The sequence below is a fragment of the Hirundo rustica genome, chromosome 1, assembly GCF_015227805.2.
Source record: "Hirundo rustica isolate bHirRus1 chromosome 1, bHirRus1.pri.v3, whole genome shotgun sequence".
Lineage (NCBI taxonomy): Eukaryota > Metazoa > Chordata > Aves > Passeriformes > Hirundinidae > Hirundo > Hirundo rustica.
In genome coordinates, this window is record NC_053450.1 from 64,780,756 (window position 1) to 64,924,934 (window position 144,179).

The following is a 144,179-nucleotide window of genomic DNA, read 5'->3' on the forward strand; positions in this document are numbered from 1 at the left end:
GAGAAGAAAATATGACGATGTGTTACCAGGTCAATGGTGGGAGGTAGACCAAAATAAAGTTTCATACCTTTAGGAAAAGAAGGAAAACAAAGTAAACAAGAAAAGCAAAAGAGAACAGAATATCTTACACAAACTTATATTTCTGAGTTATTAGGGAATTTCGGTACTAGGGAATGGAGTTTCGTCTTGCAGATTTCAGTTAACCAGAAAAACTAGACAGGGCTGGCTCCTTTTGTTTCTGAAGGTTACTCCAAAGAAAGCAGTGGGGCAAGTTTTTCATTAAAACCAACAAGCAAATAAAGGACAGACTAATGCAAATAATATAGTAAAGCATGCTTTTAAAGAATGGGTAGGGCTGGACATTTGTTGGAGGAGACAGAATAGCTATTACTAAAATAAATTTTCTCCCCAAGATTTTTTTTTAAATTTACTTCAATAAATGCATGTATATTTACAACCATGTTAAAAGTTTGTCACACTCTTCTTGTAAACTTCCTCTAGAAAGATAAGAAGCGCCTTATAACTGAACTCAGTAATTTCAAAGGCCCCAGACCTCTCAAGAGTCAAGAAAGTGGGACAGAAGTTGTGTCTTTCCTTTGTTTCTTCATCACTGTTTTTTTCCTATGCAGGTTTAAAAGTGTAGATGAAGAAACTTTCACTAGGATGAAAGTCAAACAGCAAGGAAATATTTTCCTTATAGGCAGATTTAGCTAACTATCTAGGGTATATAGTTAATGTTTGCTCTCGGTTCCTCAAAACGTGCCCCAGTTGTGACTCTGATTTTTACCTCACACCAGTCCATGGCTGTTTCTGTGAGAGTTTATTATGTACTCACTGAAGTCAATACAGGAAACTAATGCAAAACCCTAAATACTTCTATTGCCCTGAGGACATGAAGCTTCTGACATGTAAAGCAATCATTCTATCTATCAATTAATATTTTTCTTTGCATTCTTTTGAGCTACCTCCAACTCCTCATTCTATTTCTAATAACAAAGTGGTCAGAAAAGGATGTAACCTTACAGCTCAAGTCACCTAAAATGCACAGGCAACAAAGGCCTCTAAACATACATTTCAAAGCTGTGCTAAACCGTTTTTGCCTTCTTGGAGCATGTGTTTCAAGTTTCTTCTTTTTATTAGTTATATATTAATACACACATTGAATTACTTTTAATTAGATGAGTTACTTTACTTTTGCACTTCTGACATCATCATGAGTATATTGAAGTTGTAAAAGTTGTGTAAAATTATTTTACTTCATCTTCTCTCTGGTTTTACAGGTAATATCTGAGAGTTTTTTTCACTTTGCATTGCCTGTACCCTTAGTGTGCTTTTCAGTCCTTTTGCATAGACAATTCAAGAAAACATTAGATACAACTGAGCCTAACAGGGAATTACTGTTTGCAAAATTTGGAGAAATTTTGGCGAAAAAACTCTATGTGAATCATTATTATTTTCATACTTAAAAAAACTGTATGTCTTAGGCATTGTGAATTTACAGTTCTTGTCTATAAGCATAATGAATTTTAACTTACAGGGACTTATTTATGGCAGTACAAAGCACCGCTGTTTTGGGAAGATCTGACAGGTTTGTATTAGTTATTAAAGACAACAATGCCTGCAGTGTAGATAGAGCACTAAATGGCTCACTTTGTGATTCTGAGGAGCTCAGTTTGAGCTGTTAATTTCCAGCATTCTTCTAAGGATTCCTGGCCATGCTGTAAAATTGAAAATTCAAAATCTATGTTCCATGAATGAAAAATAAAAGGAAATAAAATAAATTTAATGCGTATTTTCTCCACCTTCAATGGGTTTTCACTTTTAATTTTCAATTTAGAGATTTTTTATTTTTTTCCCCAATATCTTCAGAACTTATTTATAATTTTAATTCAATTTCAAAAAGACAATTAACCTGTTTTGGTAATTAAATAGGAACTACCTTATTCCAAGTTGTCATGCATTTTAGCTTCTGTACAACATACCTCTATCTCTCAGCATTCAAAAATATTTTTCCGTTATGACCAAAAGGATTTACAGCAGTGATCAAAAATCATTTGATGAAAATTCTTTATATCTAAAAGTAAGATCTTATTGTTATCCTGCCTTCCTAGTTTACCACTACATATTCTAGTGATTCCTGGCTGATCAGACAATAAATTAATCGTTGATAACATCTTTGTTAAATGTTGCAGGAATTTATGGTTCAAGTTGCACAATTTGGGAAGACCTAATATTTTCCCCACATTTGAAAGCAAATACTTACCATTTTAAATGCAAATATGCATATGCACATATATATGCATAGTTTTATAAATTTTATATGCAAGAACAACTTTATTAGTACCAGACTGCATTTAAAAAGAATCTGTGTGATTCAGGAGAATTTTGATTAATTTTAGATGTTACATTCTTTTGCCCATTTTTTAAAAATTTTCCTAGGCTTTACTCAGGTTTGTAATTCTACCAAATACCATTGCAAGAAACAATGGTATGACAACTGTTAAACAACGGGTCCAAAAGAGGGAAACAATCGCTGGTGAAACAGTAAGATATTACTTACTGTTGGCTGACCTTTCCCTAATTGTATATACTTTACAAGTAAACCACAGGGACAAGGGAGGTAGGAAGGCCTCTCTTTTGCATCCTTACAAAATGAGTTTCTTTTTAAAGTGAAACAGCATTATTGATCAAAGCAAAGGGTAACACCATATGTAAAGAAGAAACAGCTGGCAGTCACCTTTCTGTCACTCACTTACACAGTTCCACACAGACCCACACTCATTAAAAACAGGTCGGATCGGATTCCAGGTTCACCCTGCAAAATTAATGACAACCTTGCAATAAAGTAACAGCATGAATTTGAGCCTTGTAATACAACGTGATTACTAGCGTTTTTATTAGCTGGGTTTGAGCAGCAGGCAAGGCCGGCTGGTATTTGACACACAAACAGGGATGTTACCAGGTGCGCGGCTCTAAAGTGTCACATCAAAGTCACAGCCCTGCTGGCTTGGTTTACACCTGAGCCAATTAGCCTGGGAGATCAGAAGAGGCTGAAAAAGAATACGTCTTCTTATTTTTGTGCTGGAGAGAATCACTTGATCCCAAGTAAGACGATACAAGGGGAACAATGGTAGATAAAGTGTGGCAAAGGAGGAAGCAGGCACGAGGCAGGGGAATCGGTCAGGGGCTGTGATAAGAGAACTATCATCAAATAAAAAGCAAAGTGGAAAGTAAAAGTGCCATATGCCTGTCCCTCTCTCAGTGTGTTTGTCAGTCTTTTGTTTGCAACAAAGGGGCTAATTGAAATGAAACAATCTCCAGCCTGTTTGCTGGCACATCAAATAAGCTGTAAGATCTGCTGGTTCTTGCTTTTCCTGAATTATTGAAGAAGTATGGCTTCTAGAGAAAAAAAAAAAAAAAAAAAAAAAAAAAAAGTGTGGAAGTACCCTCAAAATACACTGCTTTTTGAGAGGGGCGGGGGGGCAGGGGGGAGAAGGATTTTGCTTTTTTAAGTGATCTCTCCTGCTTTTCCCAGAGTTCATATAGAATGACATAATAAAAGGCCTGTACAAAAGATGGAAGAACTTCAAATGCAGTGCTTAACTGAGGTACTGCCATTCCAAGTTAAGTTTCTGAGCCTGAACCTTCAGATACTTTGAAATGACTTTAGCATGACAATCTCTATCCTCTGTTGCTTCCTGCAGGAAAGCAGATTGTCAGGTGTGAGTTTTGCCCTCTTTTAAATATGCAAACAACTTAAGAAAACAGAAATGAAAACAATTTCAAGGTTGCAAAAACCAAAAAGTATGGGGTTTTATAACCAGTTTATTTTGCAGTGACATTCTCATTATATAAACATGAAAAGCAAATGTTGCTGTATATTAAGGTAGACACAAAAAAATTACAGAATTTAAATTTAAACTAACCTGAGAAAAGCTGAAATGCTTGAAACGGGTGTTTGCAGATCCCGTGTTTTGGCATTCATTAAGTTTTTTGGGTTTTTTTCCCCAAATCACTCAGAAACAAGATGATAAAAAAGGGAGATATTCCCAGAACTATTTTACCTGAGAAGAATTGAGAAACTGTTAATTAAATTAAATTTGATCTCTGTAGAGTATGAATTGCAGGTGAATAACTTCACTTTCTCAAGAGATATCTACCAGAATAGATCATCACATTTATTCCCAAAATGTCTTCTTCCCAGCACAGTTTTTCAGAATTTAATTGTAGGTATTATTGAGACCAATTGAAGCAATCAGAATTCCAGATCGAGTGACTCTGCAAGGCAGGGCTGAGAAAGAAGTAAAGCAGCTTCTTCCTACCCCACAGTAAGAGGGACAGCTGAATGTCTTTCATGAAGGGGCAGATTTCTACTTGGATAGTCTCTTAATTGTGCAGTGGGAGAGGACTTCAAGGCGCTGAGGCCCAGAGCAGGCACGAGACAAGGGATGCACTAACTCCAGAGACTCACAGTGTTCTCAGTAGACACTCTCACTTTGCTCTCAGAAAGGATGGACCATTGTGCCAGTGTACATGGCACAGTGCACACTGTACAGGACAAAAAGGAGCAGCCTAGATACAGTTTAGGGACAGAAAAAAAGTGAGATCTGACCTTCCCTGTACTGTTTGTGGTTTCCAGACAAACCTTGCTAACCCTCTCTCCACTCCTCTTCGAGTAACCTGAAGAGCAGCAGCAGCTCCTCAGACTCCCTGAGAAGGGCACTGCCTACAGTCAATGCACGAGATTTGAGTTCTTAAGCTCTCTGACTGCTGGAAAGCTTTCTAAAAGATGGGTGGTTTTGCTATAGCCAGGACAGAGTGAATTACTGTGACTGTGATTATATCTCACAAATGCCTCATTTTGGGTCTCCTTCATTGCTTTGGCTGGGGGTATGTTTAATAGAAAACTACACAAAGTCAGCTTCAAGCTCCAGGAAAATTCTTGTTAGTGTGTCACGCCCCCCAGGTGACACAGGTAAGTCTTTCTCAGTCCTTGTGGGTGTGGGCTCCTCCACTACAGCCATACCTACAGGGAAGTTTAGATACCACACAGAGGTTTGGTGAGCCAACAGAACATATAAATGAGGGGGCTTAAAAATGTGTATAGGAGCACAATTGCTCCATTAACTTTAGTACAGACAACTGACCCTCATCTTAATAGACCAGGAGCCTTCCCTGGAAGAGTTCTAGTTCTTTCAGGATTATTTCCCTTCTTAAGGATTCCTCTCAAAAACCTTTAGGATTCTGTCTGAATATGTTCTCAATAAGTAATGGAAGGCTAAATCTAAGTCATTTTCTCTGGTGTCTCAAAGTGCTCCCTTACACAAACCACATTGTGTAGGAAATGTGAATCAATTCCTCCAGTATACAGAACTGATCCCATACACGTATGAAATCATCTTGCTTCTTTTTTCACTGCTTGAACTTTGTAAAGCACCTTATGCATTTGAAAATTCTTGATTAGAAGTCTTTGAAAAAAATTTTTTCTGATCTTGGCTCAAAAAAACTGAAAATACAATGAAAATTACAAGGATAATTTTTTTCTTCACAGATTTTTAAAGTATATATTTTTTTTTATTTATATTTTGGAAATATTTGGGTATTTCACTTCACTCCCAACAAAATATTACTAGCACATATGGATATGCACACTTATGTTCCCTCCAGCAAGTTTTCATTCATTGGCTGTAATTTTCCAAATATGACAAAGGAGTAGATTTGTTGGAGAGAATAACTCCTACAAGCCTTGTCAAAATAGACATTGTTAGACATTTATTATTGTCCCCACTGAAGAAAAGGCTCACGTGGAGAGAATCCACACAGAAGGGAATCCAGTAAAAACTCCCACTGTGGGAAATCTTCAATCACATTTTCAGTCAGAGACTGCACCTTCTTAAATGCCAACTTCATCAATCTCTGGTATGAATCCATAAAAAATGAGTCTCTGTTCTTTTTATGCACAGAGAACTAATTCAATATTTTTTTCCTCTCCAAGCTGTTACTAAATTTCCCTTTGTTCTTTCAGCTTTTTAGACTGCATATAGAAGAAAAAGGTGAGAGGAGATAGGAGTTATGGGGAAAAACAAATTATGAAACAAAAGATCATGTCCTCCAAACATGCTTTAGAATTGGAACTGCAAAACCTTCACCAGTAAATGCAGAAGTTTTCAACAGTTTGAAGTCTGTGATTATTTTAATCATTATCCAAAAGTATCCAGGCAACTCCAGAATATTTTTCTCACTTGTTTCAGTTGTAATGGTCACAGTACTTTTACATAGAAAGTAACTCTCCTTTTTTGCAAACAGACAGCTCCATTCTGCTGAAACAATTTAATTTCTTTGTGCTAAAGACTAGTTTTTCTAGAGTTATTACCATTATGCTAAAACTGAGTCTTTGCTGACTACTGAAACTTATGATGTTTTAAATTACTTCACTTTTTATGTATCAACATATGCTATAGAATATTTTTAAATTGAAGACAAAATATTACGTACTTTGTATGACTGCTGAAGTACTTTTTTTTCAGTATTATCCAAATGAAGAGAGAATGTAAACAGCAAGAACAGGTTGGCTGGAGTCAGAACCCTCCCAACAAATCAATTAATGCTCCTCTACTCCCCTTAATGCTTTTAAATTAGATTAACAGAATGCTGACCCTCCTTTAATAAAGCCTAGTTTCACCCTGTGGTGTGCATTTAGATACTAATATCAAAGAAACAAGTCTGACAAAGGGAGGATAAAACTTACCAGTAGGCCCTGGTTCCCTGCTATTAGGATAATTGCTCAGGCTGTAGAGTTGTTAAATTATGTTAAATGTGCAGACTTTTTTTTCTTTTACTGACTACACATAAGAAGAACTGCCAGAAACTTTTGTGTATTCTCTGACTGTTCCATTTTAAAGAACTTGAAGTTAGAAATAAACAACAAACAGTATTTTTAATATGAAGTAGTAGGAAAAAAACACTATATGCAGCCAGTTGTCTATAGTAACTATTTCTAAACTGCCATATTTCAAAGGACATCAAAAATCTCAGAAGCTGAAATAACATAAAGAAGATCCAGCAAACAGCTGAAAATAAGCATCTGCAACATATGTATGTGTGTGTGTATATATATATATGTAGGTATGTATTTATATTTGTGACGACACCATTCATAGTATGTACATCATCAAGCATAACAGATTAAATTTCTGAAAACAATGTGCTGAGGTTTGAAAAAAGAGAGTATAGAAGTAAAGTTCTAAATCCAGGAACTCGAGAACTGCATATTGCTAACACAATTTTATCATCTCTGCAACCATGTAAATAAAGTAGTAGTTTCTTTTCCTGCTTTGTCATTGCACATTCCAAAAGCTTTTCCCTCAAAACATTCTTCCAGCGCAAATTGGGACTTAGTTCACTGAACTGAACTTGTGCCCATGTCATACTGGAGGCTCTGTCACTATCTTTCTATGCAGTTTTTTTCCCTTGGTGTAAACCTTCTCTCTAGTGTTGACTTATTTATGATGATCAGGAGGTTTTGGTGGAAAATCCATCCTCTCCTCCACTCTTTGCAGAGGGAACTAGGGAGAAAGTAAAAATTCTAGCCACAAGCTTCTTCTCATGTTTTCAAAAATATGGTAAATGAGCTAAGTGATAGTTTTCATTTGTAACTTAGAGTGTAGGGTGATTATAAGATGTGCAGTCCAGACCTATATGCACAGAAAGATTTGCGGGTTTGCTTAATGTTTTTTTTTTTTTTTTTCTTGATTGGTGATCTAAATTTACATGGACAAATGAGCCTTTCACATGCAAAATCAAGAGAGAGAGAAAAAATATATTGGTGACAATGAAGCTCTGCATAATCAGCTTAAATTAGGTTGGTGTGTTTTTCACGTCAATGAAGGCAGTTCAAAATGGTGGCTTTAAACAGATGCTTCTATCCGCCTTTAAAAATAACAGACTGGTAGGCAGCCTCAAGCTATTTGTCATACTAAAGAGGCTGATGAAAGGGACCACAAAGCAGTGGAGCTCCCCCAAATTCCTCTAATGGCTCTCCGAGAGTTCCCTGCTATTAACACTAGTTCTGGCTGCCTGCTGAGATAACAACATAGGACCATTAACCCCAAATACTCCCAGCCTCCATTCCTCTCACCCAACTTTGAATGTTTAATGACTGGATCTCAGTTAGGAATCTCATCAACCACGCTTCCCCTGCAGTCAATAGATAGACATGCTTACCTTTCTGAAAATTAATTACACCTTAAGTGGGCTCAAACACTGCTGGAAGACTGAGTCCAGTCTCTTCTCCCTGAGCCAGGGAAGCCAAGGAGCCTGGACTGTGTTCATTACTGTAGACAGGACTCTGCCTCATTCTGCCACCTCAGGAATGCACCACGCTGCAGCCTTTGGTGCCTTCTGCTGCTGTCTTATTCTTGGCTCTCTTCAACATGAGTTTTCCCTCTCTCTGAAGCTTCATACATCCTCCCTCACTGGAAGCTTCTGTCCATGACCAAAGTATCAACTGTTCTTCACAAAACTGTCCCTTATTGCTGTTTTAGTGCAACTTTATTTTCCCCTTTGGTAGCATTTTCAGCCACATGCAGATCCCTTCAGATCAGTATTGACTGTTCCCTTCTGGGTGCTGCTGTCAGCACCACAGTGGGCATCTTGCTCGAACCTTCTGCATTGAACTTTGGGGGTTTCAGGCAGTCTCTGCTGACTAGGTTTGAGGGCTTCCAGGAAAGTTTAACTGCTGAGAGTGACGTACTGGACTGTTCTATTAATTATTTGGCTCCTTCTTCTCTGTGCAGCATTTAGAGAAACATGCTGTCCATTTCTGAATTCATGACCATGTAATTTAAGACTGTTGTCTGATACTGCCTATGGCATATCTGTATCTGCACACCCTGACTATAAATCTATTAGATCCTTCCACTATTTGCTATAACCTGATAAATAACTTGATGATGATGGTCAATGTTGTTCTCAAAAAGAGTACAATGAGAGAATTATCCCAGTGGAATATGTCAGACAGCATCTCAATAAGCACCCTGAATTTCTTCCTTAAGCAATCTAAGAAAGATGCTAAAAAGATGAGCTGTTAATAGACTTTAAACAGTCATACATAAACTTATTGCCATTGTGCTCTGACACCAGCACTGGGAGGATTTGTTGTTCCTTACTCTGAGCTAAGAGTAAAGTAATCTTCATTTGTAAAATCGTATCACACTATATCAGTAATTATTTAGGATCTCTCAGAAGATAAATGGCATACATTCAGGTGTGCTGTGGGGAAAAAAAAAAAAAAAAAAAAAAGCCCTATTTTAAAAAGTTTTGGAAAACCAACCCTAAGCAAAAGATTTATCTAAGCCACTTCTTTATCTACAAAGAGTAAAAGTGAAGACAAATTTTAACATTCTCCTGATGTCCTTGAATCCTGGTCTTCCCTTTAAGGTTTTCTGTGTTACCGAGTGAAATGTGGTTAACACAGTCACTAATGCACTTGACTTCCTCATTCCCCTCTGGAACATATTTTACTTCAACAGATGTTTTCAAAATAATTAAATGGTGGTGAGCATGCATTATTGACAACGTCTGATGCCACACTAATGCACTCCACGTTTAAACATTTGTCACCAGCAGGGTTGTGTGTTCAGGAATGTTGTGTTCTTTATAAATAACTTCTGTAAAGTATCTGGATTGTAAATGGGAAAAAATAGGGAAATTCTGATATCTGCTAAATAAAGCATGAATGCAATTGCCATTCTGTAGCCATGGTAACTGAAGTTTGGCTCTTATCATCTGTATGTTGTTCCTTAAAGTAGAAGGCAAAGCACCTCAAAGATCTTGTCTTCAGCCATTACGAATGAAGGCATTTAGAGCCAGAATTGTGAAAGGAAAAGGATATTTTTGCAAAAAGTTATACAATCGTTACTAAAATTTTCTGGTGATGTGCTAAATATTGATGGAAAATGTATAGTTGATATTAATTAAATGGTATTAGATCTTGTCCACATACATTTACAATTAAAGGAATGATTTTTTTTTTTTTTTTTTGCGCTTTTTATTTACATATACAAGAAAGGGAAAAGAAAGAGAAGGAAAATTAAAACTATCCAGCCTTTGCCATTACATTATTAGTTTCTCTGAAAACTGAGGAAATATCATTACCATGTCGTAACAAAATTATGTTAGGTGTCCAAGCTAAAATAAAGTTAGACTTTTTCTCTTATTAGGATTTAATGATATTATTATAATTAAACTTCTCATTAATTTTTTCATGCTTTCTATTGAATTACTGTCCCCTGCAGATTTGGAATGAAATGATCATATAATTACAGCAGTCCATTTTTAAATGAGGATATTTGGAATGTAGGTTTGCACCTAGGGTTTTCTGAAATTATAAATCCTGAGTAGAATTACAAGAGTAATTCTCTTTTGTTGAACCTCATAATTAGAAAGAAGTGGAGAAAGAATGTTATACTTAGAATTCATGAGTAAAACTGTCTGATGCCCAAATAGAAGCACAATGAGAGTGAATATACGTTTGTAGATATGCACAGGAACATTAAGCACAACTAGTAATGATACTTGCTGCTTTTAATATTGTAAAAGCTAAACACACAAGATTATCAAATCTTCCCACCCCTATCATGTCCCTAAGTGAAACTCTGAAGCTACAGTATACTTGGGATTTTTAATTTTTTCTTGTGGTTCTTGCAGCTATGTTTCTTCTGCAGTTAATATGTGAGACGAGAACAATGTTTTAAAAGTAAGATCCTTAAGAAAGAAAGTAGGAGTGTTTGTCAATAATTATTATTTAAGGCTAATAGATAGCAAATAATGCATTTTTCTGTTAGGCATATATATTAAAATACTATTCCCCTCTAGATATGCATTATGAATCGCTCAGAGACAGAGGAAATTAAAAATTAAGCTCTTGGACAAAGTAAATGAACTCTATATTCTGTCTCAGATGACAGTAAGAAAAAAATCCAAATAAACCTTTTCCTGAAAAACTACAGAAAACAAAAGGAAAACATCAATTCTCTTGACTTAAAATAATGCCTTTTTATGACACTCCTGAAGAAAACAGTCAGTTTTGGAAGAATGTGTTCAAAGCATCGTCATACTAACAACTAATATCGTATACGAATGATTCTTAATTAAAAAGTAGTTATATTAAATTCACACAGGTCATAATAGACTTCAATCTGTACCTAGATCATTAAAAAAAAAAAAACCTATGGGAAAATAATAATTAAAATAAGCTGATACAGAAAAGCTCTTTGAAGTGACAGGAGTACAAGTCACCAGTTTCTTTTCCAATCACCTCTGAGAGTATCAACAGTGTCCATGTTGATTTCAGAAGAAAATTCAGAGAAGATTCTTTCCCTAAGAGACAGATTAAGTCAGCTCAGGTTCACTTCTAAAATAAAAAGTAGTGAAAACAATTAGGAAGCAGGGAATATGCAGGAACAGCTTAAAATGAAGGAATTAGGACAAAACACCACTGCAGTGTCTGAAAATAAATGAAAATAATATTATTAATCACTAGGTATCTGAAGAGGAACTGGAAGTAAAAATGCAACTTACAAACAACATAAAAATACTGAATGTGAAACAGTATCTGAGGAGGAGGAATGGCTGTGACAGAAGCATGCGCTGAATGATGACTGTGTCTCACATCTCAGTGGATGTGAGAGTTAAGAGTATTTGTGGGTACGTTTCCTCTCAATGAGTGGCAGGATTAGACAGTCATAGGTGTGTGATGTCACCTGTGTACAGCAAACTTAAATGCGTTTCAGGTTTAGAGTTTAGGAAACTTATCAATTGCATGCCAAAGCTCAAAATTCGTGAAAATTTCTATTCTCTGCATTTCAAAATTCATGCCAAAGTTTTGAAATGCAGAGAACAGAAAACACACACAGACATAAAATTTAATAATAGGCACAAAGTATTTTCTAACTTTCCCTTTTTCATCAAAAAGTCCTTTTTCCAGACAGGAGACTCGAGGTCAATTTTTTATGTCAAGTTATCCTTCTTAGTGGAAGGAAAAGGTTATTTCTGTCATTCAGTTCTAAATGTGACAAAATACACAAAGTCCCAAAAGAGAAAGAGGAACGTAGACATCAGGAATATGTGTTTTTATTGACATTCTCAGAATACAGGGAAGCTGAGCAGTGAGATGGACACCTTTCATGGAGCAGGTCAGCAATACACCTGATTTGCTGTGCCCTGGCTCACTTCACTGGGCTGGGTCAATGAGTATTCAGGTTCAGGAAGAACAGATTCAAGCAGCATCAGAGAGCTGCTGTCCTTTGACACAGCATGTCTCTAGATTGGGTGACGATAATCAGATGGAGAAGTCACCAAAACATTAAAAGGAAAGAAAAGGTGTGCAGAAAGGTCTTAGCAGTTTTTCAGGTTAGTTCAGTGATGGAGGAGATGCTTTAAACTGACAAAAACACTGAGCAATCATAAACAAAAAGGCAGGTGCCATAATAAAGCAGAAAACCATGGATTTCCACTCTTCTTTTGATTTTTACCTTTTTCTAAAGATTCTTGAACAGCAGTAAAAACCAAAAAAATCCAAACAGAAATAGATGACAAAATATTGAGAATTTGTCTTACCATAGCAAGTTATTTTTAGTTTATACTTTCTGATCCCACACTCCTGGTTTTATGAGAGAAAATCTCAATAAAGCAGCAAGGTTACACACATTATAGGCCTCCTTATATTATTTTTTTTTTCCATTTAGTATTCTAATCTTTTTCTTCTATCATGCCTTTTGTATGGTTTTACTTACAACTGAGGTAGGACTTCTAAGCATATATTAATAGAAGGAAGAATTTCAAATGCATGTTAGGTTCCCCACTCTTCAAGTACATAAATTAAGATGAATTGATAAATTGATACAAAAACATCAGTGCTGTAATTCCAGTTGTATGAGAGGTATGTAGAGACACAATGAGGTGGAGATGGTAAAGTGTCAAATCCTATACAACAGGTTATAACTCCTTCTGTCCCAGCAGAGTTATACAGGAATGGTTTCCAGGGAGAGTTATACTTCTTCCTGAAGCTATATACAGACTGTGATTTTATTTGCTTCTCTGTGTCAGTAGAGGATGTTTGTATTTGCATATTATAATGTACATTTTCTTCTCCATTTTTAATTTATTTTAGCTTTTCATTACAATGTTGATTTAAAATAGTCAAAAAATCATTTACGGATAAAGCTTACATCTTTATTCGAAAAAGAGCAGGAGGCCTTTTAATAAAGAAAAATGAATTTCACAAGGAAAAGGCTGAAAGATGGGTCAGTCAATAAAAATACTGTGTTTTCTCTTGAATTCTTTGCTCTTATATTTTAATCATATCCAGCATAGCACACAGTTTTTCTCCTACTGATTTGTAAAGCAGTCTTATAATTAATTTATAAGCACTTCTAATTAGTAGAGACAAGTAAGCATTGAAAACCCCACATGATGAGAAGGCTCCCCTTTAAAAACCTCCAAGTTCTCCAACATACTTCTCTAGCAAAAGCTAATTAAAATCACAGTCCACTTGAAAGTTGCAGATTAAAAAAAAAAAAAAAAAAAAAAAAAAAAAAAAAAAAAAAAAAAAAAAAAAGTGACAAATGCTAGAAACAAAATGTTAGATAATTAGATTGTGAATTTTGCCAGACCTCAGAGCATCAGAGATAATTCGGATGTATTGCAAAAGATCTGGCAGGTTGGTCTTAGCCCTGCTCCCGCTGACCTCGGTGGGGTGCCCCTCTGTTTTTGGCCGCAGCACGTGGCTGGGATGGACCTCCCAGGAGTCCTGGACTGGTTTCCCCAACCAAGGGGGCTGGAGGCTGGGAGCACATCCACCTTCTGAAAGCAGCAGGACTGTTGATGTGTTACAGACCTGCTGGGCAGACGTGCACTGTGTAAATCCTTCACCTCTGTCTGTGTGGGTGCCAGAACTGGCACACACCACCGATGCCAAATGCAGATGGCATTTGCTAGCGAGGGAAGCGCCGGGTGGGCGAGAAAGAACCGTCCATCTTCGGGTGCAGACATCCTGACATCGGTGCTGTCAGGATGGGTAAAATGCTAATCACCTGTCACACGGCTGAAGGAAAACTTTCAGAGCAACACTGGATAGTTAGAGTTGGTGGAAGAGGAGGTCAGGCTGGCGCTAAGCAGGCAGGATAAAATGAGTGCTCTAAGTGTGAACAAAGTGGAAAGGAAGCAAGGGGCAGCAATAACAAGGAGGGATACTGAGCTAACTGCCAGTGAACAATGTTGTGTCATTCCATTCAACTTACTAAGACTCAAGGCGTCCTAAATTCAGTGAGCTGCTAATATGAGGTGTGAATGTGAATACACAAAGAACACCATCCTTCAGTTTGCCTTTCTGCATTGGCTTTAAACTCTGTGATGCCTTCACGTGACATGCTCAGGTGTTGGAGGCTTTTTCCTCCATGACAAAAAAAGTCTTTTAATCTTTGCAGTTTTATGGATTGTATGCTTAGATTCTGACATTATCAAGAGGGTTTAAGAGATGGGGCTTTTAGCAAACACTTGTGAAAAATCTTACGAGAATTGACAACATTTGCACACAAAACTCCATTATAATTTTTATGTAATTTATTACTATTTCACATTTCACAGACATTTTTTAGCGGCTTCTAATGTTCTCAGTCTCAACAGTATAAAGGCAACAGCTGTGGTTTAGCTCCCTATAACTAATCCAGGAAAATACCAGTTTTAGGATGTTTATAACTCTGATTATTTTTTTCCCCCCCTTTTTTGCCTCCCTGCTTTTGTTTTAATTTAGTAGTACCATCAGATGATGTCTTTTTGAAGAAAGTTAAGGTGAGGCCCTGGCAAAAATTCTGAGAAACACTCTTCATGAAAAAAAAAAAAAAAAAAAATTGCAGGTTTGCTTGACCTTTTCCTGGGTCCTGGAGGAATAAAAGTACTAGTGATGGCATAGCACAAAAAGTTCAGACTTTTTTTTCAGAGCAGCATACTCTGTCTTTCAAGTAGCATAAGACTTCAATAAAGTCATTATACATGTGTGTGTGTGAATATATTAGATGTCAATTAATAGTTTTTACATTGATTCTAATAATAATATCAAAATCCTTTAGAAACATGCTCACAGTAAAAGAATGTGACCTCTGAAAAATGTTTTCTTTTTCTATGATATCTAGCAACTTTCACAACCTGACTATTAAGGTATTCATGTAAGGGTAAGAAGATGAGATTCCCTTTTCCTTCAAGTATTTCTGGTCAAGCCAGGTGGCTACATACACTGTGGAGCTACCACTTTCTCAAAGTAGTTTAAAATGTTTGACCCCTATATGGAGCACCATTATTACAAACCCAAATGCACACTGGTGTATTTCATCTGGATATTCATAGGATCAGAGAATGTTTTGGCTTGGAAGGGACCATAAAGATAATCTGGGTACAATCCCACTGCCATTGGCAGGGACATTTTCCACTACATTAGGTTGCACAACGTTCCATCCAGTATGGCCCTGAACATTTCCAGGGATGGGGCATCCACAGTTTGGTTGAGGTAGGAGTTTTGTTGATCTAAAAGAGAATTCAGCTAAACCAACTAAAGGATGGCCTGGATATTTTTACTCATTTTAAAACAGACTTGTATTTGTTTTCAAGTCACTTCTTGAACAATGAAATCAATACTGAAAAAAAAATGTCCCCACAAGTAATTTAAGCAGAAGTAAAACATTAATATTGTCTTTTTATTAGTCACATACCTGTATGTAAAATCACACTTTTAGATTAAGTCCTAGAGGCTCCTATTTATACAATTTTCACTAGTAAATAAAAATGCCAAAAGGACCTCTTCTCTAATAGAAAACTAGTTGACCTTTGTGGGAGATTCTTTATTCTGTTTTGGAAATTTAATCTCCTGAGATAGTCTTCTCAATACTCTTATCCTTTGATCATCATCTGCCCAAGCAGAAACCAGTGTAGCTGTACTGAAATAAATTTAAAGTTTAAATTTAAACTTAAATAAATTTAAAACTAAATATTTTGGTTCCTTGAGAACTGATAATTGTATTAGTACTTATGGTGGTTTACCATGTTTCCTGCAATGATCTTCTTGAGACTGAAATACATTCATGATCAATATAAAATTTTGAAAAACAGTAGTACAGATTTTTTTCATATTTTCCTAAAATATGGTCAGTAAAGCACTTATGAAAACCTCCAGTCTACACTTAACTAGCTTACAAAGCCAACCACGCTATTTTTAATCTGTGAAAATGTTTAAAACAAATTATTTTAAGCAGTCTATTAAAAAGAAAAAGCATCTCACTATTTCAGTTCTTAGCTTAAAAGGTTGTTCTCCCAGTATATGCACAAAGATTTTCTTACCATAATCACCACTACAGCCTCTATGATGTTAAAACCAAAACACAGAACTCAATTTCTAAAGCATTAAGCAATTAGAGAAAATATCTAGTTAATTCATACGATGTTGTCTATAGAAATAGAAAAGGTCTTCTCCATTAGCTTCAGAAGAAAGAAGACCACTACTGCACTGATAGGGCAAGTGATTTTTCATCATAGTTGAAACTACAAAACATGTTTCCTAATTCAGTGTGTTAGGTATGTCTTTTGTGCTGCTTTATGATATTGCACAGCGTTCCTGAAGCTGTCTAGTCATCATCTATAGGGAAGTCATAGGTGCAATAGAAAAATAAATACATTTCCTCTCCTTCCTTCTGTTCAGAGAAGAAGAAATGATGAGACAATGTGAGAAACATGAGAAGTAATGCATAATATGCCTCCTAAAGAACTTCAGCATAGAATCCCAAAAAGAACATCTTGGGATTTGCTCTCCTTGCTGTATTAGTATAGAGGCATTGATTGACAGAATTTTGCTGGCTGTCTCTACCATTTTAAAAGCAAAACTTCCTATAGTTCAGTTAATCTGCAATAGACTCCCATGATATCATTGAGAATTAGATTGCCATTGTTCCTGCCAAACAACAGCTTTTTCTGTGAGCTGGTGGGAAGGGTCTTTAATGAACATTTATGAGCCCATCCGCTGGAGCGATCCCTTTCCCTGGAGTGGCGAGGCTGCCAGGGAGGGCTCCCCGAGAGGCGTTCTACCTGAGTGCACTTTGCCAGATTGATGAGCCTCCTTCCGACAGCTGACTTTTTATGTAGAGAATTTGTTTGGCATGCGCAAGCTGCTTACATCAATATATTATTAAAAGGGGAGGAGGGAAGGGGCTGCGGACGCTAACTTGTAACCGTGCTGCAGCTTTTCTAGCTGGGTTTTTGTATAAATGTATACATCTTTAAATCTTGCATTTCTTCCTTGTTTTTTTCCCTCCAGAGAAGCCATTTAGCAGTGCAGTGGCATTTTTCCACTTCCCAAACACACATTTGTTCCTCCACAGCTGCCGCGCCCCTCTCATTCTAAGCAGCCCTTTTTTCCCCCTAAATTCTCAATGGTCCTTAGTACAAACATGAATAGAAAGGTTACTCAGCGGGTTTGCATAGTAAACACAAATGGATATTGTTCTTGACATCTTGTGAACTTGTCTCTCTCCCTTGTATCTTGAGAGAACATAGGACCTTCTGGGCCTGTACGAGCCTCGCTGCATTTTTAATGATAGTCCCTGAAATGCAGGGGAGAAAGATGTTGTCACCTCGGCATATTTTATCCCTGATCAAACATTAGTTGGCAGCTGTTCTAAACTTGTAACACTGTCTCATCTATGCCGGCTGCTGGTTTGGTGGCAAGAGCGCAGAATCTCAGCCAGCTTCCTTTTCACATCTCTCTCTCTAGCCTGCTTACCCACGCCTTGGAGCCCTGCTCTCCTGTCTAGCAACACAAAATCATGTCCAGCAAGTTCCAATGCACAGAGGCAAGAGTGAGCAAGGAGACTACTCATTTTATGTAGTAACACCTAACAAAATCAGGGTAATCGTGCAAAAATATTGAAACATTTATAAATACTGGATGTATTTTCATACGAGGAGATAACAGACATGAAGACAGGTTCAGTGTGTTACATATGGGCATTTGATTTTTTGTTGGTGGGTTTTTTTGTTTTTTTTTTCTTCCCTGACTGGTCCATTTGGCCTAAATATTGTTGTTTTAGCTCTCAGGGATCAGTGTTGTTTGTTTGTTTTCTTTCTTTCTTTTTTTAAAGAGCACAGTAACTGTTTCTGAGAGAGGAAACCGCTAAGGAACCACCAACATGAAGGATTCTGGCAGGTGTTTACAATCTTCTAATAAAAAATAATTGCTTAAGCCAACGCCATCACTACAGACTGACAAAATTATTTTGATGGTTTTGAAAAAGTGCAATTTCTGTTTTGCCAGTGATTTTTCTTGATCTGAAGGTCTTCATTATTAAGCTGGAGCCACATAATTTGAAAGTGTTGCTTGTTAATATTTGAGTGTCATTCACCAATTCTGCACTTGGAGGGAGAAGATTTTTTAAATGATATTTCTCAAGTCAGTGCAAGAAATAGGATTTATGGAAGCAATCTTTAATCCCCTCGTTACAATTCGAGATTAGAAAAGGGAATATAAAAACTCAGAAATTTCATTTAATGTATGTGATATTGACAAAAAATTGTATAACACAGCTTTTCCATTTGAAGCCCTTTTAGTACATAATCATGCAGTTTTTTTCCTTGATCCCAAACAAGTAGCACTTGTTCTGCTGTTAGAGACCTTGCTTCACTATCATCTTTGGAAATGCCCAAGTGGCTTTGGAGAATTACACCTACATCTTCTACAACATGTTACCAGTGAGCTCTGACTACAGTCAGTAAATGTCTGTTTTAACAAATTAAATGCAACTCTTTGTCTACGTGGCCAATGGACATAAGTCCATTTTTTATTTAAGAATATTCAATACAGATGAGATTGCTGAAGACACCTTAAAGGCCCTGATAGAATTGTAATCTTCTTTCTTAAAATATCAACATATTGTATAAAAATAATTTTCCTGCATAAACCAATGAAATTTTATGCATGTTTAGAAATCCAGGGAGTATACTCTGAGACTGTGAATTGCTTTGGTCAAAATTTAAATTATTTTGAGTATTATGCTCTTTTCTCCTTACTGCTTTGGGGGGGAGGTTGTTGGGTGGGGGAAAGACCTTGCAGTACTTGAAAAGGTAAAGAAGGGCAACAAGGCTAATCCAGGATTAAAGAAAATGAGCACTGAGGACAGTCAGAGATCTCTTTAAACCATATGGCCCAGAGGGAAGATATTTAAAGTGAGGATCTCTTGGAAGTGTGCACACTGCCAATACTCAGGTTATTTTTTTCTGGATTTGTACATAGGCAAGACATATATAAATGCAAATAGGGAAAAGGTAGTTAAGGGGATCACAAAAATATACTATGCCTGACTTCACAAATACTGCACTGAAAAATAAACTGAATAAACTGGTGCTCAAAAAAGGTGTTTGCTGAAGAAAGCCAGGCCAGAGCTACAAAAATTTGACAAACAACAAACACTCCCTCTGACTTTTTTCTCAAATACTGTGAAATCGTCTTGATTTTATTTACAAGATCATGGGAAAATCTTCTTATGAGACACTGTAGACAGAAATCTGATTTTCACTTTGAAAGGAAGGATGTTATAAATCAATTGCAAATAACATGTAATTTGACTTAATTAGCAAATGAATTATGAAAATATTTTTCCCCTACCGAAGTTTTGTTTTCTAACAAACAAGCGCTCACTGTTTTGTCCATACTCTGTCTAATCTCTGCTCTTTCACCAAAACAATGATGGCAGCCACAAGGAAACCTTGCATGAATGCTTTTTTTCCCAACCTTTCCAAGCAGATATTGCTGGAGAAATGTCAAGGAAAGTGTCATTTCTGAGTTTACAGCTGCAAAGGTCCTTTTCAGGGAAAGGGAATGAAAATCAGAGGAGTTTGTGGGCAGATCTCCTTTCACATACTGTATGATTACTTGCAGTGGAACAGCAAGAAGAGAAAAAAGAAGCCTTCTCTATACAGTGTCAGGGAATAAAAGGAATCCAAGATGAGCTAACAGACTATTTTGTCACAGAAATTCTGAATAAAGTGAAGTCATGTGAACTTGAACAGTTAACAGATGGATTAGAGACCCAATTATCTGTGGTACTGTATATGAACTCCAACAAAGCTGCTGTGAAGGAGGCAGACTGTCCCCTAGCAGATCTGCCTCGAGCCTGGCAAAATGGGTCACTGGTCTTTATTGGAGCCCTGGGACACAAACGGCACAGTACTTGTTGCTCCAGTGGAAATGCTGGTGATAATAAAATGAGCTTTTGAAAAGCTGTTCAAAAGACTCTGTTTCCCTTTGACTGACTGATCTCAGACTGAGTACAGCACAACCATTTCATAGAGAAGGTTTGAATTAGATGAGGTTACAAACCAATTCAGTAAGGTCTCATGCCTGCTCATCCATTTGACTCCTCAGAAGCCTGAGTGGCAGCCTGATGAAGGAACTGCAGGCTAAATTCCCAGGGTCTTCAGCTCCTACACAGTTTGGTAAGTGATTTCATGTCACGATATACTCAAAAATTTCCAGAACTACCAAGCAGATGGCTCTGGGACTATCAAAACTCTTCTTCTTCATCACTCCTACTTTTCCAAGCTGTGTAAAACACTCTGAAAATGAAATCTAGGTTTGGAAAGTTAGCTCTCCACATGAACAGTCATGAAAAACTACTCATTCATGAGAACCTGGTTTGTGTAAACCAGCCTACAAGAAATTTTAGGAAAAAGAAGAAAACAAACAAACATTTGTTTCAAAGCTACTGAAATGTTTTGTTTTAATATTTTGACATAAATAGGCAGAAGAGGGCAATTAATGAGCATCTGAATTTAAAAAATATTTGAAATTCAGATTGAAATAGGAATGTCGCTACTAAAATAAACCATAGACTTTTTGTTGTTGTTGTTGCAATTAAGTAACTCCATGCAAATTATCAGATATTTAGACTATTAATTTTTAAGTTTCGCATAGGCATAATACTGTACACATCCTCAACTGGCTAACATGCCATGAATGAACAAACCACACTCTCAGTGGGGTAGGCAGAGTGGCTGGACAGTTTTGCTGCGAGGCTTTGGTCACATTCACAGGACAGACACACTCAGGACTTTACTGCTATGTAACTGATGGCATGCCAGAGCAGGGGATGAGGTACAGCAACCTGAGAACTCCCTTCCTGGGTTGGGTCCTACCTGCCAACAAACACTACAGTCCTAAAAAATATACAGACCCTTTTTCTGACAAAGGGCAAGGGCATATTTCAGATTTTTTTGTTGCCTCTTTTGCAGGGAAATAAAAATAAAAATAAAATAAAATAAAATTTTGCAGGCCATAAAAATAAAAACAGGTATAGGTTTTTGTAAACACTGTGGGAGCAGTCATTCAATAATGAGAATTATCTCTCTATTTTTTTCATATCTTCAAATCAAAGTTGTCTGCTTTGCTGGAACCTGTGGATTCAGTATTGGGCAGCTCCATCAGATAACAACACCCTGCCATAAAAGCAGAGCAGACTAGAAACACCACTGCTTCTGGCTTCAAACCTGGTGAGTTTGAAGAGAATCAAGAGAAGCAGAATAAGTGGGGGGCTTGATTAGAAAGTCACACTGTAAATTTTACAGAGGAGTCCAGTCTCACTGATCACAGCAGGAAAATAAATTTGACATTCAGCATGTCTGAGAAAAGCTCTGCCCAGCCCTGACTCACCGCTGAAGAGACTGAAGAGGAGTCAGGGGACACTATCTCTTTATGACATGATGGCTGACTCTGATAATTTGATGGTTACTCCCAGGTCTAGGAATCATGGCAGCTGATCCAGATACATCATAAAATGTGCAATACATAACACAACAAATCAAGATAAAAGCTTTCTCTAGTGGACAAAATACTCAGGCTATCACTACACTGGTGTCAGGTTAAAGTGTGTGTCAAACATGAAACATTGTTCAATGTAGCACATCACAGCTGAGCAGAGGAAAATCTTTATCGTAGATTTCCTTTTCCTTCTTCCTCCTTTTCCTCCCTTTTTAAAGCTGGTACCATGATGCAAAATCTCAGGTAGTTTTTCCACACTGACCAGAAAACCCCTGCACATTCCAGACAACAAATCCAACAAGCCTTAATCAAATAAGTTGCTTGTACATGTTGGCTCTTGGTTGCAGGGGTTTTTTGATCAAGAAAACTTGAATTCTTTCCTCCATATTAATACATTTTAGACAGGTGGGCACCATGTCTGACCATGTCCTCCGCTTCTACCGCCAAGCCAAAAACTTTGGCAGTGACAGCTGTGGAAAGAAGAATGAAAACTGGCTCTTTTGCTACATGAGGTTTTAGTCATGACCCCCCAGTAAGCTTCTCCCTCAGCTTTGGTTAAAAGGCCTAAAGGATGGAATTTACTGTCATGTCCTGTAAACAGGCAGGTCCTTTCAGTATGATCAGTTTCCTCTGATCATACTAAAGTATTTACCTAACGCAGAATCTTGCCTAACTGAGGCCACAGGCTTCTTTAAGGTGGTCATCTGTCAGAACACAACTACCAGATCAGATAAACCAAAAAAATAAACCCCTTAAACCACTGTCAGCTGAAACTTTCATCTAGTTAGTAGTAGGCAAAGGCAGCAATCCTTCCTGCTCCTTATCAGGGCAGTGATTTTTATCCCTGATCAACCTCTGTCCTCGCAGCATCTTGCTCTATGATGCAGACTCACCAAATTCCTAAGACACCTAAATACAACAGTAGATACCAGTGAGTAGGATGCTTGTCCTGGTTCTGCTGAAGTTTTGTGCAGCTGGAATCACAGCATTTGCTGATGCTTCTGAGTGGGAGTTACTCTTCTCCCAGCTCAGCAGCTAGGAGAACCCACTTTGTTATGGAGTTCTCCCCACACATTTTACAGGAATGCAAGGAGTCCTGCCAGTAAAATGGGCACTGTTAGGCAGCACACAGAACACACCAGAGTCCACAGTGCTCCCACCTGCCTTGTTCATGCCCTACTCTGCACTTAAAATGGCCTCTGATAATGCAGTCCTTGTTAATTAGTGATACATCTTATCCTGTATTAACTTATATCAGCATTATGCATTTATAAAAAATGCAGGTGCACTTCCCTTTGGGTCTTCTAGAGGAATTTATTTTCAACTTTTCTATCGATTTATGGGATTAATTAAATTTAATGGGATTAATTTGCACCATCCATCACTCCTTTTATTTCATTGCGTGGGCGTTAATCTATAGGTACACATTGCAAAATAAGATAGAAAAAATAATTTAATGCAATCTTAGTTCAGAGTAGCTGATTTAACAAGTTATGCAGTGGGACTCATCATCATAGCAAGCAGGAGGAAGAATTTTCTGTCCTCTTACAATAGCCATAAGAATGCTAATTCCTATTCCTGCTTTCTCTCTCTCTCTCTCTTTTTTTTTTTTTTTTTTTTTTTTTTTTCCTTCTTCTTCTTCTTCTTCTTCTTTTTGGTAAGGATTGGGGAGGAAAGGATCTTATGCATAATTTAATTGCTTTGTCTTTCTCCCTCAGGTCAGTATATTATATTATATTGAAAAGTAATTATGCAGCGAAAGTAAAATGTCAAACTGCAGATGTCTGGTAACAAGTAGTACAGATGTGAACGATTCTATTATGTGCCATCTTGCAGACATCTTTATACCTTTCCTCTGAAGCTTCATCCTATGTGCTTATACGTTTGAGTATTTATGCACCCTGGATGAGGTTTGCTTTTTTTCCCCCCCTTTGCAGCATCTAGATCCCAAGCTGGGTTGCCTTGTTGGCAATGATTGATTACCCAATATCTAATTAAACCTGATCCAATCACTTATTATGCAGAGTGGAACAAACAAACTGAAGTCGACTGTCAGAGCTGTGATTGATGATACTGCCAATCCTGCTTTTGTTGCGTCTAATGTCCTGACGCTTGTTACAACCAGCCAAAGCTGCGCTGGACAAAGCGTTCTGTCACTCTTCACACAAATTCACTCCCCTCCCCCCCACATGTTTCTCTCTCTCTCTCTCTCTTTTTTTTTTTTTTTTAAGAAAAAATTATTGAGAACAGCAGAGGTTCTGTTTGGGTTAGTGTGTACAATGAGATCAAAGTCCCCTAGAGATCCAGAGTCCTTAAGTGGCAGGGAGTGGAAGAAAAAGAGTGTGTGCATGGGGGAGGTGGTGGCAGGAGGTGCACTTGGTATGGTAATGAACCTACCTTGGGGAGAGTGACAGATATGACATTAAAGCAAACCTAGCAGGGTAATAATTTCTTTTCTATTGTCTGCCAAGCAGGATTCTCTTCGCAGCTCTCATTTATAAATTTTTCAGTTTTAATGCTTTAATTATTTAAAATGCAAATAGGTTCCTGAAGAAAGAAGCAGAAAATACAAATTCCCTAAACAAATTCAACTTCTGAAGTTACATTCACACATTGAAAAACCTTTTTCTTGTGCCTTACGTTAGCTTAGGTTAGTTAGGTTTCACAGTGGTTTTTTTGGATTTTTTTTTAGCGAGTCAAAAATTAGTTAAACTTTTTGTAATTTTTTCATGTTCATATTTTTATTAGCTCAAGACTTTCCCCACCCTCCCCCCACCTTGGACAACAAATGAAATAAAAAATCAGATTCCCTTGAAAAGAACTAGTGAGAAAAATGCAAATAGTTTTATGATGCTACTTCCTGACATTATCTGTATTTCAAATGTTCAAGCTGTATTTAGCTATTAGGGAAATTGATTGTTTATATCCCTTCATATGTTGAAAATTTCTTTTTAGAGGGTCCCGCCTCATATAAATTGTTTACACTCAATATGGACAAGTCTTTGCATATGCACATGTGAATGATTCCCATGTGATAACTGGAAGAAATGGTAAGTGTATTTTTCAAAACCTTATGCAATTAATCATATGTTTGCAATTCCATCACCTATTTTTTAATCTAGCTACAAATCTAAGATTCCTGACTCCTACAGATCTTCAAACAGATGATGTTTTCTCTTGTTTTAGCTGATATAACAAAGCTAAAACAAGAGAAACAAAATTCAGTAAGATTTTGAAGTTTTTTAGTCTTAAGCTAGAATTTTATTGGAACAGTTATTCTTTCTGAATAAAAGGAATAACAATATACACTTTGAAACCCTCTTTTTTTTCTAGACAGGTATTAAAATTCTAAAGTTTATTTGTTTCTTCTCCCTGCCAGGTCAAACACAAGAGTTCTGCACATTTGGCCAAAAGCTGTGAAGGTTCCTAGGTCAACATATTTCCGTTCAATTCTTCTTCATGTCTAGAAAAAAACATGTAGATTATTTATGGGCATGTTTTAAATATTTCACTCCTCTGTCCTAGCTCTTAGATCTAAATGGTGCAGCACCTGGGCGGATGAAATAACCCCAGTACCACTAATGAAAACTCTTAAATCATACCAAAAAGATGTTTCTGTAATAAATTAAGAAAAAGTCAGGTTAGAGAAATAGTTCACAGATTGGTTCACAGCATGGATGAGGTGGAAAGAGACCTCTGGAAATCAGCTGATCCAACCTCCTTGCTCAAGCAGAGCCACATAAAATCAGTTTCCCAAGACAATGTTTAGATAGTTTTTCAGTATCCAAGGATGGAGACTTCACTGGGCAACCTGTGTTAATGCTTGGCCATCCTGACAGCAAAGACTTGTTTCCTTGCATTCACAAAGAGCCTGCTGTGTTTCAGTTTACACCCAACACCTCTTCTTCTGTCACTGGGCACCACTGGAAGGAGTCTCTCTCCATCCTCTTTGCACCCTCCCTTCAGATATTTATATACATTGCTGAGCCCTGAGCCTTCTCTTTCCGTGGATGAAGAGTCACAGCTCTCTCATATGACAGATGCTCCAGTCCCTTAATGATCTTAATGGCTTTTTGCAGAACTCTCTCCAGCATGTCCACATCTCTCTAGAATGGTGGAGCCCAGAACTGGGCACAGTGCTCCAGGCATGGCCTCTGAAAATGCTGAACAGAGGGGACGGTTGTTTTATCACAGGCATTAGATGATGGGCTATAATCATGCATCATGGGTACACAGTGCCAGCCAATTTAGCCCAAAATTTTTACCTTTTAGAGAAATATACTCACTGTATGGGCCTATATTTTTTTCAGAGGAATATCCGCTAAACCGTGTTAGCATTTAAACAAATTCATCTGGAAAGGATGTAATACACGCAAGCACTTGCAGGATTTTAAAGAGCAGTAAAATAGGCTTGAGGGTAGGATACAGCCATTCTTTACTCGCAAAGACAGTAATGGAGGTAAACGCTGGAAAATACCAATACAGAAAAAAAGTGTTTTGAAAGGTGCAGAGCTACAGAGAAAACAGTCATGTGAATGTCCGTACCAGAAGGTGCATGGAGCCCTTTATCTTGTGCTCACAGTCGTCACAGCAGTATCAGGGTGTCTGTCTTGATAGGAGTCTTCCTTCAAGGCTAACTACATTGCTGGATGAGTCACCTTGGCAGAAACAGCAAGAAAAACAAGCTTCTAGCATTCAGACTGAGTCTGCTGCAGAGCTAGAGCTAACTCAAACTTCAGCTTGATACCTAGCTTACCTAGCTCTAATTTTATGGCTCAACTCTAGCTAACCATCCCCTTCTGCAATAAACCAATAACATTATATTGGTTTCCATGGATGCTACAGAACTACAGCGAGGTAAATGGGAGAAGAATCATGCCTTAAATATTTTAATCATGCAGACATACATGGAGTTAAGAAGAAAAACTGGGGGGAAAAAAAATCAAAGAAACAAAATAGGTTTCTCATAGCATTAAAAATAAATGTTTTACACTAGGGCAATAGTAGGCTAACATTACCAAAGGAAGCTAAATTTAGCCTGAGAAAGGTTATCTTGGGCAAGCACTTATGGTGCATTTCTCTAAATTTTCACTTCAATTAATCTCTAGAAATTCAGTGTCTGATCCCAGTGACAGTAGCCTCTGGCTTCTTGAGAGCGACTGCCGAGGAAAAATTATCTGACACATATCAAACAAGCAAGAAATGACACTGGACAACATTAATCAAAACTTTCTCATTTCCTGAAGAATTAAGCATTAAATAATTAATTCCAGCACTACAGGCAGCTGTAAAAGAGGCCTCGTGCCTCCCCGCTGGTAAGAATTTGTCCTTGTCTAAAAGACTAGATTGATATATTTATTATTTATCAGATTAATCATGGCCAAGAACATTATAGATTGGCAGCCAAGCCCAGCCAGTTATATTGTAGTGGCCTGTTATTGGAGCTTGGAAAGAACCTGGTACATCAGCAACATTCAAAAGGGGAAGAAGTAGATGAGTTTTCCCCCAAGAATTATTTTAAAAAACCAAGCAAGCAAATAAAAAAAAAAAAAAAAAAAAAAAAAAACCCAACAGAAATGAAAAATACCCTTCAAATATTTGGGGTTTTTTGCTTGGCTGCTGAGATTTTTGGTTTTTTTAAAGGGAATTGGACGAAGAAGATGTCATTGATTCAGCAACTCAGTGGAGGCTGCTAGCTCCTGGGGTCATTTTTATTTCTGTTTGCTAAGGACTGAAGGAGGCCCTTAAGATGTGGGTCAGAATATCAACTATTCTATGTGAAGCCACAATCATTAGTCTTAAAACATAGTTTCAGTGACAGACAGATACAAATCAATTTAACCAGCACGAACAAGATAAAACACTTCCTACCCTTAATTTTCCTTCTGTTTATCCAAGTACTGTAGCTGTGAGACTGATTTATGGTTTAGGTTTTTCCTCATTTTTGCTAGCTGGCCATAGTACCAAGTAGCAGAGTAACTATAAAGTTACAGTCTAGGCAATCAGCATGGCAAGATTTTGTAGATTAATAGGTGTCAGACAAAATAAACGTCATATAATTTCATGTAATTTTACCATGCAGTCCTGCATGTTTGGTTCTTTTTTTCTCTTTTTCAATTTTCCCCCCTATTGCTTCCGTTCTGCAAATCACCGAAGTAATATCTTACATGGAATTTTTCATTTTGAATAGATTATTTCTCACTTCCTTTCATTAAGCCTGCACACACAGTCAAAGGAAAGCATAACTGTGGGAATCACAGTTTAGGGATTGTTCCAAATGCTAGCTTCTCCTCTACATCTTCTTTTCTTGTTTCTGTGGTGAAGGAAGGATGAGTGAAACTTCTCTTGCCCCACAAAAAGTTTACTGTCATCTGTGTCTCCCCAGTTTTCTCTTCTGTTATTACTTGTGTAGTATCTGGCAACAAAATAACCCATAGGGAAAACTGCTATGTACTTGATGAGTGAGAAATAATGAAATATTTCTTAAGGGTAATTTTGCTTCCACACAGACCAAGATTGCCCTGCTAGTCTATTAGACAGGAAATTTCAGGGTGGTCAGACACATTGAGCAATTTCTTTTTTTAAAAAAGAGATATATAAGAGAAAAGGGAGCAACAACAAAATACGGGCCTGAAGCAGCAGAAAGAAAAGTCAGCAGAAGCCATGCTTCTTTGACCTGAGATAAATAAAGAAATGTTTGATAAACTTTTCATTAAGATTAGAAGAGTATTGATACTATGTCACAGGTAGAACCCGCTCAGCACAAATAAAATTAAACTGTTCGTTCTTGGGTTAGACTATAAAGCCTCCAGCTTTTGTAGAAACCAACAAGGGATTCACAGAGTCTAGGGATCATGAAGCTAGAGGACTTCCAGTGATCCTGAGATCTGGAGGTCAAAAGTTTCCTGAGATGGAAGAATGAACCTTGAGTATAATTCCATTACTTGATTCCATATGACTAATGTTAGTATTGTCCAATGGCAATCAGCTTCACATTTAACTATGCATTTCAAAACAAATGCCTACTCTTTTCTTTTGAACAAGCTACTTTCAGAAGCCAATGAACATTTTCCTCCTCACCTGCTCCTTGTGGCTTTTGAGATTACCACCACTGAGAATACTGACACTCACAGGCTGTTGTCAACAGCATTTTCTTCACTTCTCATCATATTCTTGTAGTTTGGAGCACAATCAAGTCTGGTGTATCAAGCAGATACTTTATCTTTCTTAAGAATTCTATCTCTTATCTTAAATGTTCTATTTCAGTGTAGGGGAGAAAAAGATCTTTTCCTTATCAGATACCGGTGGAGAATACGTAGACAGATAAGAAAAGTAGAAGGTAAAAAAGTAAATGTTTGTTCATACAAATACTTTAATCTTTCCAAATCCTCTCAGAGGGCTAGATCATTAGTATCCCATAGTTAAGGGATACTTTATGGCCAACAAGGTGTTCTACTTATGATAAAGCAAGTCACAGCTTTTGTGCAGAAGAAAAAAGAAAATAAATTTGATTGAAGAGAAGGCTTAAAAAAGGCTCCATAGCATAAACACTTGAAAAATTAAATGTAAAAAACTCCATTAGAAATAAATTTTCTTGAAACAGTTTAGCAAGTGTTGCAGAGTCAATTGATATATTTTATTTTTTAAAACACAAAAAGAAGGTGAAAATTTACCTTGCCTTCTGCAACACAACTACTTCAAAGATAGTCTTGGACATCAACCTGAGGATGTGCTGAATACTTTAAAAATCAGATCATTTACTGTGACACTTTTTAAGGATACCCAAAAGCATGTGAGAAAATAATTAAACAAACCCCCAAAAACTCAGTCCTCATTTTCCACAGAGACAATATGTGTCTGATTAAATTAGCTTGGTAAGCTTCAACAAATATGTGTAATCCCCGATGACAGCACTGCGGACAGCATCCTCCTTAATGGGAGACAACAAGCTGCTCCTGAAGGAAAAAGAAGAAGCTGGTCCCTGGTGGTTACTAGCCCTCTGTTTACATCCTTCTTTTCCTCTTGATGCATAGGAGAAAACCCGCGGCTATTCCAGCCAGAAATGTGACAAAGCTCCAGCCTTTGGAGATTTGTGCACACTCCCCTGAGGCCCCTCTGCTGTGAGCTAACAAGCAGCTCTTCCAGCAGGTCACCTGGGAGTGATTATCACCCCTGACCACAACATCCCCCCTTCTGGTCTTAGCATTTTCAGTGGGTGCCTGAATCCTTTGGCCACCTCTGTTCTAAAAGACCCCATTCTTCCCAGGGCCTGCCTGAAGGGCTCAGGGCCAGCTCAGCCCCAGCGCAGCCACAGGCAGCTCCATGCCTGCTGATGATGGACAGATGTGTTGCAGCCAGCATTGCAGGCCAGGGTCAAACCAAACCTGCAAAAGCTTTTTTCCAATGCTCTGCCATCAATACCATGCAGTTGATTTTCCCTGTGTTCTATGCCACACCTGCGTACTGTGGAACCATGGCTGCAAAGAGTTGTTTTTTGTTTTTTTTTATCTGCAGGTAGAGCAACTCTTACACGGTTGCCCTTTGTTTTTGGTAGAAAAATATCCTCATGACTGAATATAACCAGTTATCCCCAAACCTGAAACCCTTGCACTTATACCACGTTATATAGTGAAATTCTGGCAGTTGCTGTGACATCTCTCCAATGAGGGATGCACCTTCTCTCTAAGTCTTTTTACCCTTCCTCCAAATATTTATGTTGTCTTCTCTGTACAGGATAATTAGACTCCCCGCTTCTACAAATGTAGATAGGCAACTTCAAACTTGAAATTAGGAAATTAATAAGGAAATAGATTCAATTCTGTCGAACTCAGCAGGCCAAAAATAGATATTTTCAATGTCTGCACAAAAGTAAATTATGTAATGTTTTTCAAAGGGAAAATTGATAGAACTCGAGTCATAAGCAAAACTACGGCTCAAAATGTCCACAGTGCAGTACAGAACACAATCTTGTATGGATGAGAAGCCATGGGGGTTTGGGTGGTTCTGCTGGTTGTGGTTTTATATTTTAACTGCAAAGGTTAAAATCAAAGTCTAGCAGGCCTTTTTTTTCTGGTGCAGCACCGAAATGAAGACATGTAGTCTTGCTCAGAAATCAAGGGGCTTTCATGCCTCCTAGGGAGCCTGAAGAATTATTTTTTAAGTTTATTTTAACTCTGGTTTTGTCATCCTAAGAACCCAGGGTCTAAACTAGTGTAATAATTTATGAAACAAAGTAAGCAATCTTTCACAAAGCCCACAGAAAAAAAGCTTATGGTTGTTTCTAACCAAAAGCATCACAAGTGTCACATCTGCAAATTAGGCTACTGCTCTCTATTATCAGGTTTATTATCTGACATCACATACTTGTCACAGCTCTCCTCAGAGAAAGAATATGTTGTAAAAGGTCAGCATTAATAACCCTGCTGTGGATCCATGAATTGTTCACAAACATCTTAAAATGTAAAGTGTGTGCTTTTATATAAAAGAAGAACTAGTGGAAATATTGAAACCAAGCATAATTCTGTGGTAATGTATATGTTCTTTTATGTACTCCTACTCATATTTTCATCATTAAAATGCACAATCAGCTTTTGAATATTGCATATTACTTCTCAGATAACACTTATTTTGCACAAAATTGACTGTTTCTCTGAGTATTGCCTAAGTATTTATAATTCCTTCTTAAAACATACTGTTATTTTACACTTTATTATAACAGAAATAATTAAGACCTTCTCATATTCAGTAATTAAATGTTAAAAGAAACAGAAGGTAAGCTGCTTCTTATTTTTCATAAGCTCTAGTTCAAGAAAAGCCTCTGGTTGGAATTCTGGGAAGTTTTTTGTAAAATAACGAGCTTTGAAACGAAATAAAACTTTTAATGCACATCTGCTAAAGAAGAAAGGAAAAAAACTTTAGGAAAATGATTGAAAATATTGATCCTATTCAGTTCAACACAGAACTGCATGGAAAAGCTGAGCATGGCTGAGCATTCAAATCTAAACCAACAACCTGGCCATGAAGGAGGGAGCCCAAACACCGGTAGTACCAAGCTTAGGACCAGCTGTTTCTCAGTCGGCTTTTGAGTTTGGGGTGAGCTCCATGGCATCAGAGCATCTGTCTGGGCCACAGGAAGCAGAAGCAGGTCTAGGGCCAACTAATACCCCTAGTGCTGTCAGAAAAGGGCAATCAGGACAGAGCACTTCAATCTTACACATTTTTATTCTCCAGTGGTGACTGTGATAAACATGTGAGAGATTCAGAGAACCAGATCCCAGTAAATCAGGTTAGGCTGAAAAAGAGCCACCAAACCTGTGGTCACATCTCACACAGATGGAAGAGAAGTTTAACCTTTTGAAGTGATATTGACTGCAATAGAAAGCAAAATCAGAAAGAGCAATGATACACTAACTGGATATTTATTTGCTGCTTACTACATGTTCCCTTCAGCAATTTTGAAAGGACATGGCTGTGTGGAATAGGGGAAAGCTGCCTATTTGCAGTATTCTGGGTGAGAGGAAACTTCTGAGAGTGTAGGTAAAGAATTTTAAAGACCATAAGAAGGACATAGAGAGAAAGAGAAAAAGCATCTGATACGCACCAAGACCTTAGAGGGAATGGAGGGATAGGGAAGAATTTTCATAAGGACTGCAGGAAACTGCACAGAACTGATTGTAAGGTGATACTCCACTGAAATGCTGACAGACCAAAGTAAGAAAAATATATTCCCTGGCAAGATATGGTAAGCAGAGGGAGATATTTGTTGTAAGTTGTTTGTAGTTTCTTACCTTTTTTTTGCCCATCCAATCTACATAGGATGTCATTAGTATCAAGTTTTCATTGCCCTACTTTGAATTCTGACAAAGCCTCGTTCTAGATCTTATAAATCATACTGCTTACTTTACTTTGTGCTGTGGCCAGATCTAAACAAACACCTGGTTTATATGAAAACCTGACATTAATGGTGATATCTGGGTGAAGGTGGAGTGGAGGCACTAAGTTATTCCATGTTACATCAGTGAAATCATTATTTGACAGCGATTAAAGCAGGAGTAAGAACAATGTTACGTATTGTTTTCACCGCTCTGTAACATTACCCCCAGTAAGGATTTGTAATTTTTTGTGATAGGGAATTGATGGAAAATATTAAAGTAAGTAAATTGAACCTCCATAATATCTTCCATAAAGCAGTGTAATGATTAATATGAGAGCTGGAACAAGTAGGATCAAATGTTTCCAAGACCAAATTGACTCATTGCCTCTCACACACTGGGTGACAGCTTTCACTACCCATGAGTTGACTGACACCTCAGACCACCACTCCATTGCTAGCTGTGACACAAAATGGGAGATGGATCTAAACTCAGAAGACACCACATAATATCACATAGCAGCTTCATCTCTGTAGGCAAGACAAGTTGGAGAATGTATAGTTTTCACTAGAGCTTAGAGACAAGATACAAAAATTAGATAAGAGATTAGATGCTTTTGATATCACTTCCCAGCCTTGGGAAGTGGGTGCTGAGGACTTGTCTCTGATGCTCAGCCTTAACTCAGGAGTATTAATGCTATGCTAACTTTACAACTGAAAATAATGTTATTTTGAAAACTCAGTGCTGCCCTGCTACAGCTGTATTAGATTCCACGAGTAAACTCAGCCAGTGACCTGCCTATCCACCACCAAGGTCCTATTCATCCCTAATTCAACTCTATCAATTTGAGAGAAAAATCTTCCTCATGTTGTCAAGCTTGACTTTTAGTGAAGACTTAATGCTCTCTTCACATCCAGCCTTCATGCACTTCTGCAGACCCCTGCGAGGAGATCCCATGCTGATCACAATGGAGAGCTCCAATCTTCCCCCTGCTCCCCCCACCCAGCCTCCAAAGCTTGAGCCCATCAGCAAAGAAAAACAGAACAAAATGATACCTCCAACGGAGAACATTTAGACCTGTTCCGGAAGAGTGAAACAGGTAAAATGAAGGTTTAAAAAAGCCTATGTGCTGTCTTTTGGAGAATTGGCTGGTCCCCACAGCCTGTTTGTTGGCTTCTTCAGCTACAATGGTCCCACACAGTCCCTAGAGAAGTCTCTTGATGTACGTCACCTCTGAGCCTTTGGACTGGGAGTTTAGTCTCCATTGCAGGCAGAACTTCTTTTCCTTTCAGAAGCCTCCCTTTTGGTGTTCTGTTGCAAACACCCTGTTTGGTCTCCGTGTCAAGACATGAGTACAGGATACATTTACTTCAGCAGCAAAGCCAAAATAGTTTTTTTCTCTCAAGAACTTTTTCCCACACACTGACCTTTCATCAGTGCCCAGATCACAGTTTTAGAGGCCACACTGTAAATCAGCTCTCTGAAATTATCTGAGCTACAAAATAATTTTTTGAGAGAGAGAAAGAGAGAGAGAGTGTGTGTGTGTGTGTGTGTGTGTGTGCTGATTTGTAAAACAACAACAAAAAAAGCCCGTGGAACAAAGCCACTATATACAGAATGGCCAGGGGGCAAGAGCCAAGGGGGTCCATCCTCTGAAGTTGTCATGCTGAGTAACAACACCAGGTATCCTGTGTTGCCTCCTGCTCACCTTGCCCCTATCTGCATTCCCAAAGTATCCCTGACAGAGCAGACTGTTTCATGTCACAAAAGATAAAGAAGTCCTTCCTCTTTCTGTGAGGGCTTTGGCAGAGTTGGAGCACACCAGCCAGGAGAGACAAGCAGACATCCTCCCTTCTGCCTCACCACATCACTTTGAAAGAACAAGTGCTTTTGAAACAACTGGAATCTCTGTTAAATTACAGAGTTTCCCCTCTGTCATAAATTCTGTAATGTAAATACATTCCAGAAGCAAGACTTACTTTCTAAAAACATGAGAAACACAAGACAAATATTTGTGCCTGCTGCACAAATAACATGGTACAATTTTAATGCTGAGAATGTAGCAGCATCTTTTAAAGTTGATATCTAGTACTGGCTGCTGAACAGTAATGAAATGAAAAGAATAGATCAATAAGGGGTTTTGTTGCCAAAGCCCAGATAGTATCTGTTTCCTAAAAACCAACAGAAACTGAAACTAGGTTAGACAATTATATTGGAGGTGGAAAGAACTTTTAAAGATGCTATTCCCTTATTTACATCCTATTGGCAGCTGCTACCATTTCTCATCCACTTGTCTAACTCACAGAGAAAGCTGTCACTTAAGTCTTTAATCCAAAGGAAAACCAGCAAGACTTAGCAAGATTTTGAGATTTTTAATCTTATGAGTCTTTAATATAATAATCATGTTGTTAATATAACCTGTGTTTCTGAGGTACTAACATAGAGATGGCAAGAAAATTTACTTCACTTTGGCCTTATTATTGTTATCCTTTCCCCTCTTTTCTCCCTCTGGTACTTGCCTTGAGCTTTCTAAGAACTTTCTATCTTGCACAAGACTTCCATGTTCTTCCATTTGCATGTGAAATATATGGTTGCCATTTTTTAAATCAAACTGAGTCTGGGGATTATCTTGACCTGAAACACCAATAGCAGCTCTCACAGTCACAGTCCATTGAACATTATTAATTTATGATCACATCTTGCTGTGCCTTAGCCACTTTCACTCTTTCTCTGAATTGACTTACCACAGCAAGACTGCCTGCTGCACAAAATACTACAAAGTAGAATAACATCCTGCTGAGACACTCAGTATGTCAGGTAATGGGAAAATATGCCACATCTGAAGGATGGCAAAGTTTTCTGCTTTCTGTTTAGACTCTTCTAGTTGTGCTTAGTAAAAGTCATGCAGGAGCACAGATAATTTAGTTTAGCATTTAGATGTTGAAACGTTATGATTTCTCTTTGAAATAATTTTTTCTTTATCATGCTCCAGCATAATCAGTCGTCTTCAAATGAAGAGGTACAAAACCAAAGAGTATTCAGAAGCCTACCTCTTCTGTTAAATGTATATGAGGAAGAAACACACATGCAGGCTCTTTCACCAGCTAAATCCATGATTTTCCAATACATTCAGAAGTGAAAGCCTACGCAGCCATATGATATTTTCAACATCGCTTTTCAGATTTTCAAACCTCTTAAATGAGAAGCAACATAAGGAAAGGGCTACTTGATCATTTGTTAAACAAATATCAAAGATATGCATACTAATGCCAGAAGGAGTGCTTTCGGGTGTTCTATTTACAGAATTGTAATTACATTTGCTGTTTGAATTGGCCCTCCAAAGAATTAAAAATAAGCAGCCATGGCTTTTTATTGCTATCCAGTGTTCCCTGGTGGCCTCTCTCTGAGTGTTCTGACTGGCAATTGTTCCAGGCTTACTTGTGCCAGTAATGCATTTGTTAATTAGGCTAAGAGTACTACAAAACCCACAACACAAGCCTCTTGTCAGCATATGCTGATCTAACCTCTTGAAAGGACAGTTATTTAAATAGATGCCTTTTGAGCTTTTGCTGGGGGATCTTTTTCAAACATGTAAATATTCCTCTAAATATTAGTTATGCTAGTTTGAATTTTTATGGGATCAAATATTTGTTTAATTCTTGTTTTCCATGTTCACTTTTCCATTTCAATGTGCTTTCCTCTCCTAATCTTCTACACATAAAATAAGAAAGTCTTGAAAACAAACTTTTTTGACATCAGTCTAAACATCTTTCTACACCTCTAGTTACATATAATATCACCTCTGCAAAGATTATGAGGAACATGGAGATTTTGCACTTTTCTGCAGCAGCGTTAATGACACATAAACAGCACCAAAGACATGCCAGAGAGCAAGAGGACAATCCACAGTGGAAGGGGACTTTCTAAAAAACCTGCACATCAAGCAGCTCTGATTCTATGCTCCAGCCATTCAGATGAAAAGAAAAGGGGTGAACTTAGTTAGGCTGCAACTTCATTGCTGGTTTGAGAATGATCTGGCAACAAATACTCACTGCAGTTCATCAGTCCTTTTTAATATTTTTCACCTGTCCAAAGGTTGCCACCAGCACTCTAATCTGCAAACCTGTTTTCACACCATTCTCCACAATTCTTTATATAGGAAATCTGTAAGTTATGGGGATATTGCTTGTCAAGATGAAAAAAAAAAAAAGAAATTCAGGTCAAGAGGAAAGCTGCAGAAACTTGGTGAAGCTAATCATTGAGAATAGAAACAAATATAATTTATATTTTAAAACAAAACACAATACATTAATACCTTTTATTTTCCTATTAGATGATAAAATACTTAATTTGTAGTCATTGGAAAAACAATTTTAACAGATTTTATTTTAGGTGATTTTTGCCTATATTCTATAAAGATTTCTTGAAATAAGTTATTGTTGTTGTTGTTGTTGTTATTATTATTATTCTATGCATAACAGGACTCAGCATTTAAAGAAACCCCTTTGCTTAGATATTTTCTATCTATCTCAGACAACAGTGCTTACTGCTACATGCAGAGTAAAAAGTTAGTCATCTCAATTCAGCATATAACAACATTGAAAAAAAAGTGGGTTGGACTTCCCAGCAAAAATAACATGATTCACTTGGAAGTCAAGCAACTGTATTTGGAAAGTTCTCTGCTTTGGTTATCTGTCCAAGCATGCACTCAGGGGTGGGCTAAAGCTTTATTTTTCTGTAGCTGCTTTCTTCTACATTGAAAATATTTGCTTTTTTCCCCGCTCTGGGAAAAAAAAAAAAAAAAAAAAAAAAAAAAAAAAAAAAAAAAAAAAAAAGGAGGAAAATGAAGAGAAAGGTGCTCTAAGTCTTCTTTTGGATAGATATATGGATGGATATATATATGTCCATATATGTACTTTTTCTTTTATGTACTGGCCTCAGTAGATGCATAACAGAAAATATATATTCAATAAAAAGTGTTCAATTTCTGAGAGTGGATATCAGAGCCATTCAATCTATTACATGCACAAGTCAATGCAAGCGGAATTTCTGAATGCAAATTTCCAAGATCCTACATTTTGTGTTAAAAATACAAAATTTTCAAAATGCTTACCTTGAAGGGAATAGAGAAAAACAATCCAGCTCTGTTCTGATAGGACACACTGTAGACACAAGTGCTTTCTGAGGCAAATTTAACTTTGTATCACACAGATCAGTACTTCAGACTAAAAAGTTTGTGGACGGTAGACTTGAATACATAAATTGCACTAAGACAAACAGTCCTGCAAAATCTAGTGGTAATCTCTAGAAGGGATTTAGGAAAACAAGGAAGACCTCTTTTGAAGACCATCTTCATAGCATCTCAGTACTGCTTATCTGGAATTATACAGAGCAGAATAAAATCCCTTGTGATATGTTGTCACCGTTATCATTCAGTATCCCATAAAAAGTTAACCTAGTTCAGGAGAGGACAGAGGAGAGTCTGCCTGCACTGCTGATGAAGACATGGGTCATTGCCTTTACAACCATGTCAACCAAGAAGGAGCAAGCCCTGGCACAGCCCAGCACTCCCTTCTCAGGGCTGTAACTGAGTTCATAGTTTACCTGGGATCACCAGGCTTAGTTTAAGTCAGCTCAAGCACTGTTGCACATCACAGCACTATAGCAACTGCGGTGCAGACACGCTAAAATACTCTGGGGATGAAGAAAACAATGGGCAGGAGACACATGAGCAGGCCTTGTAAGACCTGTCCTTTGATAAATTCACAAAATTACATAAATGAGCAGGGATTGAGATTCTGAACTACAATGAAGTTTAATACATTGAACATCAAAGTGTCAGCCAACTCATTTACTTGTGCTGTGAAACATGAAGAGAAGTACAGAAAATATTTGCCTTTGCAGAAAATATTTGATGAGCATTTCACTTGAGAAAGAAGTGTTATAAATGCCTACACAATGTACTTGCATGTGTAATTGCCTTTATGAGCAGCAGTGTGAAAGTATCACTAACTCTCCAAAGTCTTGGTTTTGACACTTGCTTAAGGCTGAATTTTAGTATGGACTGGGTTTCCAGACCTTGACTTTTTCCCCCTTTAGACTGTTGTCAAACAAGAAGGTCTGGGAAAGAAAAGGATGGAGAAATGATCTCATGGGACATACTTTTAATTTACAAAATTATAGAATTAAAGCCGCCACAAGTAAAATACTGGCTCAAGCACTGCCAAACCCGTAATGGTCTTAGAGCTCCCGGGGGAGTTCCTCAGTTATTCTGTGATAGGGAGGAAAGGTGCTGGATTTTTGAAGTGCAGGAGCTTAAATGACCCTGTGTAGGCAAGAAGGAGATGCGACAAAGAAAAGTTTAAAATGACAGTCAAGTCTTTTCTACTGTTCAGTAATGTCCAGGTGCCAATTCCAGCAAAGAGTTGCATCTGTTCCAGCAACCTCAAGCACCTACTGCTACCTAATGCATCCTGGTGTGCCTGTTTTCTCTGGTATTTATGGCCATATACCATAAGTTTTGGTACTGCTTCCCTGTCCTGCCCCCACCATGGCTCCAGGAGTTTCTATCATCTTCAGTCGCACAACCCTTGGTGGGTGCCATCAAAACAAAAAATAAAACCAAACCCAAACTAGAGTCATTAGATTACAGAATTTCAGAAGTTAAAGGAAATTAAATCAGGGAAATAGTAACACTTCTTCATTTCTGACTTCCTGTATAGAGACCTCTCAAGTTTTCTAACTCCTGAAACAAAAGAGAATCACCAAAGTCCTCCAGCATCATGAGATCAGCGAAGCTCTACTTTGTACCTGTATCTAGGGCTGAGTTTTGAACAGAAAATAATCACATAGTTTCAAAAGCCTCCAAAAGCTGAGTAGAATAAAAGAAACTGACAGTTCTTAGCACTTGAAGAGATTTCAGATTCCCAGGTGTCATACTTAATTTCTGACTATTTAGTGTGTCAGCAGTATATGACAAACCCTCAGCTAGCTGAAATCTTACAGTAGAAGTACAAAAACAGGGATACATTGGAATGGATAACACAATATTTTTCTGATACTGTGCCCATCAACTTTTCTATAAAACTTCTGTCTTGGATACCCTTGTATAATACTTTTTGCACTCCAGACTCTTTAAAATAGTACCTATCTTTCACTGGATCCTACACAAGAACATAAATTTTCAAACCCTGAGCTGGGGCTCAGAAACTCTTGACAACTTTTCACAATACAGTAGCAGGCTTCCTTCCCTCTTCCTGCTTGCACCTCTTTTCTCCCTCTGAGGGTACTGCGTGGTACATCTTAATGAATTGCTAGAACTAATAAAGGACAAATTACAGGCAGCTGTGCAGTATATTCTGTGGTAACCTCAGTGTATGTCCCTGTGAATACTGTACCACTGTCAGTAACCAAAGCTCAGTCTGCCCTTCTCAGGGCAGACAAAACCACCAGAAAATTTTTAGAAATGTCCATGAAATAATTTTATCATCTAAATGTCAAAGTGAGTCTGCCATGGTCATTTCACCAGTCCATCAGTTTCATCCTTATTTCCCAGAAAATTCACCTCTACTAGGTCATAAATTCTTGTATTATTTTCTGGATTCTCCATGGAGCATTATTTTTATTTCCAGGGGAAAAAACAAGATATAGCATGAGCACCAATGGAAGCAATTGGTTTATTATTTATATTTTCCCCACTGCAAAATTTTCTCCATATGCAACAACAGATAGACTGAACCAGGATGAAGAACTGGAAAATCACTAACTAGGGCCTCAAGCAAGTTAGGGGGAAATGAAACATGAATGGTCACTTGAAAATTATCATGTTTGCAGGATTTGCAGGAGAAATTTACCATGCCCTTCTGATGGAATTTTCAACACGTCTATGTATTTAACACACTTTACAACATCTGTTCTTTCTGACCTGCCTGAATCATACCAAAATTAGCAGGGAGTGCTTAGTAACCTCAAAACTATATGAAAATCTAGAGAAAGTGTTAACATTACCAGGTGATGAAGAATTAAAATGGTAGATGAAAGCCAGACTTGTTAAATGCAAAATAATATATAGTGACAAGTGGGACTCTACCCATAGATACGTACAACTGTGGGCTTTTGTTAGATATTGCAATGCAGAAAAGTAATCTTAGAGTCTTTGATTTTTTCTCTGGAAGTATCAGCTCAGTGTTGAGAATGATTTTCTGAATAATTCCTTGTATTGTCTTCTCAAAAGAGAAGTAGAATAAAAGGAATTATTTAGAAAAGAATTGAGAACAAAACAGCAGCACTACATCATTTTGCATTGAACTACAAACAACTTGGTTTTTTGACATTGACCATAATGTTGGACACTCAATCTGAATATTTACACAGCAGAACAAGGGCCAGTACAGACAAAGATGATAGGAAATCCAGAATCTCTTATGAAATGGGATTGAATATTTTTGGATTCCATGAAATTACTTTAAAAAAAAAAAAAACACCAAAAAAAACACCTAACCAAACAACCTCAAATGAAATAAAATCAGACAGAAGATGAACATATAAAATATTCAAAGATACCCATAGCATGAGTGAGGAAAATTTGTTTACTAATTTCTTTTAAAATAAAGAACTAGGACATTCCCAATACAGGGATTAGGGCTTTCAAAAGGAAAAAAAAAAAAAAAAAAAAAACCAAAAACCAACACCCTCCCCCCCCAACACACTCAATTCTTTTGTATAGAATAACAAACAGAATAATGTACAGAATTCACTTTTGTATAGAATAACAAACAGAATAATGCACAGAATTCACCACCACTGCACGTTGGAGATATCAAAGGTATGTATGATTTCAAAAACAAAAGTGAACATCATCCTGTCTCAGGAAGCTCCTGTCCCACTAATGCACAAATGTAAGGAGCTCATTCTGAATGAAAGAGCAAGCTGTACTTGCATTGGTTTCTTATTCATTTCCTCAGCATCTGCTACTCTTACTGCCATGTGTGGAACAATGACAGTGGCTTTTGACGCCTTTGTTGGTTTTGCAACTGTCACTGTTAATCCTTTAATCTTTTTGGTTTACTTTGTCCTTCTTAAGAATATTTCACTTTATATTTATGGGCCTAATTCAAGGCTAGTGAACGAAGCTTTGTGTCTTTTGAAGTCGGTGGAAATAGCAGACTCACCTTTTCCCCTTCAAGTTGCAGAAAGCAATCCTCTTTCTCAAGTATAAGTTTACACAACCTGAAGTGATGGGAACAACTCAGATTCCTAAATGTTTCTATGCTTCTTACATTACATTATATTACCCCCTAAATAATGCTTCTGTCAAGGAGAATCTCCACTCTTCTTGATCCTATTGGAAACAGAGCCAAATGACACCAAGTGCATTAAGACCTTAGGGTTCCTATTCACAGATGCCTTTTCCAGATTCATCACTTAAGAGGATATCCAAGATGAGTTTACTTCTACAGGAACTATGATAGAATATTTGAGATAATATGAAACAGGATGTTATTTGCTTTTATGTATTTATTAGACTGATAACCAGTTATTTCAAAACTCAGCCAAAGATGCTGTTAATATGAGAGTTGTGATACCAGCAGTCAGTTAAAACTAACTTTCAGGTTTTGCAAAACTGGTATATACCGGGTTTGTGTTTGGGTTTAAACATCTGCCTTGAAAAAGTTAGATGCACTACATGTTTTAGGAACATTGAGGAAATTGCAGTTAGATTTGTAACAAGCTGAAAAACATTCCTGCAAGAGAGAGCTCTTAAGAGCAATTTGACTAATAAATTCTATTATACTACATCCCAATCACACCTTCCCTAACTAAAATGGCTTTCAACATTTTCCTCAGAGCTTCTTTCTCCTTATTCCAGAAAATGACAGGAGAACTTACATAGTTCATAACTTTATCAAGCAAAGGCACAAGAAAGTATTTTAATGCAAATTTCTTCCCTACCAGAGACATCTTTTTGTTGCTATTTTACAGTCTTAGTTGCCAAATCTGTAGATAAGAGGAAAAAAACATTTGGGTATTTTCCAAGCAATTATCAATCTCTTTTAGGGAACTCTCTTCAGATCAAAGTATTTGCTTTTAATATTCCTCACCTGAACTTGGATCTGTACTTCTTGTTTAGAGGCATGAGTGCCATCTATAGAACAGTCACAGGCAGATATTTACTTGAGTATTGAGAAATAAGTGAGAGTTTTGTCCCTGTTGTCCCAGGAGAGAGTTTTGTCTCTTTAACAAAGAGCTCTCTTGCTATTCTGTTTATTTGCACAACGCATTCAGTAATTTTCCACAAGTAGAGGTTTAACATAAGTAAACAGGTGTCATTACAATTTTAAGCAGAGAAGGAATCACTGACAGAGATAATGATATTGATATTTGTTCAAAGACTGTGATGATGTTTTAATTTAAAATTAACTGTATATGCCTGGTGCAGCTGAGGTGCAAATATTTAGTATAATGGGAAATACATACTTTTTTTCTGCTATGCATTAAATCATGAAAGAAAAAAGAATGAAAACCAAACAAATAACTCCCACCCCACTCTATTAATTCCCTTCCTCTAAATAAGAGCAGTTTATGATGGGTTATTTATACAATGATTTTCCTTTGATCTTCCCCTCTAGTCTTTAATAAGATATATAGGGGTATTGAGTATTTTAGTTCCATCTCTATCATAAAAGCTTTCTCTTCTAATCCATTTCTTTCCTTGTTTCCTTTATGTCTGATGGTAACCACTTTTTCATGATGAAAAGGATTTTAATTGAGGCACTAGGAATAAATTTGTAATCCTTTATATGAAGCCTTTCTTCCTGTTCTGTATCTTTAAGCTGCAAATATATCCAGCTTGTAGTTTAAAATATAATTGTGGGGTTTTTTTATGGAAAATGCAGGCATGGAAAGCAGAGGGCACCCTATCACATGCTAAGTTATTATCACAAGAAGATATGGGGTTTTTTTTAAAGGGAGAAGCAAAAAGGGAAGAGAAAGAGGAAGGGGAAGGGGAGGGGGAGGGGGAGGGAGAGGAGAGGAGAGGAGAGGAGAGGAGAGGAGAGGAGAGGAGAGGAGTAGGAGAGGAGAGGAAGAGGAGAGGAGAGGAGAGGAGGAGGAGAGGAGAGGAGGAGGAGAGGAGAGGAGAGGAGAGGAGAGGAGAGGAGAGGAGAGGAGAGGAGAGGAGAGGAGAGGAGAGGAGAGGAGAGGAGAGGAGAGGAGAGGAGAGGAGAGGAGAGGAGAGGAGAGGAGAGGAGAGGAGAGGAGAGGAGAGGAGAGGAGAGGAGAGGAGAGGAGAGGAGAGGAGAGGAGAGGAGAGGAGAGGAGAGGAGAGGAGAAGAATGAAAGGAACAAAAGAAAATTCGCTTACGTCAATCTAAAAAAAATCCATTTGTGTTCACAAATGAAATATTTCCAATCTCATAATGGGTAGATTGCTCAGTTTTATTACCAGCCATGCAAAGCAAGACCTCATCAAAAGAAGAACTATGCAGAGGTCCTATTTTTCCATTAAAATAATTTCAAAAAGCCTTTTTCCCCCCTTTTTCCACTGAAAGAATCCATTTTGCAAGATGATTTAGCTCAAAATCTGCTGGGAGTAACCCTTGACATAAAGTCATATTGTGTTGGAGTTTAGTCCTAAATTCATACATCAATTATTTACTGTCAACGCAGATTGTATAAGTGTAGAAAATTACTAAGAATGATATTTTCTCTCGGGCAGAAAGAATGTGATACAGCGAATACATCCCACCTAATGTGCTGTCCCACTGTCCACAGGCCAGAATTATTTATGCATTAGAAAACACTGTGCTAGGGCAAAAATAAGAGGGGAGAGAGAGAGACAGACACATTATTTTAAACCTTTCATAACATCCATAAATATTTCATAACAAATAAATAAAGAATGTTGGGCTTGTTTGGAGGACAGCTGTAGCTGCATGGTTCAGTGCTTTGCAAAGCTCCAGAGACCCCACACTTACCCCTCAGTTAAGCCCCCATTTCTTTTTAATCATCCACTTAGTGCATTGTGGGTAGGGGAGCTCTCCAGGTGAGTTGAAAAGCTGGAGGTTATGTATGTGAATACAACTTTTTATTTTAGATTGTTAAAGCAAACAGCAGAAGGCCAGTTTCCCTTTAATACCTTGTTCAGTGCTTTTGTCTTCTGTCAGGGCCATTTTTTAATATATCAGGGAAATGGCTGTTTTGCCCCCAGCATTATTAAAAGGTTACCCTACTTTTTTTATTTCCCCTTTTAAAAACAAACCATTTAACAGGTTAGACACACATTTTACAAAGAAAAAAATCTTTAAATGTAAGGGAGTTATAAGAAAATTAAAAAAAACAAAATTATATGTTTCTGCATTGCTGTAGTTGAGTCCATGACAGCCATAAGGAGATTAATTTCTTACTTTGGGGAGACAGTTCAAGTTCTTGCACCCCACACCACTGCAATGCACTTATTAATGGTATACATGGGGTTTGAATCATATGAGAAACACCTACTCTAGACTGAGGGTTAGTGTCATACTTCAATTTCCTTTTATGAGGAATTAATAACAGACTCAATTTAGCTGAAAGAACTGGAAAAAAAAAAAAAAAAAAAAAAAAAAAAAAAAAAAAAAGAACGTAAGTCTGGATTAGATCCAATTAATTTTAAGGCCTCAGAGTTGCATTTCATTATACTATTTGCTATATTGTATCAAGTCACACCATAGTCTCTGGAGAGACCCTTAAGTGGTGTGCCATTGCTTTCTGTGGTATTTTTTGGATTGCTTCACATCCTAGTACAGCCCCAGAAATTTATGCCTTCCATCCACTAAGGGTGACTATGGAAAGCAGCATTGAAAATGTGCCTTACTGGCTGATTGCAGAGGCTCCTCAAGGACAAGAGCTGACTCTGGAGCCAGACCTTATAGAAAAGAATCATTCCCCTCCTCATGGCATGCCACCCAGAGCCCTTCCTGGGGTCTGAGTCAAGCTCTGAGTCAGGTTTTGGGAATGACTTTTATTTACTTGGGGGAATGTGGAACCTAAGTTTTGCATCTTCTAGACAAAATGATAGCATTTGCTAACAGAAGATAATGCACCTCCAAGCTGCTCTTGAGCTTATCCAGGAGGGTGCAGAGGGCCTGAGGCAAAATGTTGAATGCCACCTCTCATCCCTGAAGTGACACGCTGCAGGATCTCTGCCACTTCAGTGGTTCCTGCATGAAGAACTTGCAACGATGTTAACTTGACCTCTGGGGTTTCCATCGCTGTCATTGAATACTGCAAAAAAAGGATAGATACTTCCTTTGGCATCCTGTTGATGTGGAAGGTGATGTCCAGACCATTCTCCAGCACATTCTGTAACTGCAGTCTCCAGCATCACAGTGAGAGGACTTCTGGTTTCCTACAAAACTTCCTACATCTGAAGATGTGAAGCTATAGGCAGAAAACTAGAAACTGAAATTGGTGAGGTGCGTGTGCAGGAACACATACCTGGTAGCAGAAGGTGGTTGTGATGTTGAAGGATACTCAGCGGAATATGAACTGGCACCAAAAATGTCCACAGTAGTTTTGATCTGCCTAAACAGATGCTGACAGATCCCAGAGTGGACAAATCCACAGAAGTGGAATATCATGTTCAGAACACCTCATTGACAAACTGGAGCGAGACTACAGAAGTGCAACAAACACCAAGCATCACTTTGGAGGGACTCACACACCAAGGAAAATCCTGGTTTTCCTATGTAAGACAGGGGATAGACTGGCACAGAACTAAATATTCATTTGATCAAGGAGATTAATTTCAGGTTAACAAATACTACAAACTTATCTTTGTACCCGGATCCTTTCCGCAACAATGTATGAACACTTTTTCTAGAAATTAGCCTTCAACTCACTGAAGACAAAGCCTGAGTTCCAGTTGTATCTTCCACTTCAGCTCATTGAATCATACAAAACATCTTTGAATGAACCAGAGACCATTACATGCTTGGAAGCTTAGACCTGATGCCTCTTAACTAACCCTCTGACAGAAAAAGGAATTTCCAGATTGTTCTTGCATCTTCTCTGTGGGAATTTGCAATGCTACCAGCAGCTACATTGAACCCTGGACACTGAAGCGGGGACGGTTTTCCAAAGATAGCAGCAACAGTGCTACAAGCAGAAATAATATGACCCTTCAACTTATATTTAGTATATTCTTTTACATACCTCTAGAGATTGTGTTAGTCACTTCAGTCAAAAGCTGGGTATGTAGAGACTAGTTAATGAAAACCAGGATCAGGGAAAAAGTGAATCCTCTACACTAATAATCCTGAAAAAGAGTAAGAAGGTTATTAAGTGTTACAGTGATCCCCAGAAAGGTAATGAATTTCAGTGGAAAATCTGGTAGGCAAAAAAGGAGAATTTAAAAAAAAAAAAAAAAAAAAAAAAAAAAAAAAAAAAAAAAAAAAAAGATAAAGCTGGCCCTACCTTCCTATATGTAAATATTCTGAAAAATGGATGCATGTTCCTACTTCTGTGAATTTGTCTTCTCTGCAGACTATTTGTCTTTTCTTTTAGCTTTTAACTAAGAAATTATAGTCATCCTTTGTTGGAGTTTGTCCTTTATTATCTCAAACTACCATGATGTCCTAACAGGCCTTTGTACTTAAAGCTAATTGTAGTCAATGAGTTTTAAGAATGAGACTAAAAAGAGTGTAGAACTGGTGGTGTCATATTATATATATATATATATTTTTTTTTTTTTTAAGTATTAACAGAGTTTTCATGTCCAAAGTACAACATAATATTTTAAAAGTGATCTATATTTTAAGATATTTTGAAGTCAAGAGGGAATCTTTCTTGAAAAAAGCAAATGACCATCTGAAAGACTTTCCTAACCTGTTGGTGCTCAGTTTTGTTTCTCTTTTGGGGAGAGAAGGCTAGTCATCCACAGAGTTTTCAAAAACAAGCAAATTGAGAAAATTATTGAACAAAGGTGTAGAAAATCCCTATTCCAGAAGATTAAGAAGACAGATGTAGACTGCCTATCACAGTCTGTATATTTTTTTAGATTTCCTACATTTTCTCCATAAGGACTATAGGTCTAACCCCTTTTAGAAAGGACAAGCAAATGATATCTTACTCTCTGATGAATAGCATGATTCTTATTTCTCAGTGAAGAGAAGTGGTGCTGAATACTTTCAAATACTCTTTATATTTTTCACAAATAGAGGAAATTTGTGTTCTTTGCTGAAAAAAAAAAAGAGGAAAAAAGTGATTATTTGTCTAAAAATCACTGTGTTTGCATTTGCTTGTTAGTTCAAATATTCTGCACATACTCCCTCTGGAAATGCCTTCTGATAGGAGAAAATTATTGGAGACTGAGGCACCAATTTCAGAAAGCATCCTTAATTCCAACCAGCAGTGCAAGACCCCATCAAAATGTAAATGTGATCCTGAACTTGGATATCCTTCTCTTTCTTCCTTTTGAATGAGGGACACAGCGGTGATCTTTGACAGGCAGTGCTTCTTCAGAAACTGGCCAGCTAAGTAAACTGACATTTTTTACTAGGTTATTTTAGTTCAGTCTTAGGGCTGAATTAGAGGAGTAATATTTTTGTCCCCTGGCCAAACTCTATTAATCATATTCAAGAGGAAAAAAAGGAAACAAAAGCAATAAGTACAAATTAATACAACACATCTGACCCTGATATTAATTAACAGAAAAATAATGGAACTCTTCTAATTTCATAAACAATACTAATCTTTGATTAAAGCTTTGTGTTGGCAATAGTGTAAATTTTGCTGTGCAATCCCAGCATTTTGCAGAGAAGTATGGTGGTTTTATTTCTTTCTTGTATACAGATGACCTTCAACTGAGACACAAGCAGAAAACTGAATTTTTTATATATAGAAGCTCATGAACAAAAGGTCTTTCCTTGGTATCCATTTTCACAGGACCCATGCATTTAAAATACTGTAGGCTTCATTTCATTTTATGCTGACTGGGATGTTTACTATTGTCATGCTATTAACCTTGCTTTACAAAGGCTTTTATAACATCAGTATTAGAGTTTACTACTAGTCTTATTTGTGATATACAGTTCATGGCCTTATTAAAGAATGTGTCCTGCCCTTGGAATTCCCTAGTATCAGGTAAATAAAAAGGTACTTTTCTTTCTCTAAGCAGTCAAATAAAATGACAGATGTATGGGTTTTCTTTAGTATCCCCTGTACAAAAAGATGTCTGAGGAAAATTTGGCTTGTCAGAAAAGTGTTAACGTGATACAAATTCCTTACAATTAAAACCCATCCATGAAGTCAATAAATGACAAGTATTACTGACTGTTTGTCCGTTTCACTTGAGTTAGTCGATGTCAGTTGCCAAAGGATAATTTGCCACCTAACAGTCCACAGAGTTAGCATGTTTCAAACTTCTTTTTGAGTATATAAACCAAGAAACACAGCAAGTGTGGGGAATTTATTTCTTTTCAAGTGTGTGCTATAAGAAAGATTCTGGAGGGCTGGGTTGACAATTCTTGAGTTCATGTTATGTTTTTGATTGGTTAAAATAGTCATGACACTTGAAAAAGTAGTTCTGTTTGAACCTTGAGGAGCACAGTCAATAACAGACCTGAAATGTTTCAAGAGTATTGTGAGCCTTCTGGATGATTCCTGCCTATCACAAAGAGTACATAATCAGTAGTTTTGATACTCAAAGCCATCTATAGAGCACAGTTTAAACCCCTCACCATCAAGAGCATCAGCTTTCTACTTTCTTCTTTTTACACATCAGCCTTCACTGCAGATGCCAGAGCCTCTATGCGCTCTGCACTGAAAAGAATTGGCAGAAGAGCTTCACATCTGAACACCATCTTTCCCATGCCTGCCTCAATGTCTTTAACCCTACTTAGACATATAATTTTTCCACTTCCTTCTCCAGGAAACAATCTTATTTTGACCAGGGAGGAAATTTACTTCTGCAAAATGCTGAGATTTTCCTCTCTTGGATGTTTTCTAACTCTGCTTCAAAATGACCATCATGCCTGAGAACATTCCCATATATTTTTAATACTGATCCTTTAGTCTTTGGCTTTAATTCACTGCCTTTAATATTTCTACAAAGCTATACAGCTATTATGTATAGGTCACATATGAAACTGGTTTACTCTATTCATAATAGAATTCAGAATCACATTCCTTAAGACTTGTTGTCTACTTAAAATCAAATGTAGCACTTGGAGAGCAGAACTGTTGGGTTCTGCTGCTCTATTTAAGCACTTTTAAGGTTGTAGCAACTGAATTGTGTACAAGGTTGCACTCTGGTGAGACAAACATGAATTAGACAACTTATGTTATAAAGTTATATTGTAAAAAGTTTCTGCTAACTCAGAGTTCTTCGGAACATTTCCTGGGATTCAAGAGACCACTTGTCCGGCTAGATAAGACAAACCACTGACACTGGAGGTATGTAGAGATAAGCAAAATTTTACATTGTAACAAAGTCCCTTTCAATTCCACCACCGAAGATGGCAAGTTGTACCCCTCGTTTTCTCTGTATGTGCTGCCTATGACAATTTCATTATGACCAGAAAATAATGGAGCAAAATTAGCAAGTGCTCTTGAGCCTCACCTAGTTCCAATTTCATAAGTCACAAATGACCTCTTTACAGGTATGTGTCACAAACCTTGGTCCAGGTTAACTAGTTCCTTTCTTGTAGCTCCACAGAGGAATTACGTTTTCCAGTGCTTGTGTTAACCTACCACAGAAAACATTGACTGTCTGTAACAATGGATTTGTGACTACAAATTTCCATGCCACTGGGAAGTACTCAAGGGCACCACACAAGGGTATCTCTCTTTTTCTGGAAAAGTAGCAGAATGGCTTAAATATGGTCAGGTGTTTGGGGGTGGGGGGGTGTTTTTTTGTTTGTTTGTTTGTATGTGCAGTTTTGTTTGTTTGTTTTTGTTTTTCCTGAGCTATATCAACTGTTTTTTACAAAATACTGTCTCTCTCTCTTCTTTTTTTTTTTTTTTTTGTTTTGTTTTGGTTTGTTTTGGTGGGGTTTTTTTGTTTGTTTGTTTTGGGTTTTTGTTTTGTTTTTGTTTTTGCTTTTGTAAAGAAAAATAGCACTATAAATAATGGTGAGTAACATGAGAAAAACTGGGATGACTGTTCACAGTAAGCATGACCAGATTAATTGGGAGCTGTGATATCTTTCATTTGACCAATTGCTGTAGCTGGAAAATTTTAACAGGTTTCCAGGCTCACATCTTCTTGTCTTGAAAACAAATCCAAAGGTCTTGTACATTTAGCTGTTTCACCAACTTTTCCTAACCGTACAAACTAGTCCTAATATGCATTGCTTCTATTTACAAATTTTAATCTGCCTGTGTTCCTAAACCATCAAATATACAGTAAAATACTGGGACTTGCAATTTCATTTATAGAGTATGTGAACTGTTCCCAAATGCCATAATAGAATAGCTTAGCATTCTGGTGTGGCATTCTTGGTTTGTCTTAAGTGCCAGCTGGAGTAGTTGAATGGCAACACCTTTATTTTGACACTTTTTTGTCATGTAAACAGAAGCAATGCTGTGGACAAGGACATTTAAGTTTAAAATAGAGGAAGTCAGATTTCTCAAGATTTTAAATAAAAGAGCTCAAGGTTAACATTTGAAACTAAATCCAAAAGCTTTAATCCAAATCTGAAATTCATAAATTAAAAGGAAAATTTTGCCAGTAACATCTTATGTGCTGGTATGCATTGTTTTCTGAAGAGGAACACTACAAAAAATCATGGATTCTTAATACAACAGTAGATTTTCCAAACTCGTGATATATATATCCAGAGTCTCCACTGATTAATTCAGAAATGTATCAACAACAATTCAGATCTCAACTAGTATGATATCTGAGAAATATCCATTTCCCTGAAAAATATGTAAATTTCACTGAGATTTCTAAAAAATTTAATAATCTAATTTCAAGCTTGATTATAAGCTTTAGAGTCCATGGAAGACTTCAGTGGGAAAAAAGATAAGTTTCAGATTATTTTTGCCTGAATGCAATGGTATTTTCTGATGTATTCATGGCTTATCTTAAAAAAATAATGATCTACAGAGAATATTCAATTAAAACATTTTTGTTTGCATATCTTAGCTATCTAATAAAAGTATCTCAGTTGAGAGGATGTAATGAATTGAACATAGGTGAAGAGAAAAGGTCTTTTCAGTTAAGCATATAAAAAGGATAATAGAATTCATATTTTGCAGAATTACTTCACTTGTGGTAAATACAGGATTGTCGAACAAACCAAATGACTTCATTTTATATGAAATATTATAGTAGGTGCAAATTTTTTTTTTTTTTTTTTTTTTAGAACTAACTGATACCCAAACTCCACTGCAATTTTTTAAATCAATGTTTGATTCTTAGTAAAATAGTGGGGTGGTTTTTTTAATATAGAAAAGTGGACTACCACCTTTGGTGGACCACATAAATGTGGTGGCACAAACGTTATTTTGCTCAAGAGAAGGTGTACAGAGACAGAGTGAAAAGCTGAAAAGGCAACTGGAAAGCTGAAAAATGTTTTGCAATGGGAACAAGCTCTTGGGAATCTTTAGAGTCGTAAGTTCTTACATGTTCCTTTCAAAATGATGGAGTCATAACTCCATGTACTAAAAAAAATGCATTGTCTTCACACTTGCAAAATATGATTTTACAGTGTTTTAGGCTTTACATAAGAAAAGGGTTTGTTTTTTTTTCTGAAGATACACAACATCTGCAATGTATCAGGTGGAATTTACATGACCTAAGTGCAAAAGACCTCAGTTCTGCTGGTGAATTGAGAAAAAATTCCATTAGCCCAAATACAGTTTGTATTGGTAGAATCAGAAATGCTCCCACCATCAGTGAATTATGTACCAGCTGAGATGAAAGAAAGGTATGACAAGCTACAGTGGTTTAAAGTACACTTCTGTTTTCCTGTAGTTCCATCACTCTGTGGTGAATCTTTGTCATGTATGTGCTAGAACTCCATCAACAAAGCAAAACACTTTTGTCTTCTTCAGCATGCAGAAGTATTTTACCATCCAAACTTATTAAGAAAACATTCTTTGTGCCACAACTTGAAACGATATTGTAGCAATACTCAGCAGTTTTTCTGATGCTTTAATCTTTGCTCTGCAGTCTCATTTCACACTACTGCTGCTTTCAAGATGGGGCTTCTTACAAATTCAATTTTAAAAGTCAGTCAAGTCCCTTCCGTCAATATGCAATATTCTATAGTGAAGGCTATGGGGAAAAAAAAATCAAAAAATACAAATGTCCAATAAAAAATAGGTAACATGTACATTTGTCAGTCAATGTAATACCATAACATTCTGAGAGTATTCCACAAATCTAATGATACCTCACCTGTTTCCTATACTAAAATACCATTACAAGATTTCTGCTTGCGTGAGTTACTGGAGCTATATTATGGTCAATGGAGATTCACTTATTGGAAATCCAAATGATGACATCAGATGGACTTTTCTAAATCTTGTATAAATGCAGTGAATGTGGGGTGGGTTGGTTTTTTTTTTGGTTTTTTTTTGTTTTTTGGTGGTTTTTTTTTTTTTTTTTTTTTTTTTTTTTTTTTTTTTTTTTTTTTTTTTTTTTTTTTGTGGATCTGTAACATGTTGTTTAGGATAATATTTGTTAAAAATAAACACCTCAACAATTCCAATAATCCTATCAGGCTTGGTTCTCGGTATCATGTTCTGCTGGGGGAAAAAAAAAAAAAAAAAAAAAAAGGTAATGGAATTGATCCACTGCCTGTGATCTGAGACCAAGATCTTGCACAGCTGTGTTATGTGGTTTCAGTTGTGCTCTCTGAGTGGCCCCAGAAACAGCACAGCTGCAAGGAATGCAGTCTGTCATGAAGCCAGAGGCATTGCTCCCTTCCCTTCCACAAATCCCTGGGTTTTGCGCTGCATGAATCCAAATTTATTTTGTTGATATTCTCTCCTTCACTTATCCCAGCTCACTGGTTCTGCATAACAAAAACTGTCACAAGGTCATGTTAGGAAGCCTTTACCAGAAAATGCAAGGACCTACCAGTTTTGTGCCAGTGTTTAAAAAATACATTGTGCTCATATTATGAGTTACTACTGATTTTTAACTTCTCTTGTTTTAAGTAATGCTAATTTGACCACAATGTAAAATAAAATTGCTTATGAAGATTATCTTCATAATCTCTCTCTCAAAGTAGTAAGTCAGGTCTTTCAGAAGGACTCTCTCTTAAAGGGTTGAAGTAGAGAGAACTGTTCCAGCATGACTGGGTATACATAGTATGGAAAACTGGAGCCAGAACTGTTAAAAGTGGTTACACCTAATTCTATACTTGGTGTTAGAAAATTGCAAAGAAAAGACAGTAGTTTTAATTAGTCTAACACAACAAGTTTCACCCTCCCCTCATCTCAGACCTGCACCTTCATTAAAAAATTAAATAGCTTTGTGTCCTTTACAGATGTTTTATTTTGCTGGATTCTTCCAAAACCAAAAATATCAGTAGAATGAACATTCATCATTCCTAGGCTGCTCTAATTTTCACACTCTAGTTTTCAGCTTGCTTTTATATGTATATGTGAAAGATCTGCCCAAATATTCTGCTGAATATATACAAATAAACTGCATTAGTATTTGCATACCATATGCTCACTAAGGGTTTAATTACAGTTTGTTCCATAAACAGGTATTTTTTAAAAATTAACGTATGTCAGCTAATTATTTTTCCTGACTTATTTACTTTTTCATTTTGCTTCATTTTTAATTTATACAAGACCTCTTTGTGGCCTTGTTTCATTTTCCAAAGAATGATAATAACTGAGGCTCTAATACCTCAAGCACTCAGGCAAATCCCTTAGTTCCTCCACCTGAGAAGCCATCAAAGATTTCTATGTACAAAGTAAGGAAAGTTACCTGAACATAATTTTTTCTAGTTCAGATGCTGAAATATACTCATATGCAATACATATTGCACAAACTACACCTTACAAAAACAAGAGATTAGCTAGAAAGAAAGCCTCTGCCACTTCACCACAGAAATCTCAAATGACATTTGTTTGGTAGGCTTGTACAGAGGTACACCACTCATTCCTTTCACATTCCACATGACCTTTTTACAACATGCTCTCACGTAGTCATGAGGGTCCATACTAAACACACAAATGCATGTTTCATATACTTCAAATATTGATTGGAAGATAAAATTGATATACACATAGCTGCTCACCAGGATATTAGAACGAACCAGACTAGTGGAGTACCAAACGGCCAACCTCAGCACATGCAAGTATTGCAGGGTCACTCATATGGCTCAATAAGCATATTGACAGATCCTTTCAGATTATGCAATTAGTCTAAAAAACAGGGCCCTGGGACTCACAGAACACCCAAAGAAGTTAAGGACAAGTAAAGCTATCACATTTTTAATTTTTTTGTAATTACATAGAACAATGTTTCATGCGAAATTTCTTTCTGGTCAAATGCAAAAGGAATTCACAGAGAGAGATTCTACAGTTCTCACACTGAAAGTCACAACAAGTGGGACAGGGTCTGCATGACAAAGACTGATCTTTGGATTACAGACTCTTGATACCAAGGATATGCTTGCAGCTCGTGCAGAGGCAACCTGGGAAACCCAGGAATATGCATCTGAAGCCAGCTTGTACTTTAGCACAAGCTTTCCAAGCTCACCCTGGTTCCTTCACACATACTTGCCAGGTATCTTGGCTTCAGTTATTTGAGCTTCAAATCCATGCTTGGATTCCCATGCACCTCTGTCATTAGTACCCTCTTCTATGATCACGCAGGTGTACTGCTGGCAAATCCAGAAAAAGTAATCAAGTGTGTTGGAAGAACCTCAGGTGTCCAGAGGGAAACTCCCTATTAACTCCCTATCCATGGTACTACCTACTGCCACTGACCTGTATTTGAGGAACCCTGTGTAAGGCAAAGCAGCAGTGTTTTGCTGGGGTGCGTAAATATTGCTGCTCACAAAATACACAAAGCTTCTTCATTTTTTTTGTCACCAGGGACATTAAGAATGGCACCTGAAGGAAAGTCTGATGAAGACCTAGAATAGCCAGCCTGGGGATATAGAGAGACAACCCAGAACAGGTTAGACAAATAGCTGTGGCAAACACATGGATAGGAGAGTTTGCCTTGGTGCAGAGACTGAAATAGAAAGAGCCCCTCAAGATCAAGATTTTTTTTATACAGGTCTGTGTAGACAACATAATTTCCACCAAGTCTTTTCCAGGACTTTCCATCATGCTGGAAATCAGGGATAAAGCTCTGGAGCATTCTTGCTGTAGTATAAACCCATTCATTTGTACCATCCACCATCTGGAGAGGACTTGGACTCTCCTCTTCACAGCAGCCTTTTGCATATGTCACCTTATTATTACTTTCTTCCCCCCATCCTTTCTTCTTCAGCTTAAATAACCCTGATTGCTTCAGCCTTCCCCTGTCAGCTTGTTTTCTTACCTCATAATTTTTGTCTCTCTCCTTTCCACTTACTGTAATTGACCATCTTTCTTCAGTGTAAATTCTGAAGATATCACAAGGTTCTGGACCTTTCATTTTCCTAAACAAGTAAAATGAGCACTGTAATGGTTTTAATTTAATAAAACCAGGCAGAAACACCAATTAATGTAGGGGTTTTAGTATTAATTTTCTTTTTGTGGGAGGGAGAGATTAGCAGAAAAAAAGCAAAGCAGGCTTAAGCTTAAAAATTAACAAAAATAGTTTTATTAACATATATTAAAAGAATGAGGGAAAAAAAAATTTGAGAAAAAAGAAAAACTAAAACAGAATGATACCTTAAAACACGCTTCTTTCCTCTTACAAACTATTAACTTTCTTATTGAACAACATAGAAAGACACAACACTAGGATTTTCAGTCAGTTTCACTACTTGGACATAACCACTCATTATTTTAGGAGAAGAGTCTTTCTAAGATCTTTTATGAAGAACGTTTGCTGCAAGACAAAATAGTCCAGTGCTCCCAATGTCACACATGTGCTGCCACCCAGAGTTTTCGCAGACTGTGATGTTCTATCAGCAAAGCTTCTCAGTGTATCTGGGGTACTATTTACAAATACTTCTTCTGATCTAAAATTATCTTTGTCTCAAAGGCTGAGACACCTCCTTTTAACCCAAGAGCAGGAGCTTTAAAGTTCCTAAATAAATCTCAATTACATCAGTCCTTAATTTTGATTAGAACAGCATTCTACCCAACAATATTAAGATGCTGCAAAGAACAGTTAATTTCTCCATAATTTACCTTAGAAAAGTCTGGTTAAAAATGTCCACTTCTTCAATCCTATTCCAATACTATTCATTCTTTTACTTCTAATCTAACTGACTTCATTCGGTGTCTGTTCTAGTACTCTTTGCTTTCTTTCTTCTTTCTTTTAGAGAAGAATTGTGCTTTAAAAGGTCCATGTTGCTAGAAAAGGGTTAAATCTGTTCAGGCTTAAAAAAAACAAAACAAAAAAAAACAACAAAAAACCACCCCACACGAGGCTGCAGGAGCTGAAGAAAATGCAAAGCTGTGCTGATGGAGGAAGCTGGTAAAGGTCCTTTTTTCCACCCCTCGGTCTCATCCAGGGTGGCTCAGCTCAGACTTGTTATGGAGCTGCAGGCTTGCTTCTCTTTGCTGCTATCAGCGATTAAGCTGGGCCATGGCTTGGCCCTTTCTTCCACGGTCTGAGCACGTGGTCAGCATTGTCGAACTGCAGCCGATCTCTCCCCTGCCGGCCGGCAGGGGAAAGGGCTCAGCCGGCCCAGGCCCTCCCTGTGAGGGCAGCGGCTTTCAGGGGCCCAGCCGGGCCCGGCCCAGCCACCCAGAAGGGCAGCAAGGCCCGATCCGGGGCTGGCCTGGCCACCCACAGTGTCACCTCACGGCAGATCCCCGAAGCAAGAGAGAGGGCGACCGCCAGCAATTAGTTTTAAATGTCCCCTCCAAAGTCGCATCGATGTTTTCTATTGGTTAACTTAGCTGCCAATATCCTGGCTAGCTTTTTGATAGGTCCTTGTTCTCCCACGCAGCGTTTCCCACAGAAAAGCCAATTGTGTTAGGCGCTTGCACAGCCGATAATGCCTGCCTAGGTACAAAATCTTCCTATCTGAACAATATAAAAGATTTCATATCAGATTTTTAATTAGTTCCAAATATTCCAAATTTTGTGCTTATCTTTAGACATTCAAAGGCCCTCAACATTTTTTTTATGTAAGGAGCTTATTCCTCATATGAAAACCAAGCTTTATTTATTTATATTTAGAGTAATGAATAAAACGGAATTCATCATAGGTCTCTAGAGAAAACAATTCTTTAGAACTTTTTATTACTATTTTACACCTTTTTTTTTTTAGTGAAAGATATAAATATAATGTGGGGTTCTTTTCCAGTATATTGGAATACATTTTATTTTATATAATATATTTAATACAAACGCTCTCCTAAATAACTTGAAAGAACTCTATACAGAAAAAAACCTCTATTGCACTTAGCAGGGAAAAAAAAGGTGTAAAGATAGTGTTTAAACAATTACTGAGAATATTGACATATCTGGGCAATAGGAAAAGAGTACAGAACATAACATATTTATCTTTTTGCAAAGTTTATTTAATTTTCAAGTCATAAAAAAGCAGGGAAGTTTACGAGGCAGTGAAGCTTAAATTGTTCCAAAAGGTAATCACTTTAAAAGAAGTATTGTGATAAGGAATAAGGAACAGAAAAGCACTGAAATGTACGGAAAAGAGAGAAGAATTTGAAGATAAGAAGTTTGAATTTCTCTTTTGTACCAGCTGGAGCACAGGATATGCAAAAAAGCTAATTGCAAGCCTCCGATTATGGAGTCTATTCAGGGCTATTTGAAGCTAAGAAAATGTGTACAGTGGTAAGAAATACCAGAGGGCAGGGATTTTAACAGTTTAGCTTCTGGTGATTGCAGGAAAATGGTGCTGGGATTGGGCAAATCCTAGAGGTGGAGTGATGTACTGTGGCTGCTACCTCAATAGGGCTAATGAGAGGAGACATTCTAGTTCCCAGTCCCAAGACAGGCTACAAGACCTCCAAGGACATTTAAAGCAAGTCCTGTTGAACATTAAGAATCTCAAACTCTTCTGGACTCAATGAAGCCCGTCTAATGTATTGTCCCACTCGAGCCTGGGATTGCTTTACGTTTCCAGCTAGGAAAAATTCTACAGGAGAAGCCCATGCATGAGGAGAATTTCTTCATAGAAGCACAGTCAGAAGCTGCAATAGCAATGTCAGTCACACTAAGAAAGGTTGGAGAGGTGTGGCAGAAGCAGGAGATGGCAGAAACAAAGTACAAAACACACTGGTTTGTTGAACCTCCTTCAGCACCACAACTAATTATAAACTAGTAGAATAATGTTGCTGGAATAACATAGAATCAGATGCACCTATCTGGAGTCTAGAAGGCACATTATACATAAAGCAGTCTGAAACATCTCCATATTTGACCCCCAGGAGAACTAACGTATTATGGAATGTATTGTGAACCCTGACACAATAAGCTGAAGTGGAATCATGTGTTCTGCCTTTATTAGGGCAGGACAGACAGGCAAGAACAATAGCATGTTGCAAAGAGATGTAGTGGCACCAAGGTTAAACAGCCAGAGTGCAGCTGTTTTGCATCCTAGAGCTCTGTTTAAATTCTCTCCATACGCTGTTTATGGACCCTGAGCAGGAATCTCTGGACTATGAATTGTACTGCACGAGCCCTGCATCATCACAAGCACTGCAGAGCCTTTTCTATGTGAAGTCATACCTGGCTGACTGTGTGTCTGGGGTCTGATAAAAACTGGGTAGAGATTAAACAGGTCTGCCCAGCCACCCACGGTGAATGCCAGCTAGAACTTGAATGCTAATTTCTTTCCCCGATTTTAACTTCTCTTTACACAATTTTTTTTTTCTTTCTTTTGGAGATTGAAATCTTCCCTTTACCCCATTTGGTTGAAATAAACATAAAGATTACCAAACTGAAAAGTTTCATCTATACAGAGTTAATCATTTAACTGTATTTTGTCACTTTCACAGAAAGTGGAAGCTGGGGCAAATGAAGGCTCTCCTGTAATTTCCATGCTGCAGCCGTACAGTTCACCACGAGGCACAAGTGAGATGCCTGAACTGCAAGTTTCGTAAAGCAATGGAGCAGGTGAATCCAAATAATATTGGATGTGACTTGACAAATGAACATAAGCCAAAATAGAGTATTTCCATTCTAGTGAAAACTTTATTGAAAGGAGCTGGCTATTGAATACAGAAGCACTTTCAATTTTTTTGGCAAAATGTTTTCCCATTCTAATCTTACTAGAGATTATCTGTTTATCATGGAAAAAAAAAAAAAAAAAAAAAAAAAAAAAAAAAAAAAAAAAAAAAAAAAAAGCCAGCTTTTCTGATCATCTCTGCTACTGTTATGAAAACATACTGAGCAATATTTCAATCGCTCTTATAGCAGTTTTCAATGCTGCTTATCTTTCTTTGCAGTGTAAATATCTAGTCCCTAATTTCCATGAATAGGGTTAGAACCTTTAGATTGATGGATTGAGGTCAAAACCAATTTGTTCTTCTGAAGTATTTCTTAAAATGTGACTGAAGATCTTTAATTGTTAATTTTCAGTCAACATCAGAAATCTGATTTGTGCTCCCTATTACCTCAACTTCTTATTGACTTCCAGGTGTTGACTTTCTGTCACTGAAAGTACTCTTCTCCTTCACAAGCTCCACCTGAGCTAGTGAAACTCTTAAAATCAATTCACAAGATTTTAATTTTCCTGCATTATGCATGTACCATGCACCATTAACTGTGGGTTGATTCACACTCTTTTAGTTGTCATGGTACTTAAAATAATTATTTGAGGAAGATCTGTTTTATTATCAAAATGGCTTTGATTCCTTTCAGAAAAAACAAGGTGTTTTTTTGTTTCCCACTCCAAGAGTGAAACTTGCTATGGCTCTCTTCAACATTCTTTCAAAAATCCCTTTTTCTTATTTCTTTATTTCTTGAAAATAATTCTAAACCTTTCTGTATTTCCTTCAACTGTGTGGCATCCCCACTCCAATCTACAGAACATAATATAGTTTTGTATATTTTTTTTAATCATCGAAACAGAAACCAAAGTAGAGATGCAAGGAAAAAAACAGAATAAATTAATAAAATGTTTTGTGGGTATATAATTTTCTATTCAATACAATTTCCCAAAATATATTCCAGATATGGAGAGTGCAGTGAGCCCAAATCAAGCTGCAGTCTGTCACACCACACATTAAAGTTCTAGTAAAATGAAATAAAATTTGATAAAAAGCATAAGAAAAGCTTGGAATAGAGGCGGAAAAAGTAATATACAAGAAATTAAAAGTTAATGGAAGAAATAAAACCTTTGAGCCCCAGAGAGTTTATTTGGGGTAGAAGGAGAGAGGAGAGAAAGGAAGAGAACAAAAGATAAATAAAAGATTGCAAGGGGGAAGGAAAATGGTGCTCTGCTTTCACTGGGAATACTTAAACGCCTCACAAGATGAGCAGAGCATTAGGATATGAAAACCTAAAGGGCAATATAATCCCAAAGGGGAGGACTAGTTTCAAAAGAAGGTTTATTAAAACTTAGCTTGCTTTGCATAATGTCAGAAAAAGAAATACAGTGAAACTCTAACCTTTTTTCCTTTTCAACTTCCAGTTCCTTTACACTCTTTTTTCTCTATGATCGCTTTCCCTACCCTGTAGCTTTACTCCTGCTTTCTGTTTATAACCTTTAGAATACTTTCATGAGCATATGCTATAATTCTCTTCCCTTTTCTTTATCTCCTTGTTCCTACAAGCTGGCTTGAATAAAGAAGTCATTATCAGCAAGCCCACAATGGGTCCAGACATCCACATTCAAGATGTTGTATAGATGATATATTGATCAGTCCTCAATGAGTAATAGCGTTCTAATGAAAAGAGCGTACAGAAGTTAATGTATCTGCTCATGCAAACCACAAATGAAGCATTCTGTGGCACAAAGGGTCTGGCCCTGTGAATTATAATTACTCCCTACAACAATAAAAGTCAGGAGTGGTTTTATTTATTTACCGCAATCAATGATGGTCTGTGGGCTACACATTGAAAATTCGTTTTACAAACCAGCACCCAGACTGTTTGCCTTTTCTGTGTCCATTGGGAATTAACCCTTCAGCTGCCACTGCAGATCCTGAGATAGTTATTCCTGCAGAAATGGAAAGACCGCGGCTTGTTTCAGTGTTGTTCAGGTTAAGAAAAGCAACCACAAGAGTTCAGAGAGGAGTGACCATGTGTGGCTGCTCCCAGTAGAGACAGCATATATTAAAGCAGGATGAGCATATAAGAACAAAGACTTTCTGTCCTGCACGGACTACTTGGGGAGTCCCTGGGACCACAACGCTGTGTCATGCACCTTTCACAGTCTGATGAGAGTGTTTTTAATGCTTTAAAACTTTCTCTTCTGTCCTTAAAGCAATAAACAATAGAATTAATTCAATCTATGCTAACATATAGAGTATGTAGCCAAGGAAAACAAAAAGAAGCACCATTCCACTTGTTAATTAAATTGCAGGAAAAAGAAAATTTAAATTCTGTTGACACTTATGTTAAAGCAGAATAAACGTGTCACTGTACTTCAGTCGAAGAGCAAAGAATAAGGAAAAAAAAAGTCTTAAACCCTAAATTAAAATTAAAATACAATTATGTTACTTTTGTGAATTATGTTTTGCATCTAAAATATTGGTCTCTTACCTGTCAAAAAACATTGAAAACCAGACACTAAGAAACTTGGACAGAAAGCCAATGTGGGTGATCAAAGGTGAGAAATAGTTTCTTTTCAAAGAACAACTAAAATAATGGACTGGTCAGACCGGAAAAAAAATACTGGGGTGGAAGAAGGGAGTAGTGGAAGTTCATAAAATCCATGTATGCCTCACAGAAGATAAAATCAGAATATCTGTACTCTCTTTTTCTCATTATGACATCTAGGGGACAACAAATGTAACTAGAAAATTTAAAACAAATAAATGCAAATACTTTTCCTTACAGAGAAAATCTTTACTCATTGTCCCAGGATGCTACAAATGTCAGAAGTTTGTGTGAATTCAAGAGACAACTGATCAAATGTCATGGAAGAGAACCCCTCAAGATCTCTTTCTCGAGAAATCCTAAGCCACAAATGACGAGAAGCTGGAAAAAGTTCTGCAGAAAGTGCCATTAAATTGTAATTTTACCTCCTCCTCCTGGCTTTTGAGACTTGCCACTGCTGGGTGAGGTTACCATTGCCTGGGCCAATGAGCTGGATGCACCAATTATGTCAAAATCAACAACTGACCCATAAAACAAGGCATTATTTTATGCAATCAACCAATTTGCCAAAAAAATTAAAAGAGGTAGGTTCTTTTTCAATGTTTTCACTGTAAGTCAGATCAACATGTGACTGAAGCACCATCTGATGTAAAGCCTCGTTTCCTGACAGAGGGCTGTAACACGACATTTGCTCAAACTCACCCATCTGTTTAATTTGTCTCTTATATTTTTTTATGTTTCTTAATGTTGTGAAATTGCATGGACTTGTGGTTTGGTTCACTTGTAGCACCCATGATGCAGAAGAAACAAAGAGTTTCCTTCATGGGGCACCAGAATGATATGCAGTTAGCTTTTAATTGGTACGGGAGGCCTTTGAAGAGGAGAAGGGTCCAGAACTTCTGTCAAAAAAAAACCCAAAAAACCTTCCAGGGCTAATATCTGCACTGATAGGAAATGCAAGCCACTGTCCCTTGAATCCTGAATAATCTGGGTTCTGAATTAATTATATCTTTCCAAAGCTTAACCATAAATAGAAGTTGTCATCTTTTTTCTTCTTTTCTTGTCTATTCCCTGCTGTGTGTGTACATGTGTCCTTCTTAAGTCTTGGTAAATCTCTCTGATTAAGAGCAGGATTAATATAGAAGAATTAAACTTTTAAGATCAAAAAGAAAAGACATTTAACTTTTGCCAAGAAGAAATTGTTACTAACAAGCATTCTTTGAATGAAAGAACAGCTCCCTGGGTGCAAAGGACTGTTTAACTGAAAAGACGGAGTTTTTTTCTTTAAACAAGTAATCTTCAAAAGGAAATATTTTATTTTTTCATTTATTTCCACTTTAATCCCATCCTTCTCCTACCTCACTTGGTGCCTTCTTATAGAGAATGATATTGTTAATGGTTTTAAAGAGTTATTTCCATTCATCATCTAAGCTCCATATGAAAAGTAATAAATGAGGAATTATACATTAAAAAATCATTGCACCCTTTGTGTTGCACTCTTGTTTATTATTTGGGGCCATACAATATAGTTTGAAATAATTTCAGGACTATTAGAGTGAAATTTTTTTTCTTTTTTATTCATTCATACCATAAAAAAAAAAAAAAAAAAAAAAAAAAAAAAAAAAAAAAAAAAAAAGAAGGAACACTAGTTAATCCACTAATGGCATCTTCATATATTTAATTACTATTATTTTTATAGCAGGATCATTTAACTGACCCTGAACACCCTTTTTCAGATGTAGAAAGAGATATATATTCTCTAAATAATGGTAGGTAGATGAAAAGGAGTGCAACATGTAAATGAAATATCAAAACCAGATGCAAGCTGACTTACTCAAAGTTTCTACATATTTTCAGGATCACTTACAAAGAGACTGACCTTACCACAACTGCGACAAAAACCCCATAGCTGAGCTGAACTGACCTCCAACAATGTCCTGTTTGTCAATGAGGTACAATTTTTTTTGTCAGTTCTTTACATAAATACTGAGAAATTTCATTTATTTCAGTGCTATCACCCTGAATTTCTCACACCATAATGAGAAAGAAAAATAAAACTATTGCAAATAATAATAAAAAACCACCCCTCTTCTCTTTTAAATATTGTAGAGAAATATTTTTTTTCAGACTTTAAAGTATAATACTGAGACGCATATTTTCAGTAAATGTATTTTTGGGTTTTTTTCCATCTTTATAAGTTCATATGGCAATAAGTTTTTCTATTACATCCTGTAGTTCAGAAGGTAATGTGCATGTTAGAGGGTAGGCAAAGGTTGTCATATGCCAAGAGCTGAGAAAGCATCACCACAGATTTCAGAAAAGAAAGTATCACAGATATTGCTGTGATAACAGTGCCAGAAGCTGAAGGAATATTTTGTTTTGTTCTTTCATATTTTTACACATAAATTTCCCTTCTGAATATACTGGCACATAATCAGCATCATCACTGATATCAACAAGTCAGTTTGAGGGTTTCATTAGGTTTCATAGGTGTGAAGTCTATGCAAGGTCTTCCATAAGAGACTAGATTTAATTTGGATATGGAAAGAGAGCAAATGAGAGTTACTGAAAGTCACCCTGACTTTTAGTCTTCAGGTCTAAGGTCTCTGACTGAATTGCATTAGACTTGAATTAGGAAATTAAAACAAATTGCAGGACATACTTCACCCATACTAACAATAAGTGAACAGAAAAGAGGTAGGGACAGTATATGAAAAAGAGGGAACTGAAATTTAAAAAAAAAATTGAAAAATAAAATTAATATAATTTTAGTGAACAGAATGTAAGCTTAAGATTCACTTTGATTCAGTCCACACTAGGAATGATTAAAGGACAAAAGTCTAGCAGAAAAGTAAGCTGAACATTCCTCTTGTTTCGGAGCACCAAATGAATGGTCACAAGGAAGATTATAGGTTCAGTTAGAATATGCAAAAATGTGCTATCCCAAATTTGGCATATGCAGTACTGATGGAGTGGAGAAAATATGTAGAACAAAAATTTACTTCCTCTTTTAGGAAATATTTTTGGTTTCTGCATTCTATAGCTGTCTTCAAGATCAGGAATTAAATGTTAGAACCTTGTACCATGTTTGTTTTGCAACCTACTCTTCACTAGAACTCTTAAGAATGTATCAGGAGCCAAAATCATCACATCTCCTCCCAGTCCAGGCAACTATACTTATATAATTCTGGTTTTGAATTTACTTAAAACCAACCTGGAAGTAGTTTGATCCCCTTTGCCTGCTCTGTCTTATTGCAAGTCTGTTTCAAAACTTTACTCTTTTGAAGACTAGAGACCTACTTCTTAGCTGAAAACTCTCTGTTGCATACATTTTTTTCTTCATCCAGGTTTGTCTTCTAGTTTACCCACCTCTCTGGTGTTCATTCCTATAAAGCATTTATAGAGAGAAATTCTGTTTCTTATCTTTTATTTTTGACGTTGAGCAAACCAGGCTCCTTTATTCTCCCATGTAAAACAAATCTTCACATCCCTAAACATTACCGGTTATCTTCTTTCCACATATTAGTTTCAATTAATTTTTCTTTTCTCTAAATTGCCAAAATTCACAGTGTAGCCTACATAAAGTCACATCAGGTGCAGATACCACAGCTCAAATGTAGATATCTGTCTTCAGAATTAATCCATCCCTTTATTTTTGGCAAGATGAGTCTTTTTGAGGACAGACAAGCTGTCTCATCCTATAGGAATCCAATTATTGATGTGACAACCATATTACATGGAACTTCTGCAGAGGAAGAGTGTCCCCTTCACAAAAGACAGCCAAGGAATGTTCCATTTAAATGCCCTTTAAGGATTTCATTTTGAGGCTGATCCCACAACTACTTATCTGTATTTTTCCACAACCAGTCGTCTTCTTTTTTTTTTTTTTTTTTTTTTTTTTTGGTAAGAGATCTTTAGGTGAAAAACTCCCAAAAGGATGTAATTGAAAACAATGGAAAGGGTCTTCTGGGATTTTTCTTTTCTTCTGGGGTGTGAAGGTGTGGCTTGTTTAGTTTTAGACTGGTTTGGCTTGGGGTTTTGTTTGTTTGTTTGTTTTTAATAAGAAGGTATTTAAGGGCACAAGAATAAAAGCTGAAAGAATACTGGCCAAAATGGGAGCAATAATGACCCCCAGGTTAAGAGATTGAGGGGCTACAGTGGACAAGGCAATGAGAACCCACCTTAATGCTTAATATTGTTATATCTTCTTCCTCATCCTCTAAAACCCCTATATCTGATATCCACCAAGGCACAGCAACTAGTGCACATCTCAGCAGGTTCTAGGGACAGACCTTTTAGATGAAAAATACCTTCTGGGAAAGTTATGGAACCTGCAGACATTTCTATGGTTCCAGGTGACCAGGAAGGGCTGAGCAATCACAAAACTGCAACCATGGACATCGCAAAAGCATCAGTATGATGACAGGGATATTGTGTTGAAGTTGAATAAAGTCAGAGAGTCTATTAAATGTGAAATACCTTGGAACAAGAATAATTTTTTATTGATGACTGGAAAGATACATTAATTCACTAACTTCTTCCCATGTTCCCAAACCTCCGTGCCTCAGCCTTGGAGCTGAAGAAACCAGTAAGGGAAAGGCTCCCTTGCACGGGAAGAAATAGAATTTGACAGTTCTCTGCAGCTACTGCTGAGAGTATGTTACAATGCTGAGCTCATCTCACCAGGGGAAACGTGAGTGGCATAGACTGGTTTCAATGCACCTGTTGACTCACCTATATGTCCCTTCATGCTCTCTGTAACAGGAATTGAGCACACAAGTATGTGATGTTTCAAGTTAATGCGCACATTCTTTTCTTTAAGACTCTCTATGTGTAAACAATCCACTGTGAGCAAGTCACTCAGTGCAAGCAAAGCACTTGTCCCTTCCTCTCTCAGATTGGTCATTTTTATATAAGTTACTCAAATTAAAGAAAAAAAAAAAAAAAAAGAAAAAGAAAAAAAAACCTCTAGAATTTAGAGACCTACAGAACAAAAAGTGTTGTGGGCACTGAATGTTTAAAATTTGGACAACATCAGCCGATAACAATTTCCAGAGCATCACAGTAGTCAATGAGACTAGGATACTTTACCCAAGCTAAGGATCTGCTCTTTCATATGCTCTCCTAAATAAAAAATACCCCACTTCATTAGGTGGCTTTTATAACACAGGAGCATAGCCTGAATAGGTCAGTGCAAGCATGATTTCTTCAGGAGACAAGTGCAGAAAAATTTAAAGGAAAGGAAAAGATGGGGGAAATACATAGAAATTTTAATAATTTTTCTTATCCTCTAAGGGAAAACTAGTTGACTGTAGGCATTAAATATAGCTCTGTAGTTCCATGTTTTAAAATGTTTTGCCCTCTCCCTGAATTTTATAGTAAGGAATGAAAGGTAGCTGAATAAAAGGTATGTTTGTTTTTATACTCCTTGTACATATTTTTGTGCATAGATGTAATGGCTAGGTAACCAATTCTGAAACAAGTATCATATATTTTTACATGCTAAGATACATTTAGTAGTGATAAATACCACTTTTAGCAGCTATATGCCTGTGCTCCCTGAACACAGTTCCTTTACTTCTTCACACAGACTAAATTCCTATAAATTCCCCTGAAAAATGAGCCTAAAATGTTTTGTTTGTTTGGCTTCTTGGTTCTTATTTTACTACTAAGTCACTGCTGGTAAGTTATAATATATAGTTCAGGTAAACCTCAGAAAATATTAGTAAAATCATCACCAAGTTCTTCCTCACCAATATATAAAGAAATTATTTTGCCAATGTGTCTTTCTCTGAGGATGGGAGGATAAGAGTGAATTAAAAACAAATGGTTCCAACAAAAAAAGAAACCTCGAGGGTGAAAATAAGGCAAGAAGTGAGGAGTGAAAAAATTAAAGTCTTAGGGACCGAAAGCAAATGTGATGGAATGTTCCCAATCTAGAGCAGCAGAAGTACTCTGTTCTCATATAATACACAAACTAAAACTCATATTTGCTCTGCTGTAACAAGGCAAAACAAATATTCTCTTTGCATGGCCTTTAAAAGGCTTTTTTCTCTGGACCTTAACTACTCATCCTTTAACATAAGCAAATGTAGTTTGTCAAAAACATTGTTCGGAATGGACCACTATTACCGTGATTCGCAAAGCAGTCACACGGAGAGAGGTTTTCCAGGGCAGAGGTTCCTCCGTTCCGACTCAAGGCTGAGTTCAGGCGGAGAGAGAGCCTCTTTGTTTATTTCTTACTTTTTATACATTTGTGGGTCTGGCCAAAGATTGGCTTTTTTGGGGTTTCCACCCCTCAGCCTCAGTGGCCAGGCCAGTCGTCAGTTACAATTGTTTTCAGGTTAGAAATATGCAAACAAAGGACAGAGAATGAAAAACAAAGGATTTGTTTATGCTACATATGTGGGAAAAAGGTAGAACTGCTTCTAATATTGTACAGTAACTAAAAGATCTGACTCCATTTTATGAAAATTCAAAAGGCTATAAAAAACTCAGAAAAACCAAAGTAACAGACCACCTTTTCCCACAGACGCTGAACTAAGTATAGCAGATGTGCCCCTTTAATCACATTTACCCTCCAGACCCAAATCTCTGTGCTTACTATGTGTACGCCATGAGCTTTAGTATCTTTATTGCCTGACCCTCCCACCTGCAGGGGACAGGAAGGAAGAGATGTTGTCATAATGCCTCCACTCTCTGCAGCTCATGTTACAAGTTCAAACTTAAAACCAGCTCGTACAGAATGACAAAATGTCCTCTGAAAAATGTCCTGGCAAATGGCATTGAGACAAAAATATATTTTGATTTATTACCTAAAATAGATGCTTATGTATATGGTCCTTTTCATGTTTGCTTGAATAGTTATCTCCTTTGGGTCAATGATCACCTTTTCAATCTTGTGTGTTGAAAATGTGTGGGAATATCATCTTACATACCCTGTTTTCAGCTTGCATTTATGTATACAGAGAGAACTGACCTTCATTCCCATGGGCCTAAAAAGGTTCTTTGTGCAACAAGACGTGAGGATGGTCAGGAATCCAGAGTAACACCATGAGTGAGCTAAATGAGGTATGAGAGACATTTGTCTTCCCTTTACATAAGGTAAAACCTACGTAAAATATAGGTAACATCTTACTGCAATATTTGGGAGCCACCTCAGTCCATTTCTTATATGATTTATAACTAACTTACTCCTGAGCATCTGTCACACACCATCTTCTCACCACTCATCCTCTGCAAGGGGGTGGTCTCTTATGATCCCTTTCAGATGCACTGTTTCAAGGTCTTTTCCATCTGTATTCCTCGCATGATCAAAGTACATATGTTTGTGCTGTCTTTCCATCTTGGTAACATAGAATTTGTCTTCTTTTTTGATGCAGTAAATATGTATGTCTTCACCAGCACTATTTTTAAGAGTCCCCCATGGATTCTTTGTGACCAACATCCATTTTTCATGATTTTTGCTCCCAGGAGAAGAGGCTGTGGAAGAACTACATTTTGCAACAAACTTTTGTACATTCTTAGAGTCCATCCTTTACAAGACTTTTGTGGATGGATGAATGAGCCATTTTTAATTTTATTGCCATTTTTTTAGAAAATCCCTTTTGTTGAACACACTTATTTTGAATGCATCTACTGCTTCTGCAATATGACCATTAAGTTTGGGTGTTCTCCTGTTTCTGGAAAATGATACGGCCTTCATAGCTTTTAGATTTGATCCATCTTGGGGTGACCTCATGTCCTCGCCTGATTTAGAACCATGGTGTTCAGTACACGCATCAGTAATGTTAAGGAAAAGAATGCTAAGTCACCAACTTACCTGATACTACCTGTCTACCTGTTTCTTCCACTTTTTGAATCCTCACAGGACTCTTTTCATAGTACCTTCTGCATATAATTTGAAAAGTCCAGCAGATAAGTATACAGCTGGATATGTGAAAGTCTACTCACTGCCACAAACTGCTGACAACTATGCAGGTGGTTATTAAAGCAGGAACTCCATGAGATGCTTTGGAATTTGTGTTATCTGCCAGCATCTGTCAAATATCGATCTTTTTGAAAAGTATCAAATGTTGTAAATTATCAGCTAAACAGGTGGTTAACAGGTGGTCTCATTTATACAGTTTTGTGTGATGTATATTTTGCTTACATGTCTTTTCTGGGAAAACAGCAAAAACGATACATCCCCCTTTTATGTTCTCTTGGTCTCTAACAAGTTGCTCCGATGAGCACCCCAATGATAAGAATTTACCATGAAGCAATATAAAGAAATGGGAAATCTGCCTAAGAAATCTGCCTTTTATTCTTATGGAGGTGTAAGGTAAATTAACACAGATTTTTTTTGTTCAAGAGTTGAAATTGGTTAAAATTATAAGCAACTGCCACCTTTGCTAAGAGAACGGTCTGGCTCTGTTAATGAAGAATTTTGTTCATGTTTATATTTAATGAGATTATGAATGTGTACAAATAAACAAGTAAAAGCATTTTAGGGGGAGTAGAGGTCTTCCACCTGCTGATTGATACATTAAATCAAGTTTTAATTGCTCTCATACACACACACACACAAACACACAAGATTTTTAGGAAATACAATGAGAATTGTAAACTTTTTCTGACAGAAAATAAGCAAGTGACACAGTTTGATGAAAAGACTGTATTTCTTAAGTAATCTTCATCTTGGGATCAGCACAGGTTTGGCCCACGTGCATGCATATGTGTAGTTACCAGGATGGAACCAGCAGTAGGTTAGAATTTTATGTCTCCTCGAGTGTATTTCAGATCCCATATTCACCAAAGTCAGGAATTAGGATAGTCCCATCTCTGCTACAATGCAGGAACATAAATACCCAAAAGGACTAAGTTTTAATAAAGCACAAGTTAGAACAAGGCAACTCTAAAAATACATATGATTCAAACTGAATTGGAAGACAATGGCCAAAAAAAAATATTTGAAGAGGAAATCTTCTGTCCTTTTTCTCAGCTGGAAGTAGTTTCCTGGAGTAACACAAAGTCCCCCAACTCTCTCCTGTGAGGTAACCTGCCTGTGGCCACCCCTGTCTGGAGCATGGCTGTGGGTCTGTGTCATGCTGCAGGGGACAGGCGACTCCAATTCCACTTCCACACAGCATAACAGTCTGCTTGTGACAAAAGTATTTTTCTCTTGTGCCCACCCTCTTTCATGTTTTACCACAGGAGGGAGTGATTTTTCACATTTTATATTGGAGTTTCTATTAAATTATGTGGTTTTTAGAGTAACTTCTGTGGAAACCTATTAATCCCTATAGCAGTTCTTTATACCTATTAAGTTCCATATAATTTATTTTTCCATAAGGATAGTTTTTTATCTTCATTTGTACTGTGCAAGGGGGAAAGAGAGGAAAGATTTCAAAATCAGGGGAAAACAGGAATATAAAAACAGCAAGAAAGAGGAATGTATTTGGTATTTATTTTACTCTTATGGGAGTAATTTTTTTTCAAAGCTTGGTTTCTCACAGTTTCAGGGACTAAACCATTTTTTAAATTAATTTTTAATAATGTGTAATAATCTGAGTGGCACTGGTCTGTGTGTGGAATTAGAATTCCTCTGATAGAAAAAGAAATATTTGTGCAGAGTTTTATGAGCAAAGTTGACCTGAGGCTTCCCAAGGCTGATTGAGAAATTGCAGTCAACGAAGATCCTTAACCCCTTCCCAGCTCCAGTTTTCAGTATACTAAAGAAAAATTCTCTGTGGTTTAACATACAAAGAAACTAACAAAGGCTTGAAAAGAGAAATAAACTTGTATATGATTACTGAAAATTCAAACTCCTTTTAAATTTAACTTAATGACCAAATTGGGGTTTTAAGCACAGAAAGATGTGAACCTTCATTTATGCATTTCAGAGCTTTATTTAATAGAGCACTACATTTCAAACAAGATGTCCTGAGGTCACTTCGCTACTGCCCAAGAATTTGCTGTTAATTTCTCTTCGTTTGGTTAAGAGACAAGGGCAGCAATCAACAGATCACATTTGATGCAGGCCCAAGGTAAGTGTCCAAGAAGCCGGGCAACTCTGAACCGATAGCCAGGAGGGGGGAAACCCTGAGCTGAATGTGCCTAATCCTGACAATAACCATGGAGCTAGCTGTCCTAATTCTTTCTAGAAAAGCCTGAAACATGGGTGTTAGCAGGGGTTAAGGAGAATATTTATGAGACCCAAAGATAAAGACCCTGCTAATGTTGCTGCCTGTTACCACACATTTCCATTAACCTGCAACAACCTACCAGTGGGCTAGCTCTGTGGGTGTTAATCTCCGTAAACTTTTTCATCCAGTCAAACATGTTCTGCCAGGGCATTGTACTAACCTCAAAGCTTCCCCTGTTTCAGCACTGCTACTGATAATTGTATTTATTAATGATTTCCGGTTACTCAAGGATACTGAATCTGCAGTGCAAAGAATGTGCCCCTTAAAACAATGTTGAAAAAGAAAGTAAAACCATCACTATTAAGGAAAACTCTTAATCTCTAAATGTTGCCAGATTTAAAATTCAGATTGCTATGTTTAACCCAGTGGGAAAGATGATCAGGAAATCATAATGTAAAGCAAGAGACATATTCAATAGTTAGTGAATTATTTTACTTATATTGTCATTAAAGAAAATTAATTTCAGAGTTTTTGTGAAGTTGATAAGATTTTGCACAGAATCATTTTTAATATTAAAATTTATTGCAAAATTTGATGAAAAATTGAAGATGTGGAAATTCTTTTGAAGAATGTAACTAGAAATGAACTTTCTCTGGAATATGTCACTGTATAGTCATTATTTTAAGGAAATAAGTATGTTGTGCAATCTCATTTTCACTCACGATCTGACATCTTTGACATTAGAGGACATGAGGCTTACATAATGGAAAATTTATAATCCTGTTGCAAAAAAAATTTTGAAATCGAGCAAATTCTGCTCTTCTAAGAATTTTAACTCTATACTATCTGATTAAGGAATTAGAAGAATGGGGAAGTGGCAGAAAGACCATGCTCCTAGGTACATTCTATGCTTTTTCCTAGAAAGCCTAATGAAATTGTGAGTGCCCTGGGGTAAATGGGATTTTTGTCCCTGAACTGCTCTTGGGTCAGGATATTACTGGAGATGAGGCTAAAAGTGTCTGCCAAGATTAGGAAAATTAAGAATACTTTATAATATGTTAGCCACTTTATTAAAACTTTATAATATGTTTTAATTCATATGCTTAAAAGCGTTACTCCACATCTGCTGGTGTTTGCTGGTCCAGTTCGAGCTCATTGACAGTAGCCTCTGCTCAGACACCAAAGTATTAATGAGAGATACTGATACATCTGTCTGAGAGCAAGAGGAGAAGAATCACTTCATGAACGTAACACTTTTCTGTAGTTAGGCCTTAAATAAATGCACATGTAGGAAAATATGTTAGAAATGTGTCCTGGGATAAGAGAAAGAAAGGTTTCCTGCGTGTCAAAGACAGAGGGGATATCAAGGCTGGCAAGGACAATAAATGTGGAAGAAACCTGCACAGTTATCTGCCAACACAAATCTTCTTGCTCTGATGGCACAGTGAGCTACATGTCCAAGCTACAGTTTGGCTGAATGACACCTGAAGGAGGCCTAAGACAGGGATAAGCCTGTAAGGCTGGTACAACACCAGTTCTTGGAAGATTGCATGTCCATGATAGTGAATCAAGATAAAGGTATCTGTTGGAGTCCAGGGCATTCCTTTGGCTGCCCTGGAGGGTCAGAGACCTGGACAGGGGAGTCTGGGACCCTGGCACAGAGCCCAGAGGGACATTGGCTTTGATCTCAGTCCATGGGAAAGGCTTCCTGCACTGTGGGAAGGATTGCAAGCCACAAGAGTGTGAAAGATAGTAGTTTAGATTATCACAGTGTGAGAAAACAGTAGATTTGGGGTTTTAGTATTGAAGTGGATGCGAGCAAGTTGGAGGATTTGGGGCGTTGTCTCCTGCTTCTTCTTTCTTCTTCCCTCACTCCATTTTCTGCAGTGACGGTGGCACAAAGTAGTTTAAAGAGATTGGGTCAAAGTAGAGATAACCCCTTTAGTATAAGTGATAGGTATTGGCAAATAATGATAAATAAAGAATATGTAGCAATTAGTATAAAAGATAATGACTGCCCAGTCCGGGAGGAGTCCAGGAGTCACCAGAGCAGCTGCACAGACCTTTGTGGGGCACTGAGAAATTTGTAAGATAAGAAACAATAAACGAAGCACGCAACCTTGAAAAATCAGAACCTGAAGACTCCGTCTCTTCTTTGCGTTTGGCTCAGAGCTTTGCAGAGGGCAAAAAGACTCTAAAAGCAGCTGAATCTCAGAGAAAAAACATGAGAGGTATCAACTTACTGTGCAAGATTCAAAGTAGGACCTGGATGAAATTAAGTCAGACAAAACAAACTTGGATGAAGGTTTCTTCATTAGTTCTCACAAAATTTCTTCACCTTTCTGTTACTTGCTTTCGTACTTACTTGCCAAGGAGTCTTACAGAGTTCATTGCACATATTTTTTGTATATTAATAATAAAAATTTTCAGCTACTGTAGAAACTGCATAATTTACTTTCTTAATCATATTTTTTATTAAAATTTTAACTATATTTTGAATTAGAGGTATAGATAATAACACCATCTTTACTCGTGGACCCAAAATAGAAATTATGTTGTCTTCAGTAAAGAAGCTAGAAAAAAGATGGCAGATAAAAATGTAAAGGTTTCTGTTTGAGTGGAATGATAAAATTATAGCTGTTAGTTACACATCCTTAAACATGTACCTTTTTAACATTCAGTATCCCATTTTTGGACTGGGGCTCCACCATTGCATGAGGCCTATCTAAATAAAACATGCAAATCCCACCTCCATCCAACCCCAAGACAGATGTTCCTGTATTCCTATTTGTGCTGAGGTTGGGGAGGACAAGCAGGTGTGGGCAGCAATCTAACTTACCATGGGTATGCAACACATGCCAGTGCTAATGCTGGCATGAGAGGAGTGGCAGAAGAGCATGGTGAGGCACAGCAGAGGGTAGACAAGAATTACCAGCTTTAGCAGCAGACAACACTTTGATTAGCTTAAACCAGCTACAGATCCTCAGCCTCAGGTTTCACCCAAACTGAAATTATCTATTTGATGAGGAAAAGGTCATCCTTTTCTCTAAATCAAGGATAAATGTGTTAATATTTCAACTTATAATAATTTTAATAAATGAAGAACATAGTTTTGCTGCAAATTCTCTAGAAGGGAGGAGGAAAAGCAAGCAATATTTATTCACAAAGTAAAAAGTTAATAACATGGTATAGTGAATGTTTACTCTTAAGAGAGCAGAAAAGACCATCTAAGTCTACATAAATATCAACATACTTGTGTTCACAAAAGCAGAAATCAGTTTTATTGTTTCAAACTCCTTTATGTTGTTGATCTCATAGACATACAACCAGTCCTTTGAATTTTAAGGAGTACTTGAAAACATGTTCTAACTCAATGGCAGAACTCTCATCGGGAGAAATAGGCATTACTGTAACTTCTGGGAGAGAAAGGAGCCCATTGACACTCTGTGGAAGGTGAAGCTTCTCTGTGCTGTGCTGAGCAGGGCGTTCTGCAGAAGGCACTGCAATTTGGCAGCAGCTCAAGGACCAGAAGGACTGCAGGGTTATGCCATCACGCATAGTTTCCCTTCCCTCTCCCAAGGACACCTGTCTGTCGAGTATCTTTTTGCACAGGTTCTCCTTGTGGGAGACTTGATTTCTTAAGACTGGAGAAGGAAAGATGTGTTCCTCCAGGAGGGTCAGGAGCTCTCCTTGCTTCATTCTGCATCATAGGACTGGAGGAGGAAGAGTTCAGAAGGAGCAGATGACTCTGTAGAGCACTGAGAGGAAGCCTAACATCCCTACCTTTTATGACATAGATCCTGGAAATCCTGGCTGTTGATAAAAATTATGGTACCCCCAAGACTCTGTCATGTAGTGCAAAGCATTCTGATTATGCCAATTGAGTTATTAGAGAGTGTCCGACTAACTAGCTGTATCCATCTCTACTACTTATTGTGTGCACAACTGAGTTTCAAATGTCCCGAACATTCAGACAACTTCATATAGACTTCGAAATACCACCACCCTCACATCATCTTGTCATTTTTATGTAAAGGTGAGTTTACATAAATAAGAAGGGTGCAGGAGACGTAATGGGGAGGATGTGGCTGCTGATACCATGGCAGGGTTTGTGAAACAGAGACATCTACTGGTTAAGCTTTGGGGGGAAATATTTTGTTTTGGTTTGTGACTTCACAGCGCGGTGCTCTCCACCTTTTCTTTGATCTGAAACATTAATCTGTTATGATAGGCTTGTCACTAATCCATGGCCTCAGAAAATATGCACACGTGTTAAAATGAGTTTTGCCATAAATTATTTAATGATTTACAAAGCAACGCTCAATACGTGCCACCTGGTGATTTTTAAATTTCTTTATGCTTACAGTATTTTTTAAAAGCCTTAGTGAAAATTAATCATTTATCACAACATAGAATCACTAAAGCTTGTGGGAGTGCTACAAGGTTTTAGGAAAGTCCATAAAGAGGGAAAGGCAGAATTACTGTATTTGGCCACCAAATCTCATAATTTTCAGCTCAGCACCGTAACAACTCAAGTTATAAAGACTATATCTTGCTTACTCATTAAGACTGAAAGCATGATATGGGTGAGTAAAGGATCTTGTAAAAAAAAAGAAATATTGTATTTCATGTTTGCATAAAGGCTACGTATTCCTACCAGGTGAGAAGTAATGCAAGGATAGGAGGATCTGCAGACTAGAGATTTGAGACATTGTAAGCAAGCTAGCAAAGCTTGCTTTAAACTTCATTTAAATTATCCATTCTTCATATGTCTGCAAAAACAGTCTGGACATTCTTGTATGTACAACTTTTTGAGGTTTTTTTGAGTATCTCTTTATTCCAGGCAAGCTAGAAATAATATAAGACTTGTCTTGCTGACCAGAGTCTTTTGTATTAAAACATTTTTACATTACCTCCATCTCGATTTAGCACACAAAAGAGAGAAAAAATATTTTCAGGAAGAAAAATTCTTATGATCTTTGAATAGAATGAAAAAAATTAGCCAGATTTTTTTAAAATTAAGGCATTTAATTCAGTAAATAATTACTACTTGCTTGAAAAAGATTGATAGGGTTGTATACCATCAAACAAATGCCACCTCCATTAAACTTATGATTTTCAGTAAACCAGTGCTGTGTATATTTGAGGAACCAATGCACATCTATGGTAGCAAGGACCATGTAAAATTATTAGAGAGGTCATAAGACAGGTAAGTAGACAGATAGACAGACAGGTATGCAGGTAGGCAGAATCCTTTCAGGTTTTGGATTACATTTCATTTCAGAGTCTCTTAATCCATTATGTCCTCTTGTGGGGAAAAAAAAAAAAAAATAGCTTATGCTAAAATGCACCACTGCTTCAATGAATTGTATTTATTCACCAAACTATTATGCCAGCTGGAACATTTCCCAGAGGATAGAAATATCATTTAAAGACTTAAGTGGGAAGAAGTTCCCTATGAAACTTTCTTCTCTCTCGGTAATTCTCTTGCTAAAAGTGAACACCAGCTGTGGCTCATCTCTCAAAATGTATGTAGTATCATGACTGATGTCACTTTTTGGGGTTAAGCTAGGGTGGTAGGAGCCAGTTTGGATCTAATTGTTGAAATGTATGCTTAGTTCAAGTTAAACAATAGACCCATAGGGAAAAAAAATCCAGCACAGAGGTGCTGAGCTGTGAAAAGAGTGTTGTTTTGGGCCCAGTCGCCTGAATAGACTTGTTAAAGCCCATGGCTGATGTATGCTAAGCAGAGCCAGGCAGTATGTGGAGAGAAAGGGAGGGCAGGCCAGTTGAGCGGGCACATCACTCTCTGAGCCAGGGCACACACACTTTGATGGCTCCTTTGGAGGTATGAGTGAAAGCCAAACCTCTGTTCCCTCCTTTTTTTCATTTCTGCCATGCAAAGATAATCAGGTTTATGTAAAGTATGTGTGCTCTTTTGACAGTCCACGATATCTCATTAATTCAATCACACCAAACACCATTGTTCCCAAAGTGTTTGAAATGCGGATAGGCATGGAGGCTTTCTTAATCCTGTCAATCAATGTTAACATTTTTCTTGCAGTTGCCATGGCCAGGGCCAGAGTTCATGAAAACACAGAATAAGAGCCAACAAAACAAGAATAAAGACTTATTTGAGATACTCTTTTTAAAGGACATCTACCATGCACAAAACATGGGAAGTAAATGTAGACAAGTTTGGACACTATGGCTCACTGAGAGGAAAAAGGGGGAAAAAGAATTTGAAAATCAAATAGGCCTATAAAAACTTGACCCAAGAGTCTCTGGGAAAAACCCGATGAATTGCTCCCTAGTAGAACAATGTTCTTTCTTTCGTGCGTTCTTCAGGAGTACAATGCTCAATATATTATAACACATGCCACTGATGTCTTTACACTGTTGTAAGCCAGCTCAGACCATCGGAATGCTGATCACCGACAACAAGAGATTGTGCAGCGGTAATTCTCTTTCTCCCGATCTGCTACAAACAAGCACTGGGAAAATTATTCATGCATATAGCCCAACAAAGCAGAGATGGGAGATTTGCGATGTCATGCAGCGAGATCATGTGACAAACGTTAAAAAAAAAACCCAAGCCTTCAGCCTTTGAAACTTTGTAAAATAACCAATTTATCCCTCTGAATGTAGCAGCCAACATGTCTTATTGCGCTGGTGGAAATCACAGCCATTTTAGTATTGCTGCCCTGATTAATGAGACTGCGGAGCACATGCTGAACAAAGAAGCACAACAATTACATAATTACCCAATTGCTAAGGCTATGAGACAAAAGTCCTCATTGAGATTTTTTTACAACTCTGCTTATTCCTAGCAGGCCTCAGGCAAGTTTATATGTACTTCTTAATTAACTCAGAGAAAAGATGTGCCATGAAGCCAGACACAGATTTTTACCCAAGCACATCAGAACTTTTGGACATCCATGGAGGTGCCCTGTTTCCACTTTAACTCAAATCTCATTTGCTGTTTAAAAAAACCTAACAAATCCAAACAAAGCAAACAACAAACCAAACAATAAACTCAACATCAAGAACTTGTGTGTGATTGGAGGTGTACCTGGAACACCTGTTAGCTTAGCTGTGCAAAGGAGAAAAGCGCCAGCTCCTTGGAAATTGTCCCAGATATCACTTCAAGGTTTGTTCTTTGAGATCTCAGCAGCGGAGAAAGTCCTTTCATCACTGTCAATTATGGAGTGCTCTGTTAGTATTGTGGCAGATGCCCACTGGTCTAGAAACATACATCCACACAGATCAATAAAGCCTGACATGATACAGAGCACATTGGTGGGATGGCACAGCAGAACAGCGTCTCTACTGAGAACAGCTCCTCAGTGCACTAAAGTAAGTCTGACTCTTGTAAGCAGCTAAGGAGAAAAATAAAATTTTTACCTTTGTGCTAGAGAATTGGAAGTAGGATACTTCTAATGATTATGTTCCTTAAACAACGGTGAAAATGTTTGAGCTGTATTGATGTCCTGTCTTGTAAGAATGCAAAACCGGCTCCTCCTAGATTCCAGGTTTGTCATTAATAAACCTTACCCTGACCTTAAGAAGTCAAGGTAAAGCATCTCACCTCAGAGGTCATTCCCATTAAATTTTCCAAAATTACAATGAGTACTGAACCTAGAGGAGTTAAGCTTAATTGTCTTTGTTCTTCATTCCCACAATCTATTCTTTATTCTCTCTCTGCTCACATGCCGGGTTGATATTCTCCAGGTGAAGCCATTGCAACCACAGTGCTCTCCGGACTGGGCTGTCAGCACCATGGAGCTGCAGGTGTTAAAGATTCTCTCTAAAAGGAGGAAGAACTGGTAATAGAACAGGTGACAGAATTTAAGGCAAAAAAGGAATTTTCAGTTTTGGAGGAAACTAAGGTCTCTACTGCATATTTTCAGGGATGTTTCAGGTAAGCCCAAGGCAACGTCACAGAGGAAGAGCATATAGCTTAGAAACCTTCCCAATGAAATGCCAGGAGTTTGTGCACGATTTTAGATCTATATGGATTAGCAGATTTATTAATAATGCAGAATAAAGTTGTTTGGGGTGGAAGGTTGCTTGGTTTCATTTTATTTCTTAGTTTTATCCAGTAACACCTGCAAGATCAAACCATTTAATATATGGGAGTTCTACTGTGATGGCTCTAGCATGAGAGTGTTTTCCATTGGCAGGAGAAAAAGAAGAAAAATTAAAGAAATTTATGGCTACACATCTACTCAGGAAATATAGCTATAGCTGACCTAATGAAAACAAATTTTCAGTAGCAGAGTATTAGAGTAGCTTTTGTCTCCTACTTGCAGCTCTGCAGTGCATTACTTATTATCAAGCACCGTTGTCAGAATATTCCAGTACTCAGTACATACCAATTCCTGAAATCAACAGCTAAGAAATTAAACGTAGAAAAGAGGTTATAGCCAAAAATGGATAAGTAAATGTGTTCTGGAGAATAGTTGATTATATATTGATTGAATTTCTATGATTACCTTACACTCAAGTCCAGTAGATAGATCTTATTTCTGAAAACATCTTCAGCTGAAGATAAATTGTGAATCTGTCATGTTGTTTTCAACATTACCAATCTCCTTTTTTTTTTCTCCTGCCCTGCATCAGCATTCCATCACTCCATGTGTTCTGCATGATCCCATGCCTTGTGCATGAAAGAGAGTGGTAAGCTTTGGTCACTGCACTGTTCTCTCCCGACAGCCGCTAGCTGCAATACAAGTCCATTTTGGGATAGTCATTCATGAGGACCGGGATATATATTGACTGCTTTTTAATGTGTCTTTGATGCTCCGATCTGATTATTTAACTATTCACCTGGAATTGTAACTGATGAATCCATCTTGGTCACACTCCAGGAATGACTCTCACCTCTTTAGAATTTTGGACCATGAGACTATATTAGTTTGTTAGTGTGGTTGCAGTGATAAAGCTGCACAAGTAATTTATTACAAAGGCAAGAAATTAAATATTTAGAATGCCAAACGAAAGAAATTGCTACAGTTTCCACAGATGTCATAATAATCCCTTAAAGAGTGTTCACAGTATTTATAGACATTAATAGACAGTAGGTCCATTCTCTACTTCCTAGTTGTCTGATTTCCAGTGGAATCCCAAAGAGTTATACAGTACTCTAGACATCATCTTATGAGTGCTGAGCTTGGAGACATAAGCACTTCCCTCCATCTATTTTCCATTGTCGTGCTGCTAACAGCCAGTGCTGATAACAGGCTCCGTGCTGCCAGTGCATGATGGCTCCTGCCTACCGTCCATCAGGCCCCCAGGCACCTGTCCATAGAGCTGCTTCTCTGCATGCAGGAACAAGCCTGTAGTGTTGGAAGGAGCATTTTATTCCCCAGTACCCTACCTAATATTTGTTCTTGTTGCATTTCACAAGGTTCTTTTTGCGCCCCCCCTCCAGTTTGCCTGGGTATCTGTGAATGGGACTCCTGTCCTTGAGCACAGTGAGTGGTCCTCACAACTTGTCACCTGAGCACTTGGCAAGACTGGCATCTATCATCTCCTCCACACCAGTACTGAAAGAGTTCAGTCCCTCACAGATAGTCTGGTAGTTCTCCACTGCCAGGTCATCAGCCTGAAGGCAAAGCTTGAACCATTAACCGCTTCTTTTGGGCCTGGACGTCCTACACTTATTTTCATCCATCCAGCTTTCCATCCATCTGGTTAAGTCTGGGTGCTAACTTGAAGATCTTTATAACATAAAAAAATTACAGACAGATCTCAAACTTGTGAAGACAATAAGCCTTTAACTGTCATGATTTTCTCACCATTCTTTTTCAAAGAGTGAGAATACACAGAAAGAATTTGTTTCTATATGAAACTATAACTTTCTCTGGAGAGGTATCCATGCAACAGACTTCAAGTTCCTATAAGCTCAGGGAAAAAAAAATAAATAAAAGGGCAAAAAAGGTAAAGAGATAAAACTTTAGAGAGGCTTAATTACACTTTGCTATAACATATTTAGTTGCCAGATGAACTCTCTCAGAACTAATTTTAACACCTTATTAGAATATATATTTCAACCCAAATTAGCTAAAGGCATTAATCTTCTACACATATACATAAATCCAGACTGTAATTCTTTCAACTTTTTTCCTTTATTATAATTTAACACTGCTTTTAATATAAAATGCCGTAAGATTATTGGTTACACTTTTCCATTTGCAAAACAAAAATGATTCCATAATTCAAGAACATTCTAAATATTTTACCTGTAATTTTTAATTAAAAGACCCAAGTTTCCCTCAGAACATAAGCGTGCCTTCAAAGGGGGATGAAATGCACAAGATCACATCTGTAAGAGTGAACATACTTGAGAAAGTATGAGAACTCTGAAAAATAAAAGAGGATGAGATTTATAGATGTTATTCTGAAAGCCTAATTAGAGCAAGAAACAGACACATCAAATACTTTTGGTAATCCCTTCTCCCCCCTCCCTCCAATTCAAAGCAGCTTCTTTCTCCACTCCAACACGAACCTGAAAGACAAGCACACAGCAATTCCTTCTCCTTCATCACTCACACCTCAATAGTGGAACAATTCTTGACTCTCAACTACCAACTCAAGATGAAGTTTTCTAGAATGAAAGCACCCTGTTCCTTCAGTTGATCACAGATCTCCACTTGAGTCATCCTTATTTCTGCACTTCTCAGAAGGAGAATATTAGATGCTCATTTGATCTCAGATCATGGTCAGAAATGCAAAGCCGCAACAGCAGTTTAATAGATTGCCACCCCACATCAGTGACTCTGGTGAGGGTCAGGGCAAAGTAGGAGAGATTAGCTAGGTCCAAATCCTGGCACTGAACAGAAGTGAAAGTCTCTGAGTAGTTGCTCTGTGAGTCGTGATGTCTCAGGTGGGGGTAACAAGGAAGATGTGTTAATTTATTCAACTGTGACAGCAGCTTTGTGAACACACCTGCTTTAAGGATATTGTGGACAGGTACTAGCAAGTACAGCTGGAGCGGCTTACGATGTTACAGGAGTAACCACAGGGAACCAAGGTCAATAGAACTCTAGGAGATTATCCCAAGCTGTGAGCTCTAATCAGCTGAGAACTGTAGAGTGCTCACCAGCATGTAAGGAAAAAAGGGAGAGCTGGGAATGGCCACCCCAATATGCTACTACCAAAGGCCTCACAACGCTTCTACCAAGTTTTTGTCTCACAGTGCTGTTGTCAGATGCTGGCAAAAAAAAAAAAATCCTGAAATTTATTGCAATCCTGGAGGGGTTTTTTTTGTTCTATAATCACATTCATATAAAAACAAAAGGTTTTTTGAGTTTTTCTGTTTGTGTTTTAGGATCCTTTTTGTGTGATTTTTTTTTTCTCCCTGGAGGTATTCTCTTCTCTCTGTCAGGTATATTTTGAAAAATAAAATGTTCACCTAAAAATCAGAGCCAAACACCATTAAGCAGAACTGGGTAGTTCATCCTGAAAATGTTCATTGGGAATAAATGTATATTTATCTTTGAATTTCTTGTATTGGATTTTATATACTCAGAAGTGCTTAAAACCAGAAGTATTCTTATGGCACAGAGAGGTATCTCTCCTAAAGAGTCTTCAGGGATGGAAGAACATTTATATTGAAAGATGGCAACAGAGACATGGCCCTTTGTAACTGATTTTCATAAGGTTTAGAAAACCAGCTTGCCAAGACTCTGTAAATGCAGCAAAATGCATAGCATCTAGTGGAGTAGTACCCTCTCTCTGTAAAATAAAGAAGCTACCCTAAGACCTGATAACAACTAATATGAAATTACACTCCAACACGTAATAAATCCATTCATTAAAAGGGCAAAGAGAGCTCAGATTTTGAAACCTAGGAACAGTGTCTCATGTTGGACAGGAGTTGGTTTACTTTTATGACACCACATAAAGAAGTAATAGGTTATAAAGCTTTCAGAGCCCTAGCATAGGTGGCAGAGTCTTTATGCCCTCTCTGCTCAAGTGGATGAGAAACAGATGCCACAGCACTTTCCTACACACTCTCCTCTGTGTCAAAAACTGTCAAAGGAGAAGAGGAACGAGCTGCTTCCCCACTGCTTTGTAAAGCTGATGTATTTGTGTTGGCCACAGCTTGTTCAGAAATGTAAGACCACAACACTGTACAGAGATAAAATTTCCAGCAGTAGCTTCTAATCCTTTGCAAGCAGTGAAATTATAGGCACCAAGTTTATTCTAGCTGAAAACTGTCTATTAGGAAAGTATGACTTCATATATGGCTAAATTGTCTTTCAGTCTGACAGAGGTTTCAATATCCATCTAGCAACTCCTTCATTGAAGGGTAGACTGAATATTTTACTATGTGCTTCAGTTATTGTCAGGAAAGATAAAAGCCCACTGTAATAGATATATCAATCGCTGCAGGTCATCCCAAAATTTATGAACAAAAATATTTTCAAGTTTTGATAAGGAAACAGCTGACCAGAACTTTTCAGTACTTTTGGAAAGGAATGCATGGAGGAAAATAAAGGTTTTCTACTGGTGAGGATGACCTCTCAGCTGTCAAAAAGTGTTTACCTGCTGGATGTTACACTTGTTCAGCACATACAATTCAATGCTTCCACAGTCTTCACAGTTCTTCTCTCTGTGTGCAGTGAAAAGGGACATGAACATGTTGTACAAAACATTAAATAACTAAATATGCCCCAGAAAATTAATGGGAATGAGAGGGAACAGAGTTCTTGATCCACATGAATGTGCACAGCGAAAGTACAGATAAATTTGGATTAGCAAGCAAAACTGAGCCCTGTTGTTAAATAGCACTTGATTCCATTAGACTGTGTCGGATTGTTAAAAATGCTAACATTATGTGTGACTATTCATTTTCATCACCTGCTCTTGATTAATCCAGTCCTAAATGGCATCTGTGGACCCTGCCATCTCATACTACTTAATTAAATTAGCAACACATTTGTCTCCCCCGTTTTCCTATCAAAGGGTTGTGCTCAGGAGAAATAAAACCTTTGTTCACTGCATCTCCGTATAATTTACACTCCTTTTTCCCTTTTTCCTCCAGCTCCTGGCTCAGATGCTAAATTGTAACTGGTAATAGGGAGCTATTAGGTCTAGTGAAGCATGTCAAAAAAGTCAGTAGAAAACTAGACCTGAAAGGAGGCCTCAGATCTCATAAAACAGGGTCAAGATTCTAGATTCAGGATTACATTGTACCAAGTTTCATTCATTTTGCGATTTTTATTAAAAAAAAAAAAAAAAAGGATATTACTATTACCTTCACATATATATAATTGGGACAGAAAGATGGGAAAAAGGCTGAAAGAAAAGAGAAGGAGAGGGAAGAATGCTGAAACAAGTAGAAAACAGAAAACCTTTCATTTAGATTTTTTTTTTTCCCCAAGAAGGTAAAAATATAATTGTTAATAACAGGCACCCATGTCTGAGTAATGGGGTGCAGTATATTGTGTCTCCAGGATAAAGAATTAATATAATTTTCACTATTATAAAAAAGTACTAAAAAGTACTATCATACTGGACAACATGTAGCCAGAAAATGTATTCTGTGTGAAAACAAAGCATCCGTCTTACAATTAATCACAAGTCTCACTCATGAATTAAAATCATCTTCTAAGTAGTTTCCTATGTAGTTTCCTCCAAACTTTGTTCCTCACACCAAAAGTGAAAAATGCTTTCATCCCCGCCAGTCCCTAGGGCAACTTGGGGTATGTGTTACATGTCAATCAGGCAAGGATAACCGAAATACCAGCAACTGGTTCTTAGGTTCTTCTTTTTTTTTTCTTTTTTTGGGGGGTTTGTGGTGATTTTTTTTTTTTTTTTTGTGTTGTTTTTTTTTTTTTTTTTTTTTTTTTTTTTTTTGGGGGGTTTTTTTTTTTTTTTTTTTGCAGTGGATATGAGTGTAGACTGAGATAGAGAGCACTTCTGTTCTGGGTTGCAAGCAAGCTGCAGAAGCCAGGCTGGCAGGTGTGTGCCACAGGCTCTGCTATGTTCCTCATCTAGTTACCCCTTCACTAAAAGTCCCTTTCCCTGCTGAGATGAGCACCTAGTAGGTTGCAGATCTTTCTTCAGCCATCCTTGCCCTCTTGCAAGTAGCTCTCTGCAAGCAAAGGATGGGAAACCTTACACTGCTGAGAACAGGACACCTTCACCTTTCTGCGCCACTCTTCCCTATTTGGAAATTACCCATCCAAGAAGTATGGTGACAAATTCAGTCATATTTGTGAAGCACCCTGAACAGATGTAAAAATGCAGGGTAATCCAAGAAGACAATGATAGACTAAGAAAGCTGAGACAGGAATAATAAATTAGATCCTGCAAGGCAGAGTGCTTTTGCACAGCCTGTAAAGGTATTTTATGCCCTTCATTTGGTATGTGTTCTTACCATATACACACAGGTGAGTGAGAGTCCTGACAAAGAGGTTTCCAAAAAGCTTTTACTTAGGGAAGTATCAGTGCCAGCCAGTGTGAGACACTGAAGACAGACAGCTTTTTCAGTGTTTGCAGTCCCTTCCATCTGTGATTATACTGCAGAGAAATGGGACAAAGACAGAACATCCAGTAACCCCAACTGAGGTTCTTCACTGGGATGCAGGATCAGCATTTTCCAGTTCTCTACGTTTTTATCAGTTTGGGTCAGGAATGTGAATTCATCTCCTTTTAGTATTCCTCGGCCCCAACTTTGTTAATATCTTTTGCACTTCTTCGTGTAACAGAAATATTTAATCCTGAAGAGGAACAACTGACTCCATAGAACACTTCTCTAGAAAGAGGGTCTCATATCCTTCTTGAAGTAGGAATGTATTTCCAGTTCTTTGACATCGCAAATGCATGAAGCAAGGAGTCTGCTCAAAGCTGTACCTGTCCTTTCTGCCCTATCTGCTTTGAGCACACCCAAAGGGCAGCACCCCTCTTGTCAAAGAACCATTCCCCTAAATAATCCAAGAATCCTGCTTCAGGGCTGAACAATGGGCCAAGGTCAACACTGTGAGATTCAATAAGGCAAAGGGCTGGGTCCTGCCCTTGGACCGCACACAGCACTACAGACGGGACAGAGGGGCTGAAAAGCTGCTCAGCAGAAAAGAAGCTGGGGGTGCTGGTCAACATCAGATGAACATAAGCCAGGAGTGTGCCCAGGTGGCCAAGAAGGCCAATGGCATCCTGGTCTGTATCAAAACCAGTGTGGTCAGCAAGACCAGGGCAGCGATTGCCTCTGAGCCTCTCACTTAAAGAAAAATATTGAGGTGCTGGAGCATGTCCAGAGAAGGGCAGGGGAGGGTCTGGAGAATACGTCCTATGAGGAGTGTTTGAGGGAGCTGGGGGTGTTTAGCCTGGAGAAAAGGAGGCTCAGGGGGGACCTTATCACTCTCTACAACCCCCTGAAAGGAGGGTGTAGCGAGGTGGGGGTCAGTCTCTTCTCCCAGGCAAGTAGCAATCCAACAACAGGAAGCAGCCTCAAGCTGCACCAGGTGAAGCTCATGTTGGACATCAGGAAGAATTTCTTCACTGAAGGGGTGGTCAGGCATTGGAACAGGTTACCCAGGGAAGTAGTAGAGTCATCATCCCTGGAAGTGTTTGGCAAATAACTGGATGTGGCACTAAGTTCTATGGTTTTTTATTCGGCATGGTGGTGTTTGGTTAAAAGTTTGATTAAATGATCTTGGAGGTCTTTTCCAATCTCAGTGCTTCCGTAATTCTACAAAATTCCAGGCAGAACCAAAACCTGAACAGTTCTGCACATGCCAGCCTGTGAAACCACCAGTACTGAGTATAGGCCTAAAGCATCTCTGTAAACTTGTGGAAACTGAGTGCCTAAAGTGTGACAGAAGTATGTCAGAATATGTATTTCTCTCATCATCAAAAGCTCTCTCTCATCAAAAATGGAATGGCTTCTCTTGGAGAAGAATTTGGAAAAAAAATCTGAAAAACAATTGACGATAAGTTCCCTAGCTACTGTCTGCTCTATCTACTGAATAAAGCAAAGACCAAGTGTATTCAAGTAATTTTATAGTGATCATCTAATTAATTGTGTCATAATTTATACGTACAGGCAGATGATTGAAATTTTTTTCTGTTCAGCCTTGACCTTGGCATTTATTATTTTCTGGGTGCTTCATTTTTAGCAATAATATTTTTTTTTAAAGTTTTCTGATTGCTGAGTGCATAGTTACAAATATACAAGAATGTCAAAGAAGATCTTGAAGAAAAGTACAGAGCTTTCATCAGAACGAAGGCATGATGCATTTTTAAATCATTTATTTTTAAAAATGTGATTAAGTTTCTGCTTTTTGCAAAAGTGCATTTTGTGCTCTTGCAAGTATATGTTTTCCGTTTAAGTCTTCTCATATTGAGGTGACATGTACAATCAATCTTCCTAGTGACATTGCAACAAAGCAGAAATTATTGATGCTTACTAGCTGCAGGATCATAAATAAGGAAATGGAAATTGATACTTAATTGATAAAGTACTTTCCTTTCCACTTAGTAAGTTTTCTAATTGCTTCATAGAAAGACAAATAAAGCTTAGGAATGCATGTGGATAAACTCATAGGAATACAGGGTAAAAAAACCCCAAAACATCAACCAACTTTTCATGTGGTCTTTGTTTTTCTAAAAAGTCCCAAAGGGCCTTTCATGTGTACTTTCTCTCCCCTGCACGTTAAGGATAAATTTCAATTATTTGGCAAACCCATTTTTTTATTTAAGTCACTCCTTTTGTTAGTTTATCCTTTATTATGCAAATGTTTAATGCAAAATAAAAGTGCCACATGTTCATCTTGTTTTGAGCTCTACCAAATACTTGGTAGAGATGCAAGCTCCCTCTCAGGAAATTATTCCTGTTGGGACACTTTTATATTAATGTTAAAAACATGTGTATGCTTTGTTTTCCAAAGAGTTGAATTTAAACATATGCTTTCTTTAAATGACATCTACGATGGAAATACCAAGCTAACTCTCTGCTAAATATGAGGATAGTATCTTTATAACAAGTATTTATAATGAACAATCATAGCCAGGTAACACTAAGAGGTCAGCTGTCCTCTGACATTACAGAGGGATGTTTCTACTAAGTCAGTGAACAAATGAGCTTCAGCTGATGGGTTGAGCAGACCTGTTCCTCAGAGCGCTGTGAGTGCCTTTCAGGTGAGAGAGGAAACAGAGCACGTGAATGGTGCTGGTCTTTTTCAGAGTAATTTTTATCAGTGCTGTGCTGCCTGAGGTATCAACACATTCTCATGCCCTTTCCTTAACTGTCAACATTTATTCAAACCTAGCTTATTCGGAAACAAACAAAAGTTCATAGACTAAACTGATTTCCAGCTAACACAGAAATTCAAATCTGTGTGTGCGCATTTCCTATAGAACAAAGCACCCTGAGAAATAAAATATGAAACAATATTCAAAAGACCAATACTTCATTACATCTGTAAAAGACTTCACTTCTGCGAAGTCTTCCCCTTCTGTTCCAAGTGGAAAGGTAATAGGTAAGAAGTGGTCATTTTTGCTGCTCCCTTGTGAATATGCTGTAGCAGAAGTTAATTTTGTTTTTATAACTTCCATCCAAAGAGCATATCTTCATTGCATCAACAGAAGAATTTTTTGTAATTAATTTATTTATCAATCCAAATCTAGCATTATAGGTTGATGACAGAGTATAGACTGGAATATGAAATTTTATGAGTTCAGGAATAACCTTCATTAGAAAGATTTCACAGACACATAAACCATCAGGAAGCTGTATCGTACAGATCTTATCTGTTGTATAATAAATCAAACAGCTTCCCATTAATTTATATCTTCTATAAGTGCCTTTTGTGATGTTTCATTTCATATATTCTTGGATTGATTTGAAAATTAAGAGACAGTGATAGATTTTTTGTTTTTATCCTTTCGGCAGAGTTAAAATATTGTAAAATCAGCATTAATTAAAATTTATCATTGCATGCTTCCATTCAGAAAAACAGCAGGAATTTGAACACAGACAAGAAATTGCAAAACCCTAATGCAAAACACCCTGATCATGACACAGACAGTTCGAAATTGAAGGAAAGTGTAAATCAGAGACAAAGAAAAGCTACAGAAGAGTAAAATATAAGAGTTTTCATGAGAAATCATGATTTCTTAGGATTAAAAAACCCCAGAAAATACTGTGCACTATTGTCAACTGCACTACTTATTATTTTAGTTTTATTTTGTTATGGAGAAAGGAATTATTCTAGTGAAAAATTTATTTTAGAGAGGAAAAACATAGTAGCTTAATAAAAATGTATATTAGTAGAAAGGCATAACTGTAAGCAGATCATGTCACAGATATATATGGGTAAGTTTGAAAACTATTTTCTTCCATGGAAGGTTATTTAAAGTATTAGAAAATTCTCTAAAGCCACTCTCTAAAGCCAAGGGCATTTGCTTTTCCCTTTGTCTGCTGGAAAATATGGAGAACTGTCATGTTTAGTTTAACAAGTTATTTCTGGATAATACAACTTGACTGGCAAAGTTAACAAATTATATTAAGTGCAGTTCCTGTGTAATAGTCTCAGGTGGTTAAAAATCATTCCAGTTCTACTATTTGATAGTACTTCACTGAACATCTAGGACTGCAAAAACAAAATGCAGTTTTACTGGTTATTTCTGGTCTTGTGAGCCTGTGTTTGCCTTACATAAATAAGAAAACTATTCGCTGCTTCTTGGCAGGAAGTTTGTGGAGAGCAGGGATGTAGCTGTGTGCAACCCTGCCCCTGACTGCCTCAGAAGATGCAGACCATGAAGCAGCTACAGCCATGTTGGCCCCCCCAGGAAGTCAACAACTGCCTGAGACACAGCATGCATAAGTGATGGCATGTAAACACACCTCTCTCTTTTTCAGCCTGGTTATGCTGGTATTTTTGCTAAAGTCACTCAATAAACCAAATTTTTTATTTCTATCTTTTTGATCTCAATACACAGCATGCTGTGATATGATATTGTGTGTCTATATCTATATTCCAGCACTGAAATTTCCCAGTTGGGAAGCATTCAGTTTCCAATAAAATGGTTCTATCTTTTACAGCTTGTAAACTAGGTTTTCAGTTTTTCTTAGGGTGCAGCTTGCTGATTGTTGCTTTACTTTGTGGAATGTTTTAATTGTGATTATGTGGCAGTCAAATGTTCCCACTGAGACACAAGCAGGCCAAAGAAAGGACTCAGAAAATGATGTTTCTTTACAGGTTTCACAGGCTGAGTCCCAAAGTTATCACTGACTTTTCTACACTTCAGCATCCTCTAAAGGCCACATGTAAGATGCTACACATTTTCCACGTGTTAATCAAGATTATCTATACTTCCCTCAGTGGATGTGAGCTCATCCACACTCTCAACCATAACAGCCAAGCTGCAGGAGCAGTAGTCTCCCAGGTCTCCTGATCATCCAACTCAAACCTGGTTTTGAGCACCCACACCAGAGACCTATCCAGCCTATGCACCCTTTCCAACTGCCCACACAAATACATCCTCATCTACTATGGGGGAAGGCGAAAAGGGAGGAGAGGAAAGGAAGGAAGACAGGGAAGTAGACTGATCCAAGATTTCATCTCAAAATGGAGATAGGACACAGCCTTGGAATGCACCTTGGATTTGTGGGTAAAATATGGTCAATATGGAACAGTATCTCTGATGACCTGATTTAATTAGCCTAATAATTTAGGCTGGGCTGGACCCCTGATCATCACACCAGAATACGGCTCAAACTGAGCTCAAGAATGAATAAAATACACATAGGCTTTACTGTGTCATTGCATCCTACAGCTTTACTCTCTCTGGCAGCAGTTTCTTACGCATTTAAATCAGGGGGAAAATTATTACCCCAGGCATAGTGGAGATCTGCTCATGGGTGCTGCAGTACTTGCTTGTCATAATTTTTGATCTGGAATGATCTTCTCTGAAGATGGAAGCAGAAAAGACATTGGGCTCAAAACTAGTCAGAACTTTGCATCAGACTCACACTGACATCATTCCTGATTCCATGTTCTTAGGGGGCCAACTCAACACATAGGGCTTTGATCTTGAACATCTTTGGTGATGATAGCCTAACCAATTCCTGAAGTAACCATTTTGCAGACAAGCTGAATCATCTAAATCCCTAAATTACACAATGCAAGAAGCATTTGGACAATACTCTCTGGTGTAACTCCTGGGAATGGTGCTGTGCAGGGCTGGGAGTTGGACTCCACTCTCCTTGTAGGTCTCTTGCAATTCAGCTTATTCTGTGATTAAACTTCCACAAATAGGATTCAAGTCCTATAATGCTATCCAAAATCACATGTAGACTCTTATCTTGCATAGGTTGTGATTTTACCACTTTTGAGAGGTCAAAAAATATTTTCTGGGAATTTGTTTTGTTTCTGTTTATGAAAATGTCTTTATTTGATTTGCAAAAGAATATGAATATTCTCAAAATAAATGAATATGGGGGAAAATCAAGATTTCATACATAAGATTTGTGAGTAAATTTTTGTTTGGGGATGTTTTGTGTGGGGACCTTTTGTGCTAGGCACAGCAAGTATAAAGGGTAGCAAAAAAAAAAAACAAACAACCTTATTCTGAGAAGTTTATCCTCTAAATAGGCAGAAAAGTAAAAGCAGCAGAAAATAACAAGGATACAAGGATATTCCATTATGTCTTTGGGGGATGGAGGCAGGGATGTCAAATAAAGGAGTAGGAGGTTACCTGGGGGTATGTGAAAAGAATAAAGAAAGGAATAATATTGGATTTGAGGCAGTTAGAAGAGAAGAATGGCAAAAAAAACAGGTGAGGATAAACATTTGATGCAGAGACTACGAAAAAAGAGGAAAGTCAGACAAAGTAGAGAAACAAGATAATGGACAGATTATAAATAGTCTCTGAATGTAGGAAAGCACAAGCTTTGGATGCAGCTTCTCTCACTGACTAGTGTTTCTGACTATTTTTTTACCTGAGAGACAAATGATGAGAGGTGGAGAACAGAAGAGGAAAATACTAGCTTCAGTGTGTTAGCCCTGATCCAAACAAATCCAAGAAGCATGGAAAAGCACAAAAACACCTGGGATCCAAAACCAGACTAAGAACACTCAAACACCCCTATTTCCTAGCTGGATAAATAGAGCTAAATTTTCAGAAGCAGCTCATGTAAGTACTCATGTGTAGTTCTTTTCTGTTCTCTGTGTAAAGGAACCCGCTATTAATCCTCAGACTATATTTGCATATATGAGTTACATACATCTTGAATGAAAATGCAGTTTGTATATGGGTTACACAGTCATCTGAATATGCACCAAATTGGATAAAACAAATTGCACACACACACTTTTAGATACTGCTTAGAGGCACCCTTGAAAGGCACCCTTGATTCAAAAGCTATTAGCTACTCATCTTAAATCTCACAAGTCATGCAGGATTAGTCCTAGTATTATTAATGCAGAGAACAAAGTGATTGGAGATTCAAAAGTCATTTTAGATGAATTTAGTAAATGTTATAGCAATCTTTTCACATCAAAGGGTTAAGAGGATAATGGTTATGAATATATTCCTTGATGTTTAAAGGATCCTTCAATTCCACCTGAGGACAGTATAGGTCTGGAATAATCTATTACCCATAATCAGATGGAGCATGCAATTTATTTTGGGTGAAATTCTCCTCATCTGCATAATTGGTCTTTATATACAGGAACTTTAGGGAAGGGAAATTCATTTTGCCTCCTTGGGGTCAGGATGCATCATATGGCCATTTGCAAAAATTCCACAAATATAACTAATGCTGAGGGAAGGTGCGGGAAGGGAGGAGAGGAGAGGAGAGGAGAGGAGAGGAGAGGAGAGGAGAGGAGAGGAGAGGAGAGGAGAGGAGAGGAGAGGAGAGGAGAGGAGAGGAGAGGAGAGGAGAGGAGAGGAGAGGAGAGGAGAGGAGAGGAGAGGAGAGGAGAGGAGAGGAGAGGAGAGGAGAGGAGAGGAGAGGAGAGGAGAGGAGAGGAGAGGAGAGGAGCTTGAAAACTTTTCCATCATGACCTATGTCCACCCATCAACATCTAAGATCTATCACACAATATCAGCGCATTTTCCCATCAATCTTATCTGTAACGGGAGTGTAGCTGTTTAAAAAATGTTGGTATGTAATATTTATACTAAAACCCTCCATATTCCTTGCTTTTCTATCATTTCAATTTTAAAAAATATGTTTATTTATAGTCCATGTGTGTTTGCATGTCAAATTTGTCTCCAAGTTTTTGAACCAAAAGAGCACTCACCTATTTTGTAATTCCTATTTTAGACATTTAAGTATCAGACATTTGTATTAAAGCACTGAATCCAGTGTTACATTTGCATAACTACAGTGTAATTATACTGTAATTACATTGCAGTTCAAGTTCTGAACTGTTGAGATATATAGGTACAGATATAAATATAAATATATAATTTCCACTTATGAATACAGCTGGAAAAAAAATCTTTCTGTCTTTTTTAATTTCAGATAATTACATTAAAATTTATATTGTCTTATTGGTTTGGGCACAAGAATTTTTCAGAAGATCTTAAAATCAGACATTTAGGTAGCAGGCTGATTTTGTTCTAATGCATACTTTTCAGTTCCTTTCCACTACTTTCTCACAGTTCTTTTTCTCAGCTTGCATACTTATGTGTGCTTCCTTGTGTAGCCCACCTGTACATTGTTTCCGAGCAAACTTCTGTGTCTGTGTAAAATTATGTTGAGAGTAATCAACCTACATGTTTCTTCAGTAGGAAATAAAGTAATTTATCTTTAATCAAAGTAATTTATCTTTAATCAAAGTAACTTGTTCTCTTTCTCCCCTTTTGTACTGATACTTTGGAGAGTGAAGCTATGTTTTCATGTTTTTCACCCTTATATATGTGCCACTACATTATGAAAATGTAAACATTGCAGCTCCACATGGGTTCCTCAGCACGGAACAGTGAGTGATAACTTCCAGGAACCTTATCTGAGAATGGTTATCAAGCCTTATCTGAAAATAGGTTTATAAACAATAAAATCAAAGATCCCAAATGCACCTATATCCTGGCTTCCAAGGGTGAAGAATAGGCCCCTAATAAAGAGAGAGAAGTGACAATGCCGGAACACTCCATTTTTGTTTTCCAGCCAGCAAGCACATGTGGCCATGTGGACTGTGTTTAAGACTCCAAAGAAGCCTCTTTTTGAACCACTTCTGTGGTAAATATATGTGATTAATTTCCAGATCAAGTATTTTAATTGCAAGGGAAGGAACAGGATGCAGAATGGTAATATCTAAATGAACAAGCACAGGTTTTTGAGGAATCCCTGATATGTTTCATCTGTGATGGCTTAAAACAATCTCAGCACTGCCACAGTCCTAACATGGTCAAGCATGAAAATGAACATCTGCTTCACTCATTTTTTCCAACTTTATTGTGGTTTCTCTGCTTTTTGTTTTGTTTGCTACAACATAATGATTTTAATTTTCCGAAGTGGCTTTTCATTATTTTTTGAAATATGTTTATTAAATTAATATTATTGTCCTTGAATTTATTGTAAAAAGGCACATGTACATAGATAATATGAATTTGTATTTTCCATCATGCAAATCTTTTCATTTTTAGATGAGTTGATATATTACTTATAGTCCTCAAAGAATGTTTTCAAAAATCATGTCTCTCAAGAGGAAGCCTGAAAACTACAGATACTTCCTATTTATATTATTTTTCAACAACATCTTTTTTCCATTGGAATTAGTTTGATGAGGAAACAATTTCATTAGCTCTCTTGTACGAAACTTTGCTCGTTTCCTTCTTAGTTTGTGTTCCACCACTTCTCAAAGTAGTCACTGCATATGGTTAGAGAACAGGAAATAGATCCCTCTGAAGTGTAAGAATTTGTCATATCTAGTTTAAAAAAAAAAAAAAAAAACCCATCTGCTTGGACCTTCAGCTATAGCCCAATTCTCAACAAATTACCTCATTATGTTTGTGTTGAACAAAAATAAAATTCTATGACGGCTTACACAGCTGCTGGGAATCATTGACCACACTGTAAAGCACAAATGAGTTTTGCAATGTAGCAGCATTTTAAGTTTGGTGTAGCTGAGCTCTAGCTAATGAATTCAGAGTCGCTGACTCCAAAACAACAGGAGGACACAAAATAAGGTCAATTTACTAGAAATCCACAGAAGTTGCTGTCACTACCACCCCATCGCTCCATTTCCCTTTCTATTTAAAAGGGGTTTTTCTTCTCAGGTTTTACTTAGGAGATGTTTTCCTGGGCTTTTGTGGTGCCTTGGACTTTGGTGATTAGGGAAATAATCATCTTGTAAAGTGCTGGAGATAAGAAATTTAAATAGTGGTTTCCTTCTTGGTTTACCTCTGCAAAAAGCTGAGGGACCAAACAGCTGAGGGAAACATTTTGCAAGCTTTTCAAATTTACAGAGTAAATTCAACACAGTTGCCCTGAATGTTACCACTGAGTTTTGTACTCATGCTTGATTCTTTACCAAATTAGCTCTTCTGTGAGTAAATATCTTTCTCAGTTGCACTCCTCAGTGTATGTCCTGAAAGTAACAAAGCTGATGGAGTATGTTCCAAATATACAAACCAATTAGTCTACATAGCTACAACAAAATCTCAGTAAAAGAAGCGCTATCCAGCTTAAAAGAATCAGATACTGAATCCAGGTTATACAATTGTCTTTGCAACGTTGTGTGCCAACTATAAAGTCTTACATTACTTTATAAACAGTTACGTCATTAATCTTGTATGCTGTAGTGGAAATTCATAGAGAGCTGAAAGCATATTTGAAAACAAAGGGATGTAATGAAAAGAAAATCAGCATTCTTTCCCACACTATCTCTAATTTTTAATTTGTAATCTTTTCACATCTGACTTCTTTAGTAACCGAATTACTAAGATTTGAAGAAAAAAACTGCATATATTATTAAATGATTTAGTAGTAATACCATTTTCATGGTATTTTTTTCAAAATAATAATAATGAGCAAACAATCTTTGCATTGTGACAATGCCATCAAAGTTTGAACAATTATGTGTAGATTACATATACACACGTAGAAAAAGATAAAAGAAATATACCATATCAATAGGTAAGTATAATGATGTGTATTTTTTATATATATATATATTTGGGAGAAAAGAAGGCAATAAAATTCAAACTTTAATCCATTTTGGCTTTAGTTTTTACAGATCCGCAAAACATTATGCACAGATCTTTTTGGCAATAACACAAGCTTAGATTTGCCTTCCAAATTCTGCATAGGGCTTTTAACTGAAAATCTTCTGTTCTAGAAGAGTGCAGCCTCTCTCTTCAAAATAATATTTTGATAGGTTTGTTGTTAGCATAAATAACTCCTGCTAATTTTTGAATATTATGCTATCATTCAATATTTGTCCAATTTTAGTGTTGCTTTTACAATTACAATATATTATGACAAACATGTGAAACTTTTTTTTTTTTTTTTTTAAATAAACAAGTCATCATGGCATTCACATGATACTACCTCCAAAGAAAAAATAAATAATTTCATGCACAGTACTTTCATGACATGGGTTTTCTAACTTCATTGACTTTAGGACCCAAGGGAAGCCCAGGCACAATTGTCAATAGACCTCCTTGAAATAAAAACATCATTTTTCCTTCTGCTCGTTGCAAGGAAGACTGAAACTGCCACTGATAATTAATCCACTGAGAGAAATCAATATTGCAACCGGTTGGAGATGAAACAACCCATAGCAAAATAAACTTTTGCCATGACAGTGCAGCAGTTCTTCGAAGCACAGTCTGTCTGTGGGCAGATGTGGAATCTTAATAAATGATTGCAAAAAACTAGAAGGGAGTTGTATCAAACTGTTGTATTTTGTGCCACAAAATACAGGTTTTGTTCTCGTATGTGCTGACTTGCTTTTCAAGACATAGTAATGGCCCCCTATTTGTACAGTCTGAAAGTGTGATGAAAAAAAAAAAAGACAGGACAGCTTGCAAACAGACAACTGACTGTAAGAAAAAACAGCAGTGTTGTATTACATTCCACTTATACCAATTCTTGAACTAGACCGCAGGGAGTTAGATTTTGGTATGAATCTCCAGATTTTGAGTGAAGTGATCAACATTCACAGATGTACATTCATTTCAACTCCCAGGTGAAGGCCCAAATATTTCTTGTAGAAAAATTTTAGGTGTGGATTAGAATTTCAAAGAACTGAAGAGTAGCTGTTTTAATATACACACTGGATTGAAGACAAAACACTTAGATAAAATCAATGAAAATAATAACAAGCTGTGTGCCCCTACACATGGAAATCAAACCTATAAGAGTTCTGGGAGCGGCATTTAGCAGGAAACACCATGGCAGTCACTGACAGAGTTCACTGATGCTGTCTCGTAGAAGCCCAGACTTTAGGGCCAAATGGCCAACACTGGATCCTGCGGTCTCAGCACAGGTGGTGAGTGAACACAGAATGATTCACACGCCTTTGTACAAAAGGCTGCTGCATTTTATCCCCTGTATGAACCTAACAGGTTGATTTAGCTGGTGCATAGCTTCCAGAAAGGCAGCCAGAGTGGGGTTCCCTGCACTTTCCTTTGGCAACTTTTATCAATGGTAAATAGATGCGCCCTTATTTCAATTTATAGATGTTGGTTTGGGACATTTAGGTTGTTCCACAGCAATATTTAATTTCCTTTATCAGTATCCTCTTCATCAAAATGTCTGGTCTACACTATTTGTTGTAATTGTATTATCTACTTATGCCTAGGGATTGGGGTCCTTCTGATTGGATTACAACTGAATTTTGGCTGATCTAAATAAGGCATATACCTTCACTCACAATACCATCTTAACAGCTTATTATATTATCCCTTGTATTATTCACATGTTGAAAATATAATGAAGATATAACAAATTAGAATTCATCCATTTGTCCTCTCTGAAACACTTAGTGGGTTTGTTTTGTTTGTTTTCACTTTGGTGGCTGGTTGGTTTTTGCTTTGGTGTTTTTTTGTTCTACTTGGAATTTTTTGTCGTTTTCTCTTTTTTTGACTACATTTACTGCTGACTGGGTCATTCTACTTTTCTGTATTGAACCTAAAGAGATCTTTGATATCCAAGGAACCATCCTCTTCCATCTCAATGATTATGTTGTCATAAAGAATTTCCAGAGGTACCACCCACTGTTTGGAAGTTCTTTGATGTAGAAATAAATTTAGTTTCCAAAACTTCAACCAACAATGTTTTCTTAGATTTAATATGTGTCTTCACACCTACATATACCCAAACATGCAGCATGCAAACATACATGCACATAAATATATGTTGTAATTTAAGTCTATCAAACTGATACTTCCAGTAGCCTCTGAAAGGCTCGTCCTAAGTCTTCCCTGCCTGCCCAAGGCAGCCACACCCTCAGGACACCCAGCTCCATATCTCCTCTTTGCATCAGAGAGAATCCTGTCTGCACACTGCAGCATGTTCTAAGAAAATAAGAAAGGAGTAAAAAAATGATTGGGAAAAATCATTTGCCTGACCTTGAAAATAAGGCAGGAATGTTGCAAAAAGGGAGCTGGTTTTTTTTTTTCCCCCTGAGAATGAACAAGTAATATAGCTTCACTTTCAATGAGAGCTGCACTCTGAGTAGTGTCCAGCCAGCATTAGAGGCCAGAAAATACTTCTGTAAGCCACTTAGAGGTTAAAGTTTTCCTTTTTCTTTATATAAGTTTTATCATAAGATATTCCATTCTCTTATCAGCTCAGGGAGAAATTCTTCTTCAGTCAGCAGCAAGTGAGAGGAGTCCTTACAAGAAGCTTGCAACAGGCTGGGAGAGAAAGGATCACTGATAAAGGCTAGTCTGCTTTGGTTTTCACTAAAGTTTCAGTTCCACATCATTCTGATATGGGTTGAAACTGATTTTTTAGTCTCACCTCTGCCTCTAGTTGCAAGATTTTTGATCTCTGGGGAGAATACAGCTGAGGTTTTTTGCTGAGCTTTTCAGGCATGGAAGAGTCTATGCCAGCAGCCTCAAAGTAGTTGCTGTCAGAAGAGCAAGCTCAAGTACATCACAGGATATACTTGGAACACTTGAGAGAGAGTGTGTGTGTGTGTGTGTGTGTGTGTGTGTGTGTGTGTGTGTGTGTGCGTGTGTGTGTTTATGTGTACATGTATATTTTGGTATATAATCCTGTGCTCTGACATCTGATGGTACAGATTTTAAAATTGTTTTCACAATACCTCTGCAAGTCAGATATTTTTCTATACAGTTTTTACAGGGACAAACCTAAATGCAGCAAAGCAGGGAAGTCACTTTCAAGGAGATAACAGGTGCAGAGCTCTGGGTCTTGTGATTCCCACTCCCCTTCTATTAAAAGCAACATTTTAGTAATGGCAAAACAAACAGCAGTGTTCCTCTAGAGAGAATTTTCTAGTGTTATGTTGTCCTAGTGCTGTTCTAGTGCTGTTTTTTTTAACCTGTCCTGTCCTTTGGAGAAACTGCAGTTTGGGGTTGGGTTTTATAGCAGCCCACAGCACTCACAGAAACAGACTAATGATGTTTCTTATCTGTAGATAGCCTGAGTCTGGGCATAATTCATTACTTTAGTTGCAGCTCCTCTGCTTGGGGAAAGCTAGTGGAAAAAATATTACCAACCTCACAGCAAACACCTCTGTTCATTAGAAATGAGTTTCAGAAATCAGGCTTGTGGTTCCTACCCTCAGTCTCAGGTAGAGGGGGGCTTTCCCCGGAGGGGACACCAGATTGAAACCAGTTTGGAATCTCCCTCCGGGAAAGGAGAGTGTATACTTCTTTCTGACCACAAGTTACCCTTCTCCTGTTGATCCTGCTGCCCCACACCACTCAACTGCTCTGGCCACCCCCTTTATTTACCACTTGTCAGCTTTCCTGCTTCCAGGTATCATTTCCTTGGTAAATATTCTTTATGTCCCATGATTTCTGTTCCCCATCTTACAGGCACAGCATAAAAACAGTTTTGCCTTGTGTTACAGACACTGCAGTAGCTTTCAAGTTCACTAGTCCCTCTACAAGAGAATATTTGTCCGCAGAATTGACCCTATGGGTGGTGAAACTAGGTACTTTCTTGACTAGCCAAATTTTGGCAGAAAAGGGTGGCTCACAGAAGCTGCTGCACGCTGAGCACTTGCTGTCAGTGTTTCTTCTGTTCAAATGAATCACCACTGGGCATTGTGACTAGAGGAGGTGTTGAGACTTACAGGTTTTGGGTGTTGGCTAAAACATTTCAAGCTCATCTTCCCCCTTTAGGGTGCATGAAGCCTGACTTGGCCCTTAAGCCAACACCATTGAAGGAACCACATGGGTCCAGGCAGTTGCAGGCAGCCCAGGCAAAGGTTGTAGCGATACAGCTACAGGAGAAGTAGGAAAGGGAGAGGAATCAAGCCTCTAAACCACAGGTCAGGCCCCATTTATCTGACAGGGAAGCACAGGCAAATGTGGGATCATGTTCAGCACTGGTGCTGAGAAGCTGCAGCAGGATGCCCAGGTGGGATGCTCTCACCTCTCTGAGCACAGTGGCAGCTCGATCTGTCTTGTTTCTAGGCTGAAGTACATCTGCTAACCCACCACATTCCCAACTCCATGTGTTGACCTGAGGAGGTTTGATGAGAAGGACTGATTTCAAGAATAGATGGCCTGTGTGGCTGATTTATTTCTGCTGAAGCAGACTACCAGATCCTCTGAAGCTGTCTCAATTACCTCTATGTAAAGGCTGTTATTCTTCTCCTACAAGTAGTAGTCATGTTTGAGTGGCCCGATTTGTGCAGATTTGGCCTGCCTTGTCCACTTAAAAGACTATTAATCACCACTCCAGTTTATAAATCAAGGAGACCAAGTTGCTGAGAGCAACTGAGAGGCTGAGGCTCCGCAGAAGCACTTAGCCAATTCCCAGACCCAGGCTTAGCATTTCTTCCTCCCCGCCTTTAGTCGTCAGACAATTCATCATCCTTCTCCCATTGAGGCAGAATGAGCCTGACAGAAGAATGCCTGAAAGCTAATCAATATGACCAACTTCAGGGGGAGAGCACATCAAAATTTTTTTTTTGGTTTCTAAGTCCTTTAAATAAACACGACCTATTCGCTTTAAGATTTGGTAATTTGAATTTACAGAAGACAAAACCAAAAAACAAAGTGCAAACTAACAAAAAGATGCAGCAACAGGGGAAAAACATACCACAGTCAGCCTTTTGCAGTAGCTATCTATGAAGAATAAAATTTCAAGCAAGGAATAGCACTATTATGATTGTGGGTTGTCAGTTTTGGGTACTATAGTCACACAAGATCTTTTTTTTTACAGCAGTGTCAAGTGCAATTGGCAGGCCAGAAGTCACAAGGAGGTCTGCTCCTACTAAATAAACATCAGCCTGTTCTGTGCTTGCATGTGGACTAATGAGGTTACAATAGAAAATAGATCTGCTCTGTAATAAGGCAGAGTGAGGGAACTTGAACAGGAGGTTTATTTTCCTATTCTGTGATAAGTTGCTTTTACATATTTCGAGCACAGCCTTTTTTTGGAAAGAGAGAAAACATAAATTGTTCATTGTACAGAGGAAAGCATGAGTGACAACTGTAAGTGGAATAGACAGTTTCCATTACCCCCTCACACTTGCTGAAGAATAATTTGCAAAGGCTGGGTAAATTGTGTTTTAAGAAGTGTAATGACGTGTAATAATTTCCTGTCAGCATGTCAGTTACAAGCAGAGTGAGTTTGATATTTTTGGGATAGGAGATAGAAAGAATTGAGGATGGGGGGAGGGAAGACAGAGAGAAGAAATGGGAAGGTCTTTTAGGATTGCTGGCTTCAGAAACTAATGAAAGCATAATTGTAAAAAAAAAAAAAAAAAAAACAAAAAAAACCCCACACCAACAAACCAGGTGGAGTGGTAGATAAAAGCAAGAGCTGTGCAGCAACCCGCCCAGATACTAATTCCCATTTGCTTTCCCATTAATCTTGCATAAAGATTCCAGGTCACAGGTCCAGCTACAGGGAGTATTAAGCAATTTAGTAGGATGGGAAATGGCTCAGAAATCAGAAAATGGATGATCAGAAAAATTTCCTTTTCTTGTCTTGCAAAAGGCATCTGTAGCATAATGCAGAAAAATGTTTCTGCTCTCAGTCTCTCTGAGAAAGGGAAAAAACCAAACAAATATGGAAATAAAAGAGAAAAAAAAAAAAAAAAAGAAGAAGAGGAAACAGTTGGGATGTATTTGACTGCCTACTCATCTTTGAGAATGCACAGTGTGGTAGAGATCAGTAAATGCCACAGCTTATAGATCAACCTAAGATGAATGAGCCAGTTATTTTCACACTGTTTCACTCCTTCTTCTCATTTTTATCTTAAAGACAATATTGCCTGAGATTTATTATTTATTAATTTTGTTATTTTATCATGCTGACACTTCTGTCAGGAGCATGATATTTACTTTAATCCAGCCATGGTTGAATCAAATTTCCACTCTCCATTTTACATATATGCACTCGGAGTTAGTCTGCTGACCTCAAGACACTTATTACTGATTTGCATTGTTGCAAAAGTAATGGAAATTTGACCCTCAACATGCAAATCTTAATGTTATCCACCCCACTTTCCTGATAGACCATGATTTCCTTTCTTAAATACATATGTTTTTCCAGAACCATTTCTTAAAATTAAACAGAACTGTTTCTATAATTTCTTTGGGTTTGGTGGTAGATTGGGTGTAAAAGAGATATTTTTCTTAGAGAAGCTACTTTAGTATTGAATAGCAATTGATAACATTCCCCTAATAATCTATTTCTCTTCTTATTGCTGCCTTAATGGTGGTCTTACATAACTTCCACCGCTCACTGAAATTTAAGCTTTTAGAGGATAGAGTATTTGTATTTTCAGCCTTATAAGTGCCTTAGAAATAAGCCTTCTTTATATCAAATGTTGAATTCACTGGTTTAAATAGAACATTTACCCCTGAATATGCAATAAGGTAAGCTAGTCTTTAGTTTTTAGTTATGCCCCTTGGCAAAACAGATATTAAAATGCTCTGGGTTTTGTAGTTTGGGTTTGGGTTGTTTGTTTTTTTCTCTATAAAATATTAATGATTTTTGCCTCCAAATAGGTTTGAATGCAATTTCACATAAATTTCTGGGTTCTTTCCTTTTCTAATGTTTAAGAAGATCCAGAGGTAGTCACATCTTGAGACTGAGCATGGAACCCCTCAGCACATTGCTGCATGCTGACTTCAAGTAAGAACATGACACATCTTAATTTTGTGACGGTGCATTTGTCACCACTAATTTTGAAACAGGTTGCATTGGAATAATTAGGTTATGAATGCAAACAAATGGCAGACAGTTGGAAGAGTGTGAAAAGTCTTGGTTGTCTCCAATGTGTGCCACTGAAGTAGTCTTCTCAAACTGTCTGCCCTTTCCCTTCCTTATAGTCAGCTAGTATCACCTTAAAAAAAGAAAAAGAAAAAACAAACAAACAACAAAACTGAGAAAGCTGTTTTAAATAAAGTTAAAAAACAATATAGACACAAAATAATCGTCATTGTCACTATGTTACACATCGTACCAGATGAAAACTTATTACAAATGTGACAGCACAAGTAATAGCTTACAAGAGGTAGTTTCAATGAAGAACACCTCTTACATGAGTGTTTTTCTGTGAGACTCTTCAAGAACCATCATTTCAAGTCCAATCCTGCAGAATTCTATCAACAACCATTTGATTACTCGACCCAAGCTTCCTTTAAAATGTTGCAATGCAAAAGCCCTGTGTACTGTTGCTAGGCATAAGTCATGGAAGTTAAACCTCCAGAGGGAGACATCATATTCTGCTGAGGAACAGCTCCAAGAAACATTTTGGGATCTGGACTGAGAAGCAACCAAACATGAGTTACGAGTAATATGCAATGCTAAACAGCATATAAATGGGGAGAGGTATGAGAGGATGCATGTGTGCCCAAACAGGGGGCACCTAAAGGAGCCAGGAGTCTGTTTTACGTCTCTGAAGAGCTTCACCAAAGTGGTGCTGAATCACTGCAAATTGGCTTCTTGTCCCTCCTTTTGGAAGGATGTTGGTGATATTTTGAGGTTGCAGAAAGTAACAATAGAAATGATCCATATGCTGTATAATCTGCCATGTGGTAAAACATTAAAGGAAATCAAGTGGTTTGGCTTATCAGAAGAAAGATGAAAAAATAAAAGATAAAGGTGGCTTAATAATAGTTTTATAAGTACTAGACACAGAAGTGGCTTCTCATCTACTAAAGAAAGAATAGAAAGAATCAACAGCCATAAGATAAAGAAGACAGATAAATTCATATTTAGTACTAAGTTATGCTTTTACAGTGACACTAACTACCAAGGGAAGTGGTGGATTCTCCCCAGCTTAATATATCCAAAGCATGGTCTGGAAGTCTGCCTGGAAGATACGCTTTCGTCAAACATAAATCACTGAGCTCAGGAAATAAATCTATTTGATATAATGGGTTTTTTTCTAGCCCTTGGATCCCATGTATTTATAAAATATGGTATAGATTAAAATTTAACTAATAGCTTTGAGACCTTCTTTGGTTTCTGTTAAATTATTGTCTGTTTTTAAATACTTAGTGGGTATCATGGCCTGTCTCTGTTTTCCCTAAGAGGCTGAGGTCAATTCAGAAGTATTTCTCTTAACTTTAGAGAATAATTGTGAAGGCATTCTACACACAGATGGTCATACTGGACTGAAGAGCAGTCCAGGGGAAAAAAAAAAAAAAAGTATGTTTCATATTAGGATATCTCCCTAAGCTGCACAAAAAAAGAGTTGAATAAAGGGTATGTGTTTTGAAGTTTATGTTCTTTTACAGGTTACAGAATTTATTTCAAACTAGAACAAGAAAAGCTCCAAATGTTATTTTTAATTCCTGCTCTTATTTACCTAGAACTTGTTGAAAAATAATTCTTCAACAGTCTTGTTTTTCTTTTACAAAGAGATATCAATGGAAATCCCTTCAATCAATATGGAGATAAACAAACAAACCAATATTTAAACATTCAAAGTTTCTACTGCTGTAATATGAATGAGCATGAATTAAAAGGTTTGGAAAATTGCACCTTCATGTCTCCAAAGTGGCCATCATTTTCAATTAGGACAATAACATATTATAATAAGCTATTAAATATTTTAAAGGAAAAATAGGTATAAATGTTATCCCTGAAAGATCATCACTTCAATCTAAGAGATATAAAGAAGGCAAAATACAAATACAAATCACAGATAAATGGAGAAATTAGCAAGTTATTAGTATTTTCTGTAATTCCTCAATTTCCTTCCTTTTAATATTGCTATCATTACTGCAGCTGTTCTCATTAATTTTGTGATTTTAATTAGAATTTTCCATGTGGCAAGCACTCTTCGGATAGAAAGGAAGGTGTAGATTCTGTTTGGAAGTGCATATTAATGAACATTGTGTTTCATATTGTTTCCATTTTTATTATCTAAACAATGAAACTTTAAAATGTTTTCACTTACATGTGGTGGAAGTAATCACTGTTTGCAAAAGAAAGATCAAACCCAGACTAGGCATACAAATCTTTCTTTCCCATAAAGATCAATTCTGCCACAGATGGAAATAAGGAGCGTGCATTCTTGACAGATACGCGGATCCTTGCCATGGTTATGGAGTGAGCTCGGACACATGGTGTGCACTGGTCTGTGAATTGCCCTGGACTGACAGGAAACTGAGCAGATGCTCATCAGAACTGCTGCAGATAATTTCACCCTCTCTTGGTGGCTTGAGGCATGACCATATTCCAAGCCAAGGTCTCTCCCACCACCAAGAGGTTTTGAGTGAGGGACATCAAACCCACTGAAGGAACTGCTTTTTCCCAGAGATGTGGGTTGACCAGTAGTGGAGTTGGAGATTTAGAACTCCAAACCCTCTTTGTAATACCTCCCCTCCAGCACCACTATGATGTCTTCGACAGCTGCAGCAGCAATCTGAAAATTGTCATTGTTTCGATGCAAATAAACTTGGACAAAGAGTCTGCCAGAAATATGGAATGGCTGCAGTCTGCTCAGCACTTCTAAAGGTACTTTGTTCCCATACAGTCCTCAGTATTGTATTTCTCCATGTCATGTGGACTTTTACTCACCTGACAGGATTCATATAGCCCTCACATCAATCTTACACTGTTGAAATGGTAGCATCTTGACTATATCAGTAACTACCCCACCGATTTTGCATCACCCATTTTGTTTACCCATTTGTCTCAGAGTCTGATGAAGGGACTAGATCACTTTCTTCTTTCTTCAGTATACATTGTCCTCCAAAAAGTCCAGTTCATGCCATAGAGAACGCCAAATGCTCTCTATACCCTGAATCACATAGCTGTTTCAAACAGTTTGAAGACCACAGCTGCTTTATAAAAAGGTCCAAAACTCCTGTACTGTCAAGGTGAAAGGTTAATTCAGGTGGCCAAGTGAATCACACAGGACAGACCTCTGAGGTAGGTACACCTGACCTTGGATAGGAGGGTTACTGAAGTCTACTGAGCCTTGACCATCCTGCAGAAGGGGGATGACTGTCACAGCATCACACTCAGAGTTGGAAGGGACCTCCAGAGACAATCTTATTTTAGCCCTCTGCTAAAGCAGGTTCACCAAGAGCAGGTTGCACAGGATCATACCCAGGGACATTTTGAATATTTTCAGAGACAGACATTCAGCAACCTTTATGGACAGCCCCACATTCTTCTGCCACGACTTTGAGCAGCTTGATAATCTAGATAAATCTTCAGTTAAACAAGAGCCAAATGACACAGAATAAAATGCAGACAATTTTGGCCATATAGGTCTAATGGAGGCTGTGTTTCCATGTACATTTCCATTCATTATGCTTTAACTAAAAAAACCCTTGCAGTAAGCTATGGGAGTACAGTAGAGCTAGAACCAAGCTCTGCTCCCTAGAGGTGCTTGTGACAGCAAGGAGTGTGACAGTGACACTTTAACAGCATCAATTTCACACGATACTCCCTGCATCCTTGCCAGCTTCCTGAAGGAACTCTACCCCAACACCAAAATGTGCAGCTATGGGCATAACAGTAGGTTAGACTCACTGCTGGATATGTCAAAAAAAAAACCCAAAAATCCCCAAACCTGAAAATGCTTTTAGCCTCCTCTGCTGTGCAACTGCTGCACACTAAGCTGTGATGTGGGATTTTCTGACTCATGTGGCAGTAGGACTGCTCTGACCATTGCAGAGTATCTCAGATGATGCACAACCACTTGCAGTCAGGTTCCCCCCTCAGATGACTGCAAATTCAGAAACTGCTGGTCTCATTTAATAGTATTCAAGGCCTGTTCTGTTTAAGCTACCCACAGCTGCATTATTTCTGTTTTATAGACACTGTGTAAAGCTAGATTTTTACTCAAAATTTCAGAGACTGGGAAAAAGTATGATGAAGTCCTGAGCTGCAGGCACTCTGGCCATGTTACAAGTATAGAAATGGTTTCTAAATGCAGTTAAAATTATGAAAGCTCTATTATTCATGATGACACTGATTATCTTCCCCCATACCTCACTGACAAATTCAGCCACTGCTTTTAGATGAGATATCATACTTTGTCCACAGACAGCCCTAGAGGTAGGAATTAATTATTAAATACTGGTTGATGATAATTACATGATAACTTTATTGACCAAAATCGGAAAGGAATGTGTGATGTGTTCTAAATCTTCTCTATAAAATGAATCCTCTGAGAAAAGAGAATGTCTATACTGAAACAAAAAATTAGCTCTTATATAAACCATCTTTAGAACCCTCTTTGTCACAAACACAAACATCATGCTCTTAAAGCATGATAAAATGGGAGAACACAGTCCAAATGTTTTACTTTTCAGCATTAAATTAAATCTAGGTAATAAAGCAGAACAGTAATTCAAATTCACTGCTGAGGATCACATACAAACTGTGCGTCCTTGCAAAAATTTCATTTTGGATATTCTTGTGTCTTTCAGTACTCATGTTTTCAGAAAGGACATTTGACTTAGGAGTCTTCAAACTGAGTGATCTTAAACGAACCTTCCAAAAATCAGACAAAATTTACCAAAAAAAACCCAAAAAAAACCCCACACACACACGCAAAAAAAAAAAAAAAAAAAACCAAAAAACCACAAGCTTCTTCGCCATATTACATTATTATTCCTTACAATTGTAGTCAGTAAAAATTTTAATGCTACAGATTAGTTTTCTGTAATTTTAAAAGAAAAGGCATTTTATGAAGTACAACTACTACTTTTCTGGTTCTTTTTGGATATCATTACACTAATATTTTCCAACAACAAGGGGATTAAAAAGAAAATTTAGGTGAAAAATAACAGATTTGATAGTTTCATATTGCCTATTTCAGAATGTTTTAACTTATATCTGGGGACCACTGCTTGCACTTAACAGTAGTTTACATATACAGAACTAAATTAAGAGTTATTGCAGGAATAAAAATTCACAAATGTAGAGGAGTGTTTGTGACAGAAGTAGGAGAAATTAATTTTAACATGCTCATCAGAAATCAGACTTATAACAGAAAAACAAGGCTCCTCAGAACCCCAGAAAACTGCTGCCCTAACATTTGAACAAAGCTTTAATCTTAACATCATCCAAGGTGGTAAATTCTCCCAAAGAATGGGACTAAAGACTGAAATTAGAATCACATGGACCTACAACTTTATGAACTTAGATGCAAGTGACAATTAAAGGTAGGGTTAAACAGTCTAGTCTGGTGCTTTTTCAAACCTTGGCAGTCAGTGTGGCTCAGCCCCTGTTCAACTGCAGGTCCCAAGGCATCCTCACTGCACAACCCTTACTCTGTGCCCGGATTTGAGCTGAGCACAAGACAACCATTTCCTTTCAGGAGGAAACTGTTGAGCTGAGAGGACGATTTGCAATGGGATACGTGCCTTACCAATAGCCTTAGGACACACAGTGCCATCCATGACACCTGCTCAATCAACACTGGTTTCAGCACGGGGAGAGGCCTGATTCTGGAGGAAAATCAAAACTCATGAACACAGCATAGTACAGCACTGCATCCCGCGTACATTCTGAAGGACCAGCTCCCCCGGGATGGTGACACCTCTGCACACTTGCACAGCTTTCTGCTATGGCCTACTCAAGCACACACAGCAGTCAGGGGTGGCAGAAACGGCAAGCAGTTGGTGAACTCAGAGGAGAGCACATTGTCTCAAACAAGGCTGCCAACAGGTTTCCCGCATGGTTTCTTACCTTGAATCCTCTCCACGTGGTCATATGCTGGCTATGAAGCAGGGCACACTAGACAGATTTGAGGGTGAGTAAATACAAGAGCATAGGGGATAGGTACTGAGCCAAGCCATGAGGACAACTGATACCCTGAGACAATAACCAGTCTACCTTTATCTAGTGTCTGCCTTGAACACAGCAACATGGACAGCATCCCCATCCAGCTGGCCTGGAAGTCAGAAATTAGCCCTGACATGGGTCACATGACTGTATAGATAAATCTTTGTCTTAACTTTGGATTGATAGCCCCAAGCACAAATGTAAGGAACTCGGTACCTCCTTCACTACCTGCTCTTTCAGAGGACATGACAAAAATCATATGCCTTAACATGAGATATATTGGAAGAAGGTTGTGGGGGATGCCAAATAAGAACAGTCTATTTTTATTCTGGAAGTGGGCCATCCACCCATTTCACCAGGAAAGTAATGCTTACTACAAGTGTAATCACTGTAACTGATTCATTATGTTGTCTGGATTCTTCTTTTCTCTCCTTTGCCTTGTTCAATACTCTGCCCTTGACAGTATATCTTTCCAAAGTCTGTCTCACTGAATAGTCTTTAGACAGTTCTGGTACTTTTTAAATACCAGATTGAAAGTCAAGTCAGATAACAGATAGAAGTCATATATAATGGCAAGAGAACAGAATTAGTGGAAGCTTTATAACAAAAATGGTATTTAGAAGAGAAATGATTAATCAGTATTGGTTGGAATCTCCTGTAATGATGAATAATTCAATATATAACTGGTAAGAGTATCACTAGCCTGTATCCCTATACATTGGTTCATCTGAGAAAATCACTATGTAAATAGAAAGAGCACAGAAGCACTCCAAGGCCTCTGTAACAATGGGAAATTCTTTATTTAAATGATGGAATTAACATCGGCCTGAGGCTTTCCTGTGAATTTCTGATGCAAAGCTGTAATTTGCATATCTGTGAGTGTGTATGATATAGATTATCGCATATAAATAAAGATCTGCAGAGCTCTTGAATTTTTCCTGTACAGATCTATGAGTAAGTGATAATGTACTGCCTATGTTGGATTTCTCTCTGTGCAAAGGAGCATTAAGTTCTGAGCATACAAGAGTCATTTAAATTAGTGATGTGTAATATATGGGAAGGCAGCACTCTCTCTGCAGTGGCTCTGTAGCACTTCTGTGCAGGAGCAGCAACAGCCCAATCCAAACTGAGAGTTTTCCTCCAAATACCTCCTCTCCCTGACTTCCCCTCTCCCTGAAATTTCCCATAAGTACCCTATGGGGTGAGGTGGAGGACAGCTGTGCCTGTGACGTTGCCTCCCTGAAACTCTAAGCAACAGCGAGCAGTACCCTGGCAAAGTTCAGCTGCATGTGTGGCAGCAAAGGAAGCATCCAGAAAAGCCTGTGAACAAGCCCAGCATCCCGTCCCTCCCAGCGACTGACATGAAATGTTACCGTCCCCTGCAATCTGCCTTAGGCGAGGGCAGAAGAAAGCCATCAGTCAGGTAACTGGCTCCACCTCTGACAGGGGAACCCCAAAATACCGAGGGGGCTAGGGGTCCTTTTGCTCCTTCAGCATCATCAGGCAAATCCAACAGGACAAGGCAGAAAACAGCCTCAGAGAATGGACTGTGTAATCCTTGACCAGGCACTAGCAACTGTCTGGTCATTTGGCTGGAGAGGTAACATTGCACTAATGAGAAATTAACACCAAGGTGGGAAGACAGGGATCTCCCAGTATGTGGGAGACAGTCTTGATCCTTAATGCACTCCCACCTAGGATTTGAACTGCTGGGAACATCTGCATCCCTCCCTAGTAATTTGTCCAGCTATCCATGTTCTCTTTTGTTTATGTGGTGCCTCACTCTCCTCATCATGCACTGATAATGGGAATCATTATACAAATGAGAGGATAGAGCACCGATGACAACATAATCTATCATTTCTTCCTATAAGGGCAATATTGTATGATATTCATGCAGGCAGACCTGGAAGGAGAACTTTGACATATAAAGGGGCAGTATCTCGCTCACTTTGCCCATCTTTGAAAAGAAACACAAAGGGTGTGACAGTTTCAAAAAATTGTGCTGTGTATTGGTGTCACTGTTCATAAACTTGACTTGTTTGACTTGCTTCATAGACTATCCATTGGTCTATGAAATGCCACCAGTTTAAATGAAATAACCTTTTTTTTTGAGATATTAGAATTCTAGATTAGCTGAAGGATTTTCTATTGAAAATTTTTAACGCCTGGAAGTGAATTTGATTTTTTATTAATATTTTGCAATTACATATCCAGGGATAATACTTAGGCTAATAAAATACAAATCTTTCAGAAAACAATGCAGAAGTACAGTGTGTTTAAGACCTCATTTATGATATGGATGGTCCAGTTTTATGCCAGCTAGATAAGGTATTCAGCGAGAAGGAACTTACTTGAAGAAGATAACCAAAGATAAAACTTTTTTCATAAAAATCTATAGCAAGGATCCTTACAGAGAACAGTAAAAGGTACCAGGATCACATGACATTCATAAAAGAACCTTAAAGAAACTCAGGCGTTATGTGAACTAGTACTGGTGACACATAGACTATAACTTAAAGAAATCTGGAAGAATATCCTCACTTTTATGGGTGTGGTAGAGAACTGAGTGGATTGGCAAATTGTTAAAACCTCCAATGAAACCTGCTGATAAAACCAGGGGTGGGTGTGATGCAGCTTTAGTAAGAAAGTCATGTCTTAAAGATCTGCTTGGGGCCGTTGAAGGTATGAGCACGAGTAAGCTTGAACAAAATGATTGAATTTCCAGGGTTCTCACCCAGGGTTCCTTACCACTGCCTGCTAAAGAAAGCAAACTTCGGGAATAAAGGGGAAGATGCAGGGGTATACAAAGATAGAAAATACAGCGTGTGAAAGGAAGGTTACCACGGTGTGCCATGAGACTCTACACTGGCATCTATGCCTTGCACCATACTGCAACAAAATGTTGAAAAGAAGGAAAATACAAAAAGTTTGCTGAGACAGAAAGTTATTTTCAATAGTCAGAACCAATTCTGTGTAAAAAGTACGTCAAGGGAACATGCAACTTAGTGACTGATCACATGACAGAATGTCATTAGAGATGCAATGCCGACACAAGAAAAAGGAGGGCATACACAAAAAATATTCTTAACCACACAGTTTTGGACTCTCTGTTATCTAGTACCACTCGCAAACAAAGAAATTCACAGTTTGCTTGTCTGTACCAGGCAAAAAACCCAAAAATGCTATTAAGAAGGACAAAAAAGTAAACCAAAGTAAACTCATTATGCTACCTTTTTTTTTTTTATTAGTTCATATCCTGAATATTCATATGGCTCTACTTGTCACATTTCACAAACTGACCTTACCCCAAAACACTCCAAAAGTAATTAAAAAAAAAAAAAAAAAAAAGTAGAAAGAGGAAGAAATACAAGAAGGTGTAGAATAACACAAGGAAACACATCAAATCTGGGATTTTAGGCCTGCAGAATAACCTGCTGAAGAAGGATGTAATGAAGATCTGTAAAATAATAAATGCTCTTGACAAGGTAACTAGGGAACCATGGTTCATTTTCACTCCTGACAAAAGAACTAGGAAGACCAAAATCAATAATCACTTTGAAAGTCTGAAACAACAGAGTATTTTTTTAATACAATGCACAACTAAATACTGGAAGTTAATGTAAGATGGATTTACTAAACCCAACAACTATAACGTGGTTTTCTGGATGTGATCCATGGATCATAAATGAGTTAAATCAGTAAACCATAGAAAATCATAGGTTACATTAAAGGAATTATCTCTATATGTTTTTCTCCTCCTTAATAAAAGCTCCATTTTTTTTTTTTTCCACTGCTCAAGAGAGGTTAGAAAGATCTTTGACTGGACCCAGACATCACAGATCACCAAAAATGACCAACACCTTATATTGGTAATCACATCACCCCCTTGTTCTTGCCTTGAACTTGGTGCTGAAGTTCATGCTGAACTGCTCACAGGGCTGCTGTTATCCACAAAAACCTGTCAAAGTACAGTGTAAAGGAAGTAGAGAATCATAGCAATTCTCATTATGCTTGTTTTCTTCCAACAAAGACTTTTGCACACATTACTGTGCACTAGAAAAAATAGAAGACCTAACTGCTTTGGTTTTCATCTAAATACTACAGTATGCTTTGAAATTTAAAAAAAAATAAATAAATAAAGCTAGAAACACATTCAAAAAAGTGTAAACAAGGAAAGAAAGGTAGATTTGAAATGAGTGAAGGGGCCATGGTCACATATATCAGCACTACTCAAAAGCACAGCTTTGCAGTACCTCACCTGGGCTGCTTGGCTTTGAATGCAACCATGAAGGATGGAGATGCAGGAAGGAATACTGGAATGAGCAACAGATGAAAAACAAAACTTAAGTGCTTAGTTGCAAGGCTTTGTTTCTTGATAAAGTTGCTGGGAGGTCAGCCAAAAGAAATGAAAGAAAAGAAACAAGCAGCAAGCCAGAGAAGGTTCATATTTGGTAAAGAGGAAATGTGTCAATACAAGGGTTTGGAGGTGACTGTGCAGAAGCAGAAGTGTAAGTGAAATAGCTTATTTTGATGTGACAGCATTCTTGCTAGATTTAAGGCAATAAGTGAAGTGTTGCTAGAAGGTTTCTAATAAGAAATTTAAGAAGTCCCAAGTGCCTGAACAAAAGCTGTGTAACGAAGGGCATGAAGGGGATTCAAAGATGTTAAACAGGAAGGAAAACATGCAGCACTATATATAGAAGAGGTAATGAGAAGTGAGAAGTAAAAGGAGCATATGAACACAGCAGTTTTAGGTTTTAGTTTTCTAGCCTACAACTTTTGCCATCCATAGCAGTGAAGGTAGACCAGAGCAGAACAGAGTAACTCCAGAGTCATCAAGAGAAATTAAGACAGAAGAGGGAAAAAAAAAAAAAAAAAAAAAAAAAGAGTGAGTACAGTTAGAAGGAAAAAGAGATTAGGTACATATTAAGGAGGTAGCCAGAAATTACTTTTACCAAGGCTTGATATTATTGCTAAAAGTTGCCATAGTAATGATTGAACCCTGTAAGGAGTTTCAAGAGGGCAGAGGGATACCTAATTCCACACTAGAGGACAGAAATAGCCAGAGTACTAAATAACAAAGCACAAAATGTGATTAATGAGGCAAATATTTTTAACAGGTTTGAGTTAGTAATTGAAACCTTGCAAAAGACTGCACCCAAGAAACAAATTTATTTGAAGTCATCCTTGTTTCATCTTCTAATTTTATGCAAGGACCGGAAATTATGCATTTGTGCAATGCCCAATAAACTTTTTTCTATATATTAACTAAGAGATAAAAAATGAAGAGGTTTTTGTGTCTGAAGTTTGTGAAGCAGCTGTTTACAGTGCGTTCTGAGGTTGAGGAGAGAGGTTTCCTGGTATAAATCAAAGCCAGTCACATGCTATGTGGTATTTCCACTGTGTCCTTGATTATCTAAGAGCACAGCAAGTAATCAAGAGCATCTTTCCAGCTCAGCAGAAGCTATTTCCATCGACTTTCTCTGAAAGAGAGCCTCCACTTCAGCTGAAGTATCTGCTGTAGCTGGAAAAATTGGAGGCCTTCTATTTTCCCCTAGGGGCTATATGTGGCTCGTGTCCATCAGTAACCTAGCACATTATTAGCTACAGAAGAATTTACCAGTTATGGGAACCTGCTTTTCGTCTTCCTCTTCACTGGCAAAATTCTGGGGTTTATATTACTGTTCACAGATTGAACTCACACCACCTTCACTGTTATAATTCCTTCGTAAACGCACGCTACTGTCAAGCGCCTGTGGGCGCAGCTACCAGCGCTGGAAGTGGCAGCTCCGCAGGGAGCTGGGAGGCACCTGAGGAAAAGCAGCTCTTAGCGGCTGGAGTGATGCTTCCCCTGCCCAGGCAACGCTTTCTCAGCTCACAAGGGACGAGCTTGCCACCACCTTGCCACCTCCTTGCCGCCACCTCACACTAGCTTCCCAAAGGGGCCTCTTTTCCTGGTCCCGAGTTTCTCCTGGAGGACCAGACAGGTAGGATTCGAAGTCCTTATCCCTCCTTCCCAGTCTTCCTACTCCAGTGTACCCAGGGTACGTGTGCCTTTATCTCCTCTGTTATCTTCTCTGTTGAAAGTGGAAAAGGCATCCAATGCCATACTGCAAACATCCAGAATTAACTGCCCAACCATCATTAAGCACACAACATCCAGCCTGGAAATGCCTAACCACTAGAAACACAGAGCAGCTGCAAAACGTTCCCAGAAATCTGCTCCTATCCCTTAATTTTCCAACACCCAGGAGTGTTAACTCTCCAGTCATACTGAATTTCATCTCCTAATTTTCCCCAGGCATTGAGAAAGACATGTATTAGAAAATTCCAGTTTATACACACCATCAGAAAAACAGTTATTTGAAGGTTTTGCATAGATCAATTTATCATTTCAGGAAGAAGAATTACATGGGATAGTACCTCCCAAAACTTAAAAAAACAAAGGGAAAAAAAAAAAAAAAGAAAGAAACAAATTAAATTTTCCCATGAAAGCTACTTAATATAAAGAGTGCCATCTGCTGGCACTGTTGAAGTGAGGCGTTGTTCATAGGCATTGTGGCTCAATAAAGTTTTGCTATGCCCTGGTTAAGGGCACTCTTCGACTCCAAGCCGTTTCACACTCTCAGTTTTATTTATTCATGGTATTGCCTTCATGGAATAAAAGGGCAGTCAAGCACAGTGGTGTAGACAGCTCCTGTGTGAACGTGGGGGAGAAATGCATCGTCTATATATTTAATTAACATTTTTATATTCAAAGTGTGTCTTTGATGTTTTGGGATCTCTGCATCTATTTTTCTCTTTTATCATAAATATATTTTTGAAACAATCATTTTGGAGAACATGAAAATTAGAAGTATAAGAGAATTTCTAAAATACTGTGGGTGAGACTTTTAAAAGAACCTATTTCACCTTGTGACTAGTGTATTTGTACAAATGTCAAACATCTTCAAAAATCCAGCTTGCAGGTCTCAGATTGAGAAGCACATTATTGATAAATTCATATGCTTGATCACATGAATTTTCTACAAAAACATGTGGATTAAGCTTCCTAAAATGCTACTTAAGTGCCTTTTAGAAGTACTGCCTCCTCCAGAACCAGGATTAAAAAATGCTGCCCGCAATGAGATGTTCCCCGTGTCCTAGGTCCTGAGCTGTGCCAACAACGAGCTGAAGAGTAAGAATAACTAGAGGGGATGAGGATGAAGGAAAAAGGGAGATAATGTACTACCTTACAGAACACTCTTGTCTAAAACCAGTTAAAGTAACCTTCCCCTTTGCTAGCTCAATGACTGCTTACTGAAGAAGTCTCCTTAGCTTTTGAGTGTCAACATTATTTTTACCATTTACACTTCATGCTGTCCTGGTGAAGTTAAAAAAAAAAAAAAAACAAAAAAAACAAACAACACCAAACTTAGAATGACTACATCCTCTGCAGAGACAACAGAGATTTTTATTAGTATGGGACACTGGAGTTCAGTTTCTGATTTCCAGCATGTTCACAGCACAAAGTACTTTATTGTCTTCCCTAAAAAATTTCTATTCAGCTTGCAACTCACTCCCACTCCCTTCTCTTACTTCTTTAGAGGCCATTACGTGACAAAGTGTACTGGACCAGTTCCTGAATAGTTAAGCTCCTTCCATCTCTCGTACTGATAACAGCTATTCCATTTTGCTTTTCTTATTTTTTTTTCCACATCTGACTCTCTGTTTGACTTCCTCCACTTTGTTGTGCCGTTCCTATGAATTATTGAGGCAGTTTTCAGTTAAATCTTTCTATCCAAATTAAGCACTCCTATTTTTAACTACCCACTTCGCTGTTATCCTCACAGCATTTACTTCCTCTCTACTGTCCATTCTCTCATCACTCAGGTTAGCAAAACACCTAGAAGGTTGCTTTGCCAGGTACTAAACTAGGCAAATACCCCTGCATTGATGCTGTCACTGGTCTGGTGTTACACATTATCTTTCTAAATATTTGCCTCCTAGGTCTAGAAAATAGAAGAATCCCAGCAAACCTCCTTGAACATCTTCTCCCATCTAGCACAACTCTTTGAGCTTCTCAAACTAGTTTCTTATTCTTACAGTCAAATGGTGAACTGACAGCAAAAGCATTCTTCCCCAGACTGTTTAGAATGACTTTCACACTCTGCCAGCCCCCCACAGCATTATGCTTGGACAGATTTCACACAAAACTTTTTCCATTTCCATCCACTTTGATGGCCAGTGTCTTAATATTTCTTATCCAAAAAGTCATCTTTCAGAGCAGCCTTAGGTTCCTGAAAAACCTTGGCCTTCTTCCTTCCTTTGTGCTTTCTTCTTATCTGTTGTCTTCTCTTCTTCTTCAGCCACTAGCCCCTGCTGTTACCTTTTATTCAATCTCTTCCTTCTTGCTGCTCAGTATTCTGTCTCTAAAGGTTGCACCTCATCATTCCTTTCACAGAACAAACTCTTTCCACAGAGCAAACTCCTTCCACAGATTTCCTTCACATTCTGGTATTTTCCTCTGCCTTGTCTTCATTTTAATATATTTCTAGAGGTCTCCTTTTCATCTGGGGATCTGCCAATCAACCCATCTGCAACTACAGTTATGTTCATGCTCTTCCCTTTCATCTTATCTGTCATATTCAAACACATTTCTGTATTCTACCCTCATTTCTAGCTGCATTTCAGTCTCTCACACTTTTTTTTTTACCTGAACATTATGAGATGACCCTTCATGCATATGCAAATTCTGTCAGAAACTCACTGAAGGATAACATACACTTACAGCATCTGCATCCAGTCATCTTCATGGTTTCTGCCATATTTTGGTCTTCTCCACTGGTGTCCAAGCTGCTACATTTTTTTCTTCCTTACTCTACGTTTAAAATTGAACAAACCATCTGCATACCAGTGTCCTCCCCAAAATTCTTTTACTAGACTCATACCAGCCTCTAGTTGCTTTGATTCTGACACCTTCTTACCTACATTAGCCCACCACTTCATTTAGGGTTAACTCTGATCAAAGGCCATGATCAAAGGCTTCCTCTTGGTGCTGTTTAAACTAAGCCATATGGCTTTGCAACACAGCTTATCTAGTCTTGTTTGAACTGGTTGTGCACTTCCATGCACAGCAATCACTTCCAATCATAGTAAGAAATTCATGTGGATTTTCTGATGCACTTATGCCAAAGCTCACATTACAGTTACCCCAGGCAGAGAAACTGCCTGGTGCTTTGGAAGTGTGAGCCAGAATTTCCTAACTCCTCACTCATCCAGCAGTATATACCTGGAAAAAGGTGGGCATGCTTTGTTTCTGGAGTATGAGTTTGGTGGAATTTCTTCTTTTCAAAACGAAAACATCAAAACAGAGTTCAAGCATGAAAAATGGGCAAGGCTATGCTGCTGATAATTTGAGAAAAATATAACAAGAGTCTAAAACCTTCATAATGAAGCTGCAGATATTGATAAATACACGGCGGGGGGGGGGACTTAAAACAATATAATGGCCCTCTCCGTTCAGGCAGGGTGAGCTACTTAGATGTCCTCTGACATAGCCAGTAATTTTCACTAGGTAGTTCATTTGGGACTAGGCATTACTGATTCCCCCCCTCGCCTCGCCTCTTTTTATTCTCAAAATAAAAATGGGAACCAAATTTTAAATTTGAACTTGATTCTGCAGAGTTAGAAGGTGAAAAAAATGTATTTTGTTTTACTTTAAAATGCCTAGAACACTTTGGTTACAATAGAAAAATCCTTTCTGGAAAAAAAACACCAGTATTCAAGATGTCACCCAACACTGCAACAGATTATAATAATTTATAGAAGGCCATGTATGCAAAAAGAACCAAGACTGAGAAATAGGACTGGAAAAACAATCCTTGATGAACTTCAAGTGTTTTTTTTACATGTGAAACTTAGACCATTAAATCACTGGATCAGAAACCATTATGCTGACTTCAGACCCCATAGTCTTTTCTTAGTTTTGGTGGTATATATATATATATTTATTTATTTTAATCTGGAGGCTGAAGTGCTGTATACTATATTCCCTTTCTCCTGGAATTTCATTTTATAATAACGTATGTATTGTCTTTCTAATCTTTACGATTTCTATAATGAAAACATAATATTCAGAAAATACTAATGTGTTCATGCAGCTTCCAGCACTCTAATAGCATGAGCACTAATGTATTGTACTGTTACAGCTAAAACTTGGACTAAAGAATGAAAATAAAATGTTTATAAATGCCATATATTAGACTGCCTGGTTTGTTATAAGGTAATAAACAGAAAAGCTTGCATCTAGTCATTCGTGGTTGTTAAATAAGATTCTTTGTGACTTGCAAAAAAACTAGAACACAATGAAGAATTATCAGTGCATTCTCCACGGAAGTCATCTACATGTGTTTATTTAATAAACAGAAGATGGCTTTATTATACACATTTGATTTCCATATGCAATCGTCTCCTTATCTGTCACTTGTATCTAAGCAGGGTGCTTTATACAAATCTGAAAATGAAAAATTCAGAGCAGGGCACAGGAAACTCATTTAATGTCGAGTGCAGTCAAAATCAAGATTTCTTTATTTGTAGTAACAACGCTGTTAAATCAGAAAATTACTCTCCTTTTCTGCATGTCCTTCTTCCTTTACAATTCAGTTGTTTGATCATAAATTGTCGAGTGCAATGACTTGTCTCCTCCACTTTCCACACTGGTCGAGACAGATTAAAAACTCCGGCATACCACCAACCAGTCTCAGCATACCATTAGCATATATATGAGATTTGAGACATTTTCTAATATTCTCCAGCAGAACTCATCTGTCAGCCAGGTGATGAATTATAAAAACTCTTAGCTTGTTTAGAAAAGAGGGGGAGAGTGAGAGAGAGTAAAAGAGAGACAGAAGAGGAAAACACGATTCCACCTTTCGTTTTCATTTTACCCATCCACCCTTGCAGGTAGTCATACAAATAAACACTAACCTCAAAAAAAGAGACATAGTGTGAGACATTTAAATACATGAGCAGCAGAGCACAATTAAAGGCTCACGGAAGCAGATAGAATTATGGAGTGGTCAGTGATCTACATAAATAATTTTGAACATATTTTTTTCCACTTCCTAACAAGAACTCATAAGGTGCATTACAAAATCCGCAGAACTATCATAAGCTGGTAAACCAGCAGAAAGACTGTGTTGACAGTAGTGGAATAATTAAAATGCAGAATCCATCCAAATTAGAGAAGATCGGGATATTTTTTGCAATCTTTCATGAGTTCAACAAGTTTTCATGCATATTCTGAAAATATCATTTATTCAACAAAAAAAATTAACATTCCTTATTTGCATTTCATTAACTTGTTTCCTTTTTTTTTGCTGATGAGAAGGTGGAAATTGGACAATGATTTCTTGTGACTTAAATTAAGATACCACGAGCACTATGAGTAGAAAATAACAAATACATGATGTCACAAATAATGAATACTCCTTCAAATATGTCAGCAGATAATTACAGGTTATGAGTATATTTGAATACTATCAAATTGCTACATGGATGCTTGATATTAAAGAAAGGTTAAAGTCTATCATCATATTTTACACAATCACCAACTCCTCAGACCATTTTTAGTATCTAATATTAATAAAAAAAAATTCATATTTCCTGTGGACTCTTGGAATTAGGACTGGGAAAATATTAAAACATAGATACATATATTTTTCCCATGGAAAAAATTCCCAGGAATAAAGCTCTTCAAAAGCCCTAGGAAAATTTAGTAAATACTGTTAAAAATGGGAGAAAGGAGACCTTTTAAAATGTAATTTAATTTCATGCCAACATTTTTAATATAGTATCTTCAGATTATGACAAAAAAGGGGTTCTTTTCCACACTTCAAGGGGTAAATAAAATTGATTCAACTTTTGTTTTCAAAATAGCATTTTTGTTTAAAAATTAATTTAGGCCTTAAAAATAAAGGAGAAAAATGTTTAGAAGGAATTAAAGCATTTATTTTTCATGAGTTGCACTAAAAAGAAAAAAATTCAAAATATATTCCAAGTATGTTACAGTGCAAGTATGACAAGACAAATTCCATCAGAATTTAACTAGAAGTTCTTTAATAAATGTGTAACTTGTTTTTCTACCCAGAAATGCATTTGAGATTTAGGGCACTACACATCAAGCTAGTGTAAACTATGGAATAAAGACTTTTTTTTTTTTAGGTTGAAATGCATATACAAAAAGTGACAGATTTATGTTAGTAAATAATTTGGTAGAAGATTGGGACATAATCCTATTAACAATAGTATGGTATTTGTGTTAATATACATGAGTTGTGTATCAGAGGATGAAGGTTTTAGCCAGTAGAGTGATGACATCTATGCGTGCATGAACTAAGAAATTACTGTATATAAATTATCAGAAGTATAAAAAAATCACAATTAAGGACTAGTTATTTGGAACTGATATAGGATGCCAAGTAATCAATATTTTTCTGCTAAGCTGTGAAGCTTTTGAGAACGCAAGTTAGCCGCCAGTGAGCTATTTTTCCAGTTGGAGCACTTGTTCCAAGTTTTAGTGATAGGTAGAGTTATCAAAATCATAATTTGTTTTGGTTTCCACTTGCAGGTCTACACAATATCATTATTAATTCTTGCATTTAGAATGCTGAATTAATTTAAGGAACAGATGTGTAACTGGTCCTTTCGCTACATGATAGTCACTGTCTGGTTGCAATACATCAGCTTTTTCCAGGGATTTAATTTTGAAAATGATAAAATAATTTTTAAAAATTTGGACTCAGACCAATACTTCCCCCACCAAATACTTGCATCTACCATCAAAGAAAAGCAACAGTGCACTACTAGACATATTTATAATCATTAATTAATAAATACAAAGATAGATAGATAATTAGATAGATAGATAGATAGATAGATAGATAGATAGATAGATAGATAGATGATAGATAGATACAAACTATGCCTCAGTTAGAACACAATATGAGACATAGCACACAATGGTACTGTATTACCAGGTTTCATTAAAGTCGTTGAAAAGTAAGTGTGACGTGGACATCCAGGTGTTTCTCTGTCCATTTACATGGAATATACTCAGTGAAATTACCAGCACAAGAAACATCACACTGAGGTACTTTATCCTGATTTTCATTATGTTTTGGAGCTAAATCTAAGGCCCTATAAGATTCTGAAAAAAATCCCCTACTACACTGAAGAAGAGTGTTCTAGGACTAAAAAAGATAGCTTTGGAAATCAAAACAGATGTTCTTGCAAGACTGCAAAGCCAGTGTTGTAGATTTAAATGATCCGGATAAGTTGCAAGCTGAAACTTTCAGAGATTTGCCAGCAAAACTGAGCAGTAAAAATCTGGTTAATATTAAAAGCAGAGAAGTTTTTCAACATAATCCTAAATGGATTTGCTGTATCTCATTTTCTTAAGCAGCTTCAGTGAAGAAGTGGAATGAGAAAAAGCAGCATGCTTTTACCATCTCCACTATGGAAAACTATGTGGAAAAACCCCCAAACCTGTAGGTCTAAATCAACTCCCAGTAAGCGCCTATTTTTAATTTATTATAATTAGCAATAGAGTATCAAATAAGAATATGGAATCTATACTGACTTAGCTATGTAAACTCAGGCCCATCTGCTGGTCAAAACTGAAGCAAAGATTTCACATTTATGTTTAAGGAAGCTTGAGTCTGGCTGTGCACCAGGCATTAGTGTTAGGAGTTTCTTCTAATACATCACAAAACTGTGTCTGCAAAACGAAAATTAGATTTTGCTAATTTCAGTGTAGATAATATATACTTAGTTGTTTTTCCTTTAACAAAGTCAAGCAAATGGTTAATTCTTCATTGATCTGTTCTAGTATTCCCAGCTGTACAAGGAAAGAAGTAGAGAATAAAGCAGAGGCAGTTTCATTGTATTATATAATAAGCAAGATTATTAGCTGAAGAAGCCTTTTATCAATGCAAAATTCATCGAGGAAAAAATATCACAGAAATTATGTTATTGGCACATTGATAAATGACATGCCTACTTAACTGGGATCACTGCCAAGGGACAGATCCAGTTTCATGCAGAGTTTCAGTCCCCCTTAACAGCACCAGCAGATAAAATGGCAAGCAGTTTATTTTGTGGCTCTTGCAGATCTCTCCATATGTGGAACGGTAGGATAAATGTCCTTTAGTCATGCCATTATTGATCATTCTGGCATTAGTCTTACTAAGTCAAAGTCATCTAATATAGATGTTACATGTGTTGCAATTGATTTAAAATTTTTAATTATTTGCCTGGGTGCTGCTGAAAATAATTTAAATAATCTCAGTATAGTGGAAATGAATATGTCATAATCATGATATTTGTTAATTATGGATAGGTACATTTCAAATGCAAAGACAATAACAACAAAAACTTCTACTGCTGCCACAATGCTTTTACCCCATGCTAACAACAACCCAGACACACTGGTGCTTTAGCTGAACTTCCACTAAGGCCCTGAACCACATTCTAATACTGGGCAGCTTCAATGACTCAGATGAAACCTTACAAAATGTGGCTCTCTGACAAGGTATTCATCTATTTAGGAAGATTATTGATCCAGCTCCTCTCTAAACTATGCCATTTCCCATCTGGAACAGCTTAGAGAAGGAATAATGCGTATTTAAGACCAGTTGTCTTTATAAGAAATTGATGATGATGGTAGAAAACAGGAAGGGACTGCATCTGCCATCAAAATCTCTTTAAAGCCGCCTTTCCACAGCAAATTATTGAAAACTAATCATTTCAACAGAACTTGCTGAATCAAATTCTTTCATTATGACCTCTTCTGCTGTTTGTTATTATCTCTTTCATTTTATCTCCTCTTCCTTTGTTGTTTTGTTTATTTGGCCAATTAATAAACAGACCTTTGTGCAACAAATGGACCCCCCCATCTTCCCCTTCCAGGTGAATACTGTAACCAGGCTGTGAAATGTCTCTCTACACACAGCAGTGCAGTTTTATTAGGAAGGGAGAAAAGTGATTCCAGCTCAGCCCCTCTGCAGGCAGAGCTGTAGAAGATTTGAAGTCTTTCAGGCAGCCAGAGCTGGCTCAGACTGCTCAGTAATGTCGGCAAAGTTGAATTTTGCCTTCTGAACACTACCATGGGTGAGAGACACCCTTGTCATGGGTAAGGATGCATGGAGGAGGAGTGGCACCAGACTGAGTAGAACAATGAGAGCTCACAGATCCTCTCCTGTGCACGGATGTGAGATGCTGCAGCACTGACTGGGTATGAATCCCATCCAGAAGCAGAGCCTGCCCCATCACACACCCTTTCATTAGCAGCAGCAACAGCAACCAACCCAAGTACAGTCATGCTGCTGCTCTACACAACTCCTTGCTTTGCCTCTTTTTGAAGATAGCCCCATCAGCAGCGAGGAGCTTCCAAATCCGCTTTTTAATGACCTGAGCTTGTTCAGAAACTACTTTGCTAACTAGGAACTTCTCCAGCCAAATGCCAATAAAGTTATTAGCTTTTCTTGTGTTTTCAGAAGAGTCTCATCCCCGTAGTCACTATCCAGTACCATCTCCAAACACTTCCTGGAATCAGATTTTTAGAGGATTTGGAATTTGATAGAAGATCTACTTCCTTGCTTCCAGATGGTCTAAATTATTCTTATTGATCAAGCCTGGGACAATTCCGATTGAGTAAAAGGAGCCAAGATGCCCGGGAGCCAACATCCAGCAGATGAGCAGCAGTTTACAGTCTCAGATTTCAATCCACAGGCTAAATTAATTCTAAGTCTTTCTTTAGGTCCATTCATGTTCGGACAGCATGAAGTTTTATGTAAACCTCATCAACTGCAGTACACACATTAAACAGCAGACCCATACCTGGAGGTACAGGTTCACTTTATACAGCACTAACAGAATGTCACAAGATAACAGCATGTCACAGAAGAAAGTATATTTCTAAATAAACTTTCTCTGATAAATCTGTTTGACCACACAGCCTGCTCACCAAACCTGCATGTGCAACAAAGAATGACTTAGGTTAACATAATGGTGAAATGGGGGGCCAACATTCGGAGCCTTATAACTTCCAAAACCACAACATAGTATAAACTATCCTAATTGATATGAAGACTAATGCACTGTGTTAAGGTGTAAAACAATGCCTAAATCCTGCTCTTTCCTGCTCCCTGCTTATATAAGATTAACACTTTGCAAAATGATTTCCAAAAGTCAAGTTCTGAGAAAAGGCCAACACATTTTTTAGATAGTATTACACCCAAATGACAGCATATCATCATGCACTGAAAAATACAAGAATACCAAGACATCCAAACAAGCAATAAAGTGAGTAGATAAGAAGATCATCTTGCCTTTATAACAGTAAGGGGTCTTCAATTTTGGCAAACATTTGTTTATTATTGTTGTTGTTGTTGTCATCGTCATTGTTGTTATTATTTTAAAAATTTTTATTATTTTACTACGTTGTTGGAAAAATATTATGTTATAATGGAAAAAGCATAAAATAAGGTACAAAGATACAAATAGAACAGTTAATTATCCAACTTTCTGTACAGTTTGTTTCATCAGATACATTTAATTATACCTACAGAACTATTTAGACCTATTAGAAGCTAGAATACAAAACTAAGTTTTATTAGCTATAAATAACATTTTTACAACACGTTTACCTTTTTTTTTTTAAAGTTATATTAATTACTTCAAGCATTTTTAAAACATACTACCAGCTAGATATGAAAAAGTAACACCTATTAAAAAAAAGAAAGATGTAATTTTTGGGTAGACCTTGAAACAATCACCAGCTAGGACAAGACTCCATAACCTTCAGGTTTCAGGGGAGAATATCCCTGTAATTAAAATGGAACGGAGCTTGGGGAGTCAAGAAATTGCAGGAGAACAAAAACATCAGGCTAAAAGCAGTAAATCAAGAGCTGACTCCAGGGAGGAAGGGGTAGATCAAGTGGGGATGGAAAATGGGACTAAAATTCATAAGAGTTGAGCCGAGATGTGCAAGCTGGAAAGCACAGTAACACAACAGCAGAACTGAGGGGAGCACCAAGCAGAAAATGTAACCTTTGTATTCCTTGGTTCCAACTAGACTGTGTGGAGAATCAGGACCAACAAGTACTGCCTTATTTATTTTTCAAAAATTGTGTTCCCAATGTATTAGGGGTCTTTTGAAATAATAGTAAAATATTTTTTCTATTATAAACTAAACATTCATGGATACTCACTTAAGACATGTTTCCAAAAAGACTCAACTCTAAAGGCACATGAGACATTCTACTTTCATCCAGAGAGGGACTAACCACAGCACACACAAAAACATTTTACAGTAGGCCAGTTCTGGATTTCATTTGTTAAATTCTGCCATTTGTTCTCTCTCTGGCTTATTTCCTGTGAAGAAAAATGACTTTAAAGGGTCTCAGCTACATATGTTTAAATGAGAACTTAGGTCAGAATAGAGAAAGTTTTCATGCCAGTGTAAGGTCAGAAAAGCAATTTGTGGTTGAACATGTCAGATAGATTGTCAGAAAAGGTCCAGCTCCAACTCAGGGAATTGACATGCATGCATTTTTTAGGTTTTAAACTGTGCTGTAAGATGCAGATCATATGAATTCCACCTGAACTGAGATGAAGACTCAATGTATCTCTGATATATTGCCCTCCAGTACAATGTCCAGGTGTGCCTACAGTCAAAATCATATCTCCATTTTGGATGACAGTGTTTCCTAAGCATTAAGATAGCCATGCAAATGCATTACCTTTTTCTACGGTAACCCTAGCACATGTCTTAACCTGGGATGGGAAATGGTTGAAGACACATGTAACTGTCTCTGTTCCATCATGTGCACAGAGATCTTCCCTCAAGACACTTGGACAATGATGAATTCGGTCTAACCCAGTGCTCAGTCACACACATAGTAAAATACCTTTCTTTTCCAGAAACAGAGTACTAGAAAACTCATTCAGCTAAAAGCTAAGGGACCAAAGCCCTAGATACTCCTGCAACCTGCAGGAGTTGAAATCCACACCTCTCATGTTTCCAGGAAAGACCCTTTACCCCTGGAATACTGATTAGGCTTAGGACTGATTCACCTTTCATCTTACCTGAAAAGGTGAGGGCAGTGTCAGAAAAAAAAAGATAGGCTGAGTAGCTCAATATCCAGGTTCAACTTATGCAGCCTCAGCACAGATACCCAAATTATAGGAGCAGTGATACTCCACGTGCCATCGTCCCACACAGGCCAACATCCAGCTTTAAGCATTCTTCTCTCTTTGAGTTCTTATCTCTTTACTGCCTAGGTAGATAGGGAGTTAGCTAGTTTATATGTTTTAAACTATCCTTGTTATGACCTTAGGTCTGTGTTCATTCAGGTGCTATGTGTCCAACATGGGACATCTGATCCTGACCACGATTACAACCTTGCTACGATTTAAGCCCTCTGCAGCAGCAGGAGAATGCTTGTTAGCACTGCAGACACTGTAAAAAAACCCCCACAGAATATCAAATACAAATATGAAAAATTATAAAACATACCTGGATGTTGGTTGTGAAAGGGAGGATTAAATTATTCAGTGATCATGGTTGTTGCTAGTTCATTCCCAACATAGTAGTCTACTACTTCATCCTCATATGTATCCTTTTCATAAGTCATCAGAAAGCTTACCACATGTTTGGAATAATAATGCTATCCAAAATGGCAGAAATCTCATTCTTAGCAAGAGAAGACATAAAAACGACATTTCTCAAGACCACCAAGGACCTCAGCTCTTTCAGGTCTATTGCATTAGTAAAGAAATAGATGCCATTGCATTAGTAAAGAAAATGTTGACAAAATTCATTTATGGTGTTACATCCCCTTCTACAACACCTGTAGTTAGCCATTTGAGTCAGTCTACTTCTTCATAATGAACCTCAAAACAGTAAGCACTGTAGGAAGAGAGTGTCTCTGTGACAGCTGTAGTAGACATTGCTTGTCCTTGGCAAGACACTGTTCAGTACTCAATGGCACAATTTAGCTATAGAAATTACTATTAAATAAAGTTAGTTCAGACTTTTATGAGCCTAATCACAGTGAATCTAAATTATGTATTTAAATAACCACTAAAATAAATTAAATATGTTCTCTCCAACAAGTGACAGTTCTATCCCTTGTATCTGCTTTCTGGTATATTATAGATATGAATGTAGAACTAAGTGAAACTACACCTCACTGGAATCAGGACTACTAGTTTTACTCCCAGTAAAAGTTGAGAGAATCGCGTAGGATAGCTAGATTGATTATATTTACAAAGCCCTATCCTATGCTGTCACAGACAATCCTAAAGGATTGAGAAGAAAGAATATGTTTCTTTGAACCATGCATGTATCAAATAGGTATGTACCAATTTATCTCTTTATCTGTCATAATAAATTAAGCAAATTTCAGCTGGCAAATGAAATGGTTAGAAGACTGGCACTAGACCACACATGGTTGCAAGCTGAATCTCACTCTCTTCTCAAATGTGAAGCTTTCTTATAAAAATGTTCTGTGACTATGGAAATGTATCTGCATTCTACCGTCTCCCGAGTCCATTAAGGTAACTGATAGACTTTAGATTATAGTGACTTGAAAAAATTACGTTTTTTAGTAAAAAAAAAAAAAAAAAAAAAGACATTCAGAGAACAAAACCCTACCTTTTCAGTAAAAACTGAAGGCAAGAGAAGCTTTGGAACAAGTGCTTGCCAATAGAAGGATTTCATGCTCTTGTTAATTAAAGGAACAAAGAAAAAACAGTGCAGTAGGCTGTATCCTACATAACAGCTTCTACTAATAAAAAGTAATAGACAATTTCCTGCATTCAATTCTTTTGAATACTATTATACAAGGTAATAGAGTTTTGGAAATGGAAGTCCTAGCAGCCTGTCAGAAAGAGCTTTCTTCCACTTTTTTTTATTAAATGACTAAGTGCAGCAGTCTGTGTCCTATCTCTCCCTCTTGCATCTATTGGATTGTATTATTTTACATTTTGATTGAAATGATGTCACCAGCAGATAAAAGCCTGGCCCAGGCACTGTAATTGAATCAGCCTGAGTTGTTTATTCTAGTGATCTACAGCGATGCTTTCCTTGTCCTAACACAGAATACATAAAAGATCCCCTCTTGTTTAACATGCTACTGATTAGATCTTTTTTTTTTTTTTTTTTTTTTTTTTTAAGAGGGAGAAATCAAATTGGGGGGTCGAGAGAGTAAGAACTGGAGTTAGGGGGAAAATTGGAAAAAACAGATGAGAAGAGACACCATCTGCAAAACTTTCCATGTGTGACTGAAAGTTTAAAAAAATAGCATCACACAGCATCAGTACCAGATGCAAACATATTTGATTGACAACATTTAAATAACAGTTAATGGGAAAATCTACAATTTTTGGAAGGTTTTTCACGCTTAGGTCCTAAATCAGACACGTTCAAATTTTTATCTAAAAATAATGTTAATCTTGAAAGAATAATTATTTTAAATAACTCAGGGGTTTACTACTCTAAAAATACGGTCATTAAAATATTGTTATTTACATGTTCTGTTTTCACTTAAAGCATTTTACATTTAAAAAAGAGTTAAAACAATCTTTCGCTTCACAAGTTGTTTCAAAAGTTGCTTTCTTTGGTAATTATTCTATGAGAAAATCTGTCTTTTATGGTAAGAGCTGTTTCTTTGTTTTCTGTAGTTGCCCACTACACATGCCCCTGACCCCTTTCTACTCTCCCAAAAAGACAGTCAAATAAAGGAAAAATTGCACCATTTTATGTATGTCATGTGCATACCTTCCCACAGAACTTCCTCAACAGCACTTTGGTGGTGCTAGGGATGGTGGTGGGTTTTCTGGTTTTTGTTTGGTTTTGGTTTGGTTTTGGTTTTTTTTACTTCTGGGTCTTTCCTTAAAATAAAGTACAGTCATAAGAGGTTTAGTAGTAGTGCCAAGAAGAAAATAAACCAAGCCCATCAGGCAATTTCCAGAACTGTTTTCTACTTTAAATCTATGTTTTCAGTTGTTTGCCTCAAGTCTGAAGCTTACTTAATTTCCTATCTGCATGAGAAGGAAACAAAGATTCAATTTCAGAAGGTATTTAAGAGATAAACAGATTTTTAAAATAAAAATAAATTCTACTTTATTTACAACAACAATTAATTAAGTATTGAAATGGAAATGGCTATTAAAGATATTAATGAAAAAATTAATTTGGGGAACATTTTATAATCAATTTTTATTATGGGCAACATCTGTAACAAGATTATTTTCCACATGTGAAATTTTAAACTAGCAAAAAAAGAGGTTTTTAAAAGTAAAATAAAAACCCATCTACAATTTCTATATATATCTTAATTTACTGGGTTTTCCTGAAAATTTGTTACAATGTATAAATAAAAAATACATTTCCCATACCATTTGCAGTCTATTACTCCTAATAACTAAATTATAAAATTCATAATAATTGCAGATACTAAACAAAAATACGTTAGAGACCCTCTTTTATTTTATTTTAATTTTTTTTTGTAAATCATTTATTGGCCTGAAGGCATCATTATTTGAAATCATTTGTAAAATGTACTTATTAATATTTCTAGTCAATGATAGACTCAAAGCTAGGAAAGTACAAGTTGCACTATCTACATTAATAAATGTTTTTGTTTGCAGTGTATTGTAATGAATGTATTTTGACTGACATTAACCCTTTAATTTGCATTGATTAGATCGAGTTGGGTATCATTCTTTGCAGTTATTTTGGTTTTCAACAGTGCTACTCACTATGAAAGTACTCATTTTGTAAAAACTAAACTGAAATAATGAATAAATTAATTCAGACCTGTCATTAATAATTTCAAAACAATCTCACTGCTTTATTTATATACAAGTGTGTATCACAATTGGCCTTGTAACATAGAGACATTCTGTTCTGTGACCAAATAGAGAGACCCAGACTCACCAAATCATCGATCCATATTCCGTCTCCAGAGCTGGTTAAATATAATTTGCATCACAGAGGTTACACACTTGGTCTCTGAGAAAGAAAAAAAAAAAAAAAAAAAAAAAAAAAAAAAAAAAAAAAAAAAAAAAAAAAAGGCAATGTTGATTTAGCCTCTCTTCAATACTCTCCAGCAGCTGCCTCAGGGAATACTACTCAGAGAAGCATCCCAATATGCCATGCTTTTTCTCACCATCACATTACTTTCTTGTTAAAGCATAAATGGTTCGTAAAGGCAAATTGATTTCAACAAAGGAAAACCATTGTGAACATGAGCTCCAGCATCCAATTCCCCTAAACATGAACAGAGATTTATTTATAATTCAAAGATGCTGAATTAATTTTTTAATAGCAATTTTCATGATTTTTGAAGTTTCTCTGTGAATTCCTCTGATGTCTGGAGGTCTGGCAAACATCCTAATACCATCAATGGGATTCCCTATTTTAATGGGAGTTGTTTCAAACACTGCCAGCAGAAAGGTGTGAAGAAAAAGAAAAGCCTATAACTTCCATTTATTGTTTGTAGTCATTTCCTTTTATTATTTGTAGACGGTATCTTATGAGAGTCTTTCCTTGTGAGATCTGCAGCCACAAGCACATTTGATAAACCAGTTAGGGACTTGTGCAATCTGATCAAAATCAAATTAAACTTTCTAACCTATTAAAGCTTGCAAAAAGAAATGTAAGCTGGCAAAAAAATAACACCAGGAAGTGAAAAAAGTGACCACAAAACAGACAGCCAAACAGTAGTGCATGTGTCAGAAATGCAGCAAAACATCAGAGAGGTGATGCATGGCTGTTTGCTTGATTTAAATAACTTCCTATTAAAAGACACTCAAATCCCAGTACTAATGATGTTTAAGCTGGAAGACAGACCCTACACCCTTCCTGCCTCCAGTGCTCTAAGCACGTGGAAGTCATCTCTATGGTCAGCAACAAGATCACATACGAGAGTAATTTGTTGGGGTTTATGGATGGGAGTGGCAAAACTGAGGTTCAGGACAACATAGGTTTCACATTAAATAATGTGCTTTTAAATCCTGAAAAAAAACTTCTTTTTTTTTTTTTTCCTTTCTTTAACTCATTCAGGAACTTGAAATGAGTGCTCAGCTTGTATTGGTAGAAACTTTACTAATATTTCAGGTCTGTCTTTAATCACAAACCCAGGCTTGAATACAAAATAAAACTACAAGCAAGATGCTGTAATTTCAGGTATATCCTGTCTCTAACCAAGGTATGAAATGCAGGAAGAAACAGGGCATTAATGATAAAAAATGGCAGTTTCCTCAATCAATGGTCTTATTTTGGATATAAACAATATATCACAACCTAAATCCAACTCTTACTAAACAAACTCAAGTAAGAGATGAGATTTTCAAAAATTCTGGGCCCTAGCAGACTGTCCTGAAGTCAATTATTTAGGAAGTTAATTGAAAAATCCAATATACTATCATGCTTTTGAAAATTCTGATCGAGACAATGTAAATAACTGCCGAGATAGCCAAGTATATATAGGTCCTCCTGCTTTTTCTCAAAACTGATACTTCAGCTCTGTTTTGTCTTTTCTTTGAAAAATTAATTAGTTGTAGCAGCTATGCAGCTCCCTCATAAAATCAGAACAAAACAAAACAAAACAAAAAAAAAAGTGTTACAGACTTACCATTAAGGAAGGGTAAGAAATTCCATAAAAATAAAGATGTTAGTGTCAATTTTGAGCACTTATTATACACTAAAAGATGTAGAGATATGAAGTCTTCAGCTATATATATATGCATTTACACACATGAACATACACATCAGAAAAGCATAGGATGCAATTTCTTTCTATATTATTAATGAAAAGATCTAAAACCTGATTAATTGCATTGTACAAAATGTGACTCTTTCATAAAACATACTGCAGCTGAGAGAAAATGCATCTGTGTAGCACATTTTTTGACCAAAGTGTGATTATTTAAAAAAAAAAAAGTTTACATGTCATCCTGTTCCATCTTTGCATGTACTTGCTCTTTATCTCTAAAGCAGCATACGTTCCATATGAGAGAGGGGGTTGCCATGGTATCTGCACTTTAAAAAATTGAATAGCAGATCTAAAAGAAGCATAAAATCGATTTAACAAGTTGTCATGTAAGTTACCCTGGCCCATAAGAATGAAGTCTATGCACCTATTTCTACATAAAAAATGTTTATTTAGGAAAGCAAAACAAAAACAAACCACAATTGTAATTTTTTTTAGTTGCAGAACTAAATACACTTCTCATTAGGTTGGTCTCATCAATTTACAAATCATTTGGGCATGCGTGTGGATTTTCAATATTTTTCTTTCCTGGTCTTTAAAAATACAAAAAAGCACAAAAGAAGTAAAGAAATAACTCGATGCAGTGATCCTAATACAGAAGATAAAATGTCGATGTATAATCTGAGACAAAAATAAACCTGACTTAAAAATTCATTTATTAACTTCTTACTTATTTTAAAGAAAAGATGTTTCAATAAACACCTTGAAAATGGGCACATTTCTTTTTTTTTAACTACTCAGAAGATAAGGCTTCATAATTCTTACTTTGGAACTTCTTTTAGGCTCAGGCACAAAATAGTCATTTCTAGTGCCCAAGGGAGGAGTCCTTGTCTAATTTCACAGGCAAATTAAAGAAACTATGGTTTACCTCGGTTGGTTGGTTGGTTAGCTTTTGTTTGTCTGATTTTTTATTTTTTTTTTTCCTAAAGAGGAATATGAATGGGAGGACTGGTAGAAGATGACAGCTTTTTCCAACATTACATCATCTCAACTTTCCTGCAGGATAAGTTACCACCAACGCCTTGAATAAACCCCACACAGAATCATTACCTCTACCAAACACCTTCCTTGGAGCAGTACAGCCTTTGGGAAAAGGTCAATGTTACCTAGCAACTAAGAGCCAGCGCCTTTTAATAAATTAACCCCTTCATTTGAGCTTTGGTGACGTCTCAAATCACAAAAAGACACTGGACATTTTATTTTCATTTTAATAGGTTCAACTGTGAAGAATTGTCTGACAGAACCATGGCTGAAGCTGGAAATTCTTTTAAGGATTGGATTTGTTCAGTGGAATGCATAACCCTAACTATGCTCAACTAGAATTATGCTGATCTCCTGTAAAACCACACAAAAATCAAAGGCTGCTTCACAGAGAGTTTCAGATTTTTGTATGCCAAGTTTCCACCTTACTGGAAACTTGGCTGAAGTTAGGTTCCAGAACAGGACAGTCCGCAAACACAGCCAAGATTGATGTTCAAGACAAGCTCCCCAGAGAAGCCACAGACGCTGCTCCTGCTGCAAGGTGGGTGTGCAGTCATACTGACTCGCTCTCCACTTTGACTCTTACTTTGAATGTAAATCCCATATTCAAATAGGAGCCGAATATCACTGGAAATAGGAGAGGTTCTTTGGCTCAAGGATCTCAAATAGCTGACATTCTGGGGATTATAGAGCTCAAGGTAAATGCCAGAACTGTCAAATAGGGGAAGTATGAGTCAGTGTTAGGGAATGTAGGCAGAAACTGTGCTAAATCTAACTAAGAAGAGGACAACGTCTTTACCTGGTTATTTAGTTATATCCTAGGACTCAGTCATGATCCATTGTTTGGCTAGGTTTGCTCTCTCTCAATGAAGTACCCCTTGATCAACATACTAGCTCCCAAACTTATATTCAGCTCACCTACCCACTGGTATGCCCAACCCCAGGAATTGGGATTCTCCCAGACACATCTCTCTATGCTATGAGACACCAGAAGAAGCATCAGAAAGCTCAAAGAGATCCAACAGCTGAACCACAGAACAACCATTACTGCAGTCAAAAGCACAAATGTGCCTCTTTTTAGACACGGCCATTACCTGCACAACTCCTCTGTGTTTTTCAGAGAGATTGAGATAGGAACATTTTTTTGAAGTTGGGTGAGAAGCTGCATTTGGGTTTTTTTTGCTTCTTACAACATAGAAAATATTTACTTAGTTTTGTTAAGGCAAGCTCACGTTCTAAACACTTTATGTGGAAAATCCACCGATATAGAAGGTGGCCATACTCACAAAACACCTAAAGTATTCTATTGGATTTAAATCCAGTGTCTTAACCAAAGACTTCCCAGCCTCTGCCTGCAGTCTTTACCCTAACGTATGGTATGGAAATACCGTTTTGTCCAGTTATTCTCTAGCCAGCAGCTAAACTCACTTGGTTTTTAATCCCAGTTCTGCATCAGTGAGAAAAATGTCTAGTTAGCCAAATAAAGAGTTAAGACCTTTTCATTACATGAATTCAGAAAATCAGGTTTATCTCCACATCCCACAGTGTTTTGCAAAAGTAGGTATGCAAGAGTAAAAACACTTTTCAGACAGAAAAGCTAATTGTATCAATTTTGCACAATCCATTTTATGCCTTAGGTACTTTTCCAGGGACACCAAAGTAAAGTTTCTTCCATAAATTTATAGAATTCTCTCTCTTCTTTTTTAAAGGAAATGTAGGAACGTTATCTAAAACTGTGACTTCAAGAATACATCTAAACCCAGCCCTCCCCGACACATATGTCAAACCCATGACAAAATTTGTAAAAGATGGCAAACCTGACTGACATGGATAAAAGGAACGTATTATTCTAGAAAAAGAAGCACCTTTGTCATAAATGGCATTTCATTTTTTTCCATATTCTTCTGAGTTTCTTTGCATTTTTTGTTACTTTGAACACAACTGTTTATATTAATACCCTCATCATTCTACCAGTTCAGAACAATTTATTTTGTATCTAGTAAGGCGTTAAATATTTCAAATTACCCCATCCAACATATGTTAGACATAATATGTTTGCCAGCAAAGGACTGTCCATTTGGCTACTGTATTATGTTCTTCTTCAAGTCTCTTAGACTTCACTGTTTCTTAATATCCTAATTAATTTCAGGTCATGCGCATTCTTCATCACCATCCTGCTTCTTCTGCAAGAATAAAACATATGGAGTACCAGTAGAACCACCACAACTAATGTCAGGATTTTCTTCTTAAGACGTTTGATAAATTGTCTAAATATATATGTGCTTTGAGTTACAGGACTCATTAAAAAATAATCCTTTTTTAAGGCTGAGAACCATAATTAGATCAGGATTCGTGTCTGTCAAGTTGCCTTTTTTTATATCACTAGATTAGGAATGTAATACATAATACATAATAGACCCCAGGCCTTCTCCAGAGCTACTCTGAGTTGGATCCACAATGAAGGTAAGGGTAGAATTTACTTCAACTAATCTTTGAGGCCTACAAAGTAGTTATCAACATCTGAACTATACTTTTTTTTTTTTTTTTTGAAAAATAGCCAGTGGATGAAAAGGCATTTCTGGGATACAGATCATCTTCTGTAAAGGTAGATGCCTCAGTTAGGTGAGAGAAAGACTCTCATGAAGTGTCCACTGGCCGTAAAAGGATTCTAGATGACTACTGCAGGTTGGAAGGACAAATCTGAAGTGAAGTGGCATCAGCCACATCCAAAGGGTTCAGAAGAAGCGCCTACCCGCAGATCATTCTCTGGACAGTGTCAGTGACTGCTTTGGTCTTGAGACAACAGCTGTGTCTATCTTCTAAGTCTAACAGGAATCAAATAGGAGATTATCTTTTACATATCTCATATATGAATTGGGTTCTGCTGTGACAAGTCTCCCAATGTACCAAATCAAGCCAACATGAAAGTCATCAGCTGAAGTACGGTGTCACCCTGGTTTTTCTGAGTTTTTTAAAGCCTTTTGATTGTTCATAAAATGGAGTCAGACCTTTTAGCTTCTGTACAATATTAGGAGCAGTTTCTGCCTTTTCTCACACATGTAACATAAACAAATCCTTTGTTTTTCATTCTCTGTCATTTGTTTGCATATTTCTAACCTGAAAACAATTGTAACTGACAGCTGGTCTGGCCATTTGGCTGGGAGGTGAAAACTCCAGAAGCAAATCCACAGCCAGACCCACAAATTTATAAAAAGTAAGAAATAAACAGGCAGAGGGGCTCTCAGCCTTGGCTCAGCCTTGGGCTCTCTCAGAGGAACATCTCTGCCCGGCAAAATCTCTCATCTCTGTGGGGTTGCTTTGTGTGTCCCGATCACAGTACGGCACAGGTCCTAACCCTGTTGCTAATTCTAAAGAAAATGTAAAATACTTCTAGAAGATAAAATTCACTTAACTTTTTTATAATGTATGTTTTAGAGAAACAGACCATGTATAAACATAAATATTTAAATACACACACGCAGACATATATATATCCATGTATATGCGAAGTAAGTCGAAAAAGGAGCATAATGGACACAGAATCAAAGATAGAAATAGAAGAATTAAGCACACAAATCTTTGACACTTGGGTATTAAAGTACTATTTGGATGCAGACCTTCCCACCTCTAGTTGAAATCCTACCACAAAAGATATTTTCATTATGTTGAATTTTTTTAAGTAATTTACCCTTAAATATCCTAGTTGCAATATGCAACACATTTTGGTATGTTGCCCTGCCTACATACTTCTCTATAGCTTTGGTTTTGTGCTGCTGCTTTTTTTTCCTCACTCTCCTATCTCAATGTTGTGACTTCTGTCTTATTCTGTGTCCTTCTCTTGGCAGGCTGGACAAACAGAAATAATAAGAAAATTTTGAGAACAGAAAACAATTAAAAATACATTTCACAAGTGATTCCTTTAAACTAGTTCTTGTGAAAATGCTGATTATGCATAACAAGTTCTTTGTGTAGAAGTATAAGGTCTCAAGAATGTCTCCTACACTGAAACGGAACAAAAGATTACTGAGCTGCTAAAATACCACTGTGAACCTGCTGTTTTGTTCTGAGAGCTTACATCCTAATTATAGCATTTTTCTTTTTTCTTTATTTAAGAGCCTTTTTTATCACAGTGCAGGACATAAACATTTCCTTTGGATCCTGTGTGTAAATAATGAAAACATAAAAACTATGGATTTTTCCCCTATCAAGCAGGTTAATAGTTTAATTGTATACGGTTATTCTTACATTAAAAGCTGCATACCTGGCAAGCTTTATCGGGTAACAGGGACTTTTAAATGTGCCAATGTTTCTACAGAAGTAACGCGGGTCAATTGCAAAAGGGATAACCATAATGATTAAATCATTAAAATTTTGTCTATGCTTCACAGAGCATAGAGAAAATTAACTTCCCACCAACCTCATTTTTCTGCTGAACATGAAATAATGATTTTCTGCCAGTATAATTACAAAGCTAACATCTGATAGAGTCAGCATCCAGGGGGGATTATCACATGCATGAGTATTAGACCTCATTACCAGCTTGACTGCAAAATTATTACATCTTGTAATTGGATGGTGAGATTTATATACAGATTGGCTGGGTTCTCTGTAAGATTGTAATTACAAGCTTCGTTGGTTCGCTACTTATCACACGGTGCAGGAGGAGGCAAAAACAAGCAGAGGAAAGACCATTTCATTAAGCCATAACCCTATCAAGGGAGGAGCACTGTAACATCCCTGTATTTATTAGGCCAAACAGAGCTGTTTGCAGAAGGGGAGGCCATTTATTACCGCCTGACAAATGGGATTTCATTTATTTAACCTCAGTGATCTATTTCAGTAAAATGTACAAACGAGCCATCCATTTTATGATTCCGGAGTCAACGCCTCAATTATCTAAAGGCTAACTGACTGTTAAAGCACCCATCTGCTAGGATGAATTCATTGATTTAATTTGCTTCATGTTACTGAATGATTCTTAGTAGACAGGGAGGGGATGGAAGGGGAAGGGAAGAAGGGAAGGAAGCAAGGGGGAGGCTGGTGGTTTAGAAGAATGCATTGGAGTGATTCAGCACGCCGGTGTCTGTCTGCGTGCCTGCGCGCGCGCACCCCTGGTTTTTTTTTTTTTTTAATCCTTCAGCACAATAGAAGAAGGAGATCAATAGCAGCTTAAATTTTATGAGACAAGGAGTTAAGTTGTTCAGCTCGAGCCAAAACACCTTTGTTCTACCATAACAAGTAATCTCTGTGGCGGAATTAATATTGACAAGCTGGCTTCTTTGTAGCTAATTTTGTGGGTGCCTGAGCCAATCGGGAGCCTCACAGTAATAGAGTTGTTATTAGAGTTCATTATAAAAGCTGTGGATCAATGGCTACACTGGGAGGGAGAGGACATGCTGCAGCAGAATGCATATGTATGCTCAAGGAAATGAAATCCTTTTAATGTCCTTGTAATAATTTATTCTATAGTTCTCTTTGACTTAAAAACAAAAAAACAAACAAAAAAAAAAACAAAAAAAAAAAAAAAAACAAAAAAAAAAAAAAAAAAAAAAAAAAAAACAAAAAAAAACCCCAAAACCTTGCAGAAACAAAATTAAAAATGTTCCCTTGTGAGGCTTTTAATTTTATCATAACTTTGTTAGAACAAACCACCACTCCCATTTTATCCGAATCACGCAAGCTGGTTTGTTGAAAGCTTATGCTGCTATGTGCGTAGCATTGATGTCTTTTAAAACACCCCTTTTTTTCTGTCCTCCCTAAACCCTCTGTCTCATTAAATCTGATTTTTACTTTTTTTCTTTGATGGGGTGTCATTTTGTAGAAAACATCTTTACACTCAAAGAGATGAAGTCACAAATAGCATGCTAAAGCTTTTTTCCTATGTTTCTGTGAAGGAATGACCTGTATGCAGTGAGTTAGCACTTTCAGCAAGCTGACAAGGAGTTCACAAAACACAGCTCTTTGTAAAAGGTTGCCTCTTTCAGCTGTAAAAGGGCCCTCCTTGATGTAAGTGTTCCCAGAGTAACAATCCATTTCTCTTGTAGCAGGCACCAGCTCATGCTATAATCTTTCCCACAAGCTCCAAATCAGTACAAGAAAGCTGTTTACTGGACAATTTTTCCTACATCTCAATGTTAAATGATACTGCCTTAAAATGTGGGAATATCGCACTCTAAGAAAGGCAGGAGGATCAAAGGGAGCCCTCGCAGGGAGTGGGTTGAAACAAATTAGCATCTTTTGGTCATGGTTTCCAAGATATAAAAATATGGCATTCCAGGGCCATAAGCTATTTGCTTTGCTTTCTCCCCTTTATTTCACTATAAAAAATAGCCATTTATTTTTTCCATCTCCCTATGCTTGTCTCTGCCAAAAAAATTGAATCACTTTCAATTGATGCAATTAGATGGGGTAAGTCCCTTGTGTAGACACTGTTGTTTCAATTCCAGCAGATATCATTAAGTCAATATAAGAGACTCTTCCACAAAAATAAGGCCATCAAGTAAGAGCACTGTTTAGTCTGTTAGGTTTGGGTTTTGTGGTTTTTTTTTCCTTTTCAATTACCACATTTTTCTCAAGGACTGACAAAACCCAATCATTTATATATATATATATATTTATATATATATATATATTTTTTTATATATATTTTTTTTTTTTTTTCCTCTCCAGGCATCTGTCCTGAAACTTAAGATTCCAGTTATTTGGTACAGGAACAGAAAATATTCTGTGAGTGAAAACCTTGCCATCACATTTACCACCCTCTTTATCTTCCATTTTCTCCTCCCAGCTAGAAGAAAATAGAGGCATAGTGACAGTGACATAGAACCAGTGACAGAAGGCATAAAAAAGGAGGGAAAAGTTCAAAATACAGGAACTGCACACTGTACTGTTTTTAGGGAGAACAATATTTTGTTAATTTGAAGGTTTTGAATTTGGCAATTTCTTTCTTTTCCTGTAATACAAACACCTTGCAGCTGTACAGGTAGGGGATCGACTGCTGGAAGGCAGCTCTGCAGAGAAGGTCCTGGGGGTTCTGGTGAACAAGCTGTCCATGAGCCAGCAGTGTGCTCTGGGGGACAAGAACCCCAGGGGGGTATTAGGAAAAGCAATGCCATCAGGTTGTGGTAGGTGATCCTGCCCCTATACTCAGTCCTGGTGAGGCCTCATCTGGAGTTCTGTATCCAGTTCTGAAGGGTGACAAATATGGTTGGGGACTGGAGCATGTCTATTACAGGGAAAGGCTGAGGGAGCTCGGGCTGATAGGGAACCTCATGAATGCAGAAATATCCAAGGGAATAGGATGGAGGATGGAGCCAGGTTCTTCTTGGTGGTGCTGAGCAATAGGACAAGAGGCAATGGGCAGAAACTGATGCCCAGAAAGTTCCATCTGAATATGAGGAAAAACTTCTCTACTGTGCTGGTGACTGTGAACAGGAACAGATTGCCCAGAGAAGTTGTGGAGTCTCTGGAGATACTCAAGAGCCATCTAGACACAATACTGTGCCATTTGCTCTAGGATAGCCCTGCTTGAATAGGGAGGTTGGACCAGATGATTCACCGTGGTCCCTCTCAACCTCACCCGTTCTGTGCTTCTGTGAAGATAAACTAAAATTTCAGAATTTGAACTGAATATACCTTGATTAGAATTTTGTTTTGAAAAAGACTGAAAGGGGAAGTAAGTCTGACATATTCCCTTTCCTGTAGTTCAAATAAATAATTTTTCCAGTCACCCTCTGTTGATTTCCTCTTCTCTTCATGACAGCTAATTTCTCGCAGTGAAAGAATATCAAAAGAAACTTATCTGTGATTTTTATGGCTTGTCATGCTGTTCTCTGATATTCACATCCCTCCCAGGATCTTTCTGAGGGATCCTTCTGAACCTCAGATGATTTCTTGATGATTTCATTGCTCTTTGGTGTTCCTTATTTGTCCAGTGTGGAAAGTCTTTAAGGAAAGGGGAAAAAAGAATTGGTAAATGTATCTCAGAGGTCAAAAGGAGTTCCCACAGAAAGAAAATTATTGCAAAATGAGCACGATCCTGCAATAATAATGAGAAAAAATAGCAAAAAAACTTTTCAGCCACATAAAAGAAACGTAAAGTCAGATCACAATGAGATTGACACAGAGATTAAGGACAATATGGATCTGCCTCAAAAATTAAATTACTGTCCTTGAGGAAAATAGAAATATGGAAATGGAAATACCATCAATAAAATAAAGCAAAATTAAAATATCATCCTTAGATGTAAGAGCAAGACAGTCACTGAAAATGCAAAGCAGATTTTCCCCTA